General features: G+C 35.8%; 11 protein-coding genes, 4 non-coding genes and 4 pseudogenes across 18 annotated transcripts; 8 read left to right on the top strand and 11 right to left on the bottom strand.

Annotated features, from left to right (window-relative positions):
- The first annotated feature begins 14,089 nt into the window (after positions 1–14,089).
- On the top strand, positions 14,090–18,728 carry LOC143611258 (putative protein phosphatase 2C 14). The gene is made up of 5 exons (XM_077085507.1): positions 14,090–14,422; positions 15,508–15,678; positions 17,031–17,201; positions 17,270–17,449; positions 18,358–18,728. The coding sequence occupies exons 1-5, from the start codon at positions 14,132–14,134 to the stop codon at positions 18,622–18,624; spliced, it is 1,080 nt and encodes a 359-aa protein (XP_076941622.1). The 5' UTR covers positions 14,090–14,131; the 3' UTR covers positions 18,625–18,728.
- Positions 18,729–21,356: 2,628 nt separating this feature from the next.
- On the top strand, positions 21,357–24,025 carry LOC143611256 (GDSL esterase/lipase At5g14450-like; annotated as a pseudogene). Its single transcript, XR_013149739.1, has 5 exons — positions 21,357–21,678; positions 22,327–22,536; positions 22,628–22,800; positions 22,880–23,150; positions 23,754–24,025. The product of XR_013149739.1 is annotated as a GDSL esterase/lipase At5g14450-like (transcript).
- An 8,632-nt stretch (positions 24,026–32,657) lies between these two features.
- LOC143611268 (GDSL esterase/lipase At5g14450-like) lies at positions 32,658–35,702 on the top strand. Its single transcript, XM_077085516.1, has 4 exons — positions 32,658–32,919; positions 33,571–33,780; positions 33,867–34,036; positions 35,059–35,702. Exons 1-4 carry the CDS (start codon positions 32,658–32,660, stop codon positions 35,341–35,343), a joined length of 927 nt encoding a protein of 308 aa, XP_076941631.1. The 3' UTR covers positions 35,344–35,702.
- A 2,143-nt stretch (positions 35,703–37,845) lies between these two features.
- Positions 37,846–37,918, top strand: TRNAC-ACA (transfer RNA cysteine (anticodon ACA)). Its single transcript has one exon. It is a non-coding gene; the product is annotated as a tRNA-Cys (tRNA).
- Positions 37,919–38,787: 869 nt separating this feature from the next.
- On the bottom strand, positions 38,788–42,559 carry LOC143611255 (eukaryotic translation initiation factor 4B2-like). Of its 2 annotated transcripts, XM_077085505.1 has the most exons (5): positions 42,165–42,559; positions 41,321–42,098; positions 40,312–40,616; positions 40,020–40,221; positions 38,788–39,092 (listed from the first exon to the last, which is right to left on the bottom strand). In XM_077085505.1, the coding sequence occupies exons 1-5, from the start codon at positions 42,469–42,471 to the stop codon at positions 39,068–39,070; spliced, it is 1,617 nt and encodes a 538-aa protein (XP_076941620.1). In that variant the 5' UTR covers positions 42,472–42,559; the 3' UTR covers positions 38,788–39,067. The 2 variants fall into 2 exon arrangements, with proteins under 2 accessions (XP_076941620.1, XP_076941619.1); XM_077085504.1 differs by having other exon boundaries at positions 40,020–40,616.
- A 713-nt stretch (positions 42,560–43,272) lies between these two features.
- Positions 43,273–50,482, top strand: LOC143611267 (protein neprosin-like). The gene is made up of 8 exons (XM_077085515.1): positions 43,273–43,321; positions 44,419–44,513; positions 44,625–44,711; positions 45,365–45,446; positions 45,945–46,036; positions 46,782–46,985; positions 47,942–48,103; positions 50,108–50,482. The coding sequence occupies exons 1-8, from the start codon at positions 43,273–43,275 to the stop codon at positions 50,480–50,482; spliced, it is 1,146 nt and encodes a 381-aa protein (XP_076941630.1).
- Positions 50,483–52,025: 1,543 nt separating this feature from the next.
- On the bottom strand, positions 52,026–58,722 carry LOC143611270 (uncharacterized). The gene is made up of 13 exons (XM_077085518.1): positions 58,585–58,722; positions 57,624–57,762; positions 56,401–56,658; positions 55,542–55,716; positions 55,382–55,443; positions 55,133–55,296; positions 54,314–54,411; positions 54,162–54,220; positions 53,956–54,090; positions 53,595–53,848; positions 53,045–53,204; positions 52,709–52,835; positions 52,026–52,390 (listed from the first exon to the last, which is right to left on the bottom strand). The coding sequence occupies exons 1-13, from the start codon at positions 58,644–58,646 to the stop codon at positions 52,176–52,178; spliced, it is 1,908 nt and encodes a 635-aa protein (XP_076941633.1). The 5' UTR covers positions 58,647–58,722; the 3' UTR covers positions 52,026–52,175.
- Positions 58,723–62,412: 3,690 nt separating this feature from the next.
- Positions 62,413–64,248, bottom strand: LOC143611271 (protein-tyrosine-phosphatase MKP1 pseudogene; annotated as a pseudogene). Its single transcript, XR_013149741.1, has 2 exons — positions 64,014–64,248; positions 62,413–63,927 (listed from the first exon to the last, which is right to left on the bottom strand). The product of XR_013149741.1 is annotated as a protein-tyrosine-phosphatase MKP1 pseudogene (transcript).
- Positions 64,249–66,519: 2,271 nt separating this feature from the next.
- LOC143611266 (uncharacterized) lies at positions 66,520–68,077 on the bottom strand. The gene has a single exon (XM_077085514.1). It carries the CDS (start codon positions 68,062–68,064, stop codon positions 66,520–66,522), a length of 1,545 nt encoding a protein of 514 aa, XP_076941629.1. The 5' UTR covers positions 68,065–68,077.
- A 1,723-nt stretch (positions 68,078–69,800) lies between these two features.
- On the top strand, positions 69,801–71,229 carry LOC143611265 (glycosyl hydrolase 5 family protein-like). The gene is made up of 2 exons (XM_077085513.1): positions 69,801–70,353; positions 70,760–71,229. Exons 1-2 carry the CDS (start codon positions 69,837–69,839, stop codon positions 71,227–71,229), a joined length of 987 nt encoding a protein of 328 aa, XP_076941628.1. The 5' UTR covers positions 69,801–69,836.
- A 1,182-nt stretch (positions 71,230–72,411) lies between these two features.
- On the bottom strand, positions 72,412–72,514 carry LOC143611274 (small nucleolar RNA Z103). The gene has a single exon (XR_013149743.1). It is a non-coding gene; the product is annotated as a small nucleolar RNA Z103 (small nucleolar RNA).
- Positions 72,515–72,752: 238 nt separating this feature from the next.
- LOC143611276 (small nucleolar RNA Z159/U59) lies at positions 72,753–72,846 on the bottom strand (annotated as a pseudogene).
- Positions 72,847–72,893: 47 nt separating this feature from the next.
- On the bottom strand, positions 72,894–73,001 carry LOC143611275 (small nucleolar RNA Z103; annotated as a pseudogene).
- A 51-nt stretch (positions 73,002–73,052) lies between these two features.
- Positions 73,053–73,153, bottom strand: LOC143611273 (small nucleolar RNA Z103). The gene has a single exon (XR_013149742.1). It is a non-coding gene; the product is annotated as a small nucleolar RNA Z103 (small nucleolar RNA).
- Positions 73,154–73,669: 516 nt separating this feature from the next.
- LOC143611277 (small nucleolar RNA snoR137) lies at positions 73,670–73,834 on the bottom strand. The gene has a single exon (XR_013149744.1). It is a non-coding gene; the product is annotated as a small nucleolar RNA snoR137 (small nucleolar RNA).
- Positions 73,835–76,125: 2,291 nt separating this feature from the next.
- On the top strand, positions 76,126–78,181 carry LOC143611259 (putative multidrug resistance protein). Its single transcript, XM_077085508.1, has 2 exons — positions 76,126–76,699; positions 77,591–78,181. Exons 1-2 carry the CDS (start codon positions 76,149–76,151, stop codon positions 77,949–77,951), a joined length of 912 nt encoding a protein of 303 aa, XP_076941623.1. The 5' UTR covers positions 76,126–76,148; the 3' UTR covers positions 77,952–78,181.
- A 1,480-nt stretch (positions 78,182–79,661) lies between these two features.
- LOC143611254 (uncharacterized) lies at positions 79,662–85,286 on the top strand. Its single transcript, XM_077085503.1, is given in 16 exon segments — positions 79,662–80,229; positions 81,921–82,097; positions 82,189–82,313; positions 82,399–82,534; positions 82,634–82,706; positions 82,709–82,785; positions 82,860–82,913; positions 83,007–83,102; positions 83,217–83,276; positions 83,386–83,460; positions 83,551–83,604; positions 83,719–83,820; positions 83,918–84,496; positions 84,572–84,706; positions 84,795–84,902; positions 84,986–85,286. Coding segments are annotated over 16 exon segments (2,409 nt in total). The 5' UTR covers positions 79,662–79,821; the 3' UTR covers positions 85,136–85,286.
- An 8,488-nt stretch (positions 85,287–93,774) lies between these two features.
- On the bottom strand, positions 93,775–95,771 carry LOC143611272 (putative pectate lyase 5). The gene is made up of 4 exons (XM_077085519.1): positions 95,610–95,771; positions 94,583–95,323; positions 94,312–94,450; positions 93,775–94,231 (listed from the first exon to the last, which is right to left on the bottom strand). Exons 1-4 carry the CDS (start codon positions 95,714–95,716, stop codon positions 94,010–94,012), a joined length of 1,209 nt encoding a protein of 402 aa, XP_076941634.1. The 5' UTR covers positions 95,717–95,771; the 3' UTR covers positions 93,775–94,009.
- A 4,776-nt stretch (positions 95,772–100,547) lies between these two features.
- LOC143611264 (protein neprosin-like) lies at positions 100,548–103,426 on the bottom strand. Its single transcript, XM_077085512.1, has 4 exons — positions 103,286–103,426; positions 102,338–102,481; positions 100,996–101,314; positions 100,548–100,603 (listed from the first exon to the last, which is right to left on the bottom strand). The coding sequence occupies exons 1-4, from the start codon at positions 103,424–103,426 to the stop codon at positions 100,548–100,550; spliced, it is 660 nt and encodes a 219-aa protein (XP_076941627.1).
- Between the last annotated feature and the right edge of the window lie 40,753 nt (positions 103,427–144,179).

The following is a 144,179-nucleotide window of genomic DNA, read 5'->3' as shown; positions in this document are numbered from 1 at the left end:
TGCCTTTTAGGCTCCGTTTGTGCCTTTTGGGGCCATTAGTCCTTTTGGGCTTCTTATGTACCCTTTAAGCTTCGTTTGTGCCTTTAGGGCTCTGTTTGTACCTTTTAAGCCTTGTTTGTGTCTTCTGGGCTCCGTTTTCGCCTTTTGAACTTTCTATGTGCTTTTTGAGCTCCATTTGTGCCTTTTAAACTCTCTTTGTGCCTTTTAGGCTCCGTTTGTGCCTTTTGGGGCCCATTAGTCCTTTTGGGCTTCCTATGTGCCTTTTAAGCTCCGTTTGTGCCTTTTGGGCCTTGTTTGTGCCTTCTGGGCTCCGTTTTCGCCTTTTTAACTCTCTATGTGCCTTTTGAGCTCCCTTTGTGCCTTTTAAACTCTCATTGTGCCTTTTAGGCTCCGTTTGTGCCTTTTGGGGCCATTAGTCCTTTTGGGCTTCTTATGTACCCTTTAAGCTTCGTTTGTGCCTTTAGGGCTCTGTTTGTACCCTTTGGGTCCTGTTTGTGTCTTCTAGGCTCCGTTTTCGCCTTTTGAACTTTCTATGTGCCTTTTGAGCTCCCTTTGTGCCTTTTAAACTCTCTTTGTCCCTTTTAGGCTCCGTTTGTTCCTTTTGGGGCCCATTATTCCTTTTGGGCTTCTTATGTGCCTTTTAAGTTCCGTTTGTGCCTTAGGGGCTTCGTTTTCGCCTTTTGAACTCTCTATGTGCCTTTTGAGCTCCCTTTGTGTCTTTTAAACTCTCTTTGTGCCTTTTAGGCTCCGTTTGTGCCTTTTGGGGCCCATTAGTCCTTTTGGGCTTCTTATGTGCCTTTTAAGCTCCGTTTGTGCCTTTTGGGCCCTGTTTGTGCCTTCCGGGCTCCGTTTTTACCTTTTGAACTCTCTATGTGCCTTTTGAGCTCCCTTTGTGCCTTTTAAACTCTCTTTATGCCTTTTAGGCTCTGTTGTGCCTTTTGGGTTCTCTTTATGCCTTTTGGGCTTCTTTGTGCATTTTGTGTTTCTTTGTTCCTTCTGGGCTCCGTTTGTTTATAACGTACATCAGATTTTGAGGTTACATTCAGTCATATGCCTTGTACGTGATGGTAGTATTGTCAATTTACCCTTTTCTTTAGAAAAGGAGTACACTACATGCATAGTCCTCATGGTTTAACCCAAATTGATTTGACCCAAAGCTATTTTTTTTATTTGATCTGTAACTAGAGAGGTTCAAATTCAGATATATGTTGTTTCAGATTTCTGATATTCGGATACCTGAAAATTAGTGAATCTTAATATCTGAATCCAAATTTTGGTTTTCTAAAAACTTGGTCCGAAATTTCGGATTCGAATATCCAAACAGATTTCTGAACTGTGAGAAAATATATGTTATTTAATAATTTAAAAAATATATATTTAATAGTTTTCAAAAGAATTGATTCTTATATTCAATATTATATATATATATTAATTGAGAGGTTTCTGGTATTTGGTTACTATTTTAGAGCTATTACTTCTGAAGCGTCTCTTACAAGTGAATAATGCGTGTGGGTAGTGTACTACGATAACTGATTCTTCAAAATTGTCCTCATCTGCAATTTATCCTGTCCTGGCTTTGTTCTTCAACTCAACTAAAACTAAAACTAACTAGGTGATTCAATTCAGAAATTCTGCTTCGTTTTGTGTTGTTAATTGGATTTGATTTTCTCACACAAACTGTAAGCCCTAATTATTATCATTTGATTTCTCTCTCGTCCAAATCAATTTCGTAAGCAATCGAGGTGTTTGTTTTTAGACAAGCTCTGGTAAGGTAACCATATCATTTCTTCACTGCAATTTTAGGGTTTATATTTATATATAAACTGACTGATTTTAGTTGTAGTTCTGTCAGTCAGAGCCTTAACTCTTGCTTTGAAAATTCAACAAACTTAAAACTTCTACTAGTAGAAGATAAGCAAACCAACACAAAGCCAGGAAAATAGACGACTCCAACTGTACGATATTATATAATATTAGTAATTACTAAAATAAACTTTGTATCAATAGCTTAGGATAGTTACAAATATAAATTGTACACTAAGCGTTTCTGTTATGACAAACACCTGCTGCCTGCATTCATTCTCAAATTCCTCAATTTATTCCACCAAAATTTAATAAATTTTAATTCTTCATTCAAAAGTATTATAACCCAAGGCAGGTGGAATAGGTGATGGATTCTGGTAAAAAGTCAAAGTCATAGTTAGGGGTAATTAGTAGTAACTTTTATTGTCAACAATTCATGACATACAAGAAGCAGGATATGTTGCAGGCTAATGGAATTAGCTATAACATCAAATCAATGTTGTTTACTGTGGTTTCCTTCTTCCCAGGATTGACTTTAGATTATGTTTACTGTGATAAATCTCAATATTCATTGAAATATGAGAATTTTGTGATCAGATTTTGATTTGTTTGTATTCGCCTTTTTTGACTCGAACAGTTTGACCCGTTACCAACTCGAGCATTAATACATAACTAAAAAATTGATACTTATGATACATCTTAGTTTCTATGATCTATGAATATGTAAGTTAACAACATACGAATCATGTTGGCTGTGTAAATTTTTTGTATTTAAAAAATGGGAAAAAAGGGATACATGTCAACCTGGTCCGACCCGTTAGTAAAAGTTATATTTTATTCGTCACTCATTTAATGGCAGATATGCACCAAATATCACAATGTATATTTGAAGAAAACAAATCAGTAATTAACATTTCTAACTGGTTATATCTAATTTAATAGGGATCTTAGAAGGCGAAAGTAAAACCAGTTCGTCTTCTGGTCCTTCCAGCATTATGATTTCAACATACAGTGGGGAAGCCACAGTAATCATGCTACTTGTATACGGAGATCCAAAGGAGAAATATTATCATCCCCAAATGTAAAACATTATCTATCATGGAGTTACAAAAATGTTATCCGAAACTTCTGACTCGACAATCTAATCTTCTGGGTGAGGGTGGGTTTTGATACGTTTTCGAAGGCCGGATTGACAAGTCCACTCATTTGGCTTCACATGGAAGGGCTGGTATGAGTTTTTTGTTCCCGTTATTTCCCATACGTGTTCACATTCTCAAAACTTTGTTAATTGTTTGATATATTTGTTTTAGAGACAGACTGAAATGACGTATCTTGGCCAGTCATGACATTCTAATTGGATGAAACTGAGTACTAACTGCTCAATGGTTTTGGTGATTCAGTACATGTCTAAGGAAGCATGCATATCATCTTTCTAAAAGTAAGATTATAAGTTTATTAACTAGGTTTCCGCCGCAACGCGCGGGCTCTCATTCTAGTTATAAACTAATCCAAATTTTCTAGTTAATATTTATTATTAAATATCTAAAAATATATATCGGATAATTTTAGTATCCAAAATATTTGAAAATTTTTAAAATAACTATCCGAATATGAAATTTTGAATATCCTAATTTTTAGATAATTTGAATTAAGATTTTCTACACACCCTTATCATGTCTTATTTAGACAAACTCCAGCCTACAAATTAAAATGTTCACTTTAACAACATTTTAGTTCAAACAAAATCAAGCCTCCAAATTAAAGTAAACATAAAATAAATTTTTTTAAGTATATAGGCAAGTAAATGAACTGAACGAACATGAACATGAATATGATTGTAAGTTTAACCAAACACGAACATATAATCAAACAAATTTTTTGTTCATGTTCGTTCATTAAGAAATTGACCATGTTTATACATGTTTGTTTAAAACCTAAGCAAACGGTTTACGAACCTAAACAAACATAGTCGAACAGAATTGAACATAAAAGAAACCAAGAATATATATATTTTAAACGAGTTAGATTTATATAAATATTACTACCTACGTATTTATTAAAATGTAATTGAACATGATTAGGCTTGCTAGTATTATATGAATAATTATAAAAATTTCGCTCGCTAGTATTATCATTAGAATGAAAAATTCAGACTCGGAATGAAACACCACACGAAGTAATTAAGTTGTGGGGTTTCCCCGTCAAACATGTCTAATTAAGTATGATTTGTTCGACTTGAACTAAACACAAACATGTTGGACAGTCAACTTATTTAAAATTAAATTTGATGACATGTCAACTATACAATCCATTTAAAGTTTCTCAATGTGTTTACAATTTCTCACCCGTTTGACCCATTTTTTTGGTTTGAACGATCAACAAAAACTTCATTAAACATTTCAAGCAAGGCGCTAGAAGCAAACAGAGTACAACCGACATCCAACGAAATAACACCAAAACAATAAATACAAGCAAGCTAGCACACTACCCCCAAGACCCCATTACACCCGAAAGCACACCAATCCTCCCAAGAGAGACCTCTTATCCGGCCTCTATTTTTTATCCAAAGAAAACCCAACACTTTAACCTCCTCCACCAAGTTCGAAAGATGAACCGGGGTCCCGGAATGGACTAGCCTATTTCTCCTCTTCCAAAGACACCAAGTGGCAACAAAGCAAATAACTTGTAATATTTTTGCTCGATCCTTCGGAAGTGACGAGAATTTGTGTAGGTCCACCACATCCCGATAACTAAACAAGTATATGGAAGGTAGCTTACACCATTGCGCAATCACACTCCACATGGCTTGAGCAATACCACAAGAAACGAGCACGTGTTCCACCGACTCCTCCACCTCCCAAAAAATCGGGCAAAGAGTCATTCTCACTGGAATATTACGTTTCGCCAAAGCATCAAAGGTTGGAAGACGGTTGAGTACCGCCCTCCAAGCCACAAAGCCAACCTTCATGGGCACCAATCTGTTCCAAACAAAAATAGAGTCTGGACTCTCAATTAAATTGGATAGAATTTTCTTTTTGATCTCTTTGACAGAGAATTCAACAAAGTTAACACCACCACCAGCCAACCATCACCACTTGAGCACCACCAATCGATTCCGTTGATGGTTCTAGGGTTCTGGTGACCTCAATAATTGGGGCTTTTACTAGAAAAAGGTTCCTAAAGTTCCGATACATAGTTACAAAGATGTTTGGGATGAAAATTTTAAGTTTTCTGGAAAAAAATGTGACTTTTCCAGCCAAAAAAGTTTTTTCGGCGACCTGTAATTCATTTAGATTAATCAGTTACGCCGATCGTGTTTTGGGTTACTTGAATTTAATTATATCCGGATTAGAATGATATCTTTAACATGAATAAATATATATGTTGTGTTTAGGCTTGTCAATATTAACCCAAAAATCTGACCTTGTTAGCCCTGACGAGTAACTCCCCCATTTAATATGGTGTATTGGTTTGTATTAATCCCAACTATTATTTTTTGGTCGTTGATGGTCCCAACTAACGAATTGGCTTTCAATGGTCCCAACTTTAAACATATTTAATTCCAACGGTCCGCGACTAACAGAATCTTAACGTTGTTAATTACAGGTAGCCGAAAAAACTTTTTTGGCTGGAAAAGTCACATTTTTTTCCAGAAAACTTAAAATTTTCATCCCAAACATCTTTGTAACTATGTATCGGAACTTTAGGAACCTTTTTCTAGTAAAAGCCCCAATTATTGAGGTCACCAGAACCCTGGAATCGATTGGTGGTGCTCAAGTGGTGGTGGTTGGCTGGTGGTGGTGTTTATGTGGTGTTTCCCGAAAAAAAAGTGACTTTTCCTGCCAAAAACGTTTTTCCGGCAACTTGCAACTAACGCCGTTATGATTCTGTTAGTCGTGGACCATTGAGAATAAATAAGTTAAAAGTTGGGATCGTCAGAAGCCAATTCATTAGTTGAGACCAGACATAGATCAAAAGACGATAATTGGGGTTAATAAAAACTAATATACCATGTACTATGAGTATCAAAATATTAACTTATGGTCTTAAATATAGTCAATATTCTATTACATAATGTCATTGAGTTGTTTTTTTTTTTTTTTTTTTGAGATTTCGTGTAATAAGAGTCACTGGTTCATGTTGTGATGGATACATCAAGAAAATATATACAACTCTCAGCCATTGGCATGACCAGATGTACAAGCATTTATGAAGCGCGCGCACTTTTCATTCGTTGAGAGTTGAGAGTTTGAGACTACTCCTTAGGATTGTAGTTGTTTCCGCTAAAACCAATCAGTTCGACGCAATTGAATTGATATTATCATTAAACATTTGGTCAGTAGCAATAATCTTGAGTCTATTTAGTATGGCGTAACTGAATAGATGAACGAATGAAATTGACATAAGAATAGAATGAACAATAGAATGAAATGGTTCATTATCATTTCATTGTTTTTTTTTTTGTTAACCTATGAGAATTATTGTTTTGTAGGCACGGAAAAACACAGGAATAAAATACAATGAACGAGAAAAAGTAAGCTAAGATTTCTTGCGTAATTGTTGATTTCATTTCGTTAACCAACCAAACGTCCATTTTTTCATTCTCTCACGATAATGCATCCTATTTCAGTATTGTGTCACCACTAATACATCATCTCATCATCTTTAAACCACGTCACATTAATCTAGAATGCTGAATTTTTAGACTTGAGTGATGGTCAAACAAACGAAAGCCACAAGCCGAAAGCCCAAATCATAATATACATACCAAAAACAGTTGCATGAAAAATATTCGAAAATAACCGAAAGGACATGTGAATCAGATTCCATATATTTATGTCTCATTTTGATCATTCATTTACATAAACCTTTACAAACTCATAAATATATTTGTCATGTGTTAAATACTTAAAACATCATCCAATCCATTATCTGGTCACTTGTAACTAGACATCGATCATCAATATGCCGAATAACGACATGATGAACCATCAAAGAAGACATCGAAGGAATTTTCGCAAAAGTTTCCTGACACGCCTCCTTATTTGACATTTTCTTCAATATTCACGATTTTAAAAGGTTCTCTAACCAATCTTAAACAAACCCTAGATTAGCAAACACGTACTAAACGTTATAACTTAGTTAAACAACATTTATGATGGGAAGTTAGCCACCCTATCTCACCAGTCACCACTACATAAGTACAAGCGTATACATAGTAATTACTATTTGCATATGAAAATTACAAAAACTATTTGTTATTCGTTGATATGTAATCATGCTTTTCGTTCTTTTTTGTAACGTACATCAGATTTTGAGGTTATATTCAGTCATATGCCTTAGTATTGCCATTTTACATTTTCCTTAAAAAGAAGAGTACACTACATGCATAGTTCTTGTGGTATAAGTCAAAATGTCAAATTGATTTGGCCCCTAAGCTTATTTATTTTTGTTTTTTTTATTTGATATGTAACTAGAGATGTTTAAATTCGGAAATTTGGAGTTTTAAATTCAGATATCCAAAAATTTCAGATAGTGAATGTTAATCCTAATCCTAATCCAAATTTCTGTTTTCTAGAACTCGTATTTGTTCATTGAGAAAATGGGCATGTTCGTATGTGTTCCTTTAGAACCTAAATGAACGTCTTACAAATGCAAACAGACACAAAGAAAACAAACTTAACTGAACTAACATAGACGAATACAAATGAACTTAAAATATATATATATATATATATATATATATATATATATATATATATATATTTTAAACGAGCGCCTTTTATGTTTAGATTTACATAAATATAAACACTTACGTATTTATTTAAATTTAAATGAACATAAACAAACGTAAATTCAAACATAAATGGATGTTCATGAACATAAATAAACAAACAAAACGTGCATTCAGGTTCATTCGTTTAATTAAACGGGAAAAAATGTTCATGTTCGTTCATTTAAAAAACAAACAAACATAAATGGACTTTCTGCTGACCAGTTACGAATAGTTCATGAACGTTCGGCTCATTTATTGGCCTATAAGTATTCATTAAGAGGATGATTAAAGGGAGTTGCTATATGTTGATTAGTCCAAATATTCTACCTTCTAAGAGTTTCTAAAATGGCTAGAAGAATCAATTGCCAAATTCACCAAGACTAAATATTTCAAGAATTGGATTCCATTTCGTACCTTCTCATTCTCCAAAAACTCATATAAACATGTTCGAAATTCGACATAACTTCATCAAACCGATCAATCAACAATTTGCAACTAAAAACCCAATCAATGTCAACAATCCATAGTTCAACAGGACAACGACAACACCACTATCGCGCTTCCTTGAAGAAGAAGGTCAAACAAGTGACACACAAGTTACTTGGGAGACATCCTTATCCCAGCATTGGTAATGTAGTTCTCCCAAACCTCCCACAAGACATTGTTAGAAACATGAGCTTATACAATGACTACATGCACTTCTCCAAAATCAAAGATGATATAGATGTGAACGTTGATGCAGAAGCTACGGATTTTATTGCATCGATGCATAAAAAGTTTGAACTTAGCAAAAGTATATATAAGAGGCTAACAGCATTATGCATTGTTCATGTCTTTTGTGTTTGTGTTTAATCATTTGTATGTTGAACAACCTTTGCTAAACAAAATGTTCATATCAAATGTAACTTTTTGATGATATTTTGATATGGAATAAAGTAAACAGATTCAGCTTGTTAAAAATATTCGTATTTACTATATATTGTGTAAGTATTAAGATACACACACCTTATGTATTGGCAAGAATATCCCTTTTACATAATATGTATTTCTCTTTAAACCATTTTCATTTTTATTATAAATAAATATATAAAAATGATTTAGGTTAGCCTACAGAAATGAGCAAAGATATGGAATAGAAGAGGGAATGAAATTGACAAATAGAATGAAACAGATCATCATCATTTTATTAACTTCTTTGTTTAGTCCATGGAAACGAAATAAATCATTACTTTATGTTATTTGATAGACGTGAAAAGACACAAGAATGAAATACAAATGACAAAAATACCACTGCCTCAAAATAAAGAAAACTTACCAAATTAAAAAAATAGTAATGGCGGCGGTAACGGTGGACAGGGGGCAGTGGTAGTGGTGGCGGAGATGGCGACGGTAATGGTGGTCCTGGCAACAATTGTGGCTACGGTGGGTGTGATGGTGATGTTGATGGTGGTGGAGGCAACGGTGCGGTGGTCAGGTTGTGTGTCACACCCAACCGTTGACGGATTATACGTCGAGGCATGGCCATAATTGTTCATATACACATAACACTAATTAAAGTTGTAATATATTTGTAACCATATTAAAATGTCACATTTTTCAAATAAACCAACATAACATAACAAAACAAGAATTGATATAGTTTATTAATTTATTTCCTAGGACCATAGCGGAACTAGATTTTACTTCAATCTTGATAATCATCAAACCTTGTTACCTGTATCATGCATAAAATAATGTGTCAACTAATAATAGTCGGTGAACATTCATGTTTAGTATGTAGTTAATAGTTTAACATGTGCAATCTACTATGTCAAGTGTAATCCAAAGCATATATGAGTAAACCATAGATGTATGTGATCAAACCTTAGTTGAAATAGACCCTCGACTCGCAAGTCAGGATTTGATACAGACACTCGACCCGAAGGTCAAGAGTGTTGATTACGGTTTCAATGAATAGATCCATTATCGTTTCCATCGGTTTAATAAGTTAATAATCACACTAGATAATAGATGTAGCATGCAAACGAAATTACATCATCTTTAAACCAATTCAGTACACATTGATCAAAAACACCTACATGAATAATATTCTAAAATAACCAAAAGTACATGAGAATCATATTCTGTATTTGTAATGTGTTACATATAATTTCATCCAATCAATTATTCAATCACTTGTAACTAGATATCATCAGTATGCCAAATAACAACATGATGTGATGACCCATCAAAGAAGATATTGAAGGGATTTTCGAAGAAGTCAAATGACACGCCTCACTACTTTACTTAAAACCTACAATGACAAAATTGCCCTTATAGTTTGTTTCTATACTTAAGTTCATTAATATTAAGACTCATTAATATTAAGACTGCATGTTGTGAGAGTTTAACTGGATGTTGTCAAAGCCACATCATCGCTAAACACCAAAACCGGCTTGTGAAAGTTGGGCGCTAAAATGGGAGGTTCTAAGTTCTACCCCATTAACGTGCAAATTGTATCAATGAGATGGGGTCCACTTAAAATCAACCAATCACGTTTTATTTTTTAAAATTTTTAATTAAACCACAACATGATAGTTAAAAAGTTTGTTAGTTAAAACTCGTTGTCCACGTGACACGACATTATGAGCTTTGTAGTTAACCTACAACAGTAATTGTATATTTGTATGCCAACTTTAGTCCAAGTTGGGTATCTTTCACATTTAATATATAAACCACCCAGCCACCACCGCCGCCTCAAACCACCCCGAATAACAAACCACCCAGCCACCACCGCCGCCTCAAACCACCGTTCAATTCCGGCAGTCCGTTGCAGCTTCCACCGGTCACGAGCACCTGCCGTCGTGTTGCTGCACGCCTGCACCACCGCCGTCAACCGTCAACCCAGCTTCACCCTCCCTCTCTCACGATTTCAGCACCACAGCTAGATCAGCTGCAACATCAACACCCGATCAAGGTTTTCGGTCTGCCCACCAGGTGTTCGATAAAATGTATCAATGAGTTAATCGGTTTTTTTGGGTTTACGGAGGGGAGAGCAACTGTCGGTTGCTCTCCTTTCGCCTCTTAGTTCGGGTTTTTACTCCCAAACTCAGCTCGAGTTTGTTTGTTGGCCTTTCGTCGTGTGGGGTTATGACTAGGGCTCGGATTGTCAACGGAGCCCCATCGGGGGAGGTGGGCACGGGCTATTGGCAGTGCCCGTTTAGAGGATTCCATTGCTGCCCGGATGGATTGGTTGGGTCCAAGGGGATCCAAAGGTTAGGGGCATATATAAAGCGGTTACACCTATATTCGGATGACAAAAAATGCATTATGCGGGATGCGGTATCCGGGGATTGTGAGCTTTTTGTTGCGTTGGCAGATGCTTTAAAGGTTGCCAAACTATGGTTGTGCGGTGAGTGCATGTCTTTACAGGCCCTCAATCGGCATTGTCACCATGTAGACAAAGTTATCAAGTTCAAAGGTGATACGGGAGGGGTGGAAGACTTCATTGTCGGGATCCCTAAGCCACAACTTGCGATAGATGTAGCTCCTTTGGGTGGGATAGTTTTGGACGCGACCCTCCTTGACCGTATTTTCGCACTTCCGGTAAAGACAGTTAAAAGCATCCCTTCTAGCTGTCGCATGGCATTTGCCCATGCCTTATCTGCTTCATTGTGCAAGGTGGTGTCTAGGCCAGAGTCCATTGAAGCGTGGGTTAAACTTTTGATATTACCCCGTTGCACATTACAAGTTGTCAAGCCTTCCAGCCGACAGGAGCGTAGGTCGGGGAATAGGAAATCCTTACAATGCCATTCTATTCGGCAGGCCCTAGCAAGTTGGGGTGATGGACGCGGATATTTTGATCTTATCCAATCGCTCTTTAACCAACCGATGGATATGGGCCCAAGAGCCGATGAGGGCTCCTTCGGGGATGATCATTCGAGGGAGGGCCTCAATGCTAAGCAATGTATTCGGAAAGTTGCCGATGGGCACTTCACGGCCGCAGTTAAAGTTTTGTGTTCTTCGGGTGTTGCTCCTTTAGGACCCCTTCTCTTTGCTTTAGCTTTACACCCCCTCATTCATCAAGTACGAGATGGTTGCAAGTTACTTTTCCATGCATGGTACTTAGATGATGGCACGATTATAGGAGACGCCATTGAAGTGGCTAAAGCCTTGGATATAATTCGATCTAAGGGGCCAAGTTTGGGGCTTGAGCTTAATATTAAAAAGACAGAAGTATACTGGCCGTCGTGCAATGGGGTAAAGGAAAAAGTAGGTTTATTTCCTATAGGGATTGGGAGACCGGAGTTAGGGGTAAAACTCCTTGGAGGTGCGGTTAGCCGGGATGCTGGGTTTTTCAGTAGTTTGGCCATTACCAGAGCTTCAAGAGCCGTGGAACTAATGAGATGTCTTACTCGTCTGCGTGACCCTCAATGTGAGCTTCTCTTGCTTCGCTCATGTATGGGGGTGGCTAAATTATTGTTTGGACTCCGAACATGTCAGCCTATGTTTGTTAAGGAAGCTGTCTCTGTTTTTGACAAAGGGCTTCGAGCGGCGATTGAGAATATTGTGTTATGTGGGGGTCCGTTTTTTTGGGATTTTCAATGGAGACTAGCCTCTCTCCCTATCCATTTCGGTGGTTTAGGGTTATATTCAGCTAAGGATGTTTCCACCTATGCTTTTGTCGCCTCGAGAGCACAATCTTGGAAGTTACAGGACCACAGTTTGCGTGATTGTGGTGGTGATGGGTTGGATTCCGATTTTGGGTGTTCGATAGATTATTTGCACAACTCTATTTCCGATTTTGATCTTGGCGGGTTCGCTAATAAGGACACCCCCCCCTAAAGCCCAAAATGCTTTGGCGAGTGCCCTTTATAGTAAAACCGTCCAAAGTTTGGGAGAAAAGTTTGGCATGTCCTCTTGTCAAAGAGCGGTATTAGAATGTCTTCAAGCTCCTCATGCTCAAGACTTTTTGACTGTCACCCCAATCGAAGGGTTAGGCCAGCACATTTCAGCAGTGGAGTACCGAGCCATTCTTAAATATCGTTTAATGATCCCACCGTTCCCAGTTGATGAGCCATGCCCGGTCTGTCGTAAGGTTTGTTTAGATATTTTTGGTGAACACGCGGTTCATTGCAAAGAACTCCCTGGGTTCAAATATAGACATGATTTGGTCAGAGATGTCCTTTGTGATGTGTTAAAACGGGCGGGAATCTCGGCAAGAAAAGAGGCTCCTGTGAATTTCTTGTCGGATCCACGTGAAGGAAGGTCTACTCTTCGACCAGCGGACATTCTTGTGTTTGGATGGGCGGGGGGGAAGCATGCTTGTGTGGACCTTACTGGGGTGTCCCCTCTTGTCGGGCTTAGGGACACCGGGTTTGTTGCTAGGCATGTCGTGCTAAAGGCAGAAGCAGGAAAAATTGCTAAGCACGAGAAGGCGTGTGTGGAGAATCAACACGCCTTCATTCCTTTTGCTTTTGACACATTTGGGTCTCTTGCCCCGATGCTGTTGCGTTTCTAAAAAGAGTTCAGCGGGTCGTGCACGGTAACTCATCGACGCCGAAGAACGATAACTTTGTTTTCAGTAGGATCGGTTTTGCCATTCAAAAAGGGGGTGGCGGCGCAGCTTGTTGCCCGCTTACCTGTCTCTTTATTGTAATTGGATCCTTCTATTTTTAATATAAAGTTACTGATTGTAAAGGGAACAATAAATGATTTTGGAAAACAATAGATAAATTTATAAAAACTTGTAGAGCAACTTACATGGTTTATTGGTTCAACCGGTCAGGGCCTACCCGGTCGTTCTAAATGTAACAAGACTGGTTATATAGACGATTACCTGTCTAGCTGGTTGATTTGATTATAAGAACACTAGACAAAGTACAAGGATTCAGTTACTTAAATGCGACTTGATTACTTGCACTGAATGCAAATCAACTTCAATTTTTATGTCATTGAAGATCCTTAATCTATACATCTACACAAAACTTTTAACTTTTGGTTCATTATCAAGTGTGGTTATAAAACTTTTACAATAACAAATCGAACATATACCGACCGACTTTCCACCACAACGCACAACACTTTTTGAACACGTAACACATTAACCCGCTCCACCCCAACACACGGACAAAAACACATAATATATATATATATATATATATATATATATATATATATCGAACGACGATTTTTCTGTGTGTTAGGTCACCGCACTCTCCAATTTAGAGAGTCTCGTTGCCTCACTTCAACCAAACTATGTTATCTTAACCAGATTTACGCTAACTTCAGAGTTTGACTTTAACGATCACTTCTTATATGAAAAAAAAAGACCTTGCAAGACTTTGATTTTTACAATATATACCAAGATCAAAGGGCAAAATGGTCATTAAATAATCCAAAGAGTCACTATTAATATTATTAATCATTATTATTATTATTATTATAAGCCCCAAAGTAGCCGTTACATTTTTCATCCTTATTATTATTCAACCTCTCAAAACCTTCCCCTGTTTCTACACTAATATTATTATTCACCGGAAAACATTTTCCGGCCACCGAAAAATCATCCGAATGCCTCCTAACACCCTCCGCTTCTCCGATATCACCAACGAAGGTATCGGCATCACAGCCACACGCCCGGATCACACGAAGAAGCGAAAACGGCCGCCGATGATCGAAATACCGAATTTGCTCAAACTAACCGAATTCTCAGGTGATGAATTTAAATCGAGAAATTGTGAAATGAGAGCTGAAGGAGTGGAATTGGGAAGTGGGTTTGGTGTGGGTGTGTGTTCGGTTAAAGGCCGGAAGTCATTTATGGAAGATATGCATACGATTGTGTCGGATTCGAAAACCGATAAGGTATGAGTGAAATTGATGTGATTGATGATGTGGGTTTGGAATGTGGTTTGGTTTGGGTCGGGTTTGGGCTAAAACGGACCAAAAATCGTAACTTTGGTTCTTGAAAACTGTTCGGTTTCGGGTTTCGGGCTGAAAACTGTTGAACTTTTGAAAACTGTTCGGTTTCGGGGCGGTTTTGCATTTGTGGTTGGAAATTTTGGGCTGAAAGATAATGAATTTATGAAAAATTTTAAATTTTAAATCACGGTTCTGTTTGGGGCGGTTTTGGGCTAAAACGGAACAAAAATCGAAACTTTCGTTTTTGAATTTTTTGAAAATTGTTTGGTTTCGGGTTTTTGGTTTTGCCATTTGTGGTTGAAAAATCTAGGCTGAAAAATAATGAATTTATAAAAAAATTAAATTTTAAATCACGGTTCGGTTTGGGGCTAAAACGGAACAAAAATCGAAACCAAACAGTGGTGTCATTTGAGCTTGAAAATTCTGGGCAGAAAAGAATGAATTTGGCTTTAAATCATTTTGTTAATTAATAACTACTGGTTATTATATGTTTTGGCTAGATATTTGAGTTACATATTTATGAAACTCGTGTAAATTATATAAAATAAAAAATAGAAATTTATAAATTCAGTTCGGTTCAGTTTGATTTTACCATTTGAGCTTGAAAATTTCTGGCAGAAAATAGTGAATTTGGCTCTAAATCGTTTTGTTAATCAATAACTAATTGATTGTTATACATTTTGCCTAAATCTTTGAGTTACATATATATTAAATTCATATAGTTACTCAAAATAAAATTAAAAAAATGAAAATCTACAAATTTTGTTTTGGTTTGGTTTTTTCTGTTTTTATTACATGCAATATCGACATATTTAGTCATTATCAAAACCGATATATTTAATTAGTCATTGAAGATAAAACCTAAACCGAACTACAAGTTTGGTGTTGACAAAAACACACATAAGCATAAAACCAAACCGTCGTTTTTCATTTCAGTTCAGTTTTTTCAGTTTTGGATCAGTTTTTTCGTTTTCATGCACACCCTTAATTTTAATGTTCAATTAACCGATTTTTAGCTATGAAATCAGGGCTTTTTCGGGGTTTATGACGGGCACGGTGGTAGCAAGGCTGCAGAGTATGTATCGAAGAATCTACACTCGAACGTATTCGATATGTTGGATAAATGTTCAAAAAATACATCAATACAAGAAGCTGTCAAAGCTGCATTCATGAAAACTGATGATGAGTTCCTTAAACAGGTTGAATATTACTTAATATTATTAATAATATTATTAAGTAAACAGTTTGGTTTGAAAGAAACAAATATGTGTTAAAGAATTATATTTCTCATTCCAAGCTTAGACTATGTGCATAGAAATTCTGTTATAGATTGTGACAATAGTATTAAAAATGTATGTTTAATAACAACACTTTGACCAGGTCTTATATAGACTTAATAGACTTGTAGTGTTATATATAGGTCAAGTTAGTTAAGAGTTCTTCACATGTTTGCTTACTTTTTCAAGATCTAGACTTGGTATTATTATTATTATTATTATTATTATTATTATTATTATTATTATTATCCCAATGACAAAGTCACATACCAAGGGTTACAAGTGTTTAGTTCCAAGTATGTAAACTAACACAAGCCGAGCAGAGCCCGAGCTTGACAAGGCTCGAGATCGGCTTGTTTCGAGCTTTTTTTCTAAAAGTTCAAGCTCCATTCGTTAGTTTTTTTTTTCTAGCTCGGGCTTGGGTAATTTATTAGTTATTAATCAATTTATATAGGTTTTTAATTATTTTTTATATTTTGAGAAAAACCTTAAATGAGCCTAAGCGAAGCTTGAGCTTGTGTAGTACCTTAAATGAACCAAAGCTTAGCTCGAGCTGGGTTGTGGAGTGTGAAATTAATACGTAGAAGACCAAAAAACATTAAATACACAATGCCTGTAAACGAACACAACGTTCGGCGAACTGTTCGGTGGGAAGTTTGTTTATGTTTGTTTATTTAATAAACGAACGAGCATGAACAAAAAGTTTTTGTTCGTTTAACTAAACGAACGAACATGTTTCGTTCATTCATTTATGTTCATGAACGTTCGTATGTGTTACTTTATTCATGTTCATTTTTGTTTGTTCATATATGTTTATGTTTCTTTGTGTTCATTTGAGTATGTTCAATTATGTTTGTTTATGTTTGTGAACTATTCGTTTAGATTTAAATAAACGAACATGTTCGTTTTTTAAACAAACGAACATAGACACCAAATATTAGTTCGATTAAGTGTTCGTGTTCGAGCTCTTGTTTGTTTAAAGTTAAACGAACGAACACGAACATACCCTTGTTCGTGTTCATTCGGTTCGTTTACAAGCCTAGTTATAGGCTTATAGCCTTATAGGTCAAGTTAGTTAAGAGTTGTTCAATGTTTGCTTAATATTTCAAGATCTAGACTTAGTCATATTATTCCAATGACAAAGTCACATATACAAATATCAGTGAATCAATGATAAATATGTGAAGTCAAATCTTTGACCTCAAATGCTATAAATAAATAAAATAAAATAAAAATAAAAAAAAACTTATTTTTTTTATGGTAATGACTTGCAGGGATTAGAAAGTGGTGCTTGTTGTGTCACTGCTCTTATAAAAGGAAAAGAGCTTTTCGTGTCGAATTTAGGCGACTGCAGAGCGGTTATTTCCAAAAACGGAAAGGCCGAATGCTTAACTAAGGATCACAAAGCGTCACAAGACGACGAACGTAAAAGGATACAAGATAAGGTATATTAAATGGTTTGAAAAAAAAATGACCCGTTTAAACACGAAACTAATATATGTGTGTGATACAGGGCGGATATGTAGAGCTGCATCGCGGGACTTGGAGGGTTCATGGTGTACTAGCTGTCTCGAGAAGCATAGGTGATGCGCATTTGAAAGATTGGGTGTCGGGTGAACCCGAGACCAAGATTTTACCATTGACAGATGATTTAGAGTATCTAATCTTGGCTTCTGATGGATTGTGGGATGAGGTAATATATTAATACCATTCATTATTTGATACTTTTATTGTGTGTGTGTGTATAAAAGATCGGGATCATGTGAGAACTATTTGAAAATTGAGAACCATTTTGGATTACAAAAAAACAAAAAATAAAAAATCACAAAACCAAAAAAAAAAACACAAAAATGAAAAAAAATATAAAAACCAAAATTCTTATTTATCATCCTGGTTTCATAAAATAAAATAAAAAGTCTCGGTTTAGCTAAATTATACATATATGTATAATATGTACATACATGTTTTTTTATACGCATATGTACAATTTAAGGTAAATGATAATGTACATATGTGTACATCGCGTAACTAGAGATTAAATGAAATTATACACATGTGTATAACACGAAGTTTTTTTTTATGAAACCAAAATGAAATATAAGAATTTTGGTTTTTTTACTTTTTTAAAATTTTTGTTCTTTTTTGTTTTATAATTTTTTTAAATATTTTTTTAGTGGTCCAAAATGGTTCTCAAAGTTCTTAATTTTCAAATGGTTCTCTTAGATCCTTACCATATATATATATATAGTCTTTTATGGTTTAACCCGAGGTCAAAACATATTCGTTTTATTTTGCTAGAGTGCATAAGTAACAATTTCGACCCGTTTACACATTGAACAAGTTCAAAGTGTCCATTAATTAGTTATGATGATAAATAACAACACACATATATCTTGCATATGTTGACTATTGAGGTCAAACTAGCTAAATCTTACCTTGAATTAACCGGAATTATATAAACTTTTAATAAAAAAGAAACGGTTACATTAAACTATATAACAAACTCTACAAATAAATATGAGATATCGCAACATCTACCGACAAAATCTTAATAAATTTTGGATCGAAAAGTAACAAGTTTGACTTTAAATGTGTTTGCAGGTTGGAAATCAAGAAGCTATTGATGTTGTGACACGATGCATGACGAAGAAATTTTATCGAGTCAAACGAATGAAACGCAGTGAAAATAGTGAAAATGATGAACCACAAAACACGGCTCGACAAGTGGTGTCATTTGTCAAGACCACGGCTCAGGGCCCGAACCATGGGCTTGTGGATGCATGCAAGGAGCTAGTGAACCTTGCTGTAAAGAGAGGTAGTTTAGATGATATAACAGTCATGATAGTTGACTTGAAAGCTTTCCAGTAACCCAAGTAAGTAATCGTGCATTGACTGACTTGTACATTATGCATTAAGAGTTTTACGTTGCGGAAATTTGGCCATTTTGGTCATTTTTGCTCTTGGTGATGATGTCTAGGACCTCTCTATTATTATTATCTTGTAATGATTTGTATCTCATGCATTAAATTAAATTTTGTATATTGAGTTGGTTTTAGCCATTTTTTATTATACCCTTGACTTGTACCTTATGCATATGTTCTTGCACGTGACGACATATATTACCGCGTGTGTTTTTTAATGCATCGCTATCTTGTATCCTATGCAGTCGATATCACGTGATATATTGGTTATCGGTTCGTTGGTAAAATGTCAGTCAGAATATTCATACCGATAATATTGGCAATATTGACCGATATATCACCGATGTTTCCGATATCAGTGGTTTAAGTCTTAATTATCAATTTTTAATGTTCAATGCTAATGTTTTAAGTCTTAATCGGTTATTACATTCTACGACTGTTAGTGTTTTGCAAGTTTCAAAAGGTTAATTTGTTAATGGTATGAGAGTATACTGAATTATTAGTGTTAAATTGCTATATATATGAATTTTACATAATATTAAAATTAAAATTTGTATATTAAGTTGGTTTTAGCCATTTTTATACCCTTGACTTGCATCTTATGCATGTTCTTGCGCGTAACGACATATATTACCGCGTGTTTTTTTTTCCTACAAAAGTTGGGCTTCTTAGCTAACTTGAGCGAGCTTGGCTTACGACCTGGTATCGAGCAAGCTTTGAATCACGAGCTAACTGAACAGAGTTGTGTGCAAATAGTGCTTTCCGTATACTAGAATATGCATCTCTATTCTGTATCCTATGCAGTCGATATCACCGTGCTATATCGGTTATCGGTCCCTTGGTAAGGTATCAGTCAGAAATCAGAATATCGGTACTGATAATATTGGAAATATTGACTGATATTGGACCAATAGTTTACCGATATATCACTGATATTTCTGATATCAGTGGTTTAAGTCTTCATTAGTTCCTACTTGCTACGATTGTTAGTGTTTTGCAAGTTGCAAAAGATTAATTTGTTATTGGTAAGAGAGTATACAGAATTGTCAGTGTTAAATTGCTACATATATGAATTTTACATGATATTAAAAGTACCCATATTCCACCGATATCCCACTACGATAACCAATATCACGGATATCGGTCCTTGACCAATATTCGATATTTTTCCAAATAAATTGCTTAGCTTGTATCTTATGCATAAAATGTTGTATAATGTATGTATATTTTCATGTTGCAATGAATCACTTCTCAAAACACTAATTGAACTAAAACCACTAAAGAGCATATGAGAAAGTTAAGACTAAAAAAATGTACATTTTAATCACCTTACAATGATGTAGTAGCATAGAAATGAGTACTACAATAGTGATAAGTACTACATACTAAATACAATAATGTTACATGATAAATATTGCAAGTCTATAATTATAACAAACATACCCAGTAGAATCACACTCACCATATAGACTACTTAGGACTAGGCAGTGTGAGGTGATGACAAACCTTACCTCCCAAGTCCCAAGTCCGTAACAGTAAAAGATAAATACTAAAATAATAGTAAACACTTAATATGGAGATAGTGATCGCAATCGAAACCAAATAACATGCCCTAAAACCGGACAAAAATTATCCTGTTTAGTTACCTTATTCACTTATCCGATTTCAGTCAGTTAGTTTTGTGACTCAATAATACATTTGTGTTAAGTCCTCGTTTCCATGGCAAGCCATCTTTAACGGAACAGGTGGATCAGAGTACGGCCCGTCAGCAATCTGACTGTACACCCATTTGTTAGCCGCCTCAGTATAGTGGGTCCCATCCCAGTTGATTCGTGATGACGGGTCTTCTCAAGACTTGGCAACAACAATTTTTGTACCGTTCACCGTTTTCGTCTTCCCACATTCACATAGGTGAATTGATATTAACAAAAATAAACGATCTTGGTTTTGGAATAACTCTCCAATGTTTTATTAATACAAGAAAAATAATTCAAAAACTTAGATTACAATCCATACCATAACTCGGTATTTATAACCTAACCTATACGTGTTAGACTATAACTAGGATTGCTAATTAAAATAGATAATTAATCAAAACTTGATAATTATCTCTAATCCTTAACTAACTTTACTTAGCACTCAAAGACTTCTTCCTTGTACCGCAAGCCACGTATAATTAAGGACGGTTCGGTAATTAATTTCAACACACATCTCATTGGGTTGTTGAAGTTGTACTTTCCTCCGTACTCACAACACACCAAGAACGGATCATCGAATCCTGTTGACTCGTTTAAGTATGTAAGGTTACCCAAACCACCCTATCCATGGCAACGAGACAAATATTGGTAATGCCAGTCTTATATCTGATTGTAAAACCGTGTCTCATGCAAGATAACGGGTATTGAGTATAACCGTTAGTTTGTTAATTTTTACCCAATAGGATTCCCCAAATACATTTCTACCTACTTAAATTTTATATAATTTTATCTTTCTATAAATTTAGAAATATAAAAAAAAACTATAAATTAGTGAATCAGTAGATTATTCTATTACTTAGAAATCAAGCTGGTGAGTGTATCTAACCAATCAATAAAACAAAACAGTTGAAAATTTTGGCTTTATCTTAAAGTGCACACCAGGTGTTTGACAAAAGTCCAGACTGAAACTTTTCACTTCATTTCACCAACATTCATTCACAGATCACAGCCTGCAACTATGGACTTGACAACTAGAAGTCTAATAATAGCAACTGGAGCTTTGTTAGTTGCTACATACTCCATTTTCACAGTCTTTAAAGAATCAACAATCCCAAATCTTAATAATAATAATAATAAGTCAAGTTGTTTTCAAGTTCCTGCAATATACAACTTTGGTGACTCAAATTCAGACACTGGAGCTGATGCAGCTGTGTTTGATCCACTGCCTCTTCCTTATGGGATGACTTATTTTCATAAACCTTCTGGCAGGTTATCTGATGGGAGGTTAACCATTGATTTTATAGGTAAGTTTATACATAAAAGGGTATTTTTTGTTATTTATAAAAGTTGGTTTGAATCTTGATGTTTTGGTTGACTTTAGAGAAATGGAATCAAATCTTGACAAAAAGATTCAAAGGTCTAAACTTGTTAATATAAAGATCTATTTTTGTTGAAGTTATGTTTGAATCTTTAAACTTCATAAAGAGATTCCTTCACTAAACTAGTAACAACGTTGGTTAGTCGCGTGGGACATTGTGGGGTTACGCTCGTACCAGGGACAAGTTAACAGTGTATCCCGGGCCCAGTGCACGTAACCGGCATTTAAACCTGTGTAAGTGCGTAACTAGTGCTGAAAACCAGAAGCAAAAAGCTGAAATGTACGGAGATTTCAAAAAAATATCATTTTTTAAACTAACCTGTTCTGACCTGACCCATTTCAACCCAACCCGTCCCAATCCGAACCAAATAAACCTTTCTTGAATCGATCTGTTCCTACCCGAACCTATTCTGACTAGTGACCCATCCTCTCCCGACCCTACCCGACCCGTTTACAAGTCCTAGTCAAAACTAGTAATTTTTAGGTCCGCAACAGTTTTTTTTTCAACAGACATGTCAACTATTATCACCAAAATTATATAAATGAGTTCTGAATACTAAACCAATATGTGCAGCTGAAAAATTAGGATTGCCATATTTAAGTGCGTATGTGGATTCTATCGGAACAAATTTTCGACACGGTGCTAATTTTGCTGTAAGTGGTGCCACCATTCAGCGCGCAGATGCTTTGATGCTAAACAAGACTTTTAACCCTATAACTCTTCCTGTACAACTGTCACAGTTTCAACAATTCAAAAGGCGAGCTTCCGATTTGTATCTTGAAGGTATATATATGCATACATGTTATTTGTTATTTACATGTCAAGTGGCATCTGGTGTAATATTATTTAATAAACATTTCTATACATGTTATAGCAAAAAGTAGCGAAATTAATGACCGCCTTGCAAAGCCCGAGGATTACACTCGGGCCCTTTACACATTCGACATAGGACAAAATGATCTTCATGCCGGGATTACAACAATGAAAGAACAAGATGTGAAGAAATATATTCCCACCATGATAAATGACTTATCTTCTATTGTTAAGGTATTTATTTAGATTTATTTCGGTTTCATTAACGCTTCTTCTTAATAAATACGGATTTATTTTGATGGCTTTGTTACAGAAACTTTATGAAGGAGGAGCAAGAACATTTTGGATTCATAACACGGGCCCAATCGGGTGATTGCCATTTTTTGTCAAGAATTATCCACCGGCTCCTGGAAATGCAGACAAAATCGGGTGTGTGGAATCATACAATGAATTAGCACAAGAATTTAATAGACAACTCGAAGATGAGGTGTCAAAACTCGGAATGCAACTTCAAGAATCGTCGTTGGTGTATGTTGATGTTTATTCTCTCAAATATTCTCTCATTAGTGAACCAAACAAGCATGGTAAGCAAGTATTATGATGATTTAAAGTTAACACGAAATTTGCGGGTTCGGGTCAGTTTTGGGTCGAACCTGTGAGCCTGTTTAGCTAAACGGGTTGTGTTTGTGTCAGCCGGGCCACGGGTTGACTTGTTTAACTCCTGTGTATTTTTTTAATTTTTTTAAAAAAAATTAATGTGTTTCTATGTCATAATGAAAGTTGGTTGGATAGTTTACGTAATATTTTATAAGTAAAATCTAATTGTTTTATACACGTTTATATTTTTGTCGTAAAATTGTAATTTAAATGTATTAATATGCGAAATAAAACGAATTCAGGTTCAACACGTCTTGTTTGTGTCAACCTGCGAATATTCGTGTAGTGTTTGGGTTCATATGTCTGACACGATTTTCGAGTCTGTGTCATGATCGGGTCCATATGTATGGCACAATTTTCGGGATTGTGTCTGGTTGGACCCACCAACCATGAAAATCTTTTTACTAGTATACCCCTTCCAACAGGCGTATGCAATTTAGTCTTCAGGGGCAAAACTGTCAATTGCCAAATGCGCCTTTTTCCAATGGTTAAAATTTTTGGTGACTATTAATGAAGTCGAATGTATGCAGGCTTCACGGATCCGTTAGGGCAATGTTTATTATGGGAAGATGTGGACGTTAAGAAAGCTTGCGACAACCCGTTAGAGTATATTAACTGGGACGGTATACACTATACAGAAGCAGCTAACAAATGGGTAGCTGATCACCTTCAAGACGGGTTTGTAAATGCGTCCAAGATGCCCCTAACCGAATCTTGTTGGCCCGTTTCGGGTTCTCATAGATAACGTTAAAAGAATGATGTTTAAGATTCTATAACGGTTCTCTTGTTTTCGGATACTTGTAACTATCAATATAAGGAAACATATACAATATAGTGTATATATAACAAATAGCAAGGATCTATTAAAATTTAAGAGGTACGGAACTATCAACTTTAGGTACAATCTACAATGCATAAAATTATTAGTTACTAGGGGCAATTTGGTCTTTTAGTCATCAATGTCTACGAATTCTCAAAAAATAAGTACAACATTGGTCCATCAACTTCACTTACTTTTGGCATTCAATCATCGGGACACCGGCTGATTAGTGCATGCATTGTCTTTTGGCTATCAACGCCACCACATGATGTCTGATTAACCTTCCGCCACTTTTAACGTTATTTTCACGAGATTAGTAAAATAACGTCAAAATTAGTGCAATTTCATTTTTGCCCACCCGAGGGTTCACACATATATACACGTATATAATTTGATAAACATTTTTTCAAATGTACAACAATTATCATACATCATATTTATTAAAAATGAGTATGGCGCTGCAAACTGCCACCGCCTTAGCATTGCACGAGCACTATGCTAATATTAATAACAATGAAAATCATATACTTTCTTTCCCCATATTCTTTCACCTAAACAAGTTTAATACTACAATGGACAAACATTTGTTCAAACATTTGTTCAATAAATCAACAATATTCTAAAAGGCAAGGGATACATAAAGAACGCGAACTCGAAGACTCTCTGCGAGCACTACGTGTCATATGAAGTGAAGATCAATCTCTAGACGTTTAGCGAGCTCGTGAAATTATAGAATAGTTGTTCAATAGGCCGCACCAAGATGATACACTTATATTGCGTAATCCAAAGCTCATGTTCGACATAATCCAACGAATTTCTGTCGTAGTGTAAACAAGGACCCTCTAAGTTGCATGTTGCCTCAATGTTGGATCCGGCTACAAGTTACTTTTTCGCGGGTACAACTTATAAGATTGCATGTGGCAATCTTGTTTGTGCTGGATAGAAAATCCCACTCCTATAGTCTTGAGTATTGGTACACCCCTAGACAGACTTAGAACCCTCGTTTTCTCCTTGAAAGAGAGAGGTCGTAACCACCGGACCATTTGGCCACCTTACCTTAATATAACTCAGGCCAAGAGCCACATTTTGGAGATTAATAGGAGGTGAATCAAACAGAAAAACTCGTTAACTATTTTGGAGGTTAATGGTAATCAAATCAAACTTTACCATTACATTACAACCTTAAAACTTGATTTCATTGGTCTTTAATTCTCTTCTTTATATCTCCCATTCATAAAGGGGTCTGTGTTGGATCCAGATCATTTACTATCTAGTATTTGACCATTAAGTTATATTGCGCCCTAAGTCATACTTCGACAGGACATGAGGGCTACAAAAGAAGAGAGAAGACGGAAATATAGATTAGGTATATCCACACGTTAAGTTAATAAATACAACATTCATATAGTTTTTGGTATTTAATATTTTTATTTAAGTAAATTATAATTTCAGTACCATTATTAGACTTGTTATGTGTACTTAATTTTCTTGAGTTTTTTCTGTCTCTAAAAATGATCCTTTGTTAGCTATATGGTTTTGTGAAACGATTTAATGTCGAATTTTGCTCTTTTTAAAAAAATTTTAAAATAGTCGTTTGAGTTAATTAAATCAGTTCTTGAAGCAATAACGAGTTATTACTTCTCGTTATATAAGGCTTCGACTAGTATTTTGGAGAAGTTGCAGGCGAAGAGAAGAAGGTTTTTCTGGGGAGGAAATGAAGATAAAACTAAAATATGTTGGGTCTCGTGGAAGAAGGTTTTAAAGGCTTGGGGGGGGGGGGGGGGGTTGTCTATGTTCACTAAGAGATTATAATCTTTCATTATTAACAAATTGGTGGTTAGTGGCCAAGGCACTGGGTTCGGCCGAACTCGCTCTTTTTTCGGTTTTATATATAACGTATGGCATCTAATTAACGAACAAACTCATTCTTTTTCAATGAGCAAACCCTGTGTCATTTTTAAAAAGATATAAAATTTTAGCTAAATTTTTTTAGTAATGAATATCTTTTTCAATAAAATATAAAAAAAACTTTAAAATTGCTAGCAAACATTATAAATGGGCTAATAATAATCCATATATAGATTATAAAAAAGAAGGGTTCAAAATAATTTATAGAATTGCCTAGTAAACCCAACCCAATTAACATTTTTAAACATAATACCAAAATGAAAATTAAACAAAAGAACAGAAACAACAGTCATCATCTCAGTGGCCGATAGATTATGTTTTCATCAACCAAACGACCATCTCGTCACCTTCGCCAGTTCGCCTCAAGGCTTCAAGCATCACCTTACCTTGTCGTACTTCAGCCAGACGACAACAACGTGCAACCGACGCTTTCTTTGATTGCTTCAAGTCTTCGAGGCTTCATTCGATCCAGGCCTCACGGTGAATTTTCTTTGATTTTGCATAATCAGATGGGTGACAACTATATATATGATGCTTGCATTTCAAGATGAGTCCTTTTTTAAAGTTGCGATTGAAGATGTAATGAATCGTTTTTAAAACATGAAAATGCGTACGGAACAATTATAATATGTAATGTAATTTTATTATTGAATATGACTTTGTATTTTTATGAATGTTGACGATGTACATTTGTTATTATAGTGAAACTGCATTTTATTTATATCACCGAATGACCGACCCAACCCATTTGATTCGAACAATTATAATATGTAATGTAATTTTATTATTGAATATGACTTTGTATTTTTATGAATGTTGACGATGTACATTTGTTATTATAGCGAAACTGCATTTTATTTATATCACCGAATGACCGACCCAACCCATTTGATTCGAAAACTTTGACGCTGAATAAAATCGAGCACCAAAAAATCCCTAACTCATAGAAAAGATTTCCTGGCCTTTCCAGTCTAATGATGGTAGCGGTTCAAGCTATAGGAGAATAGCTTATAGAAGAAGTTGTTAAAGGCTTTTCATGAGACTCTTAAAAATTGTCTTGTGGCGGATCGTTGTAACGGTTCAACCCTTTTTTGGGGAGGTGATCAACGAATTGATGGAGCTTCTTGAAAAACTTTACTATCTCATATTTGAAGGCGGTGAAGATAGATGGTTATGGAGTGGCGACGACTCGGGTATATTTTCGGTTGCTTCAATGACAAGGCATTTATACAAGGCTCGAAATATTCCTTGTGAAAACATCTTGGTTTGGAATAACTGGTGTAACATCCAGCCATTCACACCACCAATATTGTCTGTTTTGCTCACGAAGAGCTACGTATTTGTTTTTTGTTGCCCAGGTGGAAACCTCTGAGGAAGTCACTCATCCTGCTACTACTCCCACCTAAGCATGCCTAATTGTGAAGCTCTCATCTCGTCCACTACCATTAAGTCCAAAACGCGTTGGTGATTTTACGAGGCTGGACATTACTTATGAACCAATAATCTCTCTTGTCCATGGCTGATGATTTGCCTATGGTGTTACAATTGGGTCCCATGAAGGTGAATATTTTAGTGTGGAGGGTTCTTCTTAACCGCCTCGCGATGCAGGATAGTTTGTTGAAGAGATATTTTATTTGGTCTGAACATTTCAATGGTCGTATGATGGCTAGGGAGACGTCAGATCATTTCTTTTCTAGCTACTATATAGCGGCGATGATTTGGTGTAACATTACTAGATGATATAAGCTAGTCCAGTTTGGAGTTGATTCGATAAAAGGTATTTTGAACTCCTTAAATTTGGTACCGGAGAAGGAACATAAGAGGCAAATGGTGAAAGTCGATAATGATGGTGACGATAAAGAGCATTTGGAGAGCCGACGGAAATATGGTCGGTATGTGTTATGTTCGTTGCGGTATAAACAAAACAACAAAAAAACATACGCGTAGTTGGACAAAAAAACAATCTATACCCTCTAATAAAATACTACAAGTTTTGCCACTTGTCACTCTTACATTAAATCTCACATTTTTAACAGATTTATAATAGTAAAATAATAGTTACCATTTTCTTAAAATTTATGCTTCAAAATTTGTTAATTTAATATTTACTTCCTATTTTTTTTCAAACATTTGATATTTATAATTATCTTTAACTTTAAAATTGTTATAAAAACTATTGTACAACGACTGTATTAATACTGTTTAACGGGTTTATTGTTTCTTGTATACTGATTATTTATTAAATAATATATTTTCAAGAAATACTCGTGTATACACAGACCTCAAACTAGTAAAATAATAATAAAAAATGCATCTTGTCTCTTACTATAGATAATTAAAGTTTGTTTTCGGAACAAACTTTTATTCGAGAACGAGTATGTGAAAATCGAATAATCCTTGACGAGATAAAAGTGTTAAGTTTTCTATGGATAAAAACTAGAGCAAAGTTTTCTCTTTGTACTCTTCTGTTTCCGTTGTTCCCGCCCTTTGCTAGCTTCTCGATAGGAGGGGTTCAGTTTCGTTGGGCCATGAAAAAAATTAACTCTCCATGAGGCGGTACAGCATGTACAAATCACAAGGGTGTGTTTATTATTTGTAAGGCCCCGTTACCGGTAGCCCTACTTTCGTGTTGGATTTACTCATAAACACAGTGCTAAATATCAGAGTAAATTAAACATTTACGCGGAATATAAAACTTTCATAAAACCTTACATAATTCATAACTTGTCTCAAAACATCCTTTGTCTTTCCACATTAAAGCATTAAAATTAAAACATCATAAGTCTTCAGATGCCAGACTCTTATTCAGTGCCACGTGTCTCCTCAAGCGAGCTGCCTCATCCTACTCACCTGCGTGCATACTAAAAGTCAGCTACGCTGAGTGAGTTCTAGTTAATCATACACTATACAATACACATAAACTTATATTCTTTCATTCATACTTTCTTACTTTCATACTTTCATACTTTCATTCTTTCATACTTTCATTCTTTCTTTTGTATTAACTTACCTTCATATCTTACGTTATAAAGAGCATTACGCCCTACATTCCTCGAGTATTATTAGGGCTCGGTACCCTCCTTCCTCGAGTATTATTAGGGCTCGGTACCCTCCTTCCTTGAGTATTATTAGAGCTCGGTACCCTCTTTCCACGAGTATTATTAGGGCTCGGTTTCCCTCTTTCCACGAGTATTATTAGGGCTCGGTTTCCCTCTTTCCTCGAATATTAGTAGGGTTCGGTTCCCTAGTTCTCGAATATTAGTAGGGTTCGATTCCCTCTTCGTTACCATACAACCATACATCATACCTCGAGTATTATTAGGGCTCGGTACCCTTTTCGTAACCATACAACCATGCAACCGTCATTTCCTTCTTTTATTAACTTTATCACGTTCATACACATAAGCATACATATCATACTTACCTTACACATAGCGTTACAACCTGACAGTACGTGCAATATCCGAAGATCGTTCACGTACCATCAAGCAATCATTCATACATATCATATCATTCACATAAGGCATACACTTATCTCTTAGGATAAGCGTATTAACAAACATATCGAGTATGCACACAGCCCCGGAAACATAACACATAAATGGGGCTAGAAACTCACCTGAACACGGCTACGTTCACCGTTAATCGTAATCCCTTTCTTCAGTTGTGCACGGCTGACTGTATAACAAGTATACGTATCAATTAACTATCACTACTCATATCATCTTTCTAGTCTTAACTACTACCCACAACGAACGGGGGTCCGGGGGCAGCGCCCCTGGCAGCGGGGTCTAGGGGCGGCAGCCTCTAGCAGGGTCCAAGGGGCAGAGCCCCTGGCTGGGGTCGAGCTGCCAGGTCGGCTTGGAAAAATTTTATTTCCATTAACTGTCTTAACACATTTTTCATTAGATTTTTAATTTATTTTCTAATCGAACTTGACTTTAGGCGAAGTTAAACCTTAGGCGAATTTAGCTTTAGGCGAAGTTGTCATCAGGCGAACTTAGCTTTAGGCGAAGTTGTCATCAGGCGAACTTAGCTTTAGGCGAAGTTGTCATCAGGCGAACTTAGCTTTAGGCGAAGTTGTCATCAGGAAAACTTGGCTTTAGGCGAAGTTACCAGTTAGGCGAACTTGACCTCAGGCGAAGTTATCGCTTTGAAGGCGAAGTTGCCCAGATGCAGGCGAAGTTGCCCAGATCAACCACGGCTTTGATTTCTGTCCAGCATTTTGGGCGATTTTAACACCCTTGTTAAGGTTCGACATCACCCACTACGTTTCCCAACCATTTTCGGTCGTATCTACACCATAAAACTCGGATCTTTAAATTCCAAGATCAAGAATCATACCTTTTTGAGCTTGTTTGGATCTTGTTTAACTTGCTAACACAACTAATCGCTCTCTCTCGGATCTGGCTCGGTTCTTCCCTCTGCCGGCGGCGGTGTTGGTGTGAGGTGTGTGTGTTTTGGAGTGTAAGAGAATATGGTGAAATGAAAGATATTTTAGAGTTTAGGGGATATTTATATCCCTTAAATCCCATGAACCTAAGGCCCATTCTCATTTAACCCATCTCAATTAATCCAAGTCCATGATCCGCTCCTTACTCGATATCCAATAATTAACGCGAAATCACTAAACATAACTTTCTTTATTCAGCATTAAAATTTTAGGATGTTACATTATTATTATAACACATCCATTCACAAATTGACTCAACACCAAAAATAACATAAATTTTAACAAAATATTCCTTATCCGACGGAATTCTAGAACTTGTGAAAACTAGTGTTTTCTTGTGCGTGTTGCGTCGCAAATTTTGTCGGTAAAACCTGAGCGTTACAGCGGCAAGTCAATGCGAACTCTGTTAGTACCGGAACTAAAACTAAAAAAACAAATTCGTCAAATTAATATGCTAAAAATGAAAAACAAAAAACCAAAAAAATAATATGTTAAAGAGAAAACTTAAAAACTCCTAAAAGAATTATTTTTAACTTTTTTTTAATTTTTTTGTAGTTTCTTTTTTTTCCATTATTCTTATATGTTGATAGTTCAAAAAAAACCTCGTTGGTAATCTCATCGGTGTACTGCACAGGTGTAATAGTGTGCATTGCATATATACAAGAGTGTTGCATTGCATAGAATACAACACTATTTGTCTATTTCACATATTTAATACACACTGTTATATATATGCAATATAGTCTAATACACATCGAATACGCATTAGTACGTATGTGTGTACATGTGCACTACATCGATTTTTTTTTGTTGCATATATTACAACACTACTATACATATACAATACACAAATATTAAATATATGCAATTAAACACTATTGAACATAACAATACATAGTAATACACAAGTATAATACAACAATATCGCACAGTAATACGTATGTGCATTACAACGTCTTTTTTATTATTTTTTAATTATTTTTTATTTTTTTCGAGTGAAGAGTAACAAAATATAAGAATAATGATAAAAACGGAAATTTGAAAATATTTTTTTGTTTTTAATTAAAATTATTTTTTTAGGAGCCTTTAAGTTTTATCTTGATTCTCTCCCTATAGCTTATTATATAAAATTTAATTAATTTAAAACAATGCTTTTTCAGTTGGTGAAATCCGAACATTGCGACGGTGACTCGACTTGTATTCATCTGGTATCGGTTACGTTTTATGGTACCGTAACTAAAAACAAAAAATAAATTCGTCAAATTAACATATAAATGAATATTAACATATAGAAGAAATTAAAATATATAAATCAACGTTTGTTCGGTCAGTAAAATCCGGGCGTTGATAAAACCCGAGTGTACGTTAACCAAAGTGTGTTATCGGTGAAACCCAGACGTTGATAAAACTCGACCTTTGAAACATGAGCTTTCGTAAAACCTAAGCGTTAGACGACAAGCCGATAAAAATATGCCCGATATGTGTTATGTTTGTTGCGGCATTAACAAAATAAAAAAAAATACAAATATTTGGAGAAAAAAAAACAATGAAATAAAAAAAATGAATCTTGTCTATTTTACTATAGATAATAATTTAACGTGGGCAACCATTCCATCTTGGTGGAGTGGCAAGGCTGATGAAGGATAAGAACCTAACCTTCTTCTTGAGGTTTTAGGTTCGAATCTGTAGGCCGTCCCGAGTTTTCTATTACAGTGTATTTACTCCAGAGGCTTGCTCTTGCGGAGGGTACAACATCTGTCAAGTGGTTGGAAATTTTCTCGGGGAACGCCTAGCCAAACTCGGATGACAAGCGTGGGCCAGGTTAAGACAACATGGTCTTGGCCCGAGTGGGGCGGTTGGGGCTTCCGACTTGGGAGCTGCGGTCAAACTTGGATGACAAGCGTGGGCCCGGTTAAGACAACATAGTCTTGGCCCGAGTGGGACGGTTGGGGCTTCCGACTTGAGAGCTGCGGTCAACTTATCTGTGAAATTCGCCGTTAAAAAAAAAATAAAAAATAATTTAACGTGGGCTGCATGCATGCAAGTTGTGTCTAGTAAAATTATATAAATTAATTAATAAATAATAAACATCGTACTCAAGCTCTTGTAAATCAACTCGAGCAAGATAAGTAGATAACTAGAACATATTTTTTGACTTAATATTAAAATGCACACCAAGTGTTTGATAAATATACTGACCGAAACTTTTACTTAAATTCACCAACAATTATTCATAATTCACAACCTGTATCTATGGGCTGGAAAACAAGAAGTCTAATAATAGCAATTGCAGCTCTGTTAGTTACCACATTCTTTATTTATTTCAATAATAATAATAATAATAATGAGTCAAGTTATTGTGAGTTTCCAGCAATATACAACTTTGGTGACTCAAATTCAGACACTGGAGGTGCTGCTGTTGTGTTTGAATCAATCCCATATCCTTATGGGATGACTTATTTTCATAAACCTTCTGGCAGGTTTTCGGATGGGCGTCTAATCATTGATTTCATAGGTAAATTTTATCCGGAAAAATGTGAATTAAATAATAATTTTATATTTTAAGTTTGCAGTGACGGGGCCAGAAATTTTTTCCTATGGATTCTGGATTTTTCGGCTCATTTTAGTTGACGAGAGCTCTCGTTTCGAGCATTTTTTCTAAAGATCGAGCTCGGCTCGTGAGTCGTTTTTTCAAGCTTGGACTAGGCTCGTTTATTTTTTAATTAATGGATTTATATGCGTTTTAAATTATTTTCATATATTTTGAGAAAAACTTTAAACAAGCCAAATATATACACAGACATATATAGTTTATATTGATTAAAATCCATGTGGGGTTGATTTAAAGCTTGGACTAGGCTCGTTTATCATTAATATATGAGTTTTTATACGTTTTTTATTTTTTTTAATTTTAAGAAAAACTATTAACGAGCCTAAGCTCGGCTAGAGCTCGTGTGGCCAAAGCTCGGCTCAAGGTCGGCAGTGTGAAATCAAAACATAGAAGTAAAAAATAAATAATAATAAATAATAATAATAATAATAATAAATGGTAAAACTAAAAAATACACAGGCTTGTTAACGCTTAACGAGCCTAAACGAGCTTCCCTTTGAATCTTTACACAGAGATTCAAAGGCTAACGCAAAATTTGTGAACCAATATGTGCAGCTGACAAACTAGGCTTACCATTTCTATGTGCATATATGGATTCTATCGGGACAAATTATCGACACGGTGCAAATTTTGCTGTAAGTGGTGCTACCATTCAGCTGCAGGATGCTGTGTCACTAAACAAGACTTTTTGCTTTATAACTCTTTCTGAACAACTGTTTCAGTTTCAAGAATTCAAAAGGCGAGCTTCCGGTTTTTATCTTGAAGGTATATATTATATGCAGCATACATGTTATTTGTCATTTTAGTGTCACAGTTTCAACATTTAGTAAATCTTTCTAAACATGTTATAGACATAAGTAATGAACTTAAAGCGCGTCTTCCAAGACCCGAGGATTATACTCGCACCCTTTACATGTTCGACATAGGACAAAATGATCTTCATGCCGGTCTTTTATTAATGCAAGAAGAAGTGATGGAATATATTCCTGATATGATTAATGACTTATCTTCTGCTGTTAAGGTATTTTATTTAGATGTTTTTTTTTAATTAGGGTTGTAAATGAGCAGACTAGACTCGACCTCGGCTCGTTTTTCAAACTTGGGTTCCGCTCGTTTATTGTATATTAATTAATTTATATAAGTTTTTAATTGTTTTTACACTATCAAGCTCGTGTTGTACATTAAACGACATTAAACGACTCAAAGCTCGACTTTACAGTGTGAAACAAATATACATAAGTCCAAATGAGGTAAAACTCAAAAGTACATAAGGCTCCACGAGCCTAAACAACTTTCCTGTACAATAACTTTATTTTTTTTTTATTTCAAATAAAAGGATCCAATTACAATAAAGATGCAGGTAAGCGGGCAACAAGCTGCGCCGCCACCCCCTTTAATAGGGTATGTGTAGTGGGCGAGTAATATGGGCGATAAAGGAGGTTTTGGGGTTAGAACACCGCCCCCTTGGGCTACAAAAGGGGCGAAATGTGTGTGTGTATGTGGGGGGGGGGGGGGGCGATATTCTTTTGTCGCCTGCTTCCTTGTTTGAATATTATTATTTTATTTTGTATGCGTCATATATATATATATAGGGTAAGGTTAACGTACAAATGAAATTAACGTGCTAAACATGAGAATTAAGTAGAGTAATTACGTAATTACATCATAGAGTAATTATATAATTACTCTATGATAATTACTCTACTTGTTTATAAATTTACACTACTTGATTCTCACGTTTAGCACGTTAATTTCATTTGTATTTGATCTATATATATATATATATATATATATATATATATTGGGCTACAACGCCACTACATCTCTAAAACAAAAACCTACTCTTTGCTGACTGGGTGCCACATGGCACACAACGCCCCATTTTGTAGCTCCTCCACTACACATAGCCTTAGAGGCTCAACTAGAGTGCGTTTCTAGCTTTTTGATCTCTAGTAGCTCGCAAGCAGCTTGGCTCATTTGCACCCTTGTTTTTGGTTTCATCAATGTTTCTTCAAAATAACTTGTTTGATGATTTTGCCACAGCAACTTTATGAAGGAGCAAGAACATTTTGGATTCTTAACACGGGTCCAATCGGGTGCATGCCATTTTTTGTCAAGAATTATCCACCGGCTCCAGGAAATGCAGACAAACGCGGGTGTGTAGAATCATACAACAAAGTAGCACAAGAATTTAATAAACAACTCGAAGATGAGGTATCAAAACTCGGATCACAACTTCAAGAATCAACATTGTTGTATGTTGATGTTTACTCTCTCAAATATTCTCTCCTTAGTGAACCAACCAAGCATGGAAAGCAATTATTTTGATGATGTTAAGTTAACACGAAATTTGCGGGTTCGGGTCAGTTTTGATTCGAACCCATGAACCCGTTTAGCTAAACAGGTTGTGTTTGTGTTTTGTGTCCTAAATTAAGTTGGTTAGATAGTTTATGTTAAAATCTAATTGTTTTATGTACATCTATATTTTTGTTGTAAATTTGTAATTTTTAAGTATTAATATGAGCAAAAAATAAAATAAAAATGACTTTGGGTTCAACATGTCGTGTTTGTGTCAACCTGCGAATATTCGTGTCGTGTTCGAGTTCATATGACTCACACCATTTCGGGGTCATGTCGTGTTCTGGTCCATATGTCTGACACGATTTTCGGGCTTATGTCAGGCTGGACATGCCAACCGTGAAAACTTAAACTACCTGTTTAATTATCTTTTTTTAGTGTTATGCATACCCCGTGTTTCGACACGCGTGTGACATTTAGTTTTCAGGGGCAAAACTGTCAATTGTTAAACGCACCCTTTTCCAATGGTTAAGATTTTTGGCGATTATTGATGTAATCGAATTTTTGTAGGCTTCGCGGATATTTTATCGGGATGTTTATTGATAAAAGGGAATGCTTTTATACCTTGCGACAACCCGTCAGAGCGTATCAGCTGGGATGGAATACATTATACGGATGCGGTTAACAAATGGGTAGTTGATCAACTTCAAGATGGGTTTGTACATGTATACGGGATACCCCTAACCGAATCTTGTTGGCCTGTTTCGGGTTCACATAGACAGGAGCGGACCTACATCGTAGGTACAGGAAAATTTCAGGGCGTGGGACAAGTATAAATAAAATGTTCCGCTAAAATATAAACTTAATTAATAGCTCATATATTGTTTATGTAGTGTGATAAACATAAACAAAATAAAAGTATTGTAGCAAAATTATACAGTATAATAAATAAACGTTTCCTCTCGTCACGTGTCATTTTCTGGTGCATTTTTACCCTTTCTTCTCGTTTCTCTCACATATTAATTATACATTAATTATACATATTTTTTAAGTTTCTTTTTATATATCTAATTAACTTATTATAAGGCTAAAGGGTATACTACATTCAACACCATTCTCCTCACTCTTCACATCAGTGTCACGTTAGCCTTCACTTATCATTCAACGTCACCCTTCAACACCTCTGAACCTAGGGGTATACACCATTTTCTCATTCTCCATCATAATTTATAAATTTAATATCTAAATCTAATATTAACATTTGAATTATAGTCTTTTTGAAAAAAGTTTATATTTTTATCATTATTATTAATTAAAGTAAAAGAAAAAAAAAGCTACATAAAAATCACATAAACCTATTCCCAAATTCTCGGGTTCATTGTTAAAAACACATGGATCTTTAATAGACTCCGTCCCGCCTATTTTTACCTCTATAATAGTTATATCTTTCTTTATATCCATATATTGCGGATCAAAACCTTATCGATTCTCTTTTACAACACATTCGTTAAATGACCAAATGCTTTATTCTACTAATGACATGCTTGTTTTGTTCCGATTGTACCGTTTTTGTCTTCATAATACTATTTTACTTTAGTTACCATATTTTTAATGTATCATCTAATATTTAACAGAAAGAAATAGTTAGAGATTTATGATTTATTTGTAAGTTTGTGAATTATAGTTGAAATCTAACTTTGTAATTATTTAATGTAATACTCAACTTTATGTATCATTATTTTATTCATAAGTATATCAGAATTTAAGTTCTTTAAACCGTGTAGAACACGGGTACCTAAGTTAGTGATCTAATGTATCGTTCTCAATAGCAATAATGTTTTAAATGTGCTAATGGTAAAATTATGATTTAAATGGCCACATTAGATAAACCGCATATTATAACTAAATAAGTAACCAACAATAAAAAACAACTTTATTTCTTTAAAATTTGGATTTCTAATAATTTATATGTTAATATAGCCATTTTGTGTAAAAATAGTTACAAAAATGGTGTGGAATCGAACTTATTTCTAACTAGTTTATTTGGTAATATATTCATTTTGTTAAAAAAAAAGTTATCAAAAAGAAAAGTTTTTAAAGAACTCACAAGATAAAAACTTCATGATAATATTAATCTTGTTAGGCTGACCTCCAAAGCATGAGATACCATAAGTTCATCACGCGATGGTGGAAAATAACAATGTCACATGAACATGAAACTAAAGCGTACAATAATATGTGGTTTTATAAATAATATGAGAAAATAACAGTGTCACATGAACATGAAATTCACATGTCTGGGTTCTAGTCCGTTTTGATTTGAAAGTAGAAACATATTAAGCTAAATCTATACGTTTTAGATCAACCTAACGGGTTCACGTGCTGACAAGTTTACTTTTTATGCAATTTTAAGATGTTTTATGTTAAAACTAGCCTTTTTTTTAATCAAAAACTAAAATATTATAAGAATAGAACTTATATTTGTGGCTTTTTAATACGATATAAGTTTAAGTTATAATTATAAACCAAAATGACTCTGTGTCCCATTGGATAAGGCGCTGGTCTACAAAACCAGAGATTCTGGGTTCGATCCCCAGCAGAGTCGTTATATATTTTGCAAACAATTAATTTTTTGAATGGCGCTTGCAAATAATTAATGTTACAATATTATTATAAGTATCGAAAAACAAGAACTTCGAACATTAATTTGCTGAAACGGGCGGACAAGATTCGCTTGGGGGTATCTTGGGGGTGTTTGGGATTGCTTAATTTCACCAACTTATAACTTATAAACTTATTGAAAAGTAATAAGGTGTTTGGGATTGCTTATATTGTGAGAGAAAAAGTTCAATAAGTTACACTTTTGTAACTTATTAAATTAATGAAAAGTTATAAGGAGGCAAAATAAGGAATCCCAAACACCCCCAAACAAACCCGTCTTAAAGGTGATTAATATGCTCATAGCGGGTTTGCGCAGTCTTAAAAATTTCAACCGTTGGAAGCTGACCCAAACTAGCAAATTCTCGTGTTAAGGATTTAGCATCAAGTATAGATCAAACAGTTGCATATCATGCTTGTTTGCTTGACTAACAAAAGAATATTTGACAAACTAAACATCAACGACGATAAGAGTCTTGACACCCACCCGGCCACCCCTCCCACAAATATTATATACACGTCTCATAACTATCATATCAATCCATTAGTTCTAAACTCTCTACTTGTTTGTCCGACCTGTTGTGACATATGTCGAGATTTTTGTGTAGGACGGGTTTAGGCGTAACTTTGACCAAGATTATCAGCAATGAGGTCTACTATAGAGGCGTAAACGAGCCGGTCTGATTAAAAAAATGTTGCATACAATGTCAACCTCCAAAAGTTTACTCAAAAACATAACACAAATCATTAACTATGATACAATATAAAACACACAGCATATGAATATATTTGATTAGATAGAAAGTAACAACTACTACTAGCTTCATGTGTCTGTTCATACAAACTAACAAACCCGAATCCGAATAATCATCATTATGATGAATAAACAAGTTAAAATCTAGTTATCCAATTCTAGATTTACAATCAAAATTAGGAGAGTGTTTAGGTGACAACATAATAAGATATAACCTCTCTCCTTTACCTTCATACATGCAGCGGCGGCAGCAAAGTTGCGCAAACAGTCAGTCATAAACTAGTTTTTAAGGTCACAAAAATGTTATTATTACTTCTACTTGTAACCAAAATACATTCACTTTTACCATCTGTCCCTTGAGTTTGACCTGTCAATAAAACATCAAAATCACAACTTATATATAATCATCTGCCAATTTTCTAGAATATAAGTGTGTGTTCGGTTTGCGGAATTCAAAGAAATTCGTTGGAGCTAGGGTTTAACCAGTGTGTTAACCAGCTTTGTACACGTTAACCGACGTCGGATGCATTAACCAATGTTGGTTACGCGTCCAAAGCCGGTTAACGCATCGGGCTCCCACGTCAATTAACGTGCCATGTGTCGGTTACGCATCTGACATTGGCGTACATCGCTAATCACGTATCTGATGCCGTTAAGGCGTTAACTAGGGGTGGTAAATGTGACCCGTTAGGGTTAATATGGGTTGAAGTAAAATGTATAATGGGTCAGAACGGGTCAAACTAAAAGACGGAAAATGTTGGAATGGGTAATGGGTTTGGGTTGAGAACTTCAGATATCAAAAATCTCTCGGAAAAAAGATCAAAAAATAGTAAATGATAACTCAAAATATAAATTAAAAACCAAAAAAGTAAAAAAACTAAAAAGTTTCTTCCGTTGTCCTCATTTAAAAAATAAATAAAAAATGTCAACCCAATCCAACTTATTCCTTCCTTTAGTTTGACCAGTTCTGACCATTATACATTTTACTTAAACAGTTAAACCCGTATCACCCTATTGGGTCACATTTGCCACCCATACCATTAACGTGTCCGTCTCTGGTAATGCGTCTGGTGCCGGTTAACGCATCATCATGCGTTGGTTACGCGTTTGGTAGGTTGCGGACGTAATGATGGATTCCATTTTTTCCTTTAAATTCTTATTCCTTATGAAAAGTTTCAAACCCAAATCCAATTCCTTAAAATTTTAATTCTCTTAAAAACAATTCCGCGAACCAAACGGACGCTAGGTTAAATAAATAACAATAACAATGCTTTAACTTAATGAAAATGCATACCTTCCAAGTTCTCTGTTACCCAAGAATCCTCTATTATCCTTTCCACCCACAAACCCTCGTCTGTCATCACCGCCTCTCATCCCAAAGAATCCACGAAACCGAGGCCTGTCTGAAAACTCAACACTTCTAGAGCCATCAAACGAGCCCGATTGAGAAGGTGGTCTTTCATAAAAGCCCGGGCCCATAATCCCTGACCCCGAACCTAGTCCTTCGTAAAATCCTGAGCCCACTCTTCCTGACCCAGAACCTGGTCTTTCATAAAATCCTGAGACCCCTCTTCCTGACCCCGAACCTGGTCTTTCGTAAAATCCTGAGACCGTTCTTCCTGACCCAGAACCTGGTCTTTCGTGAAAACCTGAGCCCGCTCTTCCTGACCCAGAACCAAGTCTTTCTTGGAAGCCCGGGCCCACTCGTCCTGCACCAGAACTGGGCCTTTCGACAGTCTTTTGAGCAAATCGAAGCTTATCATCCAGATCACGGGTCAATTGTTCCAGATCCCTTTCTTTCTCAAGTATTGTATCATGTAAACCAGTTTGATTTTCCCTTTGTAAATTATATATTTCTTCCTTTAAACTCTTTTCTGCCTCGGTCTCAGGCCTGAAAATCAATACCCTTTTAGATATATTTAACATCTATATAAAATCTTGAAGAAACATAAAAAAACAGGATAAATATCTACTACTAAAATAAATAAAAATCACAGAAATTTTGGAAATCTGGTAGCATTAAAAGTGTACCAAGTGACAAACATACTTTTTGTAAGTTCTTTTAAGGCTATGTGTAGCGGAGGGGCTACAAAATGGGGCGTTTTGTGCCATGTGGCGCGCAGTCAGCAAATGGTGGATTTTTGTTTTAGGGGTGTAGTGGTGTTGTAGAACTATATATATATATATATATATACACCACACGCACAAAAATATTATAATAATATAAATCAAACAAAACAGGCGACAAAAAACACTCCCCCCCCTATCGCCCCATTTATCACCGGGGGGCGGTGTTCAGCCCAAAAATCGCCCCATTTTTTGTGGTTTTGTCGCCCACTACATGTGGCCTAATAGTCATGACAATAAACAACTAAAGTGATAAATTATAAACTAAAAATAAATAAGGTGACTGCTTTAAATGGATAATATGTTTGTAGTACATAATCTACATTGATTGTATCCTAGTAATCATCCATAAAAGTATATGTAAATCACTAACTCAACTATTTTCAAAGTTAAATTCATAAAAGTACATAATCTAGTAATCATTCATAAAACTATATGTAAAACTGTATATTCTCAAAATATTATAACCTGCCAAGACGACGTCGCTCCAACTCCAAATCAATCTTCCGATAATCAACACCTTTCTCCTGAAGCAAAACCTCTCTAGGCTTCGCATCCCCAAACGGATTCACCTTCGCTCTCGGTTTGAACGCCCCAGACACCTCCGCCGAACTCCCGGACTGCGCACTCCCCGGCCTACTGTTCGAATGCGAACTCGTTGGTCGCCTGCTTATCCTCTTAGCCTCATATTCAATCTCACTTTTCCTCCAATCCAAACCCTTCTCCGCCAATATCTCCTCCCTCGGCCTTGCGTTCCCAAACGGATTCGGTTTATTAGCATCCATTACCGCTGTTACCGTCTCAGCTACAGCAGGTTCGTGCTTACGTGGCTCTAACACCAACCGCCTTCGTTGTTGTTCAAACTGTTCGAATTTATCAAATTGTTTAATTCCACCGGAACCGAAACTTGGTGATCTAACAGGTACTAATGTAACAGGTTTCTTATTAATAGTCCAATTATCAATACCATCAGCCCTAGAAACACCTCCAGTGCTTCCAAGCGAGCTATACCGGTTCGGTCTAGTACCGATATCAACCGACTGCGTTTTCTTCACCATTAACCAATTATCCACCTCATCCGCCCTAGACGGTTGATCATACTCCGCATTCCGAATAACCGAACCGTCAAATCCTCCGTACGATCTCCGGTTATTATTATTTCCCCACGCACCGTCACCAACCGGTTCTCTATCTCTCATCCTCGGTCCACCACCGGTCCGACCGCCTCCGTACGCCGAAAACCCACCTCCTCCGGTCCGACCGGTTCCGTACGACGAAAAACCACCGCCTCCGTACGACGAGAAACCACCACCGCCGGTCCGACCGTACTGCATTTCATCAACCGTCTGTTCCTTCGGACCGGTCGGAAGGTTCATCAACTCGTCCGGAGTCAATCTAAATCCTCCTGAACCGGTTCCAGAACCGGTTCTGGTTAACGTAAACTCCTGTAAGGTCATTTTCGTCTTTTTCTTACCTTTACCGGTAGTAACTGCTTCTCGCAAGCTCGGAAAACTCTGCGGCTGAGCCGCCGCAGCAGCCGCGGCTTGTTCCTTCTCTTCGGCTTCGGCTCGCTCGGAATCCTCGGCCCACGCGCCGATGTTTCCCCATACTTTTGACATTTTTAGATCCGGATCTCGAAACGAATAGGTTCGCAGCAATCCGCCGTACGACGGAGATATGCGACGGTTTATTGTGGTATCGTTTGTGTGAAAACTGAAAAACTGAAGCTAATAATAATATGCGGTTTTCGGAGTTTGTAGAGAGAGAGAGTGTGTGTGTGATGAGAGAGAAACTGAAACAAGTGAATGAGATGCTGACACGTGGAGTACACGGACGGCGGGATGAAGGTTTGGAATTTTGAAATTGAGTTTTGGATTTACCTATACAATCCCGATCTCATCTGTAATACTGAATAGTAGTAATTGGGTGAGGTGGTAAACGAATTGATAGAACTCCTCGAAAACGGTATTATTTTCGATACGACGGGGAAAAAGATAAATGGATTTGGGAAGGCGTTTATTCAGTTGCTACAATGAATAAACGGATTTGGGAAGGCGTTTTTTGTATTCTGATGGTTAATTGGTTATATTAACGCCCCCCTGCTAGCTTCTCGTTAGGAGAGGTTCGGTTTTGCGTTAATGAAATTTTTCGTTAAAAAAAAACGAGTGAGTGTGTAAAGTCAGTTTGATTTAGTTATAGGGATTAACGCTAACTATAATTAAAAGATAAATCGGGCGTTTATTCAGTTGCTACAATGAAAAAACGGTTGTATAGATTGTTTGGCGCTCATTGATCGTCTTCCCATGTATTATGATAATTTGTTAAAAAGAAAGGTTGTGTACGGCTGAATATTTGCATTTGTTGTAGATCAAGCTAGAGAGTTAATTGATTATCTGTTTGCAAGCTGCTATGTGACATATATGGTGTTGTACAACATTATCGGATGGTGCAATTTAGCTTCTTCTGTTGGTTCCTTGTTAAAAGATGTTTTCAATGTCCATACTCAGGTTCGGAGATTGAGCACAAGAGGAAAATGGTGAATTCAATTTTTATGGCGGCAATTTAGAGAATCTTGAGAGCTCGCAATAAATTAATCTTCGAGAACGAGCCATAAAGATCGTTACCATTCTTGGCGAGATAAAGGTGTTAAGTTTTTTATGGATTAAAAATAGAGTGAAATGTTTGGATGTAGATTAGTCTAGTTGGAATAGATCGTTTTTTGTATTCTGATGGTTAATTGGTTATATTAACGCCCCCTTGCTAGCTTCTCGTTAGGAGAGGTTCGGTTTTGCGTTAATGAAATTTTTCGTTAAAAAAAAACGAGTGAGTGTTTAAAGTCAATTTGATTTAGTTATAGGGATTAACGCTAACTATAATTAAATGATCGGTTAATCATAGGTTGGTTAACAGTTGGTTATGGGTTGGTTTCTTACTTTCTATTAAGTTTTTTTAATTGTTCAGTGTATTTTATGTGTTTTTTTTCACCTGTTCTAGTTGAAATTAATAGGGATATGGTGTCTCTAGCTCAGTTCAAAAGTTTCAAAGCTAAAACATGTTGATTACAAGCTAGGTTACTGTAACGACCGAATAACCAAAGGGTCGCATCTGTCAATATAAAGACAACATAAGCATCCGTACATAACAACTGTAATTGAAACTTTGGAAGGGACCCACAAAAACATCCTTGAATATTCCAAGACAGTGACAGACGATAAACCCATTGAATTCTGATTATAATGCCTTAAATAGATAAAGGGTTTTGGAGAAAGATTTTATTGGTGTTCTTCTTAGAGATTATTTTGCATTGATGGTTACTCTATAACATTTACATTTACTTTTAGCAGTAACGTATTATTAATACTTATTAAATGTACCACACAACATAATGACATATTCAAGTTTTCATTATAAATATAGAGAAAATAAACTTCAAGAAATTAAAAAACTCACTAATTTTGTTTGTGGAGAACACAATACTAAACAAGAATATGATGAAGTCTAGTTCTTGTTATAAGACATCTTTTAACATTTATGTTTTCCGGTGTTTCTCTGGTTGTATTTTTTAGTTTTCTCCTTAAACGAATTCCGAGAAAAGGATAGAGCTTCCAAGACAGGCTACGAGTATGAGAAGATCGACAGGCCTTTTGTAAAGTCAATAGAGGTAACCCTTATGCACTGTTTGATGAATTGATGGCTATAAAAAAGCTCGTTTTTGTTTATATTTCTATTTGTATCTGTAATGATTATGTTGATCATGTTTTTACCGAATCAGAGTCCGGATGGTGATATCATAGACTGTGTTTTGTATAATCTTCAACCAGCTTTTGATCTTCCCGAATTAAAGGAATACATGACAATGGTATGTTTTAAGTAACCGACATGAATTAGTAACATTTCACATGAGCCTTTATACATTATTATAACACAAAGAGTAACATTATGTGTTTAGCAAGGTGCTAGAAAAGAAACAAAGTTTGAGAAAAATATAGCAATATTACACAAATTATATACTAGTCATTTATAATATTACATTTATGTCTAACTTTCTGCATATAGTTTTGTACCTTTGGCTTTATTGTTTGTATATTTCTTTTCTTGATTTTGACTTGCCATGTGTGCTACTTCTTGCTACGTGTCTGTCCAACTTCACACCTGGCTGCCATATTTGACATCACCTTTTATCTTATCTCTAGAATCCACCGTCGTCTTCAACAACTCTCTCTTTCTGTAACCCTAATCGATCGACAATGGACGATCTGGTAAATAAATCTTTGTTTGTTCATTAAATTGTTGGTGAAGAGGTAACAGTAGGAAAATGGGGTAAGGGGTTGGTCTTGGTAGTGTGACCAAGGATGAGGGCTGGTCCATTGGTGGCGATAGGGGGTGGTTGGTATAGGTCCAAAGAGGAGTAATCAGTAGGTGTGGAATTGGTCATTGTATATCTTGATGGAAGTTAAGTTTATTATTTTATTATTAGTAGTAGTTCGTTAATGATCTTTAGCTGTTATGCAGGTTGATGGGCCCATATACATTTGCTGTCAAACAAGCTTCAACAAAAGGAACGTGTTTGGTCACTTAGGTTTATGCAAAACAGGTAACAAAGTTAATAATTATATTGCCACTATATCTAATTGTGGGTGTACATGATTCCTTTCGGCTATTAGCCTCAACCGAATTAACCAATCGGTTTCGGTTAATCGGCTCAGTTTATTCAGTAAATTTGTCAGTTTTTGGTTTGGTTCCCAAAATCAATAAAAGCCACAATATATAAAAATACAAATGGTTTAGTTAATTTCGGTTCGGTTGTTGGTTTTCGGTTAACATTTTGGGTATTGCTAACCCCTAATGTAATTAGAATATTTAAACCTAAAACTATACTTTTGAAAATATATGATTATAAGAAAAGGCATCAAACTGTACCAACCGACATTTGATCACGGCTAGACCAAACCGGCAACGGTATAGTGTAGCCGAGATAATACCTTCAACCAACCTTGAAGTATTCATATTTGATGAATCAAAATAACATCTTTGGCCATGCCATTGGCATTACAATTTGCTGATGTTTAATGACAGTATGGATTATTTGTAGGAAATGAAGAGTTGAAGTGTGGAGTAATAAAGCGAATCGGTAAAGAATATGTTGGATTCGGAAGACCGTACATATGGCTTTTAACAATGGAGGTAATGGTTGAAGGCTTTGTTACACATTGATATGATTATATAAACACACAGCTATGTCTTGTTAAAAAAGATTGAAGGTTGTATGAGCTATTATTAAGGTGAGGGTATGGCAAGATGAGATGAAGAAAAAAAGACTTATCCCAAGATTCCTGCAGTTTAATTGTTTCACCTCCATGTGTGTTTTAGTATGTTATAAACTTCATGCAGCATCCAAGATCAAAGAAATAGAGGTGGCTTTTGTCAACACCATAACATGTTCAGCAGCATGCTCTGGAAGCAAAAAACAAACTTCTCCTTTTGGCATTAATAACAACTAACAAGACTTAAATAATAAAGTAACACTCCTTTGTGATTAACAATTGTCTCTTGTGTAATTGGTAGATGCACATATTTTGTAAGACCCTCAACTATGATGTAAGGGCTATTTTGTTGCGATGCAAAACTTTAATAATGCAAGCCAAGACATGTAACCACCTTAATAATGCAAGCCAAGACATGTAACCACCTTCGTTAACGGTTATCGATGCGACGGGTCACCCTACTAGTTTTAATCTAATGCTTGGAGATTAGACATGTTATTGTTGATCCACAAGAAAGTAGATGTTTTAGTTTCTATCACCAACTTTTTTTTAATAATTTAATGGGATATCTATAGAAAGTTTCAAAACAAATTGGATTTTAATAATTCAAAACTTACCTGTTGGCTGATAATAATCTATACTTACATTTTGACCAATGATATAAGCCTCCGATACCAGAGCCACCAAAAGGATATGATGATGATAACGAAGACAAGCCTCCGAAAATCGAACAGTTATGGAATTCAATGGGTGAATCATGCCCAAATGGAACCGTTCCAATTAAAAGACCAAGTGCTAATGATGACATATTGAGATCCATTTCGGATTTTAAAGTAGGAATTGTAGTAAATGCAACTAGGGCTCGTGCGGTATACACTTTTCTTCATCTCATATTTTCTTTTACACTAGAACAATAATTGTTGGCGTGTTAGTACATGTATATTTATTTGTGTCAAAGAAATTAAAAGACACGCTTATATATACATACATATATATATATGCATATATATGTATATGCACATATAACATGGACATATAACACATTCGTCTAAACATGCATATCAAATTGGTTGGTGAGTTTTTCAAAACAAAAAATTAGGTTTGACGGGTGAATGAGTTGACAAATTGTAAATCATACATATTTTTGAAAATTTGCTTTTAAATAATGTCAGTCATGTTCTATTCGCAAATAACAGTCCCGATTTCACTCTTAGCTGATGGTGATCTTAACTAAAGGTGTATTTTTTACCAACGGTTGGCGCCTAACGAAGTTAGCCATCCGTTAGTGTGATACTTGCGTGGCAAGCCTAGTTGTCAATAAACATCTATGTGGCAACATTACATGACAATAATAATATGTTTCTTTTTAAGAAAATTGAACAATCTCAACTAAAGGTGTATTTTCACAACTGTTCGCTAGACGTGTCATGTAAGCAATAGACTAACGGAGTTAACCATCCGTTATTCGCGAATTGTTAAAAAAAATACATCTTTACATGGGACTGCCAACAACCAAATGTAAAATTGAGACTGTTATTTTGCTAACAGGGTATATCTTAATTATTTAAAACGAATAATCCTATATTTTTTAGTTTCTTTAAATTCTTATTATAAGTAGGAAGATGGATAGGGCCATTCATTTACAATTTAACACGAAATCGACCATGTTTAGTTCCAACTCAAAACATGATTATTTTTGTGTTGCAACAAGAAATCGCATTGATCTTTATTATAAATAAATTAAATATTGTACATAAAGATATATTTTTTATTATTATCTTTTATATTATAACTAGTAATATACTGATGAAATTGTGTACTTTAGTCTGCAACAGGATTTGTACATATGGGACCATACTACGGAGCAAAGGCACATTTAAATCTATGTCAACCAATTGTTGCTAGAAATGATACTAGCTTGTCCCAAATTTGGGTTACATCTACGGATACAATTGGTTTTGAGAACAGTGTTGAAGCTGGTTGGCAAGTAAGTTCTGTTTAGGATTGTAACCGGCCCAAACTGAACCCAACACGACCTTGTTCGCGTTCGCCCAACAAATCGAACGGTTCACAAACGTTCTACCGAACCAAAATTCATGTCCATGCTCGTTAATTAAAGAATTGAGTCATGTTCATTCGTGTCCGTTTGCTAGTGTCGTGAACCAGGGCCGGCCCATAGAGGTGGCGGGGTGGTTGACGGCCACAGGCCCGACACCCCATTAGGCCCGAATTTTTTAAAAAAAAATTATATTTATTTTTATTAAAAACACATTTAATGTTTAAACTTAATTATATGACCACTAGCTTAGTCTAGTGGCATAGGGGCATTACTTTCAACCTAAAGGTTATGGGTTCAAGTCTCATTTGAGACATGTTAAATTATATTTTTCTCAATAATTTTACACACAACCCAAATTATAACCAAGTAAATCTATATAAAAATTTAATTGTTTAAACCAACAAAATACTTCTTTTTAATTAAGATCCAAAAAGAATTTCACCTTCGGCCCAAAATTATTTTTGCTTTCTCGGAGCCGGGCCTGTCGTGAACGACACAAATGGACACTAATGGACACTAACGATCATAACTGGACGCTTACGGGTGGTGGCAAACACTAATGAACAGATAACATAAATGACCCTAAAGGACTCTAAAGGACAAATCCGAGACTAACACCCAAAATATCAAAAATCTTAATAGTTTACATAGTAATTAAAACGTAACAACTTACATAGTAAAACAAATAAATAATAATATTAATAGTGATATCTTGATATGTGAACCTAACTGGACGAACGTAAAAGGATGTAACTGGGCGGGCGTATAATAACACATTACCGAACGTTCACGAACACGTCATATGTTTATTATTGCGGGTTTCTCGCTCCGGAAGCAACAATGGTGTTCCAAGATTTTTTAGTTATTGGAGAGTAAGTTACACACATTAGAAGGGCCGGGAACACATACGTTAATATTCACGTAATGTGTTTTTTTAATTAGAAAAATAAAAAATATATAGGAATATCATACTCAAATTAAAGACATTATTCGTTTTATAGTGTATTTTTTTAAAAGAAATTAACATAAAAAACGTCTGTTTAAAAATCATGGAGGAAGTTGGTTTAAAAGTCAACAATATGTTTTACGATATCTTATTTTATGTTTACAAGTTTAAATTTTTAAAAATGATATAAAACTACCTTTTTATTCTTATTATAGCATTCACAATTCATTCTCTAAAGTTTGTGAGAGAGTTTTGTAAATTCTAAAAAGTGGTTATGAGTAATAGAAAATGTTATTGTTTCACTAAATATGGAAACATACTATACAAGTTGTATAATCTTGAAATTTTTTTGTGAAATTGGTGAAGGAGACAAAAAATACAATAATAAAGGTATACAAATTATTATTTAATTTAAAAATGAGAGAGAGAAAGTTAATGAATTTTTCGTGTAATTGCATAAATATGAGCAATTACTTACGGTACAAAAACACTTTTGCAGGGACAACGATCTGGTTGCTTCAATTTGTTATGTTCGAGGTTCATCCAAACGACCAAAGATATTTCCTTTGGAACTGCTTATAGACCAATTTCAAGATATAACAAAGAGCAATATTATATCAGAATTACGATATGGATCGTAAGTTAAACAATTTTTAATAGAATAAAAACATATATAAACTTTTGCAATTAGGCAGGATGAGAACTCTTTAGAGAACTAATAAATAAATATTTTTATTCTTATTTAAAAATATATTTTCAATTTTCTTTTTCACTCATCATTTTTAAATGTTGTTATTTTTCACCAGAAAAAAATAAAAGTAATTAAAAAAAAACTCGATGTGTAGCGCACATATGGACTACATTGACTTTTTTGTATTTTTTTTAATCTTTTTCATATTTTTGTTTATTTTTTAAATTTTTTTCTAATGAAGAATAACAACATATAAGAAATCCCACGTCTTTGTAATCATGCATTGTGATTACAGGATCGAAATAATGGACACTGGTGGTTGAAAGAGGGGGACGAAACAGTCGGGTTTTGGCCTTCAAAGTTATTCAACACTCTTAGAGGTCGCGCATATGAAATCGAATATGGTGGAGAAGTGTTCTACGAAAAATCGGATACACACCCTTTGACTCAAATGCGGAGTGGCCACTTTCCGGTCGAAGGATTTAAGAAAGCCGCGTTTGCTAGGAATCTGGAAGTGGTTAATGAGAATGATGTTCTAAAGGAAGTTGAAAATCTTAATGTGTATGCAAGTGAACCCAGTTGTTATGGGGTGAAATCTGGGTATAGTGATACATGGAAATCTTATATATATTATGGAGGACCTGGATATAATCCAGAATGTCAAAAGTAATATATGTTGAATATACTTGTAACAGTTCTTATAGATAATAAAAGTTCGTTTTGCTGGTAAAAAAAGACGTAATTGTTCCTTTAATACATAATAGTTAGAACAAAAATATTCTTCTCTTATGTTTATGTTTATTACATATACCTAAAGTTTTTGGAGTTACAACAACAATATTAAATGTTCATGTAAGACCTCAGTCCCGGGAGGCCTTACCGTCGGCAACATCATAAGCACAGTTTAACTGGACTTTTTAATTTTCCTCGTGAGAGGACTTCTTAATTTTCCCCATGAGAGGATTTCTTTAGTTGACCCAACTTGTGCCCGGCCTTTTACTTATGATCATCAACTTTAACACGTGCGTGCAAATCAAATATAATTCTTTGGAACATATAATTGTTTTTAAAAATGTTTTCATGCATACTTATTATCATAAAATCTTATTTACTAAACATTTTGTATGTGTGTGTATATATATATATATGTATGTATATGTCAGACCCAAATTATTAAAGCAATTATAAGAGGGTGTCTAGAACTCACCTTAATGTAATGCGTGGATTAACTAGAGCTAGAGAAACGAGAGAAACACGACCCTAAACCTGGTTCCGAGAGCCTACTTGTAACCGTTCTTATGGATAATAAAAGTTCGTTTTGCTGGTAAAAGACATATTCGTTCCTTTAATACATAATAGTTAAAACAAAAATATAATTCTCTTTGTTTATTACATATACCTAAAGTTTTTGGAGTTACAACAACAATAATATATGTTCATTATTGACATATCATTATAATCATTAAATAAGTGTGACATCTTTAATTTTCTGATAAAGTATTATAAGTTATTATATGATGAAATTTTTCTATAATTCATAAATTTAAATCTCATGTTTCTGGTGAGTTAGAGTTAAAACGTTAAAATCAGTTTGGACGATTGAATTTTCGTTTCTGGAATGCTCACTCGAGTATTTATGGTAGTTCCAAAATGCTATTAAAAAAATAATCTTTTTTCATAGTCAATTAAAATATTGAGTTTTTAGTTTTTTTTAATCATTTCGATCGACCCGTTTATAATGATAAATTTTGTAGGAGTTTTGTGTCAAAAGTTAAACTACAAAGTAATCAAAAAACTTAAAAGGATAAAAATAGATGTTTGGTTGGTAGTTTAAGCGTAACTGTATTATTTTTTCGAAGTTCATTTTGAGTTTTTGTTGTAACCGTTTTTAGTGTTGCACCTGCTGAGTTCGCGTCTATACGCCGTTGTAACGCACAGGATTTTTTTGTCGTTTATTAAATATTTTAATTGGTTTTTTCAAATGTATTAACTTGATGTATTTGGACGTTGACAAATTTACCTTTTTGGTTTAGTTCTTGTGCCGTAACCCAATACTGACCACACGGGTTTTACCAACCGACTAAAGTCATTTTAAATATGCTTTTTTTAATTATTATGATCATAAGCTATACGAGAGCCAATATCATTCTATGCATTTACTTTTTTGGGTTTATTGTTGTTACCGCAACACGACGGGTCTTATCACCTAGCTATACCATAAAAACATAATATTTCAAAATGATATCATGCAACTATAGTTTCACAAATAACACTAGCATCATCACAACCATCCTCACTAGATAACCCTTTGGGGAATTATAACTAAGCTTCAAACCGCTCGAAATGACGACACGACCATGTAGCTATTTGCAAGTCAATATAAAAAGTGCACAACCATGTGAATCTACGGAAGCCGAGAGCGAATGTTGAAGAGACCCGTAATCTTTCCCGCTCCATAACTCTTTGCATGAACATGACCCGAAGTTTATAGTTGGAAACGCCTTTGAAAGACTCGATACAGTCGTGGATATAACCGTTCTTGTGGGGTTCAGATTGAAATAAGCAAGATACACCTTTCCTGAATTAGTACCATATACAAGATTATATTAGTCGAGTCAACAAGTCAACGCTTATTCGAGTAACTTAACCTTTCAAATTATATTTTATTTTTAATAAGTAATATAATAAAGTAAGATAATATATTTATTCAGAACCCTAAATTATTATCGTTTAAATAATAATTTTGTAACTGTATTTAACACACTGGTTATTTACAGAAATAGTTAAAACTATAGAACAAAATGTGTTTCGGGTCAACCAAACATGTTAGAAAAGTATATTAAATTTTAATTTGTGACTCGAGAAAAAAACATACAGTCAAATGTTAGTACGTTACCTTTCTTTCCCGTCGCGATCCACGAACGAACTCCACTGGGACCCGCATTAGCTTTCATTACTTTGATAGAGGCACATGAACCGGAATAACTATTCATGAGCGTTCCGTTATTGCTTAGCTCCCACATCTGAACACAAAAAAAAAAGATGTAAGGTGTAAAGATTTATCGATAAGAACTAGGGTATTAAATATGATTAAAAAAATCATATTATTTCAATGTTAGTCGAGTTTTAAATAACAATTAGATATAAAAACATGTTCCTAACGGCTAACTGACATATTTATAATTTAATGGGTTAAAGTTTTGTACAAAATATTATAAACAATAACTTGTACCTGGTTAGCATCCAGTCTGCAAGGCGAAAACGATGCTCTCTTATGCTCTTTTGACGTACGCTTCCGTTTGGATGACGTGTCAAAACAAAACCCTTCTCTATTACTTGTATGCAAGTGAAGTTTACCTCTATATTTTTCACTATACTCAACATCTTCATCACTAAAATAAAAAAAATTATAATATAATGAAAAAACCAAATAAAAGTAAACAACCAAATGCTAAATTCTCGACTTTTACAAGAAAATAAAAGTGTCAAAATGGGCATGTTTGGTAACGGGTCGGCGCGCGTTGCATTAAACCAAAATAAGTTTTGTTCAAAATGTCAACTTTGTATTAAAAAAGTGTCAATATTCTTGAAAATGTATTTATTTGAATAAAATGATTTGGAAGGTCTTATACGTCTCAAACACACTTTGAGCGACTTCCAACCCGTTCTACTCGTTTACTTCCAATTTTTTTATATTTCACCATTTGACCCGATAAAGATAAATCCCCAAGACCCACTCAAAAATAATTATATCGAAATATTAAAGAGGTTTAGAAAATTACGACTGCAAAAACGCTTCGGTCTTGTAAAGACAAAAAGGCTGGAACTTTTTGTTTCTTGAACCCCATCTCCAACATATTTGTTCAAGATCTGCATCAACTGCTTGCGAAAACCAACCTTTAGCCTCTGGAACGTGACAGCTGGACAACCCGACAACAAGTTTTTCCGACCCGCCCATATTATGCGGACTTCGTGCTCTAGCTTTTGAATCTTTCTCCAATAATTGGAATTCATTTTTACTTGTAATATAAGGAAACTGTAAAAAAAAATAATGAAAAAAATCACTAAACCATATTGACTTTTTAAAAGTCAAAGATCAAACTATATTAAAACAATTTAACAATATTAGTGCTATAAGCATGCCTCCTTATTGTTTGAGCTAAAAGAGTTGATTTCCAGTAAAACCGGATTCGTGATGAGAGCGTATGTTGTATTGTCGAGCTTTCTCAAATCTCCTCCGAACATTAAAGGGGACCGAGCCATTGACCATAAAGTCATCTGTAAAATGTAGAAAAAGTCAACAAAAAGATGATTCAAGCATCTTAAGAGAATGCATCAAATAGACCTACCTGAGTTTTTTGCTCGTCTAGAGAAAGCCTTGAACTCCTGTGTGGACCGACATTGGCTCCTGTATATATTATTAAAATAAATAATAATTTTTTTTTTGGTATTTAAACTGATAAAAAGTCAAAAACATGGTCAAAATGAAACGAACACTCGCCAGGATCTGTGAGCCATCCGAGTGGAAGCATATCCAAATCGGGCCACGAATTTCCCAACAACCCGTTGCCGCCTATCATACTAGCAGTTGCAAAGTCTCTGAAAACACAGTAATATTTTTCAAATCTTTAAATAAAAATAAATATGAAAATGAAAAAGAAAATCCTACAAATTACTACACCTAATCATCATTTCAATGATATAATTACAACACTTGCATCTAATTACACATCTATACTCTCTAATAAAAGGCTACAAGTTTTGCCACTTGTCACCTCTACATTAAACCTCACCCTTTTTAACAAATTTATAATGGTAAAATAATAGTTACCATTCTTAAAATTTATGCTTCAAAATTTATTATTTTAATATTTACTTCCTATTTTTTTTTCAAACATGTGATATAATTATAATTATCTTTTACTTTAAAATTGTTTTAAAGACTATTGTACAACGACTGTATTAATAGTGTTTAACGGGTTTATTGTTTCTTGTATACTGATTATTTATTAAATATTGTATTTTCAAGAACTACTCGTGTAGTACACGGGCCTCAAACTAGTATACATAAAAAGATATAGCCTTTCTCACTAAAAGTAACAAAATTTGACCTTTGATGTCAACACTCAACAATATAATATAAACCAAAATCATCCTAATTTCTTAAAAAAGTTGTATAGAGAAATTAATACTTTTCAGTTTTATAAAAAGTCCTATAAACATAAAAGTTGTTATTCGTGTACGCTATATCATAATCCGTAACAATTTCGAATTCTGAAATAATATTATTGACCCGAAAAAGTCAACAACATATACATACCTTGAAACATCAAAATGGGTTGCAACATCTCCCCAATTATCCCAATCATCACCAGTCACTCTATACATATTAACAAGCGGTGCAACTTGCTTTGCCAAGGCTGGTGTGGCACTAGTTCCAGGTGATAATGAATAAAGAATCGTACGATTCAATTCCTTCAAGATCTACATGTATCATATGTTAAAAAAATATACAAACAAAACAAAATATTCAAATATTGTGACACATTAAATTTGCATATTTGCATACCCCTGATACAACGGTTATCTCATCTAGTTGAAAATCTTCTCCAAACACACAGTCGTGCTTTACTGTTAAAATATAAGTAATGGTTTAAGACTATTAACATTATGTAAAAGAAAAAAAAAATTAAGTTAAATGTAAAATAGGTAAAAAAAAAATTTTTTACCAAAATCTACGTCCCATTCGGCATATTGATGGTAAAGAGACCTCAAAAACGCTCTACCGGCTCCTAACGTAGTGTCGACGCTCATGAAACCGTTTTTCATCCACGCACAAGCTCTCTCTTTAATGCCTATATCTTTTGCATGCCATGTTTTTCCTGCTTCCACATAAGCTTTCCCCTGTTCACAAAATTTACTTAAAAGTTTAGATTTAAAACTTAAAAGATGCTTAAAATGTGTGCCCATAATGTTTATCTTCAACATATCAAGTGGTAACATCATAATGTTAGCGAAAAATGAAATCAGGTCAAAAAGGGTACCAAAATTTAATTTGGATCCATACAATCTCCTGAATCATTTTATTAATAAATTAGTACTTTCATTTAATAGTTAGCGGTGTGCATGGGTGGGTTGGGCTCAAACCGAACCAAAAACCGAAAATTCAATATTTGGGTTTTTGGAAAAAAAGGTTTGGTTTCGGTTTTACAAAGATGGATCTAAAACTGTTTAGCTACACAAATTATTAATTTCTTAAAATTACTTAAAATTAATATATGTTTTTTTTTCGGGTTTTTTGGTTCAGTATTGTTTTTCGGTTTTTTGGTTTCCCAGTCATTGGTTGATAGTAAACGACTGAAACCAAACCGAAAAGTTGGTTTTTAGAAAGTATAAAACCAAACCGTTGGTTTTTTATTGGGATCGGTTATTTTGGTTCGTTTAAGTCGGCTATTTTGATTTCATGCACGCCTCTAGTAATAGTACACAACACAGACCATTTATAAAAGTAGCAAAATTTTGACCAATATAATTTTTAACCATGTTTTGACCCGTATCTTTAGAGCTTAAGATTTTGAGGAATAATACCGTTGTCACATCCAAGATCGGTGTGTTTGCATTGACAGCTTGTGTACTTATGCCTCTCATAACATGAAACCCGAACTTCAAACCCATGTCATGAACTTTCTTGGCTACTTCCGAGAACCCTTTTCCGCCCTTTGATGAAGGCCACCTACCGGGGTCCGGAATCACCCTTCCCCATTCGTCAATCACATCATACCCAAGCGAATCAACATACGCACCCGGGACTAACTTTCTATACCAAAGGTAATCCACCACCGCATACTAAACACATCAAGAAAATAAAAAGCAATAAGATTGAATGATTCTTTAAATAGACCCTTGAATATAAAGCCAACATATGTAACTTGAGAGCAGGGCTATCTCCGAGAATTGTGAAAAAATTTTGGGCCTTAAACTATGCAGTCGATATCGCCGATATATCACCAACATATCGGTCCCTTGGTAAAATATCGATCAGAATATCGGTACCGATAATATCGGCAATATTGACCAATATTGGACCGATATTCCCGATATCAGTGTTTTAAGTGTTAATTATTAATTTTTAGTGTTCAATGTTAGTGTTTTAAGACTTAATCCTACTTGCTACGATTGTTAGTGTTTTGCAAGTTGCAAAAGATTAATTTGTTAATGGTAGGAGAGTATACTGAATTATTAGTGTTAAATTTCTCTATATATATGAATTTTACATGATACTAAAATTACCGATATCCCACCAATAACTCACCGCGCTGGGCGATATTTCAGATATCGGTACTTGACCGATATCTGATATTTTTCCGCATTAACTGCTTAGGCCTTAAATTAGCTGAGTAATCGGGTTTAAACATTAATATACTATTTTTTTTTCAAAAATATATATATAATTTAAAAATAAAATTCGGGCCTATCGGGTGTCGGGCCGGGGTCGGTCAATCACCCAGCCCTGCTTGAGAACTTCACAAAAACGGAAAAGTTTTAATTTTTATGAGCTAGAGGGACTAGTGGTAATATTGGGTGATTCTTTAACATGTAAATCAAAATCAAGGTTTTGAAGGTGTGTTTGACTATCCATCAAATACCTAAAATGCCCTTTAATAACAACACGGTACTAAACCACATGGTAACATCATCCACCTTTTGTGATAATCGCAAAGGGTAAATAGGTAATTGTAACTTGATAACACTACAAAAATGAAATTTTTATTATTTTTATGAGCCAAAGAATAGTGGTTAAGAGTTAATACCTCATAGCCATGGGCATGTAGTTTCTGTGAAATAAGTTGAGCATTTTGAAGGAATTCTTCCTCGGAAATTGTCCAACAAAACGAATCATAGGAATTCCAACCGCGCGGTGGTAAACTAGCATGATTTTCTGATAAAACCCTGAAATTAAAAAAAAACGATAATCGTGCGATGAGCTTGTTATAATCTTGTCACATTTAAATGATTAATACAATAAAATAATAAAAATAAAAAAGTACAATGCAACTAAAGCAAAATGGTGATATTAACTATTAACTTTGACTTCATGGTAGTTGCTTATTAATTCACAATAAAGCAAAGACATTGAATACATTCTGGTTATGTTATGCATCATTATACACCACCAATATATAATAAAAGAATCATTAAATTAACCAAATTCAGAAACTATAAATCATGTTAGATCTGCAGAATTCAAATGTATATTTTCCAATGCTGGAAAAGAAGATAATGTTTTAGTTTTTTCATTAGTTTTGTCAGAAATATTATTTCTAAGATAAACAAACAATCCATCCAGCAGCAGCAGCAGCAAAGAAGCTTTTTTGACTCTTTGAAAGTCAAAATCAATTCCTCAGTTTCAAGAACAAGAGTTCATTTCAAATCTTGAAATTTTAAGATGATATTTTTTTAATAAAAAAGTAGTGATTTTTATAAAACCAGCAGCATTATTAACACACAATTTAATCAAATCAAACCAAAAAAAAAAAGAAAAAATCAATCAACCCATTTCAAAGTAACCAAAAACATATATCAAAAACTGATTTTTTACTTTTAAAAGTCAACAACAGTGGTAATTAATTTCCATAAACACAATCGCATTATCAAACCAAACCCATTAAAATTAGCCATATTGTATACCAATTTCACAATCTTTTTAGCAAACCTACTTAAAATGAACCAAATTCAAGAGCTTTAACATCAAGAAATAGATAAAGCAAGCACCTTTGATACGAAAACCCGAAAAAGATGATGAGGAAGAAGAAGCTAAGGTTAATGCTATTCATGGTGTGTTTGACTGAATTAAAATTGGAATCAAAAGATGGTGCATTTATAAGTGAAAGTGACAATATATAGCTAATGATGAGATGGGGCATAATAATACTATAATAATATTACACTACACTGTAATTACACTATGTTGTAACTTGTAATTACACTACACTATAATTACACTATGTTGTGTTGTATATACGATTACACGAGTTGATTTGCACAGTTAACATGTTAATTTAATAATTACACTATGCTATAATTACACAATGTTGTATATATAATTACACTACTTGATTTGTACAGTTAGCTCGCTAATTTAGTTTGTATATGACCCAAACCCTATATTTTTTTCACTTATACAATCTTTTATCAAAATAACACCAAATCCACTAAAAATTAACCAAATTCAAGAGCTTTTGTATTTCATGGGGAAAGTTAACGTACAAACTAAAAAAGCGTTCTATCTGTGCAAATCAAGTAGTGTAATTATATATACAACGTAGTGTAATTATTAAATTAACGTGTTAACTATGAAAATCAAGTAGTGTAATTATTATATATACAACACAGTGTAATTACAGACAGTGTAGTGTAATTACAACATACGATGAACCAAATTTCATTTATACAATCTTTTGACAAATAAACATCAACCCACTAAAAATTATAACCAAATTCAACATTTTATTCCAAATTAACAATCTTTTATCAAATTAACACCAAACCCACTAACAATTAACCAAATTTAGTAACAATAACATCAAGAAACAGATAAAGCAAGCACCTTTGATACGAAAACCCGAAAAAGATGATGAAGAAGAAGATAAGGTTAAGGTTATTCATGGTGTGTTGACTGAATGAAAATTGGAATTAAAAGATGGTTGTATTTATAGTTAATGATGGTGATGGGGTATAATAATAATAATAATAATATGATGATGATGAAATGACGTGGCGAGAAAAGTGGGTAATAATAATAATATTATTATTATGTGACGTGATAAGACGGTTGTGTGAAGAGTGGATATAGAAGAGGTTTTCGTCGGCTTTTGACCGGCGGTGAGATTAATATTATTCCGGTGAGGAGTCAGTGTGAATGATGATGATGATGATGATGATGATGATGATGATGATGATGATGATGTTGGGTTCACCACTGAAGTGGTCACTGCTGTTGGTTTACTTTTTATTATTATTATTATTATTTATACGGGAGATATGAGGATGGTTCAAGTCCTTATCTCACACGGTTTTACCGGCTCCTGGCTGTCGTGCCGTTTGGCGGGCGTGGGGTCGGGTTTTATCCGGTGAATCCCTCAACAGGTGGACCGCTAGGGGTCTGTTCGTCCGGACTAGTGGCCGACTCAGGCTACCTTTAGCCAATGGGGCCGCGTACGAAGTACCCGGCGTAACTTAGTTGGCTGTTCAAAAAAAACTATTATTATTATTATTATTATTAATTATTAGTTTAAACGTGAAAATGTCACCAGCCATCTTATTAGTTGAGACGTATCACGATCAAAAAGTGATAGTTATGATTATTTAAAATTAATATACATTATTATTATTATTATTGTGCCAAATTAGTAGCGCTTTAGCAGTACCAGGTGACTTTCTCTAGGAGAGTTTATCGGTTCGAGTATCGTTTATGACAATGTTGTGTACGAGGCAAGGATTTATCATAATGGCCTATTGGGTGGTGGGTTTCTTCTCAAATTGGTGACGGGCCGAGTTTGGGCCAGATCACAACATTGTTTGCAATCGTGAGCGTGAATGGCATTTTGCCAATGGCATACCCAGGTAACTTATCTTACTAATTTATCAAAGCAAAAGTGTTTTTTACATGACCTTCAAATATGTCATCCACGTAGGACGTCAACTAATCAATTAAACCAAGTATGATTTTCTTAAATTATATTATTAATAATTTCCGATTAAGTCAATGTGAATGACATATTTGAAAACTATATGAAAACTTATTTTGCTTCAAATATAAATTATAATTATAATTGTTTCATATGTTATATGTTTCATGTTTGATTCATATATAACTTGTATCAAATATAAAAACATTTTTTTATTAATAATATATCATTTTCAAGCCATGTAATACTAACCTAGTTATTATATTATTATCATACAAAATTCTGTTCCATACAAGTATTTATTGAAAGAAAACAAACAAAATTTAAACATTTTTGCATTTTATATTTGTTTTCTGCATTATTGATTTTTCTACCATAAGTGGCATAAACAAATCACTTCATGACATCATATAAACACAAATTTGTCCTACATAAAATTGGAAATATTCCCAACCAAACACTTGTTCCAAACGCAACTTCAAATTTGAAAAAAATAAATATTCAATAAGATTATAAGTTGTGGAGTGCATTTGTGCATTATTCATCACCTATAACGTCCTGCATGCCACCGCTAAGGTGAAAGCGGGCGTTACGAAAGAGGGGTGCCACCCCAATAACAAGCATTAAAAGAGAGAAAGAGATGGGACCATCCCATCAACCAATCATCATTTTTTTCTTATTTTTTTTTTATCATTTGCTTAAGTTTTTTTTATTTTTTTAGTTAACCCATAATGTGATAATTAAAAAGTGAATTAACCCAAAATGTGATAATTAAAGAATGAATTAGTTAAAATTCACTGACTATGTGTGTAAAAGACGGAAAAGTGATCATGTTTGGTGGTGACAACTTCATGTTGGATAAAGATGGCACTATCCCATTTATGGATCCCATAAATTTTGGTACTATGTTCATTTAAGGATTTATGGTTTATGGTGTCCCATATCTCATGTGCCTTCTAGGACCAATAATTAATTTTTCAAGTTACCACAAAACATACACAACATTAGATGAATGGGACACTAAATTACTTCTTGCTACTAAATCTTCACATCTTTTTTAATTACTTTGAAACCAATAAGAGTGCGATAAAGAAGATTTAGGTAAGAGATGCTTTGGTGACTACGTGAAGTTGTTCTCGGTCTCCATAAACCGATTATTGAGTTGTCAACACCAACAACGAAAAAGGGTTTTGAAATGGATGGCTCTAAAAAAGACAACCGGAGAATCCTCCACATTGTTATTGTAGATACACGAATCACTCTAGTTGATGTCATAAATCCGTAATTAATATTCTTAAACACACCATAACGTGACCTATGCTCACTTTGCTCGGGCCTTGCACCTCTTAAACCAAAAGAAACAACTTCGAAAGTGCACACTTCCCTCTCTCTGTTCTTCTCTTACATAATCCGACTCCTGAATTTATAAATTTTTGCCAAAAGAAAAATATGTGATTCCTCTCTCCATATATACTAAAAACGGTAAAAGATAAAATACTGTAGATGTAAACGCATTATGATGACATTGACAATGAATTTCTATAATCACCCATGTGGATTTGTTTTTAAAGGGAGATTGGTTAAAAAACTAAAGGGTGTAAGATAGATCCATTGAATATCAGTTCTAATTTGTTGGATCTCGCAGTTTAAAAGTGTTCATTTTAGGTATTTTTGGTATGAGAAGATTAGTTAGGAAATGTTGTCGGTAAAAAGAATAATATAACTTTATAATCATTATCAACACACCGTTATTTATAAAATTAATTTGAAAAAAAAGCTCTCAACCCTATTTTAACCTCTTATTTTACACATTATTTATAACTTTATTTCATTTTACATGTCAGACAGTTTAGTTTAGAGATAAAAGATAACCCGAATCCAGTGAATATAGAAAGAGTCATATATATAAGAGTCACCAACACCAAGTGTGGCTTTATTAAGCTCAAGTTAGCTACATACACATAACACTTAACATATATTAAAAAAATTAATCAACTAGATTCATTAGGATCATTAAGTTATACCGTGTTCTTAAAACATCATAAAGATAAACAAATTAGTTAAACAATCTTAAATCTTTTAACACTAAAAGATGAAGAAGATTCACATGATTCATGATCCATCAACTCTTTCATAACACAATCACTAAACTTTCTTTTAAACCTTTGCCAACCGCTTTGTCGAGCCGGTAAACACATCTCATAATTATTATTATCACTTAAGATCGCCAGAGCGGGAGGTACAACCCCGCCCTTAACCGCCTTGTCGAAAATCTCAAAATCTAAATCATAATCAACGACTCTTTTTTCGTCTAAAACCGCTTCTTTTTCACTCAAAACCGCCCCCCAAAACTCAACCGGTTCTTCCCCTTCTAAAACCCTCAAAACCGGCCCGTTCGCCTTTTCATATTTAACAACTTGTGAAGCTGCTAAAACCGCACTCTCTGACATTAACATAACACAATCCCTTCCAATCCAGACGTAAATGTTATCATGCGCGTGAACAATAAACGCTCCACGGGAATCAAGCGCGTTGGAATCAGGTCGAGCCAGTAATTTAGGCACGAGATGAAGCGGGTCATATGACGAATGTGGGGCGATTCTAAACATTCTTAAAACGGAACCCGGGCTAACGGGCCCCGCGTGGACCCGTTTTTGGCAACTCAAGAGTTGACGGGCAAAACCCATATTCGGGTCGATCACACCTCGAGCGGTTTTCACTTGTTGAAACGCTTCTTCGAAGCTAACCCGTTTAATCCACATCAAATAAGCGATAACTAAAGACGTCGATCTTGACACCCCGTTGCGACAATGAACAAAAATACAACCGTTTTGTTCCCGAACATCCTCAAAGTAATCGAAAACGTCGTATAGAATACTCGTGATGTCCTCCGTAGGCGTGTCTCGAAGCCAAAGGGTTTTATAGACAAAATCTGTTTTGAAATACTCGGGACACACGAACCCGACACAGTTTAAAACATGCGTGATCCCATTCACACGAAGCACGTCTCGGTTCTTCGCTACCGAATCGCTTCCTATAAAAACATGGTCCATAATTTTCGAACACTCTTTATCAAACTCGAACGCGGGCTTAACATTACCACGAGGGGTAGTTATGACATTTCGCCAAACCGCAATATCATCGGTCCCAGGCTCGGGCCATCCCACTGCTTTCGGTCTCGAAACCGAAAGTGGAGGCAAACAAGCTCTTGATTTTGGGCCTATGCCCGCGCATGAAACCGACCGGAAAAATGTCTTCCGAGTACCACCGACAGCAGTGGCAGCTGGCAATGGTGGAGGTGTGACGGTGGTATTGAAGTTACTATTATCTTTTTCCCCTAACATCTCAAATTTTCACTTGGGCATATGGTCGAACACCTTGTGTGCATAAATATTTCTTGAAAAAATAATAATTTTAGCCAAAAAGTCTACAAATTATATGCATTGGATGAGTAATTAATAACAAGAATTGAGTAATTGACAAAAGGGTTGCAAGAATTGAAGGGAAACTTACATGGGCATATGGTCGAACACCTTATGTGCATCAAATATTCTTGAATTGTTTACACTAATAAACAAGAACATTAGTGTAGATTGTTGATGTGGGTTATAATATTATTGATGATAGTTTGAATTCCAAGTTTGGGGATTGGGAAAATTTGAATAAAGTTTTAATCTTTTTGAAGATTGAATGAATGAGATTGGAGGGTGGTAGCCATCTTTGACTAAGAATTGGAGTCAAAGTCTAATGTTTATATCACTTTCTACTCATACTATATGACCATATAATAATAATATTTTATGTTCTTTTTTTAATATAAAATACAATTTTTATGGGTTTTTTTCTTTTTTGATTGGTATGTTATTCATAAGTTAAGGTAAGAGAAGTTGCGAGGGTTTAGACATGAGAAAAATGAGACAGCTAAAGACGTCATTAAAAATCGTGAAAGGGTTCGTGAGTGGGGGGAGACAGATCTAGTGACCGTGAGGAAGTCAACGGGCGCTGTGAGTGGGGTTGGGTGGGGGAGGGGGGATTGTGACCGTTCGATGCGTTGACAAATGAAAAAAAACAGTTGTCGATTTAAAAAGAATATATATATATATTAAAAAAACCTTATAATTAAGCCACTATTCTTCATATATCTATTTCAACATCTTCCAAAACCCATTCTTTTTTCTACAAGCATGAACAATTTTCATCCAAACAACTCATTCTTTTAAAAAAAACCATTCATCCAAAACTTATCTTGTCTGTGCGGTTTTAAAGAGATTGGGTTTTGCAAATAAGAGAGCGGTGGCACAACTTGATACATACATGTGTACAAACACGGTATGCAGAAGACACCTTCTATGAGAACAAAAACAACCAAATAAATCATTCACTTTTTCAACTTAAAAAAAATATATATACTCTGGTTGAAATGCAATGTTCATTCATCTCTTCTAACATTCTAAAAAATATATAAACAACGTGCTAGCTAAATTACACCATAGTTGTTAGGGCCAACCTATTTTCTTTTTACAAATAACACGCACAACCTCTAATTGTATACTAAAAATCTACACTATTGTATCTTACGATATTCGAACCCTAAGTCTTATGAGAAGGGACTCCATTTCGCATCTTGTTACCACTACGCCAAATTACTCGCTCTCACCCTCATTCATAAAGTACCAAGTACATGTTGATAGTCATGATTTATGTGCATATGTTGCACGAATATGCCGATTTGATTGTCATTTCTTATGGTATCACAAGCTTATCATCGAGCCTAGGAAGACAATGAGCGAACGAACATCAACAATGAGATTGCATTGAATTGGAAGAATCCCCCTTCTTGCATGCGCGAGTAACAACAATAATGACGATGTAGATACAAAAAATATATCAAATTATACAAACATACTCTTTCTTGTATATCCTAAGTTACAAAAATTTTGCAAAGTGTTTTCTATACAAGAGGCTTGTAAAAGTGTTTGATTCCGGTAATTAAACTTCTAAAATGTGTTTCACTCGGTAATATTTTGGCTTTGTCTCTCTAAGGTGATGTCTAAGTCCAAAAATTGCAATAACTAAGTTTCTTACATACAAATGAAAGATGTTCTTCACATGAAGCGGTGATGCAGCGCCTAAAAAGTGACCATTGAAGGTCATGTTTTGGTTCCAGCTGGTGGTGTATGTTGGGTGGCGGCTGATTCTCGCATGACGAAACCCTAAGAACCTGCAACCATCACCATTTCCTCAAACCAGAACGACACTCAACAGAACCTGTTACAAAGAAATCGTTTTCAAAACATAACAAGGAAGAATCATGTGCGTTTTAATATATACATGTGTACAAACACGGTATGCAAAAGACATTTTCTTGGGAGAACAAAAAAAATATCAATTATTTTCTCAATTGGGAAAAACTTTAATAAATGAGAAAAGGGTTAAAATGCAACGTTCATTCATCTCTTTTAACATTCTAAAAAATATACAAACAATGTTCGTTTATTTATAGAACTTACACGTGCAAACTATGTATAGGAATGTGCAAATCAAGTGTACCTACATTTCCTACAGATAATTACATAATTATTCTATGATGTAATTACATGATTACTCTACTTGAATATATGATCACTCTACTTGATTCTCAAATATATACACACGCATACATGTGTTGACGGTCATGATGTACTAATGTTTGCTGACATAAACTTGCTTAAAATGTTTAAACATTCTATGTCTAGATTTGATTGATTTATGATCATAGGCTAGTGAATGTCTATTGTCATATTATTATTTTTCTACCTCAAAAGAAAATTAAAACGCATTAAACTTGCGAAAAACTAACATAAATTTAGAGCCAGCTTGCCTTTTTCCGCAGCATAAGCTCAACAAGGCTGATATTTGACCATTCAGGAAGGCATGTAGTCACAGTTATAAAATCACATCTATCTACCTGAAATGTATACAAAATGATTAAAAACTCAAATTTAATATAAACAGAATATAATATATGAATGCATAACTATTAACCAGATGAGTCTTTTGAATTAATAGCATTAATAAGAGTCTCTGAAACATCTGTATCTAATGTAAAACCTCTATCCATCATCTGATCCCACACCATACACGCCGCCGAGAGCTTATTTTCACGTAAAAGCCCTCCAACTATCAACTTATACGTCACTTCATCCGGATACAAACCTTCAGCATGCATCCGCTCAAAAAGATTCATCGCTTCACTAACCCTAGAAACCTTACAAAACCCACTAATTATAGCATTATACGAAACAACATCCGGTGTTATTTTATGTTCAATCATATCACAAAAGATCGTGTACGCCGTCGACATCCTCCCGGTTTTACACATATGATCAACAGTCGTTGTATACAATACACAATCGGGTACCAAACCCATTTCCGTCATTTTGTCAAGAAGCGTTTTTGCTAAACTTGAATTCCCGTCTCGAAGCAAAGCTTTTACTAAAATGGTGAACGTAATGATATCGGGCCGAACACCTTTTATACCCATCTCTTCAAACAACTCGTAACCCCGTTTAACGCGCGAAACCTTACACAACGCTCTAATAATCGTGTTATACGATACAACATCGACCACACCTTTAACTTCCATTTTTCTCACCATTAACATATACGCTTTCTCAACAAGATTAGCTTTACAAAACCCTTTAATAACTTGGTTATAACTATAACTATCGAGTTCCATCCCGTTTCGTTCCATTACCTTCATCAACCTTTCAGCCTCATCCAACATCAACCTATCACAACAATAATTCAACATAATATTATACGTAACCAAATCCGGCGGACACCCGTTCTTCCGCATAAAACTCACAATCGCTTGCGCTTTATCAACCCGACCCGCTTTACAAAACCCGTTAATAAGCACATTATACACCGAAATACTAAAATCAAGCTTCATTACACCTACGGTCAACTCATAAGCTAAATCAATCTTCCCAACGCCGCATAAACCTAGCACGAGCGCTCTACACGCGTTAGCATCCAGTCGTATCCCCTTTTCGATCATTGTTTCCCACATTTTCACCGCGTGATCAACCCGTTTCGCCCGCATTAACCCGCTAATAACCGTAGTGTAACTCACCACATCCGGCTCCCGACCCTTTCCCGACATATTATTCAAAACTTCCAACGCAACGTCGATTAAATTTTCGGAACATAAAACGTTTAAATACATATTGTAAGCCCACATATCCGGGACTGCGCCTAGTCTATCCATATCGCGTAAAAGCTTATTAATCAAGTTAAAGTCTTTAACTTTACACAAGCCACAAATAAATCTTGAATAAGTAAACGAATTCAACGAGTACCCTTTAGGGATCATGGAGTCATAGTAAAGTTCCACAAGCTCAAAACGTGAGTGGCAGACTAACACCCCGACAATGCGGTTGTAATCGATGGCGAAAACCCGACAATTTGAGTGAGACATTTCGTCGAACACTTGGAGTGCGTTGTTGATTAAGCCGGATTTAACGTAGTTCGAGATAAGTGAACGGTAGATTAAGCGTTGTCTACCGAGATGTTTATACATGTCCAAGTGGGTGTCTCAAATAAAATTTTACAATATGAATAATAAATAATAGTCATATCTTGATCCGAACGTTCATTTGATCGGTCAAAGTAATAAAATGTCCGGTAAACCAACTTTTCATATAATGTTTACCTTCAATATCGTTAACCTGTATACTTTTTAATCATCATACGATGAGATTTTTAAGCAACAAGAATCTATCACGAGTCATAACACTGTCGGGTATGTATTCTTTTTAAAATCGTCGAAGTATAGGATTTTTTAGGTGTCTAACAAGATTTTTTTTGACTTACGATGATATTTTTTTGGCATCAAGATGAGTTGTTTGGTTTCTAACGAGATTTTTTAGACAAGTGGACAGAATCTGGCTTGTTAAAAATCACATCGAATAATGATTAAAAGTCATTAACTCGACGAGATTTAGTAATAAACATTTTGAAAATAAGATGACTAAATGTATATTTTCTTATTTTTCCCATTTTTCTTGTATATATAACTTTTGTTTTCAGTGTACACTATTTTTCTTATCAAAATAAATTTCACAACTAAATTTAATATTTAATAATCAACCACAGAAAGTGTGTATGTAAATCATAGAGTAGAACTTGTCAAAGAGTGATAAGTTTTTGAAAATGACTAAATATTTATTTATTAAATTAATGGAGTGGAAGACAAGAATATGAGAAAAATACACATGTCTCAACTGCAAGGAAAAAACAAGATGAAGCTTTAGATCAATTATTGAGAAGAATTTAATTTTCAGGTAATTAATTAGGTTCATTTTGTTTTCATGATTTGACAAAGAGAGCAAACGGTATGAGCTATTTTAGTTAAAACTCACTTCAAATTTAATATACACGTTTATATGTCTTTCGAGAAAAGTGTATACAAATTCAATGTGTTATCATATTCACATGTGTTAGAGTATAAAAAAAGATAAATAGTTTATATGAAAATTATTTCGATAAGAGATTTTTTTTCATGCTTAAAAAACGTTGAGTCGTCCATGGAATAATATCAACCCGATTAGATTTTTAGATCAACTTTTTTACAAGATTAAAATATAAATATCAAGTTTAAAAAATCATAACTTGCTAGAAAAGCTTTGATTTTTATAGGGTAATATTTTTCAAAAGTAAAGAACATTAAAAAGAAAAAATAAGAAAAAAAACTCATAAGGAATGATGTTGTTCAAAGTGCTTTAATATATACTAGTTTTAAACTTTTAATTAAGAATATTATATGGTTAATGCAGTGGGTGTGTATAATAATTTAAAGATTATGAATTAATAAATATGAAGTTGGTTAGGTAGTGTTTCATATTATATTTCTAAATTTTATAAGTTAATTAATATACTATACAAATAACTAACAAATAAAATTGTTACTATGTATTAAACCAGGAAGTAGTTTCAAACCTTAATGACAACAATGTGATGATAATACTAGACAATCATATAAGCAAGCCCGGATGGTGTTGTAATGACAATGACGGTAACGGGTTTTTTGGCGACGTGTACTTTAACCCTGAAGTTTGGATGAAGAGACTTAGTCGTGTTGCGTCTATGTTCAAAGGTTATGACAATGTCATAGGTATGAGCTTGAGAAACGAACTTCGCGGGCGTAGACAAAATATTCAAACTTGGTACAAGTATGTGTATATGTTAAAAAAAAGTTTATGATATTATTTCCTATTATTTCCCAAATGTTTTATGGTTTCATAATGAAGATTCAAGTGGTCAGATGGTTCTGTTGTCGCATGAATCACGTACATGCAAAAAGGTGCGGAGAGGGTTCATGCAGCAAACCCTGATGTTCTGGTCATTATATCAGGATTAAACTATGACCTAGATTTGTCTTTTCTCCAAAAGAATCCAATAACTCTATCTTTCAATAAAAAGTTAGTTTTCGAGATTCACTGGTATGGCTTCTCGGATGGAAACGATTGGGTAACGAATAACGCGAACGAAGAATGCGGTCGGGTTATCGATAGGATGGAGACTAATGCTTTGTTTTTGTTGGACCAAGGCTACCCTTTGTTTATGAGTGAGTGGGGTGTGGACCAAAGTGGTACAAATGACAATGACAATAGATATTTGAATTGCTTATTGGGCTGGGCTGCTGAATATGACTTTGATTGGGCTCTGTGGACTATTGTTGGGAGTTATTATTATAGAGAAGGTGTGGCTGGTATGGAGGAGTCTTATGGTGTTTTAAATTGGAATTGGCATGAGCCTAGAAATTTGAATTTTCTTGAAAAGATTTCACCTCTTCAATCTCCTTTTCAAGGTAATAATACAAAATATTATGACAACTCGCGAACACGACCCGTTAACAACCTTAGTTAGGGGTGCAGACGATGCGAGTACTCAAGGTCGGCTAGTGAAAATGCTCGATCGAGCCAAGCTTAATCGAGCCCGGGCCTAAGAGTAAACGAGCTCAAGCTTCACTTATCGAGCTAAAATCGGCTCGCAAGTCTAAACGAGTTTCTCATTTATATATTATTTTAAAATAGTTTAATAATCTAACTGGTATATATATATTATGAAAAAAAATAAAAATAATTAAATAATATACTGCCCGAGCCGAGCTGAGCTCAAGCCTAGTCGAACTCGGGCTCAACTCGGCTCGTTTGCATCCCTAATCCCTAGTCTTTAAAAAGCTATAGTTTCACTTAACACACACGTCTTTATAGGTTTATCAAGTAACGGTGAACAAAAAATATTGTTTCATCCGTCAACCGGGCTATGTATGCAAAGCAATTCTTCAAGTTTAGGCCCATGCTCCAACGCAGTGGGACTCGACTACACATCCGATAAGATACTAAGACTGAAGGATACAAGTTATTGTCTTGAAGCTAATGAGGTCTATACGCTGTTGCAAGTTATCATGTGTGACGACGACTTGTCGTCTAAATGGGAAGCCATTTCAGCCTCTAAAATGCACCTTTCATCAAAGACCAAGAATGGCACTATTGTTTGCCTTGACATAGACTCCAACAACACTATTGTTACTAATGATTGTAAATGCTTAAGTGACGACAACTTGTGTGATCCGTCGTCCCAATGGTTCAAAGTTATCAATGGCACGAGTTTTAGTATGGCACCACCTATCGACGCTACCTCACAATATCCAATATCGGATGGCACGGTTTTAACCATATGATGGATAACCGGTTTTACACTAACTGTGGTATCACGCGTTGGCTTATCTTGTGTGCATATGTTTTACATTTCATGGTCAGTATAGAATGTATAAATGTAACACAAACTTTTTAAGTTACACGTACAAGATCTGAAATCATGAGTGCATACAAACTATACAAACTATAAAGGATTTACATCACCATCATTATACCAAAAAACCAAACCGAACCAACAAAAATAAAAGAATTTTAAGAAACCGTAGGGACCAAAACCAAAGTTCTCATAAAAAAAGTGTTTCTTCTAAAATTAAAAAGATAGAATATTAAACTAACTTTTTAATATAGACTTAATACAAGATTAAATTTACTCAGTAAATCGAAAAACTTCGAATCAAACATGAAAAAACATAAACCAAAACTGAACAATTTTAAAAAACCGATGTATTCGTTTTTGGTTTAGTTTAAACCCAAAACACAGGTTTGGAAATACCTAGACCCGTTCCAAACCTGACCCATTGCCATCCCTAATCAACTTTGTGGGTGTTTCTTTAATATCTCTTATGATTAATGCAATCTTCTTTAGTAGTATACTTAGGCTATGTGTGGTGAAGGGTCAACAACATGAGACATTTTACACCATGTAACGCTCAGTCCGTAAAGGGTGGGTTTTTGTTTTAAGAGTATAACAGTGTTGTACCTAATCTATAATATATAAACGAAACCATTATAATCCTAGGAGTCACGATATCTACAAAGGGTAATCTTTTTTTAAAATTACCAGATTTGTTTTGTTTTTAAAAGAGACATCTTATGTATTTGATCAAAATTCACAAGTCAAACCTAAATATTTAACAAATTATCCCAACCTAATAAAATTAAATACTTGATCTTATCACCCACCTTTATTCTTAATTGCTGTTTGATAGGTTTTGCTAAATATAAGTTGCCCGTTTATTTTAGTACAAAAGTTTTTAATTAAATAAAAATCAAGCAAACGATGTTTGCCACTTAAGTTCAGGTTTTTAGTAGTTGTTTCTGCATAGCCGTTTACCATTCTCAGAAAATACAAAAAATAATTAAAAAAACTTGGGATAATTAAATTTGCTATTTACCATTATCAGTAATTGTTCAGGTCTTTTCCAAACTCTAATCATGAAATAAAATCCTTAGAAACACATGAAAATAAGATATCAAAACAAATAATGGATCAGATTTCTGGCTTGAGTTTCTTTAAAAAGAGAAACATAAATTTAGCGCTCAGTTATTTCAGATTCGATCATCTGGGGAAATCGTCATCATATCCATCAACAAAAACAATATATTATTAAAACAGCCCCTTAGGCGAATATGGGTTTGCTCTGTCTAAATTCTGTTAATCACCGTCAAACATATAGAAAAACTCTATAATTCAAAATTTATCAAGTTTGACTACCGAGTTTCACTATATGAAAAACGAAAGATTAACCAAATAAAGAAAAAGTAACTCAACACAGATCCTATAAAAACAGAGGAACTCGATAAAATAACTTTCATTAAAAGATAATCCTCTTCAGTTCAGGTCTCCAATAATCGTTTCCGCATAGACATATAACATCCTCAGAAGAACTAAAGTTATTATTTGAATCATCATCAGAGGAACTACTTACAAAATTTTAAAAACAAAAAATATATCAAAATATTTAGAGTAAGATCAGATTTCTGGCTTGGATTCTCTACTATAATATAGAGAGCTTGAATAATGCGCTCAGTATAATCAACTTCGATCATCTGGGGAAATAATCATCATTTCAACTCTCTAATAAACAAAACATAACATAAACATCAAATAATAATAATAATAATAATGGATCAGATTTCTGGCTTGAGTTTCTCAAATGAGAAACATAAAATGAGCGCTCAGTTATTTCAGATTCGATCATCTGGGGAAATCATCATCATATCCATTACCTAGAGCCATAAAATAAAAATATTTAAGTAAATTGCAAATTATGTTTAATCAATTAAACAACAAATTGAATATATTTATTTCTAGCACTGGATCAACACGAACACACCAGAATACAATTCTAATAGTAAGAACAAACTCTTAAATACAACTTTATACGTAAACCTCAAGAACGAGGTGTACTTATAAAAGTTGAATTTTAAGTTCGTCCTAAATAAAAAAAGACGTTGTATACTAAAATGCTCATATCATTCCCGCGTTAAAAACAAATAAACTCAACAATAGCTGAAAACACAATTTGCAATTCACTTTTAAAAAATAAATCAAAAGTTTCTCCAGATCTGAATAAACAATAGCTAAAATAATAATATAAGCTACATTTAATTTATCAAACACCGGATAATTAATATCGCATCAGCTCATACACAACACCTATTAGATCTTAAAGCGCCGGTAATCAGTATTTCGATGCTAAATTATCAACTAACAATTTACATATTATTATTAAAGTGAATAAATGTACCAGGAGACAGGTAGCATCGGTGCAATTGTATACACACCGAGCTGTTTAATACTGGTAATAATATAATAATAATAATAATATATACTTAATCTATGCTCCGAAAACTTGAATGTCTCTCATTTTAATAATTTGAGAGATTTCACCATTATGAAGCAACAATAAAACTAATAATAGATGTTGTTAAAAGTGAAAACAATTGAATAGGTAATAATAAGCATTAGAGATATTTCAAATGCCAAAAGCAAACAACATTCCACAAGTAATAATAATAGATGTTGTGATAATAGATGTTGTAAAAAGTGAAAACAATTAGTGGCGTTTGAGGATTTGATTTATGCTTTCGTTGACACGTCCGTCGGGAGCCGACGAACGTAACGCCTATCAAAAGCAACACATAATAAGTATGAATAAAACTAAAGCAATTACCTAAGCATTTGCTGCCGCCGTGAGATGGTGATGTGATGAATTGGTTGAAGGGAGATCTGGTATTTGTAGGCGTAGGTAAAACCCTAATTTGTTGATGGTTAATTACTGGAATGCCCTTGGCAAGCAACGACTGTTTTGTTTAAGTGGGCTAAGGTGTTTGGGATTCCTTATTTTATCTCTTTATAACTTTTTATTAAGTTAATAAGTTACAAAAGTGTAACTTATCGAACTTTTCCTTTCACAATATAATCAATCCCAAACACCTTATTACTTTTTAATAAGTTTATAAGTTATAAGTTGGTAAAAATAAGCAATCACAAACACCCCCTAAATATTGTTTTGGTCATTGGATTTCAAGGGTGCAAACGAGCCGAGTTTCACGAAATTAGCTCGTGAAAAACTCGATTGAGTCTAAAATTAAGTTTCCCGAGCTTCACTTATCGAGCTCGAGCCGACTTGTGAGCCCGAAATTAATATAATTTTTATTATATGAATTATATACAAGGCCGTCTCCGAGAATTTAAATATCTCGGTCGAGCCAAAATAAAAAGGCATGTAGGTCTTAACAAAAAAACTTTATTCGCTAATATACATGAATAAAACTTTTATCGACCGAATTAATATAAGCAGAGACAATTCTGAGCATGTAATTATCTCATAAATCCTTGCAAATAACATTTTTAACACCAAAAAACATATATGTGTAATACGTATAAAAAAGTTTGTGCCCCGACCGATGGTGCGGCTCGCACCCCCTCCGAGCCGCCCCTGACTATATATAGTTAATAATTACTAATCAATCTATAAAATGTTATGATAAAATAACTAAGTAATATATATATATAATTATAAGCATATAAAACTTAATTAAAAAAAATAATAAACGAGCCGAGCTCGAGCTATGTGTAAAACATTCTTAAAATTTCTTTCTAAGGTGGCTTCTTAAAACATTCTTTATAGTCGAGTTCGGGCTTGGCTCGGCTCGTTTGCACCCCTGCAGTGGCTTCTTAAAACATTTTTTTGTACCACAAAAGTTTATTTGTGTGAGATAAAAAGATGGTATGTGTACCTACTTTTATTTTGAATCTGAGCTTTTTATGTACGAATGTTTGTTTTTCATTAGTTGATTTGAGATTAGGTACGTGGATTGTTGAATTCAGACGTGTCTTAATCGTGTGATACACTTTCGAATTGGAATATTTTGGTGATACTTTGAATGTTCGGTCGGACTGTCTATGCTAGGGAAATCACACATAACGTACATGATGTAGTTGCCGTGGGCTAAAAAAAACAAATGTTTTTTTAAGACTTAAAATACATAAAATAGTATGAGTAAGTGAGGTCGTCACTCATCTCCACAGGGAATTAGTGTATCTTCTTCTACTTCTACCCATCCTTACTCTGTGTTTCTGATTACTCGTGCATATTCTTCTGGGGTGCCTTAGTGATTAGTTAAGAGTGTATGTTGTAACCGCCTACGTCACATATTGTATCCCATTGGTTAGGAGTTTCCCTTGATGAGTCCAAGGCGAGAGAAAACCAATGACCCGAGATCATAAGTGGATTCATATGGCTAGTTCTTGCATATCCAAGATACTTGAAGTGTTACAATGGAATCATGAAACCGAAAGGGGGCTATGTGCTCCGTATGAGCTCCAAAACGGGTAATGGCCAACCCAAGGTCAAAGGAGTATCAATGTTCGATCGTGGTGGTTGAACGGAGTATCAATGGTCAAAGGGTCTTCGTGGAACCAATCTTGTGGTGAAAACGATCGTCACAATCTAGGATCTTTGTTAAGCGTCAGGAGCCACTGTAAAGTCAATTTCATGGGGCTTGGTGGATTAGCAATGATGCACGCGGATATTCATGTTTTAGCGGTGGGAGAATGTTACATACAAATGTTTGAATATCGTAACTACTCAGAAATGTGTAGTTCATAGTCGCTCCGAAACAAAACTAGTAATTCGCGATCACAAGCGAGAGATGGTTGGATTTGAAGACGCAGGACGAGCCCGTGAACCAAGGGAATGTAACCGCGAAACAAATGTTTCAGGTATTCTTTATATTAATGACAACCGGCAAGAACATTGCAGACGCGGGAAGCATGAGTTCTGATCTAGCAAAAGGTGGCAGTGCAGTACGGTCCGTGTTAGCAGTACTCGATAGAAAAACCGAGATTAACCCGAATGACTCAAACGGGCTAACTGTTAAAAACATTAAAGGCGATATAGAGCTTAAAAGCGTTTACTTTTCGTACCCGTCAAGACCCGAGCAAATGATATTCCAAGGACTTTCTTTAAAAATAGAAGCTGGGAAAACAGTTGCACTAGTGGGCCAGAGCGGGTGGGGTAAGTCCACTGTTATCGGGTTGATAGAACGGTTTTATGACCCGTCAAGAGGCTGGATACTCATTGACCAGAAGGATGTGAAGAGTAATAATTTGAGAAACTTGAGGTCGCATATCGCGTTGGTGAGTCAAGAACCGATGCTTTTCGCGGGAAGTATTCGGTATAATATTGTGTATGGTAAAGAGGAAGCTAGTGAAGCTGAAATAAGGAAAGCTGCAAAACTTGCAAATGCTCATGAGTTTATAAGGTATGCTTAAAACTTTAGAGGGAGGTTCACTAGCATAAAAAAACTTATGTTCACATGTAACAAAATTTGTGTTTGCATAGTTTTTTCATAACTTTTGCTTATAAACGCGTGTAAAAGGCGTTCTAATAAAAAAGATACTCGATTTTGAAAAAAAAAATATAAATGAAAAGAAGTTACTTTTTTAACTGTTTTTAATACTTTGTTTTAAATAAATTAGTTTTATTTCCTTCTTAAAACGGCTTTTACAAGCATAATAGCCTATTTATATTTAATCGTCGAGATTGAACAAGTCAATTCAATCAAATTATTGTTTTAATAAAGATACAAATTGATAAAAATAAAATAAAATGAGTACAAAGTCAATTTGAAGGTTCATTAATTTCATCTTTTTTACTTTTATCGTGTGTTTATATGCAAAAACTCAAAAAAAAAAAACGATTATAAGATTATGTAAAAATGAACTTTTTACATGTAAAAATATTTTTTTTACACATGGTTCCCGTTCCTCACTTTTTTTGTGGTCCCCAATGAAGCGACCCTTTAACTTTAATTATTTTTTAATTTTTTATTATTTCTACATGTTATTAGTCTTTATCAAAACCAAAACAAAATAAAAAATATATATGTAGCACATGAAAGTACATATATGTAACTTCACAAGTTACATGCATGTATTATCGCTATCTACATGTTTTTTTTTATTTCTTTTTGGTTTTGGCAAAGATTAATAACATATAAAAAATAATGAAAAATTAAAAAAAAAAAACTAGTTTTTTAAAGTGGTTTCATGAGTTTACATGTTAAATATTGTTCTCATTGTAACCCTCTCTTACACACACACACATATATATATATATTATTCTAATGAAAATGAATATGATATCAATGTAGTTCAATGAAAGATGGATATGAAACATATTGTGGAGAAAGAGGAGTCCAACTATCAGGTGGCCAAAAGCAAAGAATAGCACTTGCAAGAGCAATACTCAAGAATCCAACTATTCTTCTTTTAGATGAAGCCACAAGTGCACTTGACAGTGTATCAGAAAACCTCGTGCAGGAAGCGTTAGAGAAAATGATGGTCGGTAGGACTTGCATGGTCGTGGCTCATCGGTTATCCACTATACAAAAATCCGATTCGATATCCGTGATAAAAAATGGGAAAGTTGTGGAACAAGGGTCACATAATGAGTTGCTTTCATTGGGGGATAATGGGGCGTATCGCGCGCTCATTAAGTTGCAGCATTTGTGAGGATTTGAAAATGTTTGTACTTTGTAAAGTTTTCTAGCAAAGTTATAGATTTGTTGTTAGAAACATGGAAGTGTTATAGATTGTCTTAGTTATGTTCAAGTCATCATGGTTCACAAACACATGTTATGACTAGTGTGTTCATGTTAAGGGTGTACGTGGTTCGGTATAGGTTGTTTTGGGCAAAAAAAAGCAACTTTGGTATTTGAATTTTTGAAAACCGTTCACTTTTGTTTTTTGGTTTCCATTTTTTCATTTGGGCTTGAAAATTTTGGGTCGAATTTTTTTTTTACCCCAATGTAATGAATTTGAGTCTAAATCATTTTGTTATTAATTTAATAACTAATTGACTATCTTACATTTGGGCTAAAGTTATGCAAGTTGCATGTTTATTGTTTATGAATTAATTTACAAGTTATATATATATATATATATATACATACATACATACATACATATATATATATATATATTAATTTGTAGGGACAATTTCATAGAATAGTAACAAAGTTTCGAAAGTGTTCCAATTAGGTCACTAAACTTTCATATTTTATTAAATTAAAGGTTTTAATATGTTTTTTAACGCTTTTAATTTTTGTTTCACATAGAAAATCTTTTTATCTTTTTTTTTATGTTGACGTTGAGCGGCGGTGTGAATTTTGTTTTTTATTTTTGATTTTTAATATAATTAACGTTTTTTAATTTTTAAAAAATATAACAACCTATATTGCAAATTCCGACCCCCACATCTTATCCTCCATTTCTTTCTTAACAAACAAAAAAATCGGTGAGGCTCGATTTGAAGATTTAGTGACCAGATTTGAAAAAAATATGCATGAGTAACCTAATTGAAACACTTTTAAAAATTAGTTATGTTCCCTAATTATAAGCAGTAGTTACTAAAAAAAAACTACTCGTACTATTCATAATGTAAACCTATTAACTTATGACAAGTGTGTAAATCCTTACTAACTTCAAAAAGATAGTTAACTTTAATTTCTCTTTTCAATTAATATATTGTATTTTACTCCAATCTCTTGACTTTAAATATTTTATGATTACACAGTTTTATTTTTTAAGGCATATTAAAATATATTTACTTAAAATCATGTCATTGTAGTTACTAATATCTATAATAACATAACAATTCTATGATATAATAATATTAATATATAAGTGTTTTAATAAATATATTCATAATATCGAGTTCCCATCCACTAAATATGCAAGATTGAACTCACTCAGATGATTATACTTTTTGAATGTTATCTTTCGTTTGCTATAACGAGTACACTATGCTTGACCTAAAATAGGAATAAACAAGGCCCTATGTTTTTGGTATTATCTTAATGTCGTTTAGTTTAAATATACATTGTCTATATAAGCCCATCAATATACAAAGAAGTCCATTCTACCAGCATCTCTCTAACTCCCCGTCGCAAAGCACAAGTTGTATTACTAGTGTTTTCAATTAACTACAAGGACTTATAATTGTATATAAAATAAATTAAAAATATTCTAGTCGAATTAAACCGAGCAGACATTTGCTCGTTGCTTGGCTCATTTATAAACCGAACCAAGCAGAGTGTTTCGTTTACAATCGAGCGAAAAAACGAGCGAGCGACGAGCAATTTGGACGGCCCTAGAACGACTCATTTAATCAGTCATGTTTGGCTGCGTAATGTTTCGAATCGTGTCGGAAACTTAATGTGTAACTTTATTCAGACCACAAGGACTAAAATAAACAATATATCCAATCTCCAACCGTCTTTAACCACTTCAATAACAACTTATTAGGGTTTCTAGGGTTTCATCCACAACCAATAACCACACTAACCCACGGCGGCGAACAGAAACAACCGCCGTACCAACCATGCCGGCAACCGAGATCACCGCGGACGCCTTATCCGCGTCCGGCCGTTCGTCCGAAAAGATAAGCCTACCAACACTCCAATCCAAAATGAAATGCGATCCAGAAGGCTATGAAACCGAGCTAACGCTAGTGTACAATCAATTCAAGTCGTCCGTACAGTTGTTTCAGCAACAGGCGGCGTTAAACTTCACTTCAGCTGTTACCGGTGGCGTTGGAAGTGATCCGAATGTTGCGAAAGACCTCGGTGACCGTGCAATGTTTTTAGCTCACGTTACGCCGTTTTATCCGGTTCAGCTTGTGGAGTATCCGGTTCAGCTTGTGGAGTTTTTGAAGTCGGCTGCTCGTGTGCTTCCGTCCGCGCTTCGGGTTACGTTTACGCAGGCGTTGATTCTTATGCTTAATCGGAAGGTACTGTGTAATTTTTAAATGTATTGAGCTCTAATTAATAGTGTATATTGTGCTAGAGTTAATAACATTCATGAGATAGGTTTTGTATATTATAAGTCAAACTCGGTAGGGCTGACATGATAAGATGCGATTACCTGTGGGCTGTGGTGCTAGATAGGGGAGTAACCTAGCTGAGCACGAGCTCAACTAGGCTCAAGCTTGGCTCGTTTTGGCTTACAAGAGCTGAGCGTAGCTCGTTTTGAGTACTTGGTAGAGTACTGATGCGAGTTTCTTCAGCTCGGCCAATATTACTAGGAATTGGTCAAACTAGGCAGAGCAGGCATAACATATGATGACACAATAAGACACGATTGCTTGTAGTGCTAGATAGGGGTGTAACAAGCTGAGCTCAATCTCAACTAGGCTCGAGCTTGGCTTGTTTTGGCTTACGAGAGCTGAGCTCGTTTTGAGCTCTTTTTCTAAAGCTTTAGAGCTTGGCTTGTGAGTTGTTTTTGCAAGCTCAGTCTCAGATTGGGTTCATCTTGTTTATTGTTTATTAATTATACATACGTGTTTAATTAGTTTTATATATATTAAGAAAACAACTTTAAACAAGCCTAAGCTCGGATCGAGCTCGTTGAGTATCCTAAACAAGCCAGTGTTCGGCTTCAGGTCGATCATGCAGTGTAAAATTAATATATGTATGTTCAAAAGAGGTAAAAACTTAAAATACACAAGGCTCGAGCTCGGGCTCAATAACTAGACGAGCTTTATTTGACGCAAAGGCTCGGCTCGATTTTTTTATCGACCCGAGCCCGAATAGCTCTCAAGTGGCCCAGTTCGTTTTGCACCCCTGGTGTTAGTGTAGGGGTGCTAGACACGATCGATAACTAATAGTGTCATTTTTCCCAAACACGAACTTGTTTAGAAACTAGTTAACACGGCACAACCTGTTTAGCTACACTATTAATAATACATGTGTATTGAAACAAAAATTGCCAAAAATTCATTGAAGTTCAATTAGTACATAAATACATAATTCTTAAAAGGTGCTTAATCTATCAGGACACAAATTTAAACAGGTCTTAAACATGTCGACCTGTTTAAGACACGTAACATAGTAAGCTCAAACCTAGTACTGTTAATATCCGTGTCAGATGTGTTAACAGGCCCGTGTTAGAAATTGCCAACCCTAATACTCGGAGTTGGTGCCTAGTCGGTCCAACGCGGCCAAGTCAGATTTTGCTGTTTTTTTATTATTTTTTGCTGCTTTCTATTGTTTTTTGTTTTTTTTCAATAACCAATTTTTGCTGATTTTTCATGAAGATACATTGAAAGACGAGAATTAAATTATAATATGTGTATAATTTTAAAGAATGCATATCAATATTTGAATTACTTTAGTACTTGAACATGTATCCTTTATATATAGTGTTGATATTCACATTTTTTGTAATAAAAAATAGTATACTTATGAAATTTGGCACATATATAATTTCCTGAGAATTAATTATTTCTTAATTTACCATGTTCGACTATATGCAACTCTCCAGTCGACCTACCTGGCAGTGCCTTGAGACTTCATCCATATTATTTAAGCAAGATGATTTGATTTTATAGAGGGACTGAAATTGTTTTCGGTACGAATTGATTATATAGTTCTAGCATTTTTCTAGTTTGACATGAAATAATGGAATTTTGTGTTTTAATAGATTATTGCTATCAAGGAAACTCTTCCGTTGTTCATGGAGCTTCAGGTTTTGAGTGATAAACCTTTAAAAGTACTGGCATTTTCGCATGTCATTCATAGTATTAGGCGGATGAATCAAAAACACAAGAATGAAACAGAAAACAGGGCACTTCAAAGTATTTTATTTTCAATGCTACAGGTATGTAATTGCTGGTGTTCCTGCCGCTTTTTAGATCACATTTAATACGGTTACGTATGATCTAGTATCATATGCTTTTATGGTGTTTTAGGAAGAGGATGAAAAAAAAGCAATGAGGTCACTTGTCACTATATGTGATCTTCATAGGAGGAAGGTTTGGTTTGATGATAGAACAGCCAATGCTATATGTCGGGCCTGTTTTCATCAATCGTCAAGGTTTATTCAATAATATTCATGTTTAAAAAATCTATTAAATGCATGATATGTAATGTTCTTACACTGATATTTGTTGTATGATCAGGGTTATGATCGCTGCTCTATCATTTCTTCTTGATTATGAAAAAATTGAGCAAGAAAATGACAGTGATGAGTCGAGTGATGAAGAAGAACCAACACACCAACCTCATGTAGTTGTGAGTAAAGAGGCCATTTACAAGGTTAGTTGCTCATTTTGTGGCATTTATTGTATCTAAATTGCTGGTAGCTTTTGAAGGAAAAACTTTTAATGAGAAATTATTATTGATTCTTGAAAATAGGCAAAAAGCACAGGAACAACATCTAGTAAAAAGAAGAAGAAAGCAAAGTTGCAGCGTGTAATTCGGAGCATGAAAAACAGCAACGTATATCTTCAGAGCGTGATAATAACCTGAATTATTATTCACCTTTGACCTCTTTGACAGACCCTCAAGTATGCCTCGGCACTTATTTTATTTATATTAAAGAAATAAATTAAGTGCCTTGAGTTCTATAATCTATCTACAGGGATTTGCTGAGAAGCTGTTCTCGAAACTTCAAACTTGTAAAGAGCGGTTTGAGGTAATTATTTACGCATTTTTCTTCTATATATTGGTTAATTGAAGATAAAACATGCTTATTATTCTCGCTTACATATCCATTGTATTATTGTAGATAAAAATGATGATTGTGAAAGTAGTTGCTCGCATTGTTGGCCTTCATAGATTGATTTTGTTGAACTTTTATCCTTTCCTTCAGAAGTATGTTCAGGTATTGTATCCCCTGAAAGCCTTCTATTTATCACTTATCGTCACAAATCGCAAGCATTATGCTTTTTATATGTTACTTGCATTCAAATATCATTCTCGTTACTTATATTTGCAGCCCCATCAAAGGGATGTGACAAACTTGCTAGCAGCAGCTGTTCAAGCCTGTCATGATATGGTACCCACTATAACCTATCAAATCTTCATTATAAGTCATTTTAAGTGAAATTATTTGTTTATTCCTTGTGTCCACTACATCCTAATTGATCAAATTATATCTGGACCAGGTGCCACCTGATGCAGTCGAACCATTGTTTAAACAAATAGTCAACCAATTCGTGCATGATCGCTCACGTACAGAGGTATTTTTAATTATATTTTCAATTATATTATCTTTCCATAACGTGATGTAAATGTTTAAGTTAAATTTCAATATTGTTCTCCCTTTGTAGTCAATTGCTGTTGGATTGAATGTTGTGCGGGAAATATGTTTGAGAATTCCTTTGGTAAGCTTTCTGTTGTATGTTCTGGTTCGCGTGTTTACATGTTTCTTAGAATCACATATTTTCAGTTAAACAGAAAAGAAAGTTACATCTTTCTAATTTTTTTTTCTGTTTCAGTTAATGACAGAAGACTTGCTGCAAGACCTGGTGCTGTACAAGAAATCACATGAGAAAGCAGTTTCATCTGCAGCTCGTTCACTTATTTCGTTGTTTAGAGAGGTAATATAAAAAGAATTATTCTATGTTTTTTATCTTTATATGTATCTATATACATGTGTATGCTAGAATAACGTGGCTAATGAAATTGGTTTTTTAGATCTGTCCTTCACTACTTGTAAAGAAAGACCGTGGACGGCCCACTGATCCCAAGGCAAAACCGAAAGCATTTGGTGAGGTCACTATTCCCAGTGATGTTCCCGGTGCTGAATTACTTCAGGATGATGTCGGCGATGATGCCAGCAGTTCTTCCGATATGGATGATATCTTAAATGATGAAGATGATGCCAATAGTGATGATGATGTCAGCATTCATGATGGTGGTTCAGAGCTTAACTCTGAAATTGGTGATGACGAAGATGAAGATGATGATGGTGGTGAAGATGATGATGGTGATGATACACTCATGGGAAGCGAAGATGATGTGATGTCAGAAGATGAAGGTGATGTTTCAGGCAGTGACAACGATGATGATAATGTTGATGTGAAAAGCGTTGGTGAAAGCAAAGGGCAAAAGCGTAAATTTGCTGATTTCGATGAACAACTTGATTCTGCCAATCAAAGTCTCCGGGCTCTTAAAAGGCTAGCAGGAGCTAAATTAGAGGAGAATAATGATACTTCGGATGTAACAGATGGTATTCTTTCAAACGAGGATTTCCAAAGAATCAAAGAACTAAAAGTAAGTTTCGTTTTTACAACACAAAATATTATTCTGTTTTTCATGCGAATTATAATATCCGATTTGTGAAAACAGGCAAAGAAGGAAGCGAAGCTTGCATTGACTAACCATGGATTATTGAAGAAAGGTTTGGATCCAAAATCCGAGCACTTTAAGGTCCCGAGTTCTGATCAACTCAGTTTGAAACGAGTGGATGGATACTCACTTGAAGTAAGTTTTTCAAATAGTTTGACTCGGTTTCTTCTAAAGCTAATTTCAACTTGTTTGGCCGGTTTATATTAACTGTAATTATTTGTAGGCTAACATAAGGAAAAAGATGACCAAGGAAGAAAGGATGGCGTTAATTAAAGCAGGAAGAGAAGAGACAGGGACGTATCAATCACGAGCCGCTGTTAAGCGGAAGAAGGTATGTTTTTATGTTTCATTATTTATTTTTCTTAGTTATTGAATTGTGTTAACACTGATTTATTTTGAACGATGATTGATAAGACTGGCGGGTTAAGCAACCGGCAAAAGGAACATAAAAAGGCCATGCCATTGGTTGCCAAGAGATCAAAGATTGCAAGAGTAAAACGTCAGAAAAAGATAAAGCAACGAGGCGCCGACAAACAGTTCAGAGGCCGTAAAGCCTGGAAATGATCCATCGTCTTGGAAGTCCATTCACAAATTTGCTCTAAATTATATCTTTTTTCCTGTCATTATTTATCGCCTTTTTTTTTTCTTTCGACGGTGAGTGTTTTTGTTGCCAAAATGGACAAACTATATTGATATTTTTTTTAAGTTAACGTTTATACATCCGCCGCTATCTACCTTCTTTTATGTATGAAGTTTCGTAATATGTCATACGCAAGAAGTCATCTATGGTAACTTCGATTATTTTTTGAAAGTAGGTTTTAAGTTGCAATGTTTAAATCCACATAAATGGTGCATCAGAAATCTTGTTTGTGAGTTGTGACAACTAAATATTGAGAACAAAACAAAAAATTATTATGTATACACGCACGTTTGCGTGAGACATAAAATTTTATTTCGGCTTGAGGTGAATACGACTCCTTGGTTCGTTATTGATATCATAGTCGCTTAACAGGTTAGCGGGAGTAATAATAGGCATTGCTCTTGTTTATTGTTTACAATCGCGAAATCACTCGCATTAAGAATAATTAGTGATAGCTTCTTGTTAATATAATACTGCCATCAGCTTGTTTGTTCATAAAAGGAAATTATTTGTTCAAACAAAAAGACATTGAAATGAAATGTATGAAAGATGTTGCAATTAACTAATGTTGTTCTGTTGTAGACACAGCCAGTTGAAGTTAAATGTAGTGAGTGAGCCATCCTATCTAATTATTAGGATTTGATATTGATATTTTGATAATCAGTTTATAAATTTTGGATATGGTGATTTTGCTTATGTGATAACCATAATATGCCAATGTAGTGAGGGTGGGAGAACCGGTTCGGTTCCCTAACCGGTTCGAGCCTGGAACCGGTTTAAAAGGTGGTTTTGAATATAGGAACCGGTTCCGGTTCCTAGTCCCAAACCGTTTTGAACATCTCTAGGGTCTAAGTTCAATAAGCCATGAACATTGAAAGGAAACTTTTTACACTTTATTAAGTAGCAAGCATGTGTGTTGGGCTAGGTGGGCTCTTGTGCCTCCCAATAATACAATTCTCCACTCAACCTTGTCCACGTGTCTAACGTCGGTATTCCTTTCTGCTCTTTTAACGACGAATTTCGTTTTAGTTCGTTTTAGTCCTTGTCGTCTAACTTGAGCAAGACCTCCTTATTTCAAACTCAAGTGTTTAATGGTTTTGTCTTTGCTATTAAACCACCACCCAATTGGCTAATGTCAGTATTCCTATATGGTTTAAGTAAGAGTGGAAGGTTAATTGGTTTGGGTTTTCTTGGTTTTGATTATTTTGGTTTAATTGACGTGTATATTATAATGTTTTTTGAATAACTGGCGAGAAAATCGGTAGATGTAGCCGGACCTCAATTCCGGCTGATTTCGACCACTTGCAGCAATTTTCACCCAATTTCCGACGATTTTGTTTGTGTATATAAAAATGTGTGTATATAACTTACAATAAATATGCGCATATATTATAATGTTTTCATATATAGAAATTACATATAAACACGTGTGTCTATATATATAACTGGAAAATTTATATATAAAAATTCCAATTCGATTAATCATTAGTCTCTATCCCATTATCTGACTAGCGAGTTCTACAACAGTGTTGACGGGACGTGTAAACAAATCGTGATCCCTAGTAGAAGAAGTGTATGTACAACAGCATTTAGATCTCATGAATATAAAAGTCTAGTACCAAGTTGTCGATAATATTAAATCTTCAATGGTTTAATATAAAAATTCACTGTCGGTTATGATGATGATATCATGTTATGTAATTTATTGTTAGGCTGAGGGGTGTGGAGCGCTAGAAAGGGCGCAAGAGGCCAGACGATCGCGCCCCGGGGCGCGAGCACCACACCACCGAGGCGCGAGAGGGGCGCGAGAGGGGCGCGAGAGCGGAAAAAGAGGCAGGCGCCAGGGGGTTCGCGGGACAGGTTGAGCGCTAGGGTGCTTGGGGTTTTGTGAATATAGCCGTTTGAAAGATAAATGAGCCGTTGGCTCTTAATATTTAAAAAAAAAAAAAAATTTCTACTACTATATATTACCCATTTTATACAACACTTTAACACAACTTCAAAAAACACCAAACTTACCCATTTCTTTATACAACACTTCCTATATATTACCCATTTCTTTCAAACTTTTTTAAAAAAAACCTTTACAAAATCCTATATAATACCCCTAAATCAACCCATTTTTACCATATCAAACACAACTTCAATCTCCAAACAACCCATCGTCCCATTTTTTTTTTTAAAAATAATGTCGTCGTACTCGTCTGATTCCGACTCCTCCGAAGAGGATGATTTGCTTCTTCATGTAGGGGGAGTTTTGACCGCAGCCGTGGTAAATCTCTTGCAAAATCAAGCCCATCAACCCCGACTCCCGAGGGTTAGAGCACCACCTCGTGATCGTGATCGATCGGGTGCTAACGATACTTTGATGAGGCATTATTTTAGCCCTCAACCGGTATACGCGGAGTCGGATTTTCGAACTCGTTTTCGAATGAGCAGGCAATTGTTCACGCGTATAGCGAGTGATTTAGAGGCACGGTATTCCTTTTTCCAACAAAGGGAGGATGCTAGGGGTCTTCCCGGTTTTACCCCTCTTCAAAAATGCACGGCTGCTATCCGTCAACTAGCGTACGGCATCTCGTCGGACGCTTTGGATGAGTATTTACAGATGTCGAAAAGGGTTGCACGTGAATCCCTTCATTTTTTCTGCCAAGGTAAAAAACATTAATTTTACTTTTTATTAAATATTTATTACATTTTTTAATATATATTGTACGTAGGAGTCATATCGACTTACGCTCGGAGATATCTGCGTAAACCTACAACGTATGACATCCAACGCATATATGAGGTGCACGCAGAAAAACATGGTTTTCCTGGGATGCTAGGTAGCATCGATTGTACGCATGTTGGATGGGCTATGTGTCCAACGGCCTGGCGAGGTCAGTTCCACCGTGGTGATCATGAAGGGCCGACCCTCATACTTGAGGCGGCGGTGTCACAGGATCTTTGGTTTTGGCATGCTTTTTTTGGTGTTGCTGGGTCAAATAACGACCTTAATGTTATCGATCAGTCACATTTGATCAACGACCTTATCGACGGGGTTGAACCACCTCAATCTTTTGTTGCAAATGAAGAACTCTTCAAGTACGGGTACTATCTGGTCGATGGTATTTACAACGAATGGGCTGTGTTAGTTCAAGCTTTTACAGATCCAGTCGCCGACAAACGGAAGTATTTTACGAAGAAGCAAGAGTCTGCTAGAAAAGATATTGAAAGAGCTTTTGGAGCTATAAAAAAACAATATTATGTTCTGGCGAACCCGATACGTTATTGGACTCGGGAGAGGATAATGGACGTCGTCTACACGTGTCTTATCCTACACAACATGACGTTAGAAGACGAGGGCAAAGCTATATGCCAAAACTACCAAGGTGACATTCCGCCACAACCGTCCACAATCAGTGATCAACAAAAACTTCATAACATAGCAAATATCAAGAGCCGTGAGATACACGGGGATCTTCGACATGAGTTGGTTGAACATTTGTGGGCGAGGCGACCAGAGGATCTTGTATTAGATTAGTTTTATTATTAAATATTATTGTTTGTTTAATTTTTAGTATGTTTTTTTTATTATATGAATTTTCAAAAAAATTTGTGTTTTTTTAAATAATTTCTTGTTTTTTTAATAATACGTTTTTTTAATACATTTATAAAAAAATAAAAAAATAAACCGCTCGCGCCCCCTCTCGCGCCCCTCCACACCATAGCCCGGGGCGCTATCACCACTACCAACACCCATCTTATCAAGTTTCTCTCTCTGCCACACGTCACAATATTATTGGCTGGCGCCCCCACTCGCGCCCCCTCTCGCGCCCCCCACACCCCTCAGCCTTATGGATCATTGATAATTGATAGTGATTTGAGATGGTAAAAAAATCTTGGGCAAATATTTATATTTGTTTTCTATGTGACACATGTTCAAGAATACACGTGTCATAATCCTATAACTTCTAATATTTATATCGTTTTGGATTTGAAAATAGTTGTACTTTTAATGAATTGCTCTCATGAAAACAATAAAAACATATAAAGATGAAAATGAGAGAGGAGACATTTCATTAGATTTTCATATATATTTTTTAACATTGAAATAGGTGGCAAATGAGTAACAAGTTATGTCGTTAGCCTTTTTTTAATTACAAAACCAAGTTTTTATAGACATATTGATTGATTTTGGAGACATAACACTACCATGTAATCATGTATAACACCCTGGACTCGGCTAAGTAGTTCCACAACCTTAAACGCCAAGCTGGTATCATATACAAATGGTATAAACTCATGCTAGTCACTTTGCATGAAACAACTTTAAAAGCAACCTGACCCGACGTGTATAGTGAGGACCAGACACCCCCCCCCCCCTGCGCAGTAGTGTAAAACGACCCGTTTTTTCTTGAAAATTTGTATACGTGATGTAAATGTACCCGTTTTCGGTTGAAATTTTGAGTCAGTCGCCACCTCATTTATGGTTTTTTTTAATACAATTTGGGTCTCCTCTCCCTCGACGTTTTAATCCAAACTTTGTCACTGCCTGCTAGACCTACACACGTGTTTTCCTTCTATTCATCTAAAGAACAAAATGTTAGATAGTATGAATGAAGATCTTCTTTTCAAAGAGTCAAATCAAGAAATTTAAAGGTTGAATTTCACTAGTTTAATACTTTTGTATTATATTAATAGTTTGGTACTTAAACAACCAATAAGCATATGAATTATTATTCCATTATATTATATAGAAATTAAATTTGTGAAACATTTTAAAATATAAAAATCAAGCCTTTTCCGACACGGCAGAAAAGTCACATGGAACCGGATTTCATTAAATAGAAGGTTGTTGTTTTGATGTGAGTATGAATGGAAAGCATGTGGTGACACTCATTGGGACTACAAAACTTTAAGCAACTTATCTCCTTATTCAAACCATATAAGAAAAAAAGTTAATTACATGCTTTTAGCATTTATATATTAACTAGTAAACGGCTTCACGCGTTGTGACGGTATTGTCGTTTGGCTCGTTTAAACAGTCTAATGACACCACTTAGAAGAGGCAAGTAGCCCAAAAAAAAGAAAACGGAAAAACTAAATAACAAAGTTTATAAAGGAAATTGATGGAATTAAACTGACACCACTTCTCCCAGTCAAGACTAAGCCTTTTGCTCCTTTGTTTGACCCATAAGAAAGACGCCGGTTTGATTTCAAACACCATCTTGGACATTGAGAAGGGCATGTTATTAAAGACTACAACATTCCTCGAGACAACCAAATCATCCATCATGTCGTCGCCAAAATAGACTGAATCACCCAACACTTCTCTTTGCATTTGACGATTTTGCTTGAATAATCCATAATCTCTTCTATTAACTCAAAACCGGTCCTCTGATGTAACTTCACCCAATCGAAAATAATTACCTAGATGCTTTTTATGCCTTTACAATGCATAAAGAAATGTTACGTAGTCTCTGGTTATGTATCACAGACCGCACAACCCCAACTCTCCCACATTAATGCCCCTAGTGTTTAAAGCACATTTGGTTGCAATGTGATCCAGCAACAAGCGCCAGATGAAACAGTTTATTTTAATGGGTAACCATTTGAGCCAAAAAGAAGATTTGTGTACCTGCTGACCTAAATTGTCAAGCTCCCACCGTAGCGATTTAACTCATTTATCAAGCCAAAAAAGGGTTTGTCACCTTTGCCCACATGAACTTTTAACCTTTCCATCATCCTACTATTTCCATCATATCCATCTTTATCCGCTTGACGTATTTGTTTCCATGAACCACCAAGTGATCTCTTAACTGGTACCAACTCCTACTTGTGAGACCCTCTATGAATAGACGAGATAACTTTTATCCATAAAGAGCTACTACCTGATTTGAACCGAGACAACCATTTTGCAAGTAAGGACGTGTTCATAGCTTTTAGGCTACCGACCCCTAAGCCTCCTCTTTTTTTATCTCTTATAACTTTGCTCCAAGCTACCCAACTTATCTTTTCTTTTTCTTCCGATTCTCCTTATAAAAACGCCTTCTTTTGCTTTCGAGTTGTTTTAAAACGTTACTCTAGGGAGAAGTAATAAGTGCCTAAACTTCACAAAGCTGATTTAACAGAAAGTTAGTGTTTTTGAATAATTAATAAAAATCTAAAATGATATCTGACTTATCACATTTATGAGTGTGTTTAGCTTTTTAACCGATGGAGATATTTCATATTATGACATTTTGAATCAATTAATGTAATAGGTGACTTGAACTAAGGGTTGTCATTTGTTTATGTATATATATTTTTTTATTATTAAAACAAAATCATAGATTTTATTTCCTTTGAATTATTAAAATTTGGATGCACACACTTGTAATACGTGTTACATTTTGGTTCAAGTGGTGTCATGTAAACATTTTTTTCGTTTGTCACATAATTTCAAACTGTATTTTTTTAACTAGCAACATTGTATAAATAATCCACCAAAATAAACAATTACATGGATATAGTGGTTTTTTTTTAAATAATCCACCCAAAATTGTTAAATTTTCGGTTCCTATTAATAAACCAAAGATCAACTACGTCTTTGTTTTTTATGAAATATCCTTGAAGCGAACGAGACCGTTAAATTGTGAAAAAAGGTTTAAAAATGTTGAACCACACACACTAAATTATATAGTCCAATTTGACACATAATTCTGATAAGTTTTAGGATTTTATAGCTTGGTGATACTCGGATATCTATTGTAAAAATGTAAAAATGACTCAAATATACATAAATATTTTGGGTATCATAACTATATATTTATAATAAAAATAAAAAGTGGGAGCTTAAGTTTAAGATTAAGATGGGGTAGGATAGGTGATAGTTTTTATTATTATTATTATTATTATTATTATTATTATTGTTATTTTTTTTCTAGTTTAGTGTTTATTGAAATTAGTATAATGTCATACAAGACTTCTTTATTTAGTAAGCCATGTTACATGTCTCATCATGTGGGGTACACATGAACTTAATTGATCAGAAATTGAACATTATTGTTACAAAATAAAAATAGAAATACACTACCTATAAGTAACACAAGACGTGGATACGTTTAATTGTTAAAAGTTTTGTCAATGGTATTACACTAAGTCCTCACCAATGTTGCAAAATAAAAAAATTTATAAAAAAATACCCATAAGATTAATGTAGCATGGTGGCGCTCCTGCGACCTCACCATCAATTTCTCAGCTAAACCATTACACTGTTAATAAACAGGGGCAAACTTAATTGCGGGAGGTATGAACACAATTTCTTTGGAGTGTTTGTTCAGTGTTTCGGTAGAGGAATTTGTGGAGCACATCTTCCTTGGTTGTGACGGGGTTTGGGTTCTTTTCATCGCGGATGCATGTTACGGATGAACCAAGCTCAACTTTGGGAAGGGAAATCTTGAGGGACATTATCTATGTTTCGCTTTAGTTTATTTAGAAGCAAAGGAATACGTGAACTGTCACTACCCTGTCAGTTACACGTGTTTATCCACAGAGGCTATTTTGGAGGAGATCATGATGAATCTTTATGGTTGGATTAAGTCCGGATCGTCTCACAAGGAGATTGTTTAGTTAGATCGGGTCATGTCTCATGTTTCTTCTTTAAGGGTTTGATACTCTTGAATGTGTGCTTTCTTTTTATATTTTAATATTGATTGCTGTTAAAAACATAGTCCAAGTAACACAAGATTTGAATACATTTATTGCTAAAGTAACTTTTGTCAGTGGTATAGTGTTAATAACACTATAACTTCCCTTCTTGGTGATACAATTAGGTCTACCAAACTAATGGGTGTTTCTTTATGAAAGAATTCAATGCTATCTCTTCTCCATTTAATGAATGTACCTTTGTGCTTCTAAAATGTACTAACATAGTAAAATCATTTTTTTAACTAATATTCTACTTTTAAATCCATCCGTTTATGCATGATATAAACTCTCAACTTCTAAAGATGAAAAGAAAACAATTACACCACCAAATGATTTGGTCAAATTCCCGTTAGTTATCGGTTGAATTAGGTCTACCAATACAATGGGTTATTTAAGACTGAATTAAATGCATTTCTTAGTGCATTAATTGGTTGTACCTTAGTGCTTCTAGTGTTGGTATTACCATAGGTAAATTCTCCTCTTGTTATTTGTCATTGGCTACATTTTTAGGTTTACCAAAAATAATGGGCTTTTATTTAAGAATTTAATGCATCATTCATGCATTAGATGTTGTACATTTTTTGCTTTTAGATGCTGTGTTACTCTTTGTCTGTATGAGTCGGTGCCTCGGTGGCTCCTTTTTTTTTTTTTTTTTTTTTACATTCTCAATTATTGATTAAATTTTGTACCATATTATCCAACTTTCATGTGAACAATAAGGAATAACTATTATGTTTTTTATGTAGTTTATATTAATATAAGGTCCCAACCATTTTTTTTTAAATTTGTTTCTTATACTCAAAATGTACTTAAATAATATTATATAATTGTATAATAATGAAAGGAAATAGAATACAAGATCAAAGGTAGTAAATTAAGTACTTATAATATACATTTGAACAACAATATTACCACAATAATCAAATATAATTTAACAAGCCATAACAAATGTAGCTCTTGAATCATCTGTTTCAATTAGGGTTCATGGAAACAGAGAGACAGGCTAACTTGAAGTGCAAAATTTGTTTGCTTATACAATTAACTTAATATAAAGTTATAAACACAATATTACTTTTTTTTTGGGTTAACTTAGAAAACAATCTAAAGACTCTTGGTGTTTAAGACTAGCATCGAGAGCCTCTCTTGCATCCAAGCACGCCTGCATTAGCCGTAACCATGCCCACAATGGAAGATGGCCTCGCGCTTAGGCTTGATGCCCTTGCATAACTTTTGGACGCCCCTACACCTGATGGCGTGAAATATGCACCGTTTAACATGAGGTCGCCTTCTGAACGCCAATTCCAGTGTTTCCATTCGCTTTCTGCTGTATCCTCACGTTTTGTCACCTAGAATTACAAGAAAAACGTTAATAAATAAAAATATGTAAAATGACCAAAATACCCTTTAATATCTTTTTGGTACTCACTTCTTTGTTATCATGAGAATTGGGAGCTAGAAATCTATTCCCTTGGCTATTGATAGTTGGTGAAGCACTTCCTCCTATTGCATACATCTCCCAATGGGTGTAGTCATTGTTCACCACATGAAAATACCCATGCCTACATCTTTATTTATCCAAAAATAAATTTTGTTTATCAATAGTTGAACATGTATATACTTGATACATATACATATACATATACATTTATGTATATGAAGACAATTTTAATTATTTATAAATAATTAGTATAGCATACCTTGGCATCCTTTGTACAAGGCCTTCACCAAAATGGTTAAATGCAATAGTGACTTGCATATTCTTGTCTTGAAGCAAAGTATCACTATGTCCCAATAACATGACCTTGTCATGATGTGTCATGTAATTATTGGATATGGTTATGGCTGTGGAACCATGTATGGCATCAATTAACCCATCATGACAATTAGCCAAAGAACAATGATCCACCCATACATGACTTCCACCAAAGATCGAGATCCCATCACCATCTGAAATCGTACGAAACCCGTAATGGTCCGGTGAGTCACGAACATCGGTGTTCCCTCCTTGCTTACAATCATGTATGTTGACACCATGTATAATAATGTTTGTAACATATTGTATAGTGATGCATGGTCCACCGGCTATATGAACATTGGCTCCACGACCATCGATGGTCTTGAACGAGTTCATCATGAGTTCTTCTTTAAGTTTAATAGTCATGTCGTGTGCGAATATGATCCATAATGGTTCGGTTTGGATCACACCGTATCTTAAAGTTCCTGGCTTAGGGTTAACCGGATCATCATTTTTAGAGTCTGTCACAACGTATATTTTACCATCACGCCCACCAGTGGCGTGTTTTCCAAAGCCAATTGCACAATCGGCTAGCCGTTGGCGGTTCTTTTCCCAACTCTTGTCACATCGCCAGCAATCGTCAATTGGGTTTCCGGTCCCACATGATAGAGATCCCAAATTCCTCCTAGATTCATTTATACTCCTACATTGCCACATAAAATATTATTTGTTTAATAACAACAATACTATTAAAAACCTCATTACAGTTTTCCGGTAACAGATACTCAGAGTAACTAAAACAACAATAATATTACAGATACATAAAATATTATTTGTTGAATATATAACAACAATACTATTAAAAAACCTCATTACATAAGTAAGAGTATAAGTTTTCCGGTAACAGATACTCACGGTAATTAAAACAACATTCTTATACAAAGCAATGACAAAAGTGGAATATTAAAAGGTGGGTTATCTTAGTATACCTGTGAACATGTTCTACAACAAGATGAGGATCTTGTACTTGTGAAGATGAAGTGAATATAGGGGCACAAATGGCAAGAATGAGAAGAAGAAAGATTGGTAGGCTCATGTTTTTCTTCCCTCTTAAGATACATATACAATGAGAGAAGAAAGAATGTGTGTCAAAGATGAGTGATGAATGGGATTATTAATACTGGATTTTGAGAGAACATACAAAGCCACATGGTGCTCCACTCATGCAATTATAACTCATTCAATATATAAAACTTTAAAAAATAAATAAATCTAAGAAAAAAAGGAAAGTTATTTATTATAAGTATAGGTCTTATAGGTTAAATGGGGTTAGAGAATGTGTTTTTCCTAATATTTTTTAAGTTGTGACACACTTATGTTGCATATTTAATTAGTGATTTGTATATCAAAGATAATAAAGTTTAAAGCAATCTTTTCATGAACATGATAGTAGACAATTGGTGTTAGAGGTGTTAGAGATTTTAGTAAAATATTTTAGCTTTTAGAGCTATGCGTCGTGTTTAAAGAGTGTACGTAGTACTATATATGATACTCGGTAAATATCGTTCAACAACCCTCGTCTTAAAGAACAAGAATGTATGATTTTTGATAAATAAATGGTGGGTCATTAATTTGTAGTTTTGTGCTAAATTAAGAATTCTTTGCTTTTGATAAATGTTAATCTACTGAAAATGAAATATGTACAAAATAGTTTCTATGAAAATGAAATGCTTGGACCATGTTTATAAATAAGAGGGAAAAATCAATTGATAGTAAAATGGCTCTTTAATAGTTGATTGAAATTAAAATGTGTTAAAAAGAAAGGTTTATATATAAATATAAGTTACCCAATCTTTTATTTTAATCCCGAACGACAATAAGTTACCCGATGTTTTACTTGAGATTTAAAGTCTCTCTACACCAACCATCTTAACTATATGCGGTATGAAAACAAACATATAATAAATTAGAAACCAATGCATTGTTATTTAAAACAATGTAAGTACCTAACATTTAATTTGATCTCAACTTTAAGAATGAGCTTGTATTATAATTTCAGAATTCTTAAAAGGATAAAGCTGACTTGCTTTAAAAAAACTGTAAATAATGTAACTTTTATAATTTCATGAGTGTTTGATAAAGTTATGGCTGTTGTGATTTTATATATTTTTGTCAAATCTGGAATGTAAAGTTCAAAAGATAGAATAGTATTGTTTATTAAGGTTTTAAGCAATTGACATTAATATTGGTCCAATGGCAGGTTTAATTATGTGATTTATTAATATAAAATATTAGTTTTGTATTATATTCTTAGTCATGTTTTTTCAAAAAAAGTTATTTAATAGTTTCTTTTGTAAGGTTAACTCGTCTACGATGACTAACTTGTACGCTATTTTAAATTAGTTAGGAGACGGGGCAACCACGGATATCCACTTCTGGGTAGGCCAACCCGCGCAGCTAAATTGCTGCTTCCCTAAGTAGTGGCCATAGGCGCCCAAACGGGTTCTGAAGAGGTATGCACCCGCCTTAACATCGAGCGGGGCGGGTCAACCCACAAGATATAGACAAGAGGCCTGAAATCAGGATGTCATGAATACACAAAGCCAAAACCTATGCGCGTGACGCATATCACATATGCTCACGCATATCACATATGTTCACGCATCACATATGCTCACGCGTATCACATATGCTCACGCATCATATATGCTCACGCATATCACATCTGCGCGTGGCGCATCTGCGTGTGGCGCGTATCACATATGCTCACGCATATCACATCTGCGCGTGGCGCATCTGCGTGTGGCGCGTATCACATATGCTCACGCATCATATGCTCACGCATATCACATCTGCGCGTGGCGCATATCACATATGCTCACGCATGTTACATATGCTTGCGCATATCACATCTGCGCATAAAACATCTGCGCGTGAGAATAAAGAGAAGACCTCGCGCATCCCCAGGATAGGCGCATATCACACATGCACATAATCAACCACGTCCTTATCCAAATCAGGATAAGGACAACCATGATTATGCTCATCAGACAACCTTCCAGAAGGTATCCTTTAAGGAATAAAGAATATGCTGATGTTGACAGCTACCAATGAAGGGTGGACAACTCAGCAAAACCCATGTGCTACCACGTGATTGCACATGGGTCAGGTGAAATACCCTGGTCAGAGAATAATCAATGAAAAAGCACCAGGTGTCCTAAGGACACGTGGCGCGAAGCAATAGGAGGAGGCCAAAAAGGCCCTAATTGGGTCTGAGCCCAATCATTGGAAACCCTAACACTATAAATACCACACCACCTCCACAAGGGGAGGTAAGCAAGAAAATACATTCTAAGTCCTTACTCACTTTCAGATTATTACTATCTTCTCCTATAATATCTTATTCTCACACCGGAGGGTTACCCCAAAGAGGACCCCTCTGTCCCTTTCTGAGGGGTAAGTTCACGGTGCTGCTCGTTTTGTAGGTGGAAGAATTCATATTCCGGAAAACCATCGGTGATATAGCACACTCATACCCGAGGAAAGTTGATCGTCTACTAGTAAGTCAATCCACGTTTCTTCAGGTTCTGACGGGTAGTTGCCGAAATCTGGTGTGACACTTCTTATCAAAACCAAAATATCATTAATTTATGATAACTGGTGTTTGCGTATAACTCTAATGAAAAGACATTACTAAATAATGTAATTTGCTTTATAATTAAAATTGTGTTATGAAAGTGAACTCTATGATGTGATGATGTTGGGTTGTACGAAAGTTAATATACGATGAAACACTTATTATGAAAGTGAACTTCACAATATTGTGTTCTATGTATACTAAAAATAACTTTTCTAATCTGATCATACATATAAGTAAAATTGTTAACTATAAAACAAAAAACAAAAAATATACGAGTATTTTGGGATAACTAAATACGTAATACAACATATAAATATGTCTCTTAAAAACCACCAAACATGGTAGCCGCACTAAACCGTTAACACTGACAATTTTTGATTAACCAAATCAAATAAATCATTGTTTATGTTTTAACTTTATACATAATATAACATATAAATGTCTCTTAAAAAACCGTCAACACAAACTTGATAGCATGACCGGACCGAACCGAACCCTTGACACTGACAATTCACGGTTAGACAAATCAAATAAAACATTGTTCGCATTCATTGTGTTTGTGAACCGTTTAAGAACAAATTCATTTCCCTAATGAACGAACATTAACAAAGAATTTCATTCAGATATATGTTTGTGAACCGTTCACTGATACGATAAAAAGTTAATAGCAATATTAATTGGAGATTAGCACCTTGTAAACCACAAAGACAAAACGACACAAGTCTATTCATTTATAAAGAGAGACAAGTAATAAAGGCTGTGTGATTAGTACATAAGATTTAGGGGCACCGACACTTGTTTTTTCTCTTTCACTGTCGGCATTTTGTATTTTACATTAAAAATAAAATTAAATCCTTCATACCACCTTTGTTTTTTATTGTAGAGTAAAACTGTCAGCATCTAGATAGTTGAGGGTAGCTGTTTGAATTTTGTCTAATTTAACTTATTATTATTATTTTTAAAAAATTTTAGAACGGCAACTTTCTTTTTTGTGTTTAGGCCATCGCACTCTTCAATTTGGAGAGTCTAGTTGACCCACTCTGACCAGACTATGTTGTCTTAACCGAGCCTACGCTGGTTTTAAAGTTGCTTGGGCGTTCCCTTGGGAAACCATACAGATGGCTGTCATTTGACAATCGGTACGTGTGCCGCCAAGAGCAGTACTATTTGACGTAACACAGTGAGATGAAAACTTGGATAAACCGGGATTCGAATTTATAATTATATATTTTTATATATATTTTCAAGTATGCAAAATCACAAATGCATACTTTGTATACCCTCTTATGTACTCGTAACAACGAATGCTAGACACATAGGATCACCATGACAAATAGATTATCCTTTTACCCAAATAGCATAACATGGCGACTCAGTCCTTTCAACTAAGAGGAAACCAATAATTAGGAAAAGAATGACTCAAATTCACGACGTCTAAACAAAAATAGTTACGAGACTACCGTTGAACCAGTTGATCTTCCGATTCGTCTCTTTCCCAGTTAATTGCCCTAGTGTTTAATGGAATAAGTGACTTAACATTAAATACTTACATTAACTTACTATTTTACTTAACTATGTTCATTAATAAGTGTTGGCATTTATGATTTAACCATACATTCAGAAATGAATCCAATAATTGAACCAAATTATTACTATCATGATGAGATCCAATCCACAACCACAGAAAGCCCATGGTGTGAATCTGGATGATGCAGATTGTACAACTCTGTTTTGCAGTAAGTACAACATCCTATAGCTATCAATCTAGTCAGACATAAAGGCACATGCAGACCGTAAGATCCGTACTTATCTTGGACTTTTGGGTATGGTGGCATGTGACAGTGTGACACCATGTGAGTTGTGAAATTATATTGGGCTTAAGCCTGGCCCACATTTCCATTTACTACACACTGCTACAGTGTATTGGACTTTAAATTAGCCCATTATAGAAAGTGCAATAATAATAATAATAATAATAATAAAATAAAATAAAATATATAGTGTAAGATAAACAATAAACAAGTTTTCTAGTGGTACTTCACTGACTTTCTCTAGGAGATGTTACTTGTTCAAGTCTTGTTCGTGACAAAATGTCATCTGTAAACTAGATGTTTTGACGTAGTGGGCTTCGGGCGATAGGGTTTCCTTAAATGGTGGTAGGCCGGGTCACCAACGCTGGGTGGTCGGGTTTGTTGGTCGGGGTTTTCCAGTCGGTGTATTTGGGTGGTCAGAATTTGTTGGTCGTTCAAAATAAATAAAAGGTTATAACTTATAAGTTGTTAATATATTAAAAGTCAATTGCACAAATAGTCCACGTGTTTGACAAAATTGCAAGTTTGTTACCTAGATTTTAAAATTTACAAACTTAATTCAAACATTTGTAAAATGGTTGCACGATTAGTTCCCACATTTAATCTCATTTAACTTTTAACAAAAAAAAATGATGATTTGTGTCATTCATGTGACAGTAATTGAATTTCGTAAATTTGAAACCCTCATAATAAAAAAGACACAATCGAAAAGAAGTAGGTGATGTGAAGTTGACGTCAGGAATTTTTAGGTTTAAATCAACCAATCAAAAAGAAGTTAAGCAACTAATCAACAAGTTATTGAAGACAAATATGTTATTAATTTGTAAGAAAGGAATGATAGATATTCAACATATGGATATACTACTCTTAAGTCTTAAGGACATTTTGGACTATATCCAGGTCCTCGAAAATATATATAATTACGATATACATCATTATACCCCTTTTGAATGCTATAACAATTAGGTTTCTCTGCTAATATATGAAGATTAGAAACATCTTTCATTATATTATTAGAATCAACCACTTTTAAGTTCCTAGTATAAGCTGTTTTCCCTGGACCTCCTTCGAAATGGCCACTGCCCATTTGAGTCGATGTGTGCCCACTCGAGTTTTCATACATAACTTCTCCACCATATTCAACTGTCTTTGCGTGATTACGAAGGTCTGTGAATAAAGATGCCGGCCAATACCCAACCACTTCGGTCCCAACTCTCAACCACCAGTTCCCACTACTTCGACCCTGAAATACCCGAGATACATGAAAACATAAACAATTATGTTTGTTCTGTCGATGATATATTATAGGATTATCAGTGGCGTAGCCAGGATCTTTTTCAAACGGGTTTGAAATTTTTTTAAAGACAGATTTCCGATGATCTATCACATAATATAACTAACAAAAATAAATTAAAACGCAAAAAAAATAATATAAATAATGTCAACCATATTAAAAGTCAGTAATATAAATTCATTAAAATTTCACTTTACGGCGTTTTATTTTTTGAAACATTAGGGTGACAATCTTGACCATGGGTTGAATGGGTTGTATCAAAATGTATAAGATGGGTCATAATAAGTCAAACTAAAAAAATAAAATGATTGAAATGGGTTGACATTTCTTTTTTTTTTTTAATTGAACGAAAAAAACGGAGGAAACTTTTTGGTATTTTACTTTTTAAGTTTTTGATTTATATTTCGAGTTATAATTTTTTAATTATTTTTTTGAATTTTTTGGTTAGGGGTTTTGAAATGGGTTTTGAAATCTTTGACCAATTTCAAAACCCCTCACAAAAAAATTCAAAAAAAATAATAAAAAAATTATAACTCGAAATATAAATAAAAAACTTAAAAAGTAAAAATATCAAAAAAATTTCTCTGTTATTCTCGTTCCATTAAAAAAAACTCGAGACATGTCAACCCGTTTTGACCCGTTTCAATCATTTTCTTTTTTTAGTTTGATTAATTCTGACCCATCTTATACATTTTGATACAACCCATTCAACAAATGGGTCAAGATTGCCACCCCTATCGAAACATATCCATTACATGGTTACAAGCTATTATTTTTAATTGAAATTTAAGTTAAGATTCGTTGTTAGAGGTTCTAATGGGTTCCGTGTAAAGGCTTCTACGGGTGCTGCAATGATGATGTACACGAATATATAACACTATAAAAGGTTATATAACTGAATTCGTTTCTTAAAAACTGCCTACGCCCCTGATAGTATTGCAGAAATCTATATTTACTTTATTAAACACTTACCTTCCATATCGCAAAGGCGATATCGTATTGCGGACCGCTATATGTCGATACCGGTGCTATAGCAGCTCCAAGGGAAACCTTCCCACTGATTTGGACGAACCCTGGACATCTTAAATTGTAGCAACCAGACCGATACCCGTCAGGCTGTAGTTTTAAAATATAATTAGTAATAATAATAACAAAATAATACCCAACATATGCATCGAATAAATTACTTAATTGTTTACGTACTTAATAAATAAATAATTAACGAGCAATAATTAATAAGCATATAATTAACTTTCATACGGTTCAAAAAAAATTAACTTTCAACTTACAGTCCATTAAGTAAACAATCTTGGAAGGCTACTGTTAAATAGATTAGGGAAAACCTGACATAACAAGTTACAAACAAGATATTACAATGCATACAATATACATTCATAAAAACATACTTGAAAAAAATAGGAAAATTACATAATATCTATATTATTAAATTATAATGCATATAGGCTGAAGGATTAATCTTGAATTATTAGTAAAGTTAAAGGTTTATTTAATTATGTTTTAATTTAGCTATTTGAATTATAATAGGTTTATGAAATGTTTGGCTTGGAGAGGAAGTTAGGTTTGTCTTGGATAAGAAGTTTGGTAGGTCTATATGAATAGGGTCTAGTTTATTAGTTTTCAATTGGTGAGAGTTGAGAGGGAGTTAAGAGAGAGTCAAGGAGTCTCATCTCCATGTACGTTTGATAAGTTCGTTTGGTATGTTCGTTTGATATATGAAAAGAGTCACGAGTTGTTACTCCAATATCGCGTGTTTGTTTGTTTGATAAGCTTGTTTGATTCGATTGTTTGATCCGTCTGGGCCAACAATTGGTATCAGAGCTACGACGCGTATTCACGGAAAGTTTCGTATTAATTCAGTTTGTTTGGTTGAGAAGTTTCGGCATTAAGTTCATTCGTAACCTGGAAGCAAGGAAAAAGAAACGGTGTTGCATAAATTTCAATAGCGTCTTGCCTATTAATTTGTTGGTCAAAAGAATTACAATTTTGTGTTCTGTTCATCGTGATTTGCAAAGAAAGCAAACCAAACCTTGGAGCCGCCATATTTTTGTGTGTTTATTGGTTTTAGCAAGAATATTCTTTTCTTGAAATAATTAGTTAACTCATATATATTATTTTTTTTTGTGGTTCATCGTTGGAACTGAGAAACATACAGAACCATTTAAATTGTCGGCGATCGTGTTAAGACTGTGATATGGCGGGTGATAAAGAAGCAGGGAGCTCGATAACAATGAAAGAATCGATATGTGGTTTTGTTTTGCAAGCATCGAAGTTAACTTCGACCAACTACGCGTCATGGTCGGTTATGGTGAAAATTATTTTTGGTGCGAATGGTTTGAACGATGCTATTGATAAAGAAAAGGGTGCGGGAATTGAAGAAAGAAAGAAGTTTATGGCCTTGGGTGTTATCTTTCAAACCCTGCCTGAAGACGTGATGCTTCAAATGGCCAAGTATTTAGAATCGAAAGATGTTTGGGAAGCGTTAAGAGTTCGTTATCTTGGTGCAGAAAGAACTCAGAAAGCTCGTGTTCAAATGCTAAGAACCGAGTTAGATGGATTGAAGATGGGGGAGACAGAAAGTATTGATGATTATGCAGCGAAGTTGGGTGGAGTATAATCAAAGTACAAGAGCTTGGGAGCAGTACTTGAAGAAGAGGTTTTGGTAAGAAAGTTCTTAAACTCTATGCCGGATAAATATTTACCAGTTGTTTCTTCGATGGAGCTACTCGCAGACATCGAAACAATGGCGTTTGAAGATGTGGTTGGGCGTTTAAAGGCATATGAAGAAAGAAACAAGTTCAAGAATGTGAATGGAAGTTCATCCCAAAGTCAGCTCATGTTCACCCAAACCGAAAAGAAAGTTGAAAACTACCGAGGACATGGTAGAGGCCGTGGAAGATACAATGGATGAGGAAGAGAGAATCCAAGATGGAATAGTGAACGTAAGAATGATGAACGGGGTGAATACCGAAAAAAGAACCATGAAGTATGGGAAGATAGAAGGAAGTATGTAACGTGCTACAACTGTGATAAGATTGGGCACTACTCGAATGAATGTAAAGAACCAAGCAAAGGGAGTAATGAAGTGAATTTGACAAAGAAAGAAGATGATGTTGATCCTTCTTTGTTCATGACAGTTGGTTCAATAAAGAAAGTAAGTTTGAATGAAGAAAGGGTTATCCCTAGTGTGTTTGAAAAGGATGAAAAGAATGAAGGTACGTGGTACTTAGACAATGGTGCAAGTCATCATATGTCAGGAAAGAAAGAGTTCTTTACTACCTTGGATGAATGAGTTTCGGGTCAAGTGAATTTTGGTGATGGATCCGAGATCGAAATCAAAGGTAAAGGTAATGTGACTGTGGTAAGTAAGACTGGTGAAAAGAAAACGTTTTGTGATGTTTTCTATATCCCTAAGTTGAAGACTAATCTTCTTAGCTTGGGAAAGTTGGATGAAGAAGGATATAAGATTGAATAGCCAACGGAATTTTGAGGCTATATGATAGGAAAGAGAGATTGTTGATGAAAGTTCAGAGAAATCTGAATAAGACATACAAGATCAAGCTTCAGGAATGTTGTAATCATAACAACTTTGAAGTTGAAAAGAAAGAAAGTCATGATGTGAAACCGATTATGAAAGTGAAGGATATTCGGTTTGGAACGATCCCGAATGATTTGTTTGGAGTACGCGAAAGTATTGGTCAAGAACGAATTGATGAGAAGAAGCGAGATGAGAAAGAAAATAATAATGTGGTTTCAAAGTTAAGTACGGAAGGAACAAATGCTAAGTTTGAAGAATCGGTGAAGCAAGTATGCTATAGTCAGTTGAAAAGAAGAAATAAAAGTAAGAAGAGGAATAATTCAAGATTAAGGGGGTGAATGAAGGATTAATCTGAATTATTAGTAAAGTTAAAGGTTTATTTAATTATGTTTTAATTTAGGTATTTGAATTATAATAGGTTTATGAAATGTTTGGCTTGGAGAGGAAGTTAGGTTTGTCTTGGATAAGAAGTTTGGTAGGTCTATATAAATAGGGTCTAGTTTATTAGTTTTATTGGTGAGAGTTGAGAGGGAGTTAAGAGAGAGTCAAGGAGTCTCATCTCCATGTACGTTTGATAAGTTCGTTTGGTATGTTCGTTTGATATATGAAAAGAGTCACGAGTTGTTACTCCAATATCGCGTGTTTGTTTGTTTGATAAGCTTGTTTGATTCGATTGTTTGATCCGTCTGGGCCAACAATTGGTATCAGAGCTACGACGCGTATTCACGGAAAGATTCAACTCTTTGAACCGGTAGACTAAAAATCTCTATTTTTTCTATTGTAGACATTTAAGTTATATATAATTTTACCAATTAAAAATTTTACCCGCATAAATTGGTTGTGGCTCAATGGTAGAGCACTCACTTTACTAGTGAGAGGTAGGGGGTTCAAACCTCACTACTACCAATTTATGTGGGAGATATGAGAGATGACCCTGACTTGTCAGGGTTCGAGTCCTGATCTCACCCGGTTTTACCTGCTCCTCGTTGTCGTGCCGTTTGGCGGGCGTTGGGGTCGGGTTTTATCGGGGGAATCCCTCAATAGGTGGACCGTTAGGGGCTCCGCCCGTCCGGACTAGTGGCCGACTCGGGCTACCTTTAGCCAATGAGGGCCGCGTACGGAGTACCCGGTGTTACTTAGTTGGTCGTTTCAAAAAAAATAAATAATAAAAAATTACACACATGATTATGCAATGTATTGTAAAGAGGATTTAAAGCCCTTATTAAAGTTATATAGTGGGAGCTTTAACCTTAAAGCTCACACCTTTAGATTTGGGTCTTATCATTTGTTAACAATCCTATCTTAGCCTCCATTGTCACATGTTAAAATTTCGAAGCCCCCCTCCTTGCCGCCCCAGCGCGGTGTTTTGGGGCGGTAAAGTCATGCCATGTTAAGTTTTATAGCCCCGCAACACATAGCCTTACACTTTCAACCTTTAGGTATGCAACAAATTTTAAGTTTTTTCTTTAAACTAAGAAAAATAACAAAATCTGTTCTTTATGTTTAAGCACAATTCGGGTTATTTTTTTTAGTTTAAGGAGAAAATATAGAATTTTGAGAACAAGGGATGTTCATTACCTGCGAACCAGCCTCAACAGTGTTTTTATTATTATCTGAAGAATCACTGATAACCCAAATTTGTGAAAGACTAAAATCATTTCCAAAAACATTTGGTTTCCATACATTTAAAGATGCCTTTGTTCCATAAAATTCTCCATTGTTTACATACCCAATTGAGTGCTGCAACATACAATATGGCCTTGTTATAATATGAAAAATAAAAAAAATAAATGTTAAACTTAGCACATAATTTATGATGTTGCTAAAAAAATTGCTAAATAAAACTTATTAAACATTTAATTTAAAAAAAAAATAGGGGAAAGTTAACGTACAAATTAAATTAACATGCTAACTGTAAGAATCAAATAATTAATTATATTTACAAGTAGTATCGACTTATCTAAAAGGCCATATTTTCAGTTAGCACACCAACGAGACATGATTGTCACCCATAAACTAAATATACATACTTGCTTATATACAAATACAGTATTTTTCAATACAATAATTGTTTTAGTATAAAGAAAAATAAATAAAAAGTGTATACCTCATGGATTTGTTCACCTTGGACTCCTTTACTACTATATTTCTTTCCATATTTAGAAATCGAAATAATTTCACTAGCACTTGTTCTTCTAATTGGAATGGTTCCATTTGGGCATGATTCACCATTTGAATTCCATAACTGCTTGATTTCTTGGTTATTTTCTGCACTATCATCTCCTTCCGGTAACTTTGGTACAGTCTGTTTATTATAAATTATTTTCAAACAAGGAAAGAAATTAAATTAGTTTATGTATTTACGTACGTAACATGCATGTGAATATATAAAAACACACCTGTGTCATGCTTGCTCTTAATTCAGGATTATCAAAAGCTGGTTGAAGATTAAATAAAACACAATCTATTATATCATCGCTATATGGGCTCTACAAAAAGAAAAATAAAATATTATTTTAAATAATACAAATAGAAATAATAATAAGAGCATGCATATTACTTCAATTGATTTAATAAAAGGCTTGTTAATCTTTCTAAGACGAGCATTAATCGACTTCATATTCTCCAATTTGTTTTCTTCCATGGAGAAAATTGACGAAAACAACAAGGAAAACAAAACAAGAACATAAATGATCGTGGAAATGTCACAACAAGAACCAGACTTCATTGTTATATATTGTTGTGTTATTTGGTACGGGTTTTCTTATTTTTTTTGCGGCTTATTTTCTTTATTTCTTTTTTATTTATAGAAACCGCGTCAAGAATAATTTTCAAGAAAAGATTTAGGGTTATAGAATGTTGATATTTTAACTCATATATATACTATGATAATGTCGTAGGGTTATTCAAAAATGTTACTTACCAATTAAAACCTGCTAAACATAAAGAAAAGTTATTACTTCCCACGAATATATTAATATGCTGTAATGTAGTTTAGAAAGTATTAATATTTCCCAAGTGAAACCAATTTTGTAACAATGATGTGATGTCATAACGGTTATTCCATTAATGTTGTGTTGTTTTAATTCATTAAATCAATGTCTTATAAACTGATAGTTGACTAGAAATTGAATCAGGGATGATTGATTTCATTAATTTTATAACATTATTTTTTTTAACGACGACTTTTTTGTATTTAGCTACCACACTCTTCAAATTTAGAGAGCCTGATGCTCCGCTCTGCCATACATATTGTCTTAACCGGGCTCATGCTGTCTTCAGAGTTTGGCTTGGGCGGTTTCTCGAAAAACCATACCACTGACTGCCATTATTATTATTATTATTATTATTATTATTATTATTATTATTATTATTATTATTCAAGTCTCAATCGATAATCAATCACAAACTAAACAAATATAGACTAACTTAACTTGTTAGTAAAAAATTTACCTATTATTATTACAAAAAAATTAGGAAACTTAATTAACTAAAGTTCATTAAATTGTGGCTTGGCTTTCGAAATTACGTCCAAGAATTATTATCGTTGTTGTTTTTATTATTATTAATAGTAATAATTAATAAACAAGTCAAATATTTGATATGGTATGGAAATGACAACCTCATTGCCGTCAAGTTTTGGACATTTCATATTTATCTTGATTTAGATGATCAATTTATATTGAAAAAAAGTATTTTGGTAAAAAAAAAAAAGCTTTAGTCCTATTGCCTACGCGACATTAAACGTGACAATACTTTTGATTAGCTAACCCTTATATAAGACTCGGTCTATATTCATGAATCCCCAATCATATAAAGTCTACCGAAGTAAATTCCAACAAAATTTCCTTAGTAATCGAAACAACTATATAAGGAAGAGCGTCTTTGATACTGGTACCGAATCGGTACCAATTTTGTGTTTTCGGTATCAGTTGCATGAAATACCAGTACCGTAATGGTACCGGACCAAATATTTCAGTACCGATATCATCCTGAGCTCACCCTTGCAACTATATATTGTCAATTGGTCAGTTTGTATCGAATTTAAAAGTATAACGTGAACGCAGTTGTATTGTTGACGGTTTGGGCCCTGGAATTTAACTAGATCTGAGCCTATTTGGGCTTTGATTAATTATTTAAAAAGAAGCAATCTTTTGAAGTTTTTATAGTTAGGTTTTCTAAAAATATTTCAATTAATTTGTACGTCAACCAATTAATGGCTTGCATCTCATTTTTCAAAACCCATGTTTGGGAAAGGCTAAAATCATGTTGAGTAACATTTGGTTCCAAGTGCATACTGTAACACACAATATTGTCCTAGTATAATACAATACTAGGGCTAATTCTCGCACAACATGAAAATAATCAGGTTGGCCTTCCTAACCTATTAAACGAGCCAATTTCGGGTTGAATTGTAAATGAATGGTCTTGTCCATCAACCATTTAAAATTAGAATTTAAAGAAACTAGATAAATATAAATTTATAAGCTTAACTCGTCAACCCATTTACAACATGCCTAATTCATCAAATCATTAACGGCCCATCTTGCCCGTTTAAACTTGATTACAACACATTTGAATCATGTAAGATATAAATAAAGGTTGCTTATTGCAACTTTGATAAACACTTGGGAGATGATTGCATGATTAGACCCCACCCATAATCTCAGTTAGCTTTTAAAGAAGGAAAATTGGTTTTTATTTGTCACAACTATGAGCTTTTGGTCATCGTCAGTCCCAACTAACGAATTGGTCACTGATGGTCCCAACTTTTAATGTATCTGTTCCTAACGGTCCGCGGCTAACATAATCCTAACGCTGTTAGTTTCAAGTCGCCGGAAAAACGTTTTTTGCCGGGAAAGTCAACTTTTTGCTGGAAAACACCACCTGAACACCGCCACCACCACCAATTGACTCACCGTCAACCAACCTCCATCACTTAAGCACCATAAACTGATTCCTACGATGGTTCTATGGTTTTGGTGACCTCAATAATTGTGGCTTTTACTAGAAAAATGTTCTTAAAGATACGATACAAAGTTACCATGATGTTTGGGACAAAATGTTGAGTTTTCAGGAAAAAAATGTGTTTTCAGGCTAAAAACGTTTTTCCGGCTACCTGAAACTAACGACGTTAGAATTTTGTTAGTCCCGGACCGTTAGGAACAAATACGTTAAAAGTTGGGACCGTCAGCAGCCAATTCGTTAGTTGGGACCGACAATGACCAAAAGACGATACTTGGGACCAATAAAAATCAATTTTCCTTTAAAGAAAAAGAAAACATGATATCATCTATCATTCATGTAACGGTAATGGTGTGTTTTCAAATTTGAAATCATGATACTAAAAACACACAATTTGAAAGAACTCGAGCAACTAATCAACAACTTAATGAAGTTACGTTAGGAGTTGACATCAAATTTGAAAATGCATAATTACGCTCACATGAAGTTGAACGAAGATATATATGTTATTTATTTGTAAGAAACGAATGATAGATATTCAAACCCGTGTAATACACGGGTTTATAACCTAGTATTCAACATATGGATATGCTACTCTTAAGGACATTTTGGACTATTCCCAGGTCCTCCAAAATATATATAATTATGATATACATCATTATACCCCTTTTGAACACCATAACAATTAGGTTTCTCTGCTAATGTTTCTAGATTAGTAACATCTTTCATTACATTACTAGAATCAAGCACTTTCAAGTTCCTAGCATACGCGGTTTTCCCTGGACCTCCTTCGAAATGGCCACTGCCCATTTGAGTCGACGTGTGCCTTCCCGTGTTTCCATACATCACTTCTCCACCATATTCAACTATCTTTGCGTGATCACGAAGTTCTGTGAATAAAGATACCGGCCAATACCCAACCACTTCGGTCCCCACCCTCAACCACCAATTGCCACTCTTTTGACCCTGCAAAACCCGACATACATGAAAACATAAACTACAACTATGTTTTTCTGTCAATGATATATTACAGAATTATCAGTGGCGTAGCCAGGGTCTTTTCCATAAGGGTTTGAAAATTTTTTAGGGACATATGACTGTTCGTCTATCATTAACGCTAGTTTCTTTCTTTTTTTTTGTCCAGTTCGGGTCAAATCACATGATAAAACTAGCAAAACTAAATTAAAACGCAAAAAACTAATATAAAATATCCTACGGGGTTTCACTTTATGAAACATGTCCATTACATGGTTACGTGTTATGTTAGAATGTTATGGGTTTATGTTTATAGAATAAATATCATGACCTAAATAAATTGTTATTTTTAATCGAAATGTAGGTTAAAATTCGTTGGCGAGGTTTCTAATGGGTTCGGTGAGAAAGGTTTCTATGAGTTCAATGTTGAAATTTCTACGGGTGTGATGTTGATATACAAAAATATTTAACACTAAAAAACTTTTATACAGGTTCAGCTAGACCCATTTCTAAAAAAACTGTTTGCGCCCCTGATAGTATTGCAGAAATCTATATTTACTTTGTTAAAAACTCACCTTCCATATAGCAAAGGAGATATCATATTGCGAACCGCCATATGTCGATATTGGTGCTATGGCCCCTCCAAGGGCAACCTTGCGACTGATTTGGACGAACCTTGGACATTGCAAATTGTAGCAACCAGATCGATACCCATTAGGCTGTAGGTTTAAAATATAATTAGTAAAAATAATACCCAACATATGCATCAAATAAATAAGTAAATTGTTTATAACTTTCAACTTACAGTCCAGAAAGCAAACAATCTTGGAAGGTTACTATTAAATAGATGTGGGTAAACCTGACATAACAAGTAATTAATAAACAAGATATTAAAATGCATACAAATAATAGGAAAATTACATCTCATATTACATAATACCATTTAAAATTTTCTAATTTTCTTTTCGAAAAAAATGTTTGTAAAATGAACAATTTACATGGCAACCACATAACTTTTATTTTTTAAATGACAACTCATACTTTGTTAACTCTACACCTAAATTACATTTTTTTTACAACCACAAAGTTGTACTCGCACAATGAAAAAACAAAGCCTGATCTATCTCTTTGATACTGCTAGGCCAAAAGCTTTTTGTATTTGTCTAAATTTAAGTTTTTTTTTCTTTTATATATAACTTTATAGTATTTTTACCAATTAAAAAGTTAACCCACATGATTGTGCTATATGTTGTGAAGGGGCTTTAAAATTCATGTTAAAGTGGAGCTTTAACCTTAAAGCCACAACCTTTTAAATTTGGGTCCCACCATTTGTTAACAATTCTCCATTATTGCCCCTTGCCCCATAGTAAAATTTTGATGCCCCCCTCCTTGCCGCCCCATCCATGCAGCCCCAAAGCGATGTTTTGGGACGGTAAAACCCCATCATGTCACTTTTAGAGTCTTACAACACATAGCCTTAATAACCAAAGGTTTCAACTTTTAGAGAATTTAATTACACCTTCAACCTTTAGTTATGTAACAAATTTAATTACTCTATATAAGAGAGCAAGGGATGTTCATTACCTACCAACCAGCCTCAATAGTGTTTACATTATTGAAGAAACATGAAATGAATCTGACCTGATCCATGACGATGTTCCCCGGTCTTCGAGATGAACGAACCACGACTCGATCTTCTTCTCCAGTAGCTTGAGATCTAACCAAATCTCGGATCGTCTTCTCCGCTCAGATCTGCAATGGCTTTTGGGGGTGTGGAGGTGACTGCTAAAAAATCTCGAGGATCTCTTGTTTACAGACACAAAAATGGTTATGGTGGTGACTCTTATTGAGAACAACAACGCTTAATAAGGAGGTGGAGACCTCCTTATATAGGGAGCCTCATGGCCACCATCATGGTACCCTAATGGGCCTAGCCCAGTTAAGGTTACCTCCACAAAACCCCCTCAGCCCAATAATATTGTATTAGTCCATATAATAAAATAAGCCAGACATAATAAATTAAGGTCGTAAGCCGGGTTTAGTACCATACCCCTACAAGCCCCCCAAGTCCAGTGTTGCTCCTAGGCGTGCAAGCGTTTAGGTGGAGCGCTGGACTTCATAAGGTGTGTTAGAATATGAGGCGGTTTTTTCCCCTTTCTTCGGCCTTGTCTTTATTGTCTTTGAGTTTTGAGAGGTTTTCTCCATGATGGTGACATGTTGTGATCCTTATGATAATAATGGTGCACTGGCATGAATAAGATATAGCACGCATCATAACAATAGTGGCGCGGGGCCTGATAAAAGATAGAGTGCGCATCTTGATAATAATGTAATGCAACTTGCGCGCGAGGCAGCTTACGAGCTATAAAAATAATGAAGCTTGCGCGCGAGGCGACATACGAGCTATAAAATAATGAAGCGTGCGCGAGTTGCGGCTTATGAGCTATAATACGATGATCATGACTGGCCCACAAGGGCCTCTTCTACGCAAGATGACTATCCCGGCTTGTCTTCTAAATAATAATGGAGTCACAAACGGCCAGATAATAATAACAATGTCATAGGTGCTTGTGCGAGTCGTAGCCGAACCTGCAAAAACATATCAACTAAAAGTGGATGTATTACAAGGTTCCCAGCCTCGGGCAAATTATGAGGTGTGCCCAACCTACGTTGGCGCGTGGCCGTTTGGGATATTATTAGGCTCCCGACCTTTATGTTTGGCGCGTGGCCACGTGAGATATTATTAGGCTCCCGACCTTTATGGTTGGCGCGTGGCCATGTGGGTTTATAAGGATTCCCAACCTTTAAGTGTGGCGCGTAGCCGTATGGGTTTATGAGGATTCCCAACCTTTAAGTGTGGCGCGTAGCCGTATGGGTTTATGAGGATTCCCAACCTTTAAGTGTGGCGCGTAGCCGTATGGGTTTATGAGGATTCCCAACCTTTAAGTGTGACGCGTATTGAGGACCCGCGGATGCGCATACATGGCAGCAGAATGCTGATTCACGGCGCGCAAGCATGGCAGCGTATTGAGGATTCGCGGGTGCGCATGCATGGCAGCGTATTGAGGACCCGCGAATGCGCATACATGGCAGCAGAATGCTGATTCACGGCGCGCAAGCATGGCAGCGTAGTGAGGATTCGCGGGTTCGCATGCATGGCAGCGTATTGAGGACCCGCGGATGCGCATACATGGCAGCAGAATGCTGATTCACGGCGCGCAAGCATGGCAGCGTAGTGAGGATTCGCGGGTGCGCATGCATGGCAGCGTATTGAGGACCCGCAGATGCGCATACATGGCAGCAGAATGCTGATTCACGGCGCGCAAGCATGACAGCGTAGTGAGGATTCGCGGGTGCGCATGCATGGCAGCGTATTGAGGACCCGCGGATGCGCATACATGGCAGCAGAATGCTGATTCACGGCGCGCAAGCATGGCAGCGTGTTGCGCACAAGCATGGTAGAGGGTTGCGTGCACATGCATGGCGTTGGAGTCTTCTACGTAAAACCAAAAGCATGGAGTCGTCTTTCGAACTCACATGGTGGTTTCCGAGGGCGCGCATGCATGGCGGTGGAGTGAGGATCCGCGGGCGCGCGTGCATGGCGGCGGAATGGTGACCCGCTGGCGAGCATGCATGGTGGCAGTCTTGATCCCGGCGGTGCGTACGTATGGTGGCGGAATGGCAGAAAGTTGAGCGCGCATGCATGTCGGGAGTTGAGCGCGCATGCATGGCGGAGAGTTGAGCGCGCATGCATGGCGGGAGTTGAGCGCGCATGCATGGCGGAGAGTTGAGCGCGCATGCATGGCGGGAGTTGAGTGCGCATGCATGGCGGAGAGTTGAGCGCGCATGTGCGTTGCCTTAGTTGTGTTTAGGTATTTTTATGGTCCAGCTGCGCAATACGTGGGATGGATGCTATGAGTAATTTGAGCTAAGGCTCATATTATTGGGCTAAGCCCTAACGTTTTAGAGTTAAAACTCGTTAACGCGTCTGAGCTTGAAGCTCGCGCATGTATGTTTTACTTCGTTTTATTTTTAGTTTGATGTCAATACAATGCTGTCATATTGCTCAAAATTAATAAAGGGAAGTGTGAAACATGTATGCAAAAGGTAATAGAACGCATGTTAAGAAAAAATAGAGCGTATCATTATTCATAATGGCTTAAAAAGCCTTGATTACGAACTTGACAACTTTTACATGAGACATTTTCTAAGTTGTGCTGCGTTCCATGTGCGCGGGATCTTCCATAGGTGGTGGAATGTTGATCCGCGGCTGTGCGCATGCATAGCGGCAGAGTGGTGACTCGCGGGTACGCATGCATCGCGGCGAAGTCTTGATCCTCGGCAGTGTGCATGCATGGAAGCAAAGACTTGATCCTTGGCAGTGCACATGCATGGCGGCGGAGTCGTGACTCGCGAGCGCGCATGCATGGCTGCAAAGTCTTGATCCTTGGCAGTGCGCATGCATGGCGGTGGAGTCTTCTGCGTAAAATCAAGGACATGGAGTCGTCTTCCGACCCACATAGCGGTTTCCGCGGGCGCGCATGCATGGTGGCACGCAGGTGTTGACCCGCGGTAAGTGACCCTCGGCAGTGCGCATGCATAGCGGCGGAGAGAGGACCCGCCGGCGCGCATGCATGGTGGCACGCAGGTGTTGACCCACGGTACTGCGCATGCATGGCGGCGGAGAGAGGACCCGCCGGCGCGCATGCATGGTAATAGAGTCTTGACCCTCGGCACTACGCATGTATGGCGTCGGGGTGTTCCTCCGATGCGGCGCATGTATGGCCGGGAGAGTTCGTCCGCAGCGCACTTGTATGGCGTCGGGGTGTTCCTCCGATGCGGCTTCCTCCAAGGCGGCGCATGCATGGCGAGGAGTGTTCCTCCGATGCGGCGCATGCATTGAAGCAAAAAGGTGATCCGTGGGCGTACATGCATGGCGGCTAGTTGTTCCGCAGGGCGCCTGTTCATGGCGGCGGAATGCATCATCCAAGGCGGCGCGCATGCATGATGGCGGGTCGTTGATCCGCGGGGTCGCGCATGCAAGGCATCGGAGCATTCCGCCGTTGTTGGTTTCATGGCGGCGCGCTGTTGCCTCAAGGTGGCGCGAATGAATGATGGCGGAATGTTGATCCGCGACGATGTGCATGCATGGTGGCGATGTATTGAACCGCGGTGGCGCATGCGTAGTAGCGATGTATCGAACCGCGGTGGCGCACGCGTGGTGGCGATGTATTGTGCCGCGGTGGCGCATGCGTGGTGTGCCGCGGTAGCAGACATGCGTGTTGCGTTGTTCTTCCGTGATGACGCGCATGCACGGTGACGCGGCGACGATCTGTGGTGGCGCTCATATATTGTATCGGGGTGTTCGACTGTGCGCATGCATGATGGCGCACTGTTGCTTATGGGCGCGGAATGGACGTCACAGTGGTGGTGTTGGAAAGCCAGAGCGCTTATATGGTCTGCAATGACGCGTGGTGTTGATTCACGCCAGGGCTCATGGATGGACGCGCGGTGCAGATCCGCGGCGGCGCACATGTATGGCGCCTTGATGGCGGAGACAGCCCCGACGGAGCTAAATAGAAGAAGGAGACGGAGTCTATCTGGCCAGCACTGTTCTGATGAGATTTGTACAAGACATCCCTGGATGACAAGACAATTGAAGCTGGCCAGCACCATCCTTTTTTTTTGTAAGGTAGCAGATCTAAAAGCTCATTTTTTGCATTATGAACTCGTATATGAAGATTTCTGCGCCGGATCTTGGCTGTATTGCCGGAAAAAATGCAAATCTTGCACCGTGAGAATTTTTGGCCACCGAAATAAAGTAGATCTGGTCGTCACGGTCAGATCTAATTAAAACCGTCACAGATCCGGAGCATTATTGTCCGAATCTGGTAGCTTTTTATGAAAAATTATCAGATCTGAAAAGGTTTTCAGATTTATTTCACCCTCTCGTTCTTCCAAAAAGCAGATCTAGAAGTCAAAAAAGGAGAGTCGAAGATGCGGCTCGTTTTCGATGTGGTCCCACGGATAGATCTGAGGACCGAGACGAAAATCAAGACGTGGTTCGTTGCCGGTCCCATGGATGGCGCCAATGAAGAAACATGAAATGAATCTGACCTGATCCATGACGATGTTTCCCTGTCTTCGAGATGAACGAACCACGACTCGATCTTCTTCTCCGGTAGCTTGAGATCTAACCAAATCTCGGATCGTCTTCTCCGCTCAGATCTGCAATGGCTTTTGGGGGTGTGGAGGTGACTGCTAAAAAATCTCGAGGATCTCTTGTTTACAGACACAAAAATGGTTATGGTGGTGGCTCTTATTGAGAACAACAACGCTTAATAAGGAGGTGGAGACCTCCTTATATAGGGAGCCTCATGGCCACCAACATGGTACCCTAATGGGCCTAGCCCAGTTAGGGTTACCTCCACAAAACCCGCTCAGCCCAATAATATTGTATTAGTCCATATAATAAAATAAGCCAGACATAATAAATTAAGGTCGTAAGCCGGGTTTAGTACCATACCCCTACAATTATCATTTGAATAATCACTCATAACCCAAATTTGTGAGAGACTAAAATCATTTCCAAAAACATTTGGTTTCCATACATTTAAAGATGCCTTTGCTCCATAAAATTCTCCATTGTTTACTTACCCAATTGAGTGCTGCAACATATAATATGGCCTTGTTATAATATGAAAAATAAAAATTAAACTTAACACATAATTTATGATATTGCTAAAAAATTGCTACATCAAACTTATTAGACATTTATTATTTTTTTAAAATAATATTGTTTTTTGCATTTTTGTATCGACTTATCTAAAAGGTCATACTATGAGTTGATCGTTTAATAAACGGGACGTAATAAGTTGAGTTGTAAAGGACGGACGTCAGTTCAAAACTACTATTCTAAGAGAATAAAGATATATAATTACAAACCGTACGTATGTCAACATAATCAGTAAATACGTCAACTGACATGATTGTCACCCATAAACTAAATAAATACTTGATCTTATTTAATTACAGTTTTCTTTAATGTAATAATTGTTTAAGTATAAATAAAACTAAATAAAAAGTGTATACCTCATGGATTGGAAAACCTTGGACCTCTTTACTACTATAGTTCTTTCCATATTTAGAAATCGAAATAATGTCACTAGCATTTGTTCTTCTAATTGGAATGGTTCCATTTGGGCATGATTCGCCATTCGAATTCCATAACTGCTTGATTTCTTGATTATTTTCCGCACTATCATCTCCTTCTGGTAATTCTGGTATAGTCTGTTTGTTATAAATTATTTTCAAACAAGTAAAGAAATTAAATTAGTTTATGTATAAAGTATACATGTAAGTACGTAACATGCATGTATATGTATAAATATACTTGTGTCGCGCTTGCTCTTAATTCAGGATTATCAAAAGCTGGTTGAAGATGAAATAAAACACAATCTATTATATCGCCACCATCCGGACTCTACAAATAAAAAAGATAAAATATTATTTTAAATAATACAAATAGAAATAGTAATAAAAGCATTAATAACCAAATAGAGTATAAGAGTTACCTCAATTGATTTAATAAAAGGCTTGTTGATCTTTCTGAGACGGGCATTAATCGACTTCATATTCTCCAATTTGTTGCCTTCCACGGAGAAAATTGGCGAAAACATGGAAAACAAAACAAGAACAGAAATGATCGTAGAGATGTGACAACACATACTAGACTTCATCGTTGTATATTGTTGTGTTAGTTGGTAAGTGTTTTCTTTTTCTTTTTTTTTTTTGCGGCTTTTTTTCTTTATTTCTTTTTTAAAGAAACTGCATCAAGAATAATTTTCAAGAAATAATGTCTTGTGGTAATTATAAAATGATATTTTAACACATATATATACTATGATAATGTCGTAGGGTTATTCTAAAATGTTAATTCCCAATTAAAACCTGCAAAACATAACGAAAAATTATTACTGCACTTCGAACGTAAATATTACTATGTTGTAATGTAGTTTAGAAAGTATTAATATTTCCTAAGTGAAACCTATTTTGTAACAGTGATAATGTGAGATGATGTCATAACGGTTATTCCATTAATGTCTTGTGAACTGATAGTTGACTAGGAATTGAATTAGGGATGACTATTTTATTAATTTGATATCATTATTATTATTACTATTATTATTAAAGTCCTGAGCGATAATTAACACGGACTAAACAAATATTTCTTATTTATATTAATCGAAAAATATAACTTAAAAAGTTATTTCATTATTTGATAACGTTATTATTAAAGTCCCGATATTAATTAGAAAATATAACTAAAAAATTTATTACTGTCTCTCAAATCCTAACTCGGTTTGACTCATGATGAACTCTAACTCGATCGTTTCTCGTGTGTTCTATAATGTCTAACAATAACTTGGTTTATATAAACTAATTTAATTTGATAGTCAAGACATTATCTATTATTATTACAAAAACATAACCAACTATGATCAACTTGTCATTATTGGTTCGTCAAGTTTAGCCAACTGACTTCAACCACAATATGGGTCGTCGCGTCCCATGTTATGGGCTTCATACATGGTGCGGCGCATCCCATGTGGTTGCACCTCACAATTAACTAACGGCCAAACCATTACAACATTTGGAGGATGGATTGGGGGGTGTTCAGCCCCTTGGACGATCGTGAGGCTCAAGGTGGTCGGATCACAATCAAATCCAACTAATCAAAATTTTATATATTTATTAAGAACAAATTGCAGTGTTGAAGCTTGGACTAAGATATTGGAGGGGGGGGACTCAAAATGTATACAAAATTTCACAAAGGGGGACAGATTTAAATTTTTGGCCGAAAACGGTTAAATTTACACTACGTATAGAATTTTTTGGGCGAAAACGGCTAAATTTTACACTACGTATATAAAAATTTGGTTGAAGACGGCTAAACTACACTACGTATAAAAAATTTCGGTCGAAAACGGCTAAATTTTACACTACGTATATAAAATTTCGGTCGAAAACGGCTAAATTTTACATTACGTATATAAAATTTCGGTCGAAAACGGCTATATTTACACTACGTATAAAAAATTTCGGACGAAAACTGGTAAATTTACACTACCGCGTAAAAAAACAGGGGGACCGGGGCCACCCCTGGCCCTAAGAATGCTTCGCCATTGACAAAATGATTATAAATTTGGTGTTAAAACCTCTCTTTTAAAAAAATAATTGATTAGTTACTTAATGTCACACTGCCTACGTATCTACTACACATAAATAATTGATTAGTTGGTTAATGTCACACTGCCTATGTAACAATGACGTGACAATACTTTTGATTAACACTTGGTCTATATTCATGAATGATGAATCCACAATCACATATAGTCCACCAAAGTAAATTCCAACAAAATTTCCTTAGCAATTGAAACAACTATATATCGTCAATTTAATTTCTATAGAATTTAAAAGTATAACGTGAACAGTCGTATGTTGACGGTTTGGAATTTAACCAGATATGGGCCTATTTGGGCTTTGACTATCAATTTTAGTTGGTTTGTAATTCAAATGAAAATGATTTTGATTTAAAAAGATGTAATCTTTTGAAGTTTTCGAGGAAACATTTATAAGGCGGAATATTAATCATCCATATTGATTTTGACACTCTAGACTTGACTCATTTAAAAACACTAAAAAAACACCAAAGAAAGAAACCCATCGATATAAAAAAAACCACTTGAATCACATGTCTAATTATAAATTAAGAGGGTCACCTGTCTAATTTATGAGTTACTATTCTTGTATATAATTCTGCAACATACTTGATTAATTATGTTGGATCAAGGTCATACTTTTGCCTTTTTGGTAAGATTTTTTTTACGTCTTATTCTTGAGTTTTTTTAAAAGAGAGAAATAAAAGGAAAATTAATGATAGTTAAAAACTGAGTGTTCTTGAGTTTTTTTTAGATGAAAAGGAAATGAGTACAAGAAGTTAAGAGGGATTAAATTAATGTATTTTACTAATAAGTTATCCTCCCAAAAATGAGATGATTACTAAGGATAACTATTTTTTAACATAGTTATCCTTTCCTTTCCTCTAATTTCCTTCCAACTCAAGAACACATCTAATTAAAAAAAATTCATTCTCTTCCTTTCCCTTTCTTATCCTTCCCTCTCTTTTCCTTGGTTAAAAAAGTCAAAAACAAGGCGTTAGTTCTTCTAATTTTCACAATAATACTTGATTCATTATTATTGCAATTCTATATAATGTTTTGTTGGTAAATATGTAATGGAATGATTACATAAGAAATTCAAACTCTCAAAACCATTCATTTCATACGATTTTTTTTTCCATTTAGTTATCTTTCACTTTATTTTCACCTGAACACAACCATTGCCACAGCCGCCACCATCACAGTCACCGATACCCACCGTTGCTACTGCCACCACTAGCACCTGACCAGCACCGTTGTTGCAACCGCCACCACCACCTGACCACTTGATCGCCACCGCAAATGCCACCACCTGACCGGCACCATCACCGCCATGCCACCACCACCACCGCCATGGCCATTTTTTTTATCTGGGCAAATTTTCTTTATTTTAACCTTTAAGGTAGTGGTGTCTTTGTCATTTGCATTTCATTCCCGCTTCTTTTTGTGTCTACCAAACAATATAATTATTTCATTTTCCCATAGGTTACTCAAACAAAACAAATAAATGATAATGATTCATTTCATTCACTCTCCAATCCATTATCGCACACCAAATAGACCCATAATGTTATTAAACGTGTCTAATAAGTCTCTATTTAGTCAATTTCTTGGAAATTTATTCATAAACTTTCATTCAAAACTTGTAGTAAAGGAACAATACTCAACATATATAACATCAATGACAATTTGGACTATATCCGGGTCCTCCAAAATATATATAATTACCCCAAGCATCACTATACCCACTTGTTACACTATAACAATTGGGTTTCTCTGGAAACAACTTAAGATTAGTAACATCATTTAAATAGTTGTTTTGATCAACCACCTCTAGGTTCCTAATATAAGCAGCTTTCCCAAAACCTTCATCCGGAAAGTGGCCACTCCCCATTTGAGTCGAAGTGTGCCTACTACCTAAGTCGTGCGAAAACACTTCTCCGCCATATTCAATTAACGTTGCGTGATCTTGAAGATTTGTGAATAACTCTTTCGGCCAGAACCCGATAAGTTCGCCTGCCACTCTCAACCACCAGTTTTTACTCTTTATATCCTGCAAAGGCCGACATCAAACATAAGTCCAATGTTCTAATAACCAGTACGTACCGGCTGGTTGAACTGGTTATACCGGATTTTGGTAAGGCCAACAGTATTTAGAGCCCAATATGACATTATTTCTGGACGTGTTGCTAAAACATCGTACCGCCGTTTTTTTAAAATACTGGTTGTAAACCCCAAGGGATTATTGATATATTTTTTAATCCATATTTTTATAAAATAACTTTTAACCTAGCGGATAAAACTGAAACGAGTATAACACAATAAACAACGATTCATTAATCAACCAATTTTATTTCATGCAAATCCAAGGTTGATTTCATTACATCTTTTGTAACTAATTAATTTCGTATATAAAGTACAGACTTCCTATTTGACTCATTTATTGTTCATATGTGATGTTTTAACGTACTTTTGGGTTTTTTTTTAGTTAAAGTTGTTTTTATATGAAATTATAGGGTAAGCTATTTAACCCGGTTGTACCATATTCGATCCAAATCTGGTACAAGTAAAAAACATGTTTTTAATATTAATGTACTTTTGGGTTATTTTTTGAGTTGAGGTTGTATTTATATGAAATTACAAGATAAACTATTCAACCCAGTTGTACCATATTTGAACCAAATCCGGTACGAGTAAAAAACAGGTTTTTAAAACATTGCATACATCACAATATGAATACAAAAGTCGATATTTATTTTATTAAAAACTTACCTTCCATATCATAAACGCGACATCATATTGTTGACCGTTATACGTTGATATTGGACCTATAGCTGCTCCAAGGCAAAACTTTTGACTGGTTTGGACGAACCCTGGACATTCGGTATTGTAGCAACCGGATTTATACCCATCGGGCTGTAGTATTTTAGTTTGAAACTATAAGTACTAATTTTTCAGATTAACACGCACACGCACACACATATATAACTTACAGTCCAATAAGTAAACAATCTTGGAAGACTATCTTTGTAATTATTTGGGGAAACCTGTGATTGCAAACTAGATATTAAATGTGCACATACGTTTAATTATATAAACAATTAAATATATAACTCAAATACTTTGGCCAAATGTATAATACTCTATTAGTTACAATTTAAAACATTATTTATACCTAAATTCATTATTTATGGCTAGCTTTCTTTAATTTCGCCTAAAATTGTCAAGCTCAAATGGTAAAAACCAGAAAAGCTGAAACCGAACCGAAAACGAATGGTTTCAAAAATTCAAAAACTGAAGTTTTGGTTTTCGGTTTGGTTTTAGCCCAAAACTTAACCGAACTGCACCACGTACACCCCTACAAAAATAAGAGCCAACGGAACTTACGTGCCAACCAGCTTCAACACTGTTCGCAGGAACACCTGGAATGTCTGTTAAAACCCATATTTGGGAAAGGCTAAAATCATATTGAGTAACATTTGGTTCCCAAACTTTAAAAGTGCCTTTGTCCCATAAAATTCTCCTTCATTTACATATCCAAGTGCATGCTGCAACACATAATATTGTCATGTTATAATGCATGACTAGGGCTAATTCTCGCACAACACTAAAATAATCAGGTTGACCCGCCTAACCCCTTAAACGAGCCAATTTCGGGTTGAATTGTAAATGAATGGTCTTGTCCATCAACCACTTAAAATTAGAATTTTAAAAACACTAAATAAATATCTAATTTATAAGCTTAACTTGTCAACTCATTTACAACATGCCCATCTAGCCCGATTAAACTTGATTACAACACATTTGCACCCCACTAACCAATTTGATATGTTTAAATGAACGAGGTATATGTTTAGGTAAGACCATTCCAAAATTTCCAATTCTATCTATCATAATATGTGTGGAGTTTTTATAATTTAAAGAGTGAGGTGTTGTGAACAGGATAGAGAGAAAATATAATAACTTTTTTGTATATTTGAAAAATTATTGTTCACCTTCAATAACTTTTTAATATTACTTTAAAGTGGCTGTGAGTCGCTGAAAAAGAAAAAATAATAATAAATGTATAAAACGTATTATTTAATTGAAAATATTAAAAAAAACATGTCGTAATTTTTAGTATAATTTTAAGTTAAAGATAGATGAAAGGATAACGATGCTATAACCAGTTACGCATAAAAGTGACATTTTGTCACGCCCTTTGAGTTAAATGCCCATGTGCTATTATTAAAACCTAAAATTCTTTAGTATTCTTTTGAGTACAAGTACAATAAATGTTTTTTATAAAGAAAATTTGGAGATATAAAATAAAGGTGTATACCTCATGGTTTGAGTAAACTGGAATGTCTTTTCCACTATATTTCTTTCCAGATTTAGAACTTGAAATGGATCTGAAGATGTCACTAGGACTTGTTCTTCTAATTGGAATGGTTCCATTCGGGCATGATTCACCCTTAGAATTCCATAACTGTTTGATTTCAGGGCTGCCCTCGTAATCATGCCCTTTCGGTAACTCTGGTGGAATCTGTTTATTATAATTTATGTTCAAACACAAACAAATTAAATTTGTTTGATATACCACATCAATCACATATACATTTTAAGAAGAAAAATAAACAAGTAATCACTTGTCAAAGACCACATTCCATTATTCTGTATGTAATGTTATGCAAGTTTTTTAAACCTTAAACAAGAGTATAAGAAAGTTAATTTATAACAAAAAAAAGAAGATAACTTTTGTTTTTATATAGATTAATATACGGTGTATCTGTACTACATTATAATACACGTAAGAATAATAAAAAGGTAGGTAAAAATAATTTAAAGAGTTTGAGTAATTATAACTTTTGAAACACATCTACAATATTTAAACATATTGTTGATTTCTAAACCAACACCCCACCACCACATAGGCGCGTGCACACACACAGTTAATAAACAGAAATAAAATTTTCTCATACAGGGCGCAATCTTGGAAATTATGCGTTTGGGGCCTTGAGGGCGCAATCTTGGAATTACAAGACCACATTCTTTGAGGTTGTGGTATTGATGGGTTTGACTCCGATTATGAGAGCGCGATAGATCGGTTGCACATTTCACTTCCCGATTTTGACATTAGCGGTTTCTCTAATAAAACACCGCCCCTCTAAAGCCCAACATGCTTTGGCGAGTGCCCTTTATAGTGGAATCATCAAGAGTTTGGAAATGAAGTTTGATTTATCCCCTCGTTAGAAAGCGGTGTTTGAGTGTCTTCGGGCTCCTCGGGCTCAAGATATCTTAAGTGTTCTCCCTATTGAAGGATTGGGCCAACATATGTCGGCTTTGGAGTACCGGGCCATCCTGAAGTATCGGTTAATGATCCCTTTGTTTCCGGTAGATGAGCCGTGCCCGGTTTGCCGTAAGGTTTGTTTGGATTCTTTTGGCGAGCATGCGGTTCACTGCAAAGAGTTGCCTGGGTTTAAGTACAGGCATGATTTGGTGAGGGATGTTCTATGCGATGTTCTTAAACGAGCTGGAATTTCGGCTAAAAAGGAAGCCCCCGTAAATTTTCTTACGGATCCTCAAGAAGGAAGATCTACATTACGACCGACCGATATACTTTTTTTTGGGTGGGTAGGGGGAAAACACGTTTGTGTCGACCTCACAGGAGTGTCCCCTCTTGTTGGGATTAGGGACACTGGATTTGTAGCAGGCCAGACAGCATTGAAGGCGGCATCGGGCAAGGTTGCTAAACACGAGAGAGCTTGTTTGGAGAATCAACACGTGTTTATCCCCTTCACCTTTGACACTTATGGTTTCTTAGCTCCGGATGCCGTGGACCTTTTGAATAGGGTTCAGAAAGTTGTGTATAGTAACGTATCAGCCCATAAGAATCAAAACTTTGTTTTTAGTCGGATTGGGTTTGCTATCCAAAAGGGGGTTGCGGCGCAGCTTGTTGCCCGCTTACCTGCCACTTCATTGTAAATCGTTTGGATGTTTTTATGAAATATAAAAGGAGCCAATAAAAAAAAATACAGTTAATATTTAAAAAAAAACACCATAAAAAGCAGGCATTAATATGGATTTATATTTGCTGGTGATTTATCAAACATTAATGTAAATAATATATTAATCCATAGTTTTGTTTTGATTTTTATAAACCCTCAAAATAATTATTATGAATACGTATTTGCAAAAAACTATAAAAACTTACTTACGATTCTGTTATTAATTTATAAAGGGTACTTAAAACATACCAATGTCAGTTTTTCTTTTAATTCAGGACGATTAAAAGATGGTTGAAGATGAAACAAAACGCAGTCTATTATATCACCATCTGGACTCTGATTTCAACAAAATAATTAACAAAATCAGTAAACATAAAATAGTAATATAAACAATAACTAATGAAAACAAGCTTTTTATAACCATCAATTCACCAAATACAGCATATGGTTACCTTGATTGACTTAACAAAATGCTTGTTGGTCTTCTTAAGACGAGAATTATTCAACTTCGTCTTCTTAGACTCGTAGCCAATCATGGAAGTTCCATTTTCTTCCTGGAAATCCATTGAGGAGAAAGTTGGCGAAAACAGCAAGAGAAACACTATAAAAACATATAGGATGTAAGGGGTCTCATAACAAGAACTAGACTCCATATTCTTGTATAGTGTTGTGTTTTTCACAAAGTTGGTGTCAATTTATTCGATTTTTATAACGAAACCGAATCAGAAATAATATTCATGAAATAATGTTGTAGGAGCCTTTTTCTTAAATTGTGATGTTTAGGCTACAATAAAAACTATGATCATGTCAACACTTAAATCTAGGGGCATTAACCAAATCTCAGTTTTAGAAAAATAATAAGTAATAAATATTGGCTTCTAACAAATAAATGCAATAGTTAATGGTAACCTCTCTTTTTGTGAGAAAAGTATGTGATATCTATGATCTTGTTCATAAGATATTATTTTATTCAGTTGTGTTAATTTAAGAAAAAATGGAGTATACATAGAGTAGAGAGTGTATTCGCTAGTAAAAAGTATATTATTATGTGAACGCGTAGTTGTAACAGTGGCGAAGCTTGAATGAGTTTGTCGGGGGGTGGGGGTGGGGGTGGGCGAACTCAAAATGTATTAAAAAAAAACATAAACGAAGGGGTGTCGGGCTCAAATTTTGAACAGAAAACAGGTAAATTTACATTATGTATACATATTTTCGGGCGAAAAAAGGCTAATTTATACTACTGCGCAAGAAAAAGTAAGGGGGGCCGGGGGTAATGAAGCTTCACCCTTGGTTGTAAAGTTCTTTAAGAAAACAAATCGACTATATTTGATGTTTGTTATATGGTTTATATGTTTTTCTCTAACAGCATAAACATATTATAAAAATAAACGACAGTATTAAAAAACATATAAACCATAAAATATCATGCTTTACTATCGTGACCTACGACTTTCATAAAATAACTATGTGTTGTGTCCTTCATGTAATAAGTGTATTCTTTTTCCAAAGTAAAATCGATTTGTTCTAGTGATATTATGCATTACTATTTGTTGATTTATGTTCATGTAGTTAACTCAATAAATCAAATAAATACCTTAAATTGATATTTGACTAATTTCATATTATTCTTTTAAATTTGATTGGTATAAATAAAGTTTATAAATAGTCAAGTATTTGATATGGGAAATACAACTTCAATTGATACACGTAGAGGAAAGTTAATGTACAAACTAAAAAACTGTATTAAATATGTGAATCAAATAGTTTAATTATATATGCATTTAATGTAATTATGTAAAATAGTTGTTTTGTATGTAGTGCAATTACACTATTTATATATATAATTACACTATTTAATTCACATGTTTAATACGTTAATTTAATTTGTAATTGATTCAAATATATGTATTCTATTCAGTTTTTGACATATGTATCACAAATAATATATAATGTGTAATGTTAATCTTTATATTTATTTTCAAAGTTTAACAATCTAATCAGGCGAACCCACTTCATAACTAACGAAGTAACGGGTCTAGTCACTAGGGACCCTGCAATCGTATCGTTCTTACATGTATTTTAAAGTTTCGGAAGTCGAATGACCTCACAATTTAACAATCTATCGAAAGTCGAATGACCTCATAGTTTGAAATTTTAACAATTAGTATACAAGTTAAAATATGTTAATACCCTTATGACACGCGCGGAAGCATCCTTGCACCCTCGAAAGTCGTCCGCAGGATAAGACATCAGTCCGCCCAAACGATCGAGAGGAAGTGCCAGCGGAACAGCTGTCACCAACCAATTACCTTCTAGAAGAATATCCACGATTGTTACGTGAGGAATACGTGACCTACCAGCCAATGAACAAATGACACATGGCCAGGTTGTTATAACCGTGCACATGGCCAGGGTGCGATCCGTCCTATCATTGGGCAACACGTGTCCGGGTTGTTATACCCATGCACATGGGACGTATAGCTCAACCTATCATAAAAGGACACGCGACCAGGCGGTTATTGAAGATCTTCTAGAAGAGAACAGCTGGCCCAATCACCTTCCTACATCCTTCGGCTATAAATACCTTGTCAAACGGTACGAGGTATTCACTCACTCACTTACATTCTGACTACACTTAGTCTGTTTACTTCAGTATTTTCTCCATCTACGAACGTTACTGATTCACACGCCGGAGGGTGGTTACAGGAAGACCCCCCCCCTCTTGTCCTTCCTGTAACGAGACTCACGGTGTCTGTTTTGCAGGTTCCGGTCCTTGGACTTTGGGAAGTCATACTCATATCCTAGTTGTAATTATCATACTTTACCCTGTGGACTCATTAGATCCAGGACCCATACCCGGGGACCGGATCCGTGTTTCTTCATTGGCGCCATCCGTGTTGGTGTTAGAACTGCATAATTTTGTCTCTGTTGGTTTTTTGGTTCGTTTGATATGAGTAAACTTCCTGAAGGGCCGACGGGAACTCCTGCACCCGATTCACGTGTAACTAACACAGAAGCACCTCCGGGTCTTAATGTTTTTGCACGAATCACTGAGGTAACACCTGGGGGTTTTACCCTAGAAAATGTTACGGCACCAACCGATCCCACTCCCACAAACATGGGACGTGCCTTGGCACCGGAAGGTTCTAATTTGGGTCAAAAACGAATTACGGAAGAGACTAGCCGGAAACGGCCAGAATTGGATATGGAAAATGATTAAGGCGATTCTGACATCGCGAGATCTCATCAACGTAATTCTAGATCCAGAGGAGCATTAACTCCTGAAGAGTGGCTCTACGTGCAACAACAAAATTTGGTGGCTGAATACGAGCGAAGAAAGCGTAATGAACGACTTCACGCTCGCACTTTGGATTATGAGGAATCTCCTAGGGGATCTCCTTTCCCTCCACCAATAGTGAGAGGAAGTCAGATTCGTTACAGCCAATAGGCAGAGCCAGAGTTTGGCGAATTACCAAGGCTACGCCCTCGTCCTCGCATAGACATATGGATACCATCCTATTTGGACGAGTTTGATAGTTACGATTCATCTTATTACCCGGGAGATTACAGTATGTATACCGGGGATAGTAGGATGAGCTCACAGGCAAGAAGCAGTCGTCCGCATGACATAGTCCGCCACACCGAGTACCATAGCAATGTTGAACGAGACTTTACCAAACCATACCGCCCCGCGGCTTTCGCCGAAAAATTAAAATTCATAGCGAGCATTGCCACAGCACCCTTTCCTGTTAATGCTAAAATACCTACATCGGTAGGTAAATATAATGGTATGACTGATCCAAGTGATCATCTCCAGAACTTTGTGGCAGTAGGTGGTGTTAGTGGTTGGACGCTTCCCTATTGGTGTCACATGTTCGCGTTGACACTAACAGGTGCCGCAAGAGAGTGGTTCGAAAAGTTACCCGACGGTGAAATTTCTAGCTGGGACGATTTGGTGAAGAAATTTTCTCAACAGTTTAGTCAACAGAAGAAACATACTCGAGACCAATCAGAAATTTTAGATGTCGTTCGTCGCGATAACGAGTCTATAGAAGATTTTATCACCAGGTTCAATGATGAGAGCCTGAACATCGGTGGAATTAGTAAAGACATGCTTCGCGGTGCCTTCCGCAAGAACGTCAAATGTGATGATTTAGTCCGCACACTTACGGGCAGAGATGGAATGCCAAAAGAGTGGGACGATCTCATGACTGCAGCAAAGGTTTATGCAAACACTGAGAAAACATTGAGAAGTGGTTACTCAAAGCAAAAATTTAAAGTCGAGTTTCAAACTCCGAGACCAAATAGACAGGAAAAAGGCCCTATCTGGTCAAGACTTCAGCCAAGTACGGAAGCACCAAAACCATTTGATGCACGATCCCTCATAGGCAACAAGAACAAAGCGGGACCCTCGAATCGAGGTTCCAATAATTGGACTCCTCTTTCAAAGAATCCCGCCAAAATTCTCACCACGGAGAATGTGAATTTTAGAAAACCCCAGCCACTGACGAGAAGGTCATTCCTTGACCCGAAAAAGCGTTGTTCATATCATGATGACATTGGTCATAATACGAATGAATGCAGAACGTTAAAAAATGAAATTGAAGCGGCTGTAAAGTCTGGAAAACTTGGACACTTGGTAAAAGGTGGGAAACCTGACAATGGTAAAGCTCCCGCACGGGATATCCAGGGTCCGAGTAAAAACTTCCATATGATACAAGGCGGATACGATACAGGGAAAAAGAGGAAAGAGTCTGATGATGAGGAATGGAAGAATGAGCCAGTGATCTTTCCTCGAATCAAGGGAGGCCCAAATAACAAAAACCCCTTGATCATCACTGCCCAATTCGGACACTACCCTTCCCAGTACGTCTTCTTCGACACCGGTAGTACATCGGACATTATGTATGAGCAATGTTTTGAACAGCTTGACGAAGAAAAAGAAAGATTAAAACCCATCCACGCTCCAGTATCTGGGTTCAGAGGGGAAATAATGCATCCGCGAGGTGTAATTTCATTCCCAGTCACCCTAAGCGATGGAATTCATTCTAGGACCAAGGAGTTCGAATTTTTGGTTCTTCCAGCAACATCAAAACATGACATTATTCTTGGACGAGAAGCGATTGGTGACTCCAATGCTCATCCATCCACAGCACACGGTGCAGTAGGAGTTCCAACTTGCACTGGCATGGCAATAATTCATGTTAACCGGCACTGCTTTGCAACCGAGAGCTCAAAACCAAGCAAGATTCCAAAAAAAACTGTGAAGACTGAACCAGAGAAATGGGTTTTGAACAAAAAATTTCCTGATCAAACTGTAACAACAGGACCTGCTATTTCCGAGATAGTATGGACCTTCTTGAAACAGTTATTATCAAAGAATATTGATGTTTTCGCATGGCAACCCGCGGATATGACCGGTGTCCCGAGGACAATTGCGGAACACAAATTAAGGGTAAACCCATTGTTTACGCCAATTGATTAGAAACAACGTAAGATGGGTCCGGAAAAAACAAAAGCAATGAATGAGCAAGTCCAGGACCTCTTACAAGCTGGAATCATCCGCCCAATTCGTTATCAGACCTGGGTTGCTAATCCAGTTATTGTTCCCAAAAGCAATGGGTCATGGTGGATGTGCATTGATCTAAATAAAGCATGTCCCAAAGATTGTTATCCCTTACCCGAAATAGATCTCAAGGTTGATGTTGTAGCACCATTCAAATTCAAATGCTTCTTGGATGCCTACAAGGGCTACCATCAGATCCGCATGGCAGCGGGCGATGAGGACAAAACAACATTTCGCACTGATCAAGGCACCTTTTGCTACAAAATGATGCCTTTCGGACTAAAGAATGCGGGAGCCACATATCAACGATTAATGGACATAGCGTTCAAAGATCAAATTGGCCGGAATTTAGAAGTGTATATGGATGATCTTGTAATAAAAAGTGATGAGGAAGACCAGATGTTGAGAGATATTGAAGAGACGTTCGAAACCTTGAAAGGTATCAACATGAAGCTAAATTCGGCCAAGTGCTCATTTGGAATGGAAGAAGGAAAGTTTCTGGGAGTGATTGTCACGGATGCGGGCTTCAAAGCTAACCCAGATAAAGTTCAAGCTATAGCCCGCATGCCTTCTCCATCTTCCCTCAAGGAAGTTCAGACACTCAATGGCCGACTGGTTGCTTTGAATCGTTTTTTGGCAAATCATGCAGCCAAGTCTCATCCTTTCATCTCAACTCTAAGGAATTGCCTCAAGAAAGCACAATTTAAATGGACCGCGGAAGCGGAACAAGCTTTCTTGGAGGTTAAAAAATGTTTAATGGAACTCCCAACGTTAACAGCACCTCATGCGGGAGAACCTTTGACGTTATACCTATCAGCTTCAGACATTGCTATTGGGGCTGTCCTTCTAACAGATCGCAAGAATGTTCAGACATCGATCTACTACGTCAGCAGAACACTATCGGATCCAGAAACAAGATATTCCATGCTAGAAAAACTGGTTTTGGCACTGGTCTATGCTGCACGACGCCTCCGCAGGTACTTTCAAGGGCACCCCATCAATGTCTTAACTGGATACCATCTCAAAAACGTTCTCAGCAAGCCATAATTGTATGGGCGATTGGCCAAATAGGCCATCAAGCTAGGTGAACACGCAATAGAATACAAACCTAGGCCAGCAATCAAAGGGCAAGTGCTGGCGGACTTCGTGACAGAGGTCCCACATCACAAAGAAAAAGAATGTTTGATCGAGCAACAACCCCAAGCACCTCCGGAATCAGGACAGATTTAGTCCTTATTTACGGATGGAGCTTCTAGCAGTGAGGGATGTGGCGCAGGCCTCAGGCTAGTCAATCCCGAAGGCCATGAGTTTACATATGCCATAAAGTTGGACTTCAAAAGTACCAACAACGAGGCTGAATATGAAGCTTTCTTGGTGGGCATACGGATAGCTAAAAAGCTTGGGGTTAAGCATTTGGAAGCCCGAGTGGATTCCATGTTGATTGCGGGACAGATCAACGGCACATACGAAGCAAAAAATGATATCATGGCTTCATATGTGTCACAGGCGAAAGATCTGATGCTCCAATTCTCTTCTTGCAAAGTCATTCATATAAAGAGAAGCGAGAACAAATCAGCGGATGCTCTCAGCAAATTGGCTTCAACAAACTTTGAACATTTTGCCAAAGACATCCACATCGAAATATTAGATCGCCCGTCTGTTCCGCAGCATCAAGTTTTAGTGATCCAAACGGGAGTAGAATCCTGGATGACACCCATAACAACATACTTGTCATCCGGAGCACTTCCAGATGAAAAGGCAGTGGCTCGGAAGATAAAGCACAAAGCCTTGAACTATCAGATACTTGACGGTGTTTTGTACCGACGTTCCTTCCTCGGACCATTACTACGATGTGTGGATGCCGAGGACGCGAACTACCTAATCAGATAAGTTCACGAAGACATTTGTGGTCGTCTTCACGCTGGCCCGCGTATGGTCGTGGCGAAATTAATGAATGCCGGATACTATTGGCCGGGGATGCACTTGGATGCGGTTAATGAAATCAGAAAGTGCGATTCTTGCCAAAGGCATGCCCCTAACACGCTACGACCAAAGAACGAGTTAGTTCCAGTCACTTCAGCTTGGCTGTTCCAAAAATGGGCTATTGATATCATGGGACCTTTCCCTGAAGCCCCTGGACGGGTCAAATTCTTAATAGTAGCCATCGAGTACTTTACAAAATGGGTGGAGGCTAAACCAGTTGCTTCTATAACAGCAGCGAGTGTTAAAAAGTTCTTGTGGGAATTCATCATATGTCGTTTCGGCCTCCCCCTAGAGCTCGTTAGTGACAACGGAACACAATTCGCGGACAGTGGGTTACAAGAATGGCTAAAAGAATTACACATTTCTCAAATCTTCACCTCTGTAGCCCACCCGCAAGCGAATGGTCATGTCGAAAGAACCAATCGAACAATCAAAGAAGGAATCAAGACGAGATTAGGGACGAAATGAACAGGATGGGTGGACGCATTGCCCCATGTACTATGGGCCTTCCGCACTCAAAGGAATTCCAGTAATTCCGAAACCCCCTTCAGTTTAACATATGGCACAGAAGCCATGATTCCCGCTGAGATTGGTATCCCATCCGCCAGAGTTCTTATGATTGAGGATAATGATCATGAACTTCGGATGAACCTTGACCTCCTCGAGGAAAAGAGAGAACTAGCATCAATCCGCGAGCATAATTACAAACGACAGTTGCAAAAATATTATAACTCGCGGGTTCAAAGATGTGAATTCGATGCGGGAGACTTTGTCTGCCGCAATAATGAAGCCTCCGGGCAAGTTGGCCCCAACTTGGGAAGGACCTTATAAAATTCAGAAAGTTTTATCTAAAGGGGCCTACAAGTTGGAAAAGTTGGATGGGACTGAGATCCCTAGGACTTGAAATGGGGCCCAACTAAAGAAATGTTATATATAGTTTGTTCTTCTTGCCTGCGTGCCCAATTGAATGTTTACAACTTATGTATTTTTGCTTCTTTTAATTCGGCTTATGCCTTTCTAATGGAAATTTTATTTTTAGACACTTATGACTTGTAATCCTTTATTGACACACAACGAAGATCCTATGAACACTTATATTATGACAAATAAACAAAGTGTACCGGATGCAGAATAAAAACTTTCTTTATTTACTCAAAAGGGATTACAACATAGATAAAAAGAGGATCAATTACAAGAAAAAAAAATTTATGTGGCAGCATCATCATGCTCAGCATCCTTGCCTCCCGCATCTTCCGCATCTTCTTCTTCCTCATCAAGTTCAAGAAGAGCTTTTAGCTGCTGGATGTTGTCTTCCTTATCAGCGAGATCAGATATCTGATTCGTCAAAGAAAACTTCAACGAATCAAAATCCTTCGATTTCTGCTTGAGGATGGCAACAGTGTCTTGCCCAGCTAGGATGTCCTCTTCAGGACGCTTCGAAGTTGAGCCAAATTGGTAACCTTCTTGGAAGCCCAGTTGGCGACCGCCTTGTTTAGAAGCTTTCAGAAGGATAGCAACACAATTCCCAAGCTCATCGCTAGCCCGAACATCAGCGATGACCTATTAAAACAACTATGTTTAATTGACCTTCAATACTTAGATTATTTATGGTGAAAAACAAAAGACATACCTTGGGAATAGCTTCTGCTAATAGCCACTTTTGATCCGCCTTGGCCCGGACAAGCTCCATCTTGTGACCAGCGCACTCCAAAGCTTGGTCACGATTTTTGACATTAAGATCAGAAAGACGCTTGTCTATGGCCGCCGATTCAGCCTACAGAGCTTCAATCAATTTGGCTCGTTCAGCCAGTAATCTGGCTTGTTCTTCAAGTTGCTTTTGAAGAACAACCATGGTTTCTTCAGCAGCGGATCGCACAACCTTCTCCGCCTCAAGAGCCTGGCGAACTTCTCGGGATTCGCTCATCACTTTAAGAGCTTCCTCCTTGGCATCAGTTGCAGAGGCCGCCAGCTCGTCCCACTGCTCATTCATCGCCAACCAATCTCTAGTTATCTCTTGGCTGGAGGAAATAGCATTCGCCACATAGTAAGAGTGGCAGTTCAATAACTCTTGGCGAACACTATGGCGACGACGCTCCCTCTCAGCAGGAGGAAGACACTCCCGCAAAAATTCGAAACATACATCTACGTCTCGGAATGTAGAATCCCGACGTAATGTCCAACGTGGTTGATGGGGGGGGTGGGATCTTCCTCCTGAGGAGCTGGAGAAGTTTGAGGAGCGTGTGAGAACATGTTGATGCCTCCTTGATCTCTAAAAGAATGAACATAATAAGAAGGCGATGACATCAGTTGAACAACCTTCTTCGCAAAGTGATGACTCCTCGCTAGACGAAAAGAGTACAATCACTCCGCTAGAAGTAATAGCAGTCATAGGTCGAGGTTTCCAAATGCCCTCACCTTTCTGGATGCAATCTTTAACATATGCCTCACCTTTGGCATACATCGCCTCTGAAACTTTGGGTTTCGGGCGGAAAGCTGTGGGAAATACGAAATTAGAACGAGGGCGCTCAAGAAAGGATGCATCCCTCTTATTGATGGGGCGGCGCAAGTGCTGAAGGCGGAACCTTCACCTGTACCAACAATAAAACAAGTCAGAAATTGGGCGTTCATAATAAAAAAAAAACAACAACAACAAAAAGAGAAGACAGATATAACACGAAGCTTACTCTTGTTGGTCATATCGTAATATGGTTCTAACTGGGGTAATGGCCACAAACGGCTCATCTTGGCGCTCACCATCGCCCCTTCGTGAATTGGGCGCAGGGGAGTTGGTGTGGAGATTAGCGTTTTATACCACGCCTGGCCCTCATGAGCACTGGCGGGAATCACAGGCATGGAAGCGTCCGCCTTGTGTTTTGTCATCTTGAAGGGAATGACGTCTTCTCGGATCCAGAAAAATTTTGGCTTCCAGCCATGGAGACTATGGAGCCACTCCGTACCTATGGTCCTCTTCTCGATGGATGCAAAATTGTACCATCCATCGCGAAAAGTCATTTTATAAAACACGGCAAACATGCCGACAGTCGGTTCAAGGTTGCGAGATTGGCAACAGAATTCGAAATGTCGAATCCTCAACATCCCAAACGGATGGATCTGGGAAAGATGAATCCCATAAGTTGTCAAAATCGATTCAACGAACTTGGTAATTGGAATCCGGAAGTTCCCCGTTGTAAAATGGTCCACATAGACAACCATTTTCTTTGGGGGAGGACTAGTGGCAATAGAACCACTAGCAGGACGCTACGGTTCCCATTCCTTCATCAATCCGTATACGTTTACAACGTCATTATAATCCTCTTCTTTAAGGCAGACTTCAACCTCGTTGATAGTAGGGTTACTCTTCTTTTCTTTAGCCATTTGAATAACAGAAAGATGAAAAAATCTCAGAAAAGTAGAAGAAATCTCAGAGAAGGTTGGAAAGTCTAGAGTGTTTGGAAGAAATCTGAAAGCGATAAAGATTAAATGGAAATCGCAAGGGTTATATTTATACCCATCGCAATTAATGCGATCCATAAAGTGACAGAGGAGAGAGAAACCGCGGACCGCCAGATGGCTGACACGTCAGGCGGGAATTTCAAGATAATGCAAACAGGCTGTCACCGGCTTTCTCCACGTCTTGTCAGTTGTCTTCAATGAGTTTCTCTCTCCGCCACGTCATCATAGTTATCCAAACGTTTAAACATTTCAAAAACTTGTAAATTTCAAAAATATCTTTTAGAGATATTTTCTTCAAACAGTTGAATGTCCACAAAAGTCAAAAAGCTTTTTCTCATTAATTATTCAAAACATAATTACAAAAAGAGAAAAGGAAAATTACAAGTATCAAACATCTAAGCATATTTAAGTAGATGTCGTGCTCTAATTAAAAACAAGTATTTATAAAACTTAAATACCTATAACTAGTATGGGTAAGTATGTTCGTCTCCACAGGGAATCAGTGGAAAGTGCAAGTAAAGTTCATGATTATTAATTAATTAACTAAAGCGGACAGTCGATGTCAAGCAGTTTGTAAAGATGATTATAAGAACACACGATTACTTTTAAAGCTGTAAACAATTATGAGAGAAGATTCACTTCAGGTTCAGGTAAAGTGATAACCGACTAATCACAAATTTTTTAATATTAATTGCGCAGTAATTACTAAACCTAACAGTTGGGTTGTGAGGACAAACGATACCCTAACCGAATTGTTGACACAACTGAACTCCGGTTTACCCAATTACCAGTTTAATGTATGGAAACCAATTTTAAGCAATAACTAACGATTACTGGTTCAATGACATAAGAGCTAACCCTACATGTGATGAACACAACCAGATAAGTGATGCAAAGTTTGATAATCAAAATCATAAACGGTTTAAACAATCAATTCATAATGTAAAACAAGATTAAAAACAATCAATCAAGTTCATACTCATTCAAAACATAGAATCTGATCAAAGTTAGTTTACACAAAACCCTAGCCTAAAGTGAATACAATGGTTTTAGCCTGACATCGGCATCACGAAGGATTCGCTTATCTGATGAGAAGATGAAAGCATGCGATGAACGGATGAACCGGAGGCTTCGGGATGGTGGAAAATCGTCCTAGGGCTTGTACTTGGTTGGAGGAATGAAGGATAGGTCGAATGGGGGCTGAAAAACTAATTATATCAAAGTTAGGGTTATTTTTCCCGTCAGGAGGATCTTAGAGCGTCGCTAACATCCCAGGGGTGTGATTTTCGCGCCGCGTTAAAAACTCAAAATTCTGATGATCTTAGAGATACGCTGACATCACCATCAGGACCTTTTAGCACCGCGCTAAAAGTGTCTGACAGAATTTTCTTTATTTTCTTCATTTATTTTGCATAGGAAAGCGTTCCAATCATCATGAGTCTTCTATATCTTCGTCCAAGCCCTTAATTCATCCCGATAAGCGTCCTTAACGTCAAGTATCCTGAAACATATAAACACGCTTGAAGTACCAAAGTTCACATAATATTTAAACTAAAATTAAACAAATAATATAATAACATACACGACTTTTGCCCGACCATCACATCCCCACACTTATCTTTTGCTTGCCCTCAAGCAAACTCTCATGCAACACATACACCTCGATCGATAATTCATAAATTACCACGATTAATACTAGTGAGGTATAAGGTCATACCCAATTCCCAAGAACTGACACTGTCAAGGTTGATAACCCACCAAATAATTTAATGTTACAATTTAAAACTATGGAACCGCCCAAACAAGTGTACTTTGTTTCCGGTTAAGGCACACATGTTCATACCCCTCGTAATATAATATCTCTCCTCTCGGTTTAATATCTGGACCAGCAAAAAATGTGCTAGTATCTCTCTGCCCTCTATACCAAGTATGAACACAATGTAATAAGCTTGGAAGCAAGTCATATCTCCACCCATTAACCACCGGTTGCATAGAGAATAGAACTAAGGGTTTTGCTGTGGCTTAGGTTAGGGTGTGGAAGTGGATTTTTTAGTGACTTATGGTGGATGAAACCCAATTTATTCAAACAAACAAACAACTCACTCACTATTATTACAAACAACACTAACTCAAACATGACTCTTTTTGAGCTTTTCTTTGATTTTCCAACTTTTTTTTTGACAAATACTAACGTCAATATATACAAACCACTGAATCGAGACATACATACATTGTGTACTATGATCGACAAACAACTTATATATAACTTTTGACATACCGAATTTCATCCACAGGGTTAAAAATAATAAAGGCCAAGGAAAAAACGGCTTGTAATGTGGGTTAAACAAACGAAAAGGAAAAGGCACAAACTTGGCTCCTAAGGGATAATGTAGGGTAGGGAGTATTATTTTATTTTTTTATTTTTATATGTAAAGGCCATTATAATGTGGGTTTCTACAGTCCTATTTCTCCATACAGGTGGTGGTATTAAGATCTCGAAATGCATGAGACAACCAAGTTCTAGATATCATGGACATACTGGTTACTCTCTATAATGGCACTCGTATGACATGTGTATATACTATGTATTATATGTGTATTATATATATGTGTTCAACTCACACACGTACCGGAGGAATAAGGTTGCCGATATAAACATGTGTACCTGTCCCCATGACTCGTTATCCCCATCTAAACGGTCCATTTTATTTTTCTTTTTGAAAAACATTTGCATGGGAAGACTTTCGAGAAGCTTAAAATCTGATCATGACCAAAGACCTCTACTTGGCATTAATAATGGCAATAAACTATTTACAATTCTGGCTTTTGCGCACAATCAAGGCACTCTAAGGCAAAAAATTTAATTTTTCCCCATCCCTACACTTGAGGTTGACATTGTCCTCAATGTTTAAAATTTAGCATTTAAAAGAACATTAATGAGGACGGGGTTAAAATTGACTGATTATAAATTTTAAAACCGGGCTTAATGTGATGATCCTAGAAATTATACAACTATACAATTACACTTTTAACAATAAAACTAATAAAACAAAAAGAATTATGAAAACAAAATCACCTGATAAGAAAAATAAGCCACTCAAATATACTCTTGGTTGCGCTCAACAAACCCGGCTCCTCAATTCACTCCACAATATCTGCAAACTCTCACACGTGTAGAAGCACGCTTCTCACAACTGTTAGGATAGGTCTTTTAAACCGTTTGCAAAACCGTTAATTTTAATTACCAAGCCAAGTTATATAAATTTCATAATTAAATTTGTTAAACTAGAAAAATTGTTAAAAGACCTAACTCACTTTCGTAGGAATCACGATTGCATTTAGCATATGCAACAAGCCCTTTAAACCCCCCGGTATCCCGGGTGGACGAGTGAGGTCTCATGAGGGTTTATAGGAAACTACACCCACAAAGTTTTAAATACAACATAATATAAACGTACCTGAATCAACCGTAGAAAAGTATGAACGCACCCTGGGTAGCTGCAACTCATGTTAAGATGATTCTTTACCGAAACATTGCAAACTCTGACTTTTCCATGTGTGACATCCCCACATTTGACTTTTGCTACAATGGCACGCTTGAAATAAAACGGTTAAACAAACTACAAAAAAAATAATAATAAAATAAAATAAAAATTGAAAATAAAATCCTGGTTGCCTCCCGATTAGCGCTAAGTTTTTGTTAAGGTCTTCAGCCAGACCGTTACCTGATTTGGCGGTTATGGTGGTCGCATGGAACATTTACCTGCTGAGTTTCCTATAAAAGCTCGGTAGTTGACACACCTCGGTTCTACTTCCTTCTTCATGTTCAGCATGTACGATAAACCAAAGCGAGCTGGTGTAAATGCATATTTACCTTCAGAATTTCCAGCATATGCTCGGTAGTAAACACGTTGAGCCCACACACTCTTTCTTATCTTCGAAGCATCAAATGTTGATCGGTGGCGAATTGAACATTTTCCAACCGAGTTCCCCATGTATGCTCGGTAGTTGAGGTGTTGTGTCCACATCTTCTTCCTTGCTGTTGACACGTCAGTAGAACCAATATGGGCCCATTTCTTATGAATTTGCCCAATATCCTTTAACTCCACCTTCCTTTTCTTCGAGTTCAAACCAGCATAGCCAACTTTATGAATTTGAATAATGTGTAATGAAGGATTATTAGGATGATCTAAAACTATCTTAGTCTCTGCTTCTTCTAATAATATCTTTTCATCTGGGTCTAGGCATTCAGTTCTATGCTCCAACATGTCTGGATCATCTCCTTCAACTTCATCCTCAGCAACTATAACCGTTGCATTTAATGGCTCTTCAGTAACCAGAGGAATTGGTGTGATATTAGTCTCCCCAACCACATCCTCCACTTCATTCTCTGATTGATCAAGATCCTCTTCTATCACTTCATCATCCACCACAGCACCACAAACCAATTTCTCTTGTTCTCGTTTAATTTGAGCTACCTCTTCTAAAAGTTGACTCATCAGTTCATCTTGGGCAGCATTAGACGTTTCTTGAAGATCTAACCTTTGATTTAAAGCCTTATTTTGAGCTTCTTGATTTTTATTATGAGTCTCTTGATTATTCTTCATTTGCTTCAGAAAATCCATAACGTCTTTCCAAGACTCTTCTTTGTTACCCGGGGAAACTTCTTGATCTTGCTGATATATTCTTTGATAGGTACCACCATGATTATGATATTGAGGGACTTCCTCGTATATTGGTTGAGGATGTTCATGGAAGTAGTAGTAATCCTCCTCTTGATAACTTACAAAACTTGGCGTATCGGGCCCTTCACTATCATACTCCGAATCATCCTCAAACTGGTAACAATTAATTCTCTTCTGAAATTGAGAATTGCTTTGATACGAGTTTTCATGGTTACCTGTTTTTGACCCATAATAACCCATATAATCAGATTGAGGTGATGAATAATTTTGGTACCCCATGTTGCGACCCTGCTGCTTGAAGCTCCTTTGGTTATCCGACTTGTAAAAGCCTTGAGAGTTTGGTGAAGGTGGGCCATGATATGAATGTGTACGGTATGAGTCATCGTCCTCCACGGCCTTATATCCTTCATGTGGGTCAGAGACCCAACTCCACGTCATCCTGAGTTACCTGCACACATGAAACACACAAATACCAAACGTAAAACTGACAAAAATAAAATAAAACTAACAGTAAACAAACACACTAAACTAGCACTTTGCGCGTTGATTCCCAGGAAACGGCGCCATTTTGATGTAGATGTCGTGCTCTAATAAAAAACAAGTATTTATAAAACTTAAATACCTATAACTAGTATGGGTAAGTAAGGTCGTCTCCACAGGGAATCAGTGGAAAGTGCAAGTAAAGTTCATGATTATTAATTAATTAACTAAAGCGGACAGTCGATGTCAAGTAGTTTGTAAAGATGATTATAAGAACACACGATTACTTTTAAAGCTGTAAACAATTATGAGAGAAGATTCACTTCAGGTTCAGGTAAAGTGATAACCGACTAATTACAGATTCTTTAATATTAATTGCGCAGTAATTACTAAACCTAACAGTTGGGTTGTGAGGACAAACGATACCCTAACCGAATTGTTGACACAACTGAACTCCGGTTTACCCAATTACCAGTTTAATGTATGAAAACCAATTTTAAGCAATAAATAACGATTACTGGTTCAATAACATAAGAGCTAACCCTACATGTGATGAACACAACCAGATAAGTGATGCAAAGTTTGATAATCAAATCATAAACTGTTTAAACAATCAATTCATAATGTAAAACAAGATTAAAAACAATCAATCAAGTTCATACTCATTCAAAACATAGAATCTGATCAAAGTTAGTTTACACAAAACCCTAGCCTAAAGTGAATACAATGGTTTTAGCCTGACATCGGCATCACGAAGGATTCGCTTATCTGATGAGAAGATGAAAGCATGCGATGAACGGATGAACCGGAGGCTTCGGGATGGAGGAAAATCGTCCTAGGGCTTGTACTTGGTTGGAGGAATGAAGGATAGGTCGAATGGGGGCTGAAAAACTAATTATATCAAAGTTAGGGTTATTTTTCCCGTCAGGAGGATCTTAGAGCGTCGCTAACATCCCAGGGGTGTGATTTTCGCGCCGCGTTAAAAACTCAAAATTCTGATGATCTTAGAGATACGCTGACATCACCATCAGGACCTTTTAGCACCGCGCTAAAAGTGTCTGACAGAATTTTCTTTATTTTCTTCATTTATTTTGCATAGGAAAGCGTTCCAATCATCATGAGTCTTCTATATCTTCGTCCAAGCCCTTAATTCATCCCGATAAGCGTCCTTAACGTCAAGTATCATGAAACACATAAACACGCTTGAAGTAAAAAAGTTCACATAATATTTAAACTAAAATTAAACAAATAATATAAGACAGAATTACAAATTTTGTCCATTAAAATAAGACGAATTACGGTTCGTGTCCTTTTCTTAGTTTCCTTGCAGGCGGTGTACTTTAAACTTTTTTTTCCTACAAGTTTTGTCCTTTACGCAACTGGGTTAGAAAAAGTCAGTTAAATGCCCTCACGTGAGACGCATGTGAGGGCATTTTTGTCTTTTCGTCTACCCTGCAACTTCTTCTTCCTCTTTTCTTCTTCATTTTTGCAGATCTCAATTCCGTTTTAGATCAAAATTAGGGTTCTAGAATTCATACCTCTAGCTTCTTGAAATTGTCGATTCTGAAACTGCCACAACATCCTATCAGACCACCACAACCGCCACCTAGGGTTTCAAAATCAAACCCAGCACAGTTGGGGCCAAGCCTACTGGACTACCAGTCCCACCGACGCACAAAATCGCCGCCACCGTCATCGGGATATCTTGTTCCCCTTAAAGTGGCACTGGTAGAAAGGAATGGATAAAAACATACCTTCAACACCCACCGTCGCCTAGAAGTCCATCCCCCGTGCCACACCACCGCCAACTAGGGTTCCAAAATCAAACCCGGCAACAGTTGGCAATGACTGCCTACGGTGGAGAACAAAGAGGGACACATCACATCGCACATGGAGGGAGAGAGAAAGCAGGTCGGACAGATGGAATGGATGACAATCTTAAG

This window comes from Bidens hawaiensis, unplaced genomic scaffold (assembly GCF_021521415.1).
Source record: "Bidens hawaiensis isolate Kalapana, Puna unplaced genomic scaffold, B.hawaiensis_p1.1 tig00030314_1, whole genome shotgun sequence".
NCBI classification, from domain to species: domain Eukaryota; kingdom Viridiplantae; phylum Streptophyta; class Magnoliopsida; order Asterales; family Asteraceae; genus Bidens; species Bidens hawaiensis.
The sequence above is the reverse complement of the archived record's forward strand: the minus strand, read 5'-3'. Positions and strand labels throughout refer to the sequence as shown.

What these genes read in the sequence shown, in the direction of transcription:
- LOC143611258 (XM_077085507.1), top strand. Translation starts at nt 14,132, where the DNA reads ATGCCTCCTAACACCCTCCGCTTCTCCGATATCACCAACGAAGGTATC. An exon ending in ATGATGAGTTCCTTAAACAG is followed by an intron (nt 15,679 to 17,030) that starts GTTGAATATTAC and finishes AATGACTTGCAG; the next exon opens with GGATTAGAAAGTGGTGCTTG. An exon ending in CTGATGGATTGTGGGATGAG is followed by an intron (nt 17,450 to 18,357) that starts GTAATATATTAA and finishes ATGTGTTTGCAG; the next exon opens with GTTGGAAATCAAGAAGCTAT.
- LOC143611268 (XM_077085516.1), top strand. Translation starts at nt 32,658, where the DNA reads ATGGGCTGGAAAACAAGAAGTCTAATAATAGCAATTGCAGCTCTGTTA. An exon ending in TCTAATCATTGATTTCATAG is followed by an intron (nt 32,920 to 33,570) that starts GTAAATTTTATC and finishes CAATATGTGCAG; the next exon opens with CTGACAAACTAGGCTTACCA. An exon ending in TTCCGGTTTTTATCTTGAAG is followed by an intron (nt 33,781 to 33,866) that starts GTATATATTATA and finishes AACATGTTATAG; the next exon opens with ACATAAGTAATGAACTTAAA.
- LOC143611255 (XM_077085504.1), bottom strand. Translation starts at nt 42,471, where the DNA reads ATGTCAAAAGTATGGGGAAACATCGGCGCGTGGGCCGAGGATTCCGAG. An exon ending in GCAGTACGGTCGGACCGGCG is followed by an intron (nt 42,099 to 42,164) that starts GTGGTGGTTTCT and finishes GGACCGGAGGAG; the next exon opens with GTGGGTTTTCGGCGTACGGA. An exon ending in GGTAACAGAGAACTTGGAAG is followed by an intron (nt 39,093 to 40,019) that starts GTATGCATTTTC and finishes TTTTATTGACAG; the next exon opens with GTCAAACTCAAGGGACAGAT.
- LOC143611267 (XM_077085515.1), top strand. Translation starts at nt 43,273, where the DNA reads ATGGTGTTGTACAACATTATCGGATGGTGCAATTTAGCTTCTTCTGTT. An exon ending in CTTAGGTTTATGCAAAACAG is followed by an intron (nt 45,447 to 45,944) that starts GTAACAAAGTTA and finishes GATTATTTGTAG; the next exon opens with GAAATGAAGAGTTGAAGTGT. An exon ending in ATGCAACTAGGGCTCGTGCG is followed by an intron (nt 46,986 to 47,941) that starts GTATACACTTTT and finishes TGTGTACTTTAG; the next exon opens with TCTGCAACAGGATTTGTACA.
- LOC143611270 (XM_077085518.1), bottom strand. Translation starts at nt 58,646, where the DNA reads ATGAATAGCATTAACCTTAGCTTCTTCTTCCTCATCATCTTTTTCGGG. An exon ending in TACATGCCCATGGCTATGAG is followed by an intron (nt 56,659 to 57,623) that starts GTATTAACTCTT and finishes TGATGTGTTTAG; the next exon opens with TATGCGGTGGTGGATTACCT. An exon ending in CGAATGGGACGTAGATTTTG is followed by an intron (nt 55,444 to 55,541) that starts GTAAAAAATTTT and finishes ATATTTTAACAG; the next exon opens with TAAAGCACGACTGTGTGTTT.
- LOC143611266 (XM_077085514.1), bottom strand. Translation starts at nt 68,064, where the DNA reads ATGTATAAACATCTCGGTAGACAACGCTTAATCTACCGTTCACTTATC.
- LOC143611265 (XM_077085513.1), top strand. Translation starts at nt 69,837, where the DNA reads ATGCAAAAAGGTGCGGAGAGGGTTCATGCAGCAAACCCTGATGTTCTG. An exon ending in TCTTCAATCTCCTTTTCAAG is followed by an intron (nt 70,354 to 70,759) that starts GTAATAATACAA and finishes ACGTCTTTATAG; the next exon opens with GTTTATCAAGTAACGGTGAA.
- LOC143611259 (XM_077085508.1), top strand. Translation starts at nt 76,149, where the DNA reads ATGTTTCAGGTATTCTTTATATTAATGACAACCGGCAAGAACATTGCA. An exon ending in AATGCTCATGAGTTTATAAG is followed by an intron (nt 76,700 to 77,590) that starts GTATGCTTAAAA and finishes ATATCAATGTAG; the next exon opens with TTCAATGAAAGATGGATATG.
- LOC143611272 (XM_077085519.1), bottom strand. Translation starts at nt 95,716, where the DNA reads ATGAGCCTACCAATCTTTCTTCTTCTCATTCTTGCCATTTGTGCCCCT. An exon ending in GTTGTAGAACATGTTCACAG is followed by an intron (nt 95,324 to 95,609) that starts GTATACTAAGAT and finishes GTGGCAATGTAG; the next exon opens with GAGTATAAATGAATCTAGGA. An exon ending in ATTCTCATGATAACAAAGAA is followed by an intron (nt 94,232 to 94,311) that starts GTGAGTACCAAA and finishes TTGTAATTCTAG; the next exon opens with GTGACAAAACGTGAGGATAC.
- LOC143611264 (XM_077085512.1), bottom strand. Translation starts at nt 103,426, where the DNA reads ATGGCGGCTCCAAGGTTTGGTTTGCTTTCTTTGCAAATCACGATGAAC. An exon ending in TCGCCTTTGCGATATGGAAG is followed by an intron (nt 101,315 to 102,337) that starts GTAAGTGTTTAA and finishes CGGGTATTTCAG; the next exon opens with GGTCGAAGTAGTGGGAACTG. An exon ending in GGGGTATAATGATGTATATC is followed by an intron (nt 100,604 to 100,995) that starts GTAATTATATAT and finishes TTTAAAATCTAG; the next exon opens with GTAACAAACTTGCAATTTTG.